The following is a 121,935-nucleotide window of genomic DNA, read 5'->3' on the forward strand; positions in this document are numbered from 1 at the left end:
ATGTGCAGTTTACACAGGAACAATACGCACAGAAATTTCAGCTACAGTACATGAAGTAACATAGAGGTATGCTAACATTTTCTATGTTGTGCTTGTTGCAAATGCAGACCAATTCACCTTACACTTGTCACGCTCTCTGCGTTCATAATATCTGTAGAGCGCCCTAAAATGATTAGTATAGAGTACAAAGCAGAGAACATACGAAGCAGAGAATAAGACAATACTGAAACTAGTGACACTTCTGTGACGTAACACTTATGAATTTCATGCGTGTCGTAACCCGAATTTAATTTCTTGTCACGAGAGCGCACTGATGAAGGCTATAGTTTCAAGGTAATATCAAACAAATAGTAATAATATAAGTTTATTTCACTCGTTATTCGTGCAATGTGTCTGAATGCTTACGTATTACACTGTAACATTAGCTTTAGACTGTCTAAAGTGGCATGCTTCCTGGTCTTTTGAATGCTATCAAACAGGCATATTCAATTTCATGAAGGGGATGGGCCGGATAAGCGATCTTTAAAGCCATGCCCTATGATGTTGTTGTTTTATGGGTTTAACGCCATTTTTCAGCACATGATCGACTATACATGGTGGTCATTAACTTATATTTGGTGATATAAGAACCATGGAAAATCCGCTAAGAACCACCATCTACGTTTACCTACGATGTCGTAGCCTCAACTTGATTTGTTGTGGTTGAGGCTACGAACTGATCCCATATCATGTAATGGAGCAAAAAATATCACAAAAGTCAGAAAAAGAAACAGTGTAGAAATCAACTACATAATTGTAATCATGTTGTGAAAGAAGTTTGGCTTATTTTGAATTTATTAAGCCCTTACACGATAAAATAAATTGGCATGGTTACTCTAACATTATACTGTCCGCCATGACAGATAACGCGAGACTCGCGCCGTGACCCCTTTTCTACGTAAGGCTTGCAGACCATATTTTGGATATTCTACGCTATATTATTATTAATCAAGTGCGAATAATCGCTTCTTGGTGAATTTCAAAGTTGCCGATAAACCGTATTTACTTTTAATGCGCAGAATTTCTGACCCAAACGGCGCCCAATTTTTACTACGATTTGTTTACATTTCCAAATAAGGCGTCAATGTCCTTATATGGCACACAAACAAACGAGGCTGAGAACGAAAGTAATCATTATTTGAAATAATATGGCGGACGATCTAAACGAAAATATCGGCTAAAAAAGGTAAACGATATTTTACAACTATTTCTACAATGATTTTCGATACTTACGGTAAGAAATAAGAGGACTACTCAAAATATTGGATTATATGCAAGGAATATGTTTAAAATGTTATTATTAGGCTAAAAGAGCGCCGGTGTGAATCACACCCGGCTTGCTCCATTAGCACGTATATGCTCATGTTAGTACCCTGTCCACGAGGTACGAGTAAGGGTACTAATATTAGTACTACATCTACGTTAAGCTACTGGCTAGTCAGAGTTTCCTTAGCTACGATATCGTAGCTCAACTTGATTTGTTGCCCGTCCACGAGGTAGGAGTAGTACTAATATTAGTACTAGAGTTTCCTCTGACCCTTGCCACCCCATTTTTGATACTTGGAGATTTATGTTGGGGAGTAGGGCCAGAGTCCACTGCCTATGGAAACGTTGGAATTCGCCGACGTGACTATACGACATATGATGTCATTAACATGTAGATTGCAAGAGTTGTGTAGTCATGTGACTCGGAATGTGAATAGCAAGATCCAGTAGGGATAACCACAGGTGCACGACGCGAGCATGATGTTGAGAACGAGAAAAAAAATCTGAAGGAAAAAGATTACACAGTGACAAAAATACCATAGATTACCCCCATGACCCGTTATGACATAGGACCCTCTCTATCATACTATATAACGGGTCATGGGGGTGATCTAAGGTATTTTTGTCACTCTGATTTTTTCCTTCAGATTATTGTATTTTTTCTTAACATCAAACTCGCATCGAGCACCTGTGGGGATAACAAACCAAATTTAAAATTTCATCTCAGGTTAATAAACATGGTATTTTTGAGAAGGTGAAAGCGTCAGAAATGACCAATTAGCAAATAAAGTATACTCCTTTTCATGGTTTTTGCTCATAGCAAGTGCAAACTACTTGTTTTACAGCCTGAAAAAAACGAATTGTCCAAAAAGTGAGCATTTTTTGTACAGTGAATATATTGGGAAAAAATCCAGTGATGGAATGTTTTTTGGGGTAAATGAAGAGAACTAGAAGTAACTAGAGAATATAACCAGACTGTTATTGAGGCATAATTTATAAATATATGTGGTACTTAAAAAAGAAATTTTGGTGAAATGCGCCTAGGCCAGTCCAGAATTTGACAGCTTTAATTACTCAGAATTTACAATTATGAGTGTATGTCCAATCAAAAAGCCATATTATGTGTAAAGCTTGCTTTTATTCATGTTTTATTTATGTGAAAGTGAAAAACAAAAGGGATTGGTAACACTTGCCTTCGTACGTTTGAAAAGAAATCTATAAGGACAATGTAACAAGAAAATCGAGATATTTATTCCTTTTAAATGCCTACATGTATTAGAATTTGTTTAGACTAATTCATCTAAAAATATTGTTTCTATGACTGAAAGTTTACATAGAATATTTATTTTTCTCTAATTTTCCAGTGAAAAGTTAAATTCAGTACTCTATACACTTTTTTATTTTATTTTTTTAAAATTTATTTATTTATTTATTTTTCATTTGCTTTATTGCATAGTTGAATTGTGCTGGCATTTTTGTCATAACAATATTAACTTATATTTTAAACAGTGTAAAATTACAATAAAATCAGACAAATGAAGATGTTTATAAGCTGTGAGTAACCTTAAAAACTTCAAAAGTTTCTTTTAAATTATTACAGGGTGGTGGGTCTTATACTTCAAACAGAAAACAATCACATCTCATCTGTGAAGATAGAGTTATAAATTTGTATTAGTCGTTTTTACTACTACATTAATTTCATATCCAAAGGTATCAAGCAGGTTTTATACTATTTTGTAGCAGTAATAACAAAAACAAACTGCTGGTTACAGATACCTTTTGCAACGATATTTATATTCATTGAGTACATAGTTGCTACTGAAGGAGTCTGACGTTTTGTCAGTAAAGTACCTTACAATAAATCACCATAATGACCAATGGTCAGTACCGGATTTACCATTGTGCTTAGGTGTGCTTAAGCACAAGGCCCCGTTGGCCAAGGGGCCCCATCTTCCTGGCCAAAAAATTTTTACGATGAATTTTTCAAATGTCTTTCAAAGTAAGGGGCGTCATAACTTAACTAGCACAGGGCCTCATTTGTCCTAAATCCGGCGCTGACTATAAATATATGTATATTTACGATACTGATAAGGTGATTTTGTGTTGTCACAGATTTCAGTGTACTTTATTGATAAAACGTTATACTCTCTGGTTGCTACCTCTACCAGGTGCACAAAGGAGAGAACTGACACATTTCTGGTTAAAAATAATCCGGAGGGATGTTATAATACAACCCTATTCCCACGAAGCGAAGATATAAGTACCTTAATATTCTTGGCACATTCCATATTTAGACACATAAATAAGCCTGTCCCGCGTGAAACCCTTCATGATCCACATGTTTTGTGGATTTTGTCATGAAAATATTCTCTTAGTCATATTAACTGTTTACCAATAATGTATAGTTTAAAAGAAAAGCCAAATGGTTTCCTTTGCGCAGGTTATCACGTAAAATGTTCCCGCTATTTATTAAATTATCCAATCAAAATTAAAAGAATGGGAGCCCTGTAAAGAGGGGTACCCTCTCTGTACAAAAATAGTATGATAGTGGCACTCGTCCGACTGACGCGCCCTCTAGTTACGTTGTTATGGCAATGAGATGTCAGAGATCTGTAAAGCAAGAGCCGTAGACCACTCACTCACCTCCTCCTCTCCCGTAATTTATGTAAGCGGATAACACCACTTATCCGCGGGCTGTAGGTTGCACATGCCTATTATAATGTGTAGAAGGCAAAATGAACAGTTTAGTTAAGCAGTAAATGGGTAGTAGTAAGGCTATTCATTTTGTAGACAGTATTTTAGCAGTCGTCACCAGTTGCTTACCATAAGCAGTACCTCCAGGAGTAATTCCATATATGTTAAGCACATATTTAGTAGAAACAAGTAACTGTTGATGGGAAATTTGGTAATTTTCAGATTTTCAAGTAATAAACTTGCTGCCTCTCTGTTGTTTGCAGTTTTCACTAACAGTAATGGAAGTACTAAATGCAGGTTGTAATACTAACCAAAATCATAACCATAATCCTAATAAATTTTAAAAGTGGCTTGGGACTTTGTTGAAAAAGCCTCTGCCCTCATATAGCTTGAAACAAAACGCGTTTTTATAAAAGACAAAAATAACTTAATGTAAAAGAATAAAAGCATCTTGCTTCAAAAGAAAATCCCTAGGAATTTAAATGGTTGGTTCCTTACAGTGGCGTCACTAGGGTTGGTGTCACCCAGTGCGGTAACTCATGGCGTCATCCCCATGGACCCTCTTCCTGCACAAAAATTCAAATTTTGTATAGACAGTCATGTGCGATAACTCATGGCGTCATCCCCATGGACCCTCTTCCTGCACAAAAATTCAAATTTTGTATAGACAGTCATGTGTGATAACTCATGGCGTCATCCCCATGGACCCCCTTCCTGCACAAAAATTCAAATTTTGTATAGACAGTCATGTGCGATAACTCACGGCGTCATCCCCATGGACCCTCTTCCTGCACAAAAATTCAAATTTTGTATAGACAGTCATGTGCGATAACTCATGGCGTCATCCCCATGGACCCTCTTCCTGCACAAAAATTCAAATTTTGTATAGACAGTCATGTGCGATAACTCATGGCGTCATCCCCATGGACCCTCTTCCTGCACAAAAATTCAAATTTTGTATAGACAGTCATGTGCGATAACTCATGGCGTCATCCCCATGGACCCCCTTCCTGCACAAAAATTCAAATTTTGTATAGACAGTCATGTGCGATAACTCATGGTGTCACCCATATGGACCTCCTTCCTGCACAAAAAATCAAAATTTATATACAAAGTCATTTTGGTGTCGCCCCCTCTGATGGTGTCACTTGGTGCAGCACACAAACAAATTATTGACGCCACTAGTTCCTTACACGAACCTGTTGTCAGCCTTGTTTTGATGCAGAATACCTAATGATTGAAGCCGTATATGTACTTTGTGAGTACATGACAAATTACATTGATAAATGAACAGAACAGTTGCTGTAAAGCTGGAGATAAAATAAACCCACTATGAATAAGACAGGGGTTCAACTTTGAAAGAAAAGATAGCGAATCCATGGGGAGTGGGGGGTATTCTTCTCTATGTAGACATTTCCATTAGTTATAACAGACGTGTTGATGTAGAGACTGTTGGGGTAGAGAGTATCTGGATCGAAGTAACCCTTGCCCAATCAAAGCCAATACTCGTATGTTCAGTTTACAGGCCACCTAGTAGTTCCACAGCTGATTGGATTGATAGATTTGATGTGCAGATTCATAAAGCATTACTAAAGGAGGATTTAGAAGCTATCATATTAGGTGATGTTAACATTGACTACATGAAAACTCCACCATTAACATGGATAAGTAACTTTGAAACTTACAACTTTAGTCAATTAATTAACACCCCAACTAGAGTAACTGATAAAAGTGCTACTGTCATTGATCATGTCTATACTAATAAACCTGAAAACATAAGTGAAATTAATGTGCCATTGTATGTACTGAGTGATCACTACCCAGTCTGTGTAACTAGAAATGTTCTAAAATCATGTAAAAATGGTCAACACATTGAAATACAATACACGGACTTTAAACAGTTTGATGAAGAAATGTTCTTAAATGATTTAGTTTTGCAAACCCTTCCAATCAGTCTGCAATATAGCTGATGTCAACACTGCCTGAGACAAATGTTATCGGATGTTCAATGCAACTTTAGACAAGCATGCCCCAATTAAAACAAAAAGGGTTAAACATCAAATTACACCCAAGTGGATTACCCCTGAGATCAATGAGGCTAGGCACCTAAGAGATAACTTTCACAAGGAAAAAGACATGAAAAGCTATAGAAAGTGGAGGAATAATGTTGTTATAGGGTTTAACGCCATTTTTCAGCACAATATAGGCTATACATGGCGGCCAGTATTAATGGTGGAGGAAGAACCCGGGAAAACCCCGGAAAGAACCACCGACCCACGAGAAGTTACCGGCAAACTTTCTCACATATCCACATTGGTCGAGCCCGAGACTCGAACCCACGCAGACCGAGGTGAGATGGCAGTGATCCGTGACGGAGAGCGCTTTAGACCACTCGGCCACTCGGGGCCCCTGTGGAGGAATAAAACTAAGCACCTGATAGTTAAGGCAAAAGAGTACTACTATAAACAGGCTATTGATGAAAGTAAGAGTACCAAGACATTATGGAAGCATCTAAAAAATTCTGAACCCAGCCAGGAACAGTTGCCTTCCCCCTAGACTTAAGCAAAATGATGATATGGCAACATCTGTACAAGACATTGTGGAAATGTTCAATAATTTCTTCATAAGCATCTCCAGTAGCATTATTCAGAACCAGACTAACTTCCCAATTGAACTTGATGCTCTTCTGTTATTTATAAGAGCTAAAATTCTTGATGATAATTATTTCTCAATAGCTACTGTTAGTGAAGCTGATCTTTTTGATATGCTAATTAAGGTGAATATTAATAAATCCTCAGGACTGGATGGGATTGGTCCACGAATTCTTAAAATTGCTGCAACAGTAATAACAAAGTCACTAACGCATATCATGAAATTAAGTATAATGAGTGGTAATTTTCCAGAAACACTGAAATGTGCAAAGGTTACACCTATCTTTAAGAAAGGAGAAAAGAAGGATACAGGGAATTATAGACCAATATCAATTCTACCTGTATTGTCAAAATTATTTGAAAAGCATGTAGCCATTCAGGTCTATACATTTTTTGAAACATACTCTCTATTTCATAAAGCACAATCAGGATTTAGAAAGTACCACTCATGCCAAATAGAACTGACCAAATTAATTGGTCTTTGGCTGAAGGAAATGGATAATGGACATATGACTGGGATTGTTTTCCTTGACTTCAAAAAAGCCTTTGATCTTGTTGATCATGAAATTCTGCTGCAAAAGTTGAACTGTTACAGGTTCGACAATCTTTCTTTAAACTGGTTTAGATCATACCTAAACCAAAGGTCTCAACAAGTAAGCATTGGCAATATTAGCTCTCAAACTCGCACTATTCATTCAGGAATCCCTCAAGGCTCAGTTTTGGGCCCTTTCCTCTTCCTTATCTATATTAATGATCTACCATTAAATAATGAATCCACAAATACAGATTTGTTTGCAGATGATGCAACCTTGTATACATCTAGTTCTGATGCTGAAGTTATCCAAATGAAATTAAATTCAGACCTTATTAGAGTCCAAAACTGGGCGCAACAAAATAGGATGATAATTAATGAAAGTAAAAAATGTATGATTTTGGGGACATCACAAAAGCTACACAAGTCAGAGAACCCAGAACTATCTCTTGCAACAAATAATCATCCATAAGAAAATGTCAAACATGAAAGGCTTGTAGGTGTGTCTGTAGATAATAATTTATTATGGAATGACCATATTGATAAGCTTTGTAAAACACTGTCATCCAAAATTGCCCTTCTCAGCAGAATCAAGAAATATTTACCTATGGAAACTCCAAATCTATACTACAAGTCATATATTCTTCCAACAATGGATTATTGTTCAAATGTATGGGGAAACTGTGCTAAATCTGAGCTTGACAGGATTTATAAACTTCAGAAACGAGCAGCACGTGTAATTTTAGATGCATCTGTTGATTATCCCTCAAAAGCATTATTTACAGAACTCAAATGGTGCACAATATATGGCAGGATAGATTTTCACAAGGCAGTTCTTTTATATAAATGTCTACATGGAACTGCACCAGAGTACCTTTAGGACTTATTCAGGCCTTTATCAACACAATACCAGTTGAAATCAATATCACATGGAAACCTTCTACCACCAAAACCAAGAACAGAACAATTTAAAAAGAGCCTCCAATATGCTGGTGCAGTTATATGGAACAAGCTTCCACTACATGTAGAATCTGCTGCAAATATTAGAGTATTTAAAAAGAGATATCATGAGCTTCTAATAGATAATGGAATTTAGTATTTTAATACTAAACATGTTAAAATAAATAGTAATTATTGCTATATAATATGCATTGTTATACTCTCCTTAGAGGGTCTCAAGGGAGAATAGTCCTTGACTAATGAGTCATCCTCTATAAATAAATCATTGTTTTTATTATTATTATAAAAATTTTTGGCAATGTACATCATATTGTTGTTTTCTGTAAAGAATACTTCGTGTGTAAGTGAATTTGAATGCCTATTATGATATTGTACAACTGTCCCTAGGTATTTATTGATAAGAGTGCCTCACCCACACTACCTGTTTATTTTGATCTTCAGCGACTAGTTGCACTGGTCTTATAGCCCTGTTTTAATCTGAGAGTAAATACTAGAGTTAAAGTGTCATTCTTCATCCCTCTCCGATGCACATCTGATGCATATAACAAATGAAACAGGGATACTGTTTACAGTAAAAACAGGATTGCCATTGGGTTCAGTGTACATGAATCCAGCATTGCCATATATATCACAGGGTATACCTAATAAATGAAAAATCAGCGATGCATAAACTTTATTTATCAGTCAAAAATGTTAGATTACACAGTGTTTTTTTTTTTACAGGAAAGAAGTTGTACAAATTGTTCATATCAGTGAAAATCCTTATTGATAATCATGCTGAACAGTTTTTAGAGGTACAATATCACACCTGTCATTCAGTTAAGCAAATAAAGCTTAATCCATCCCTGAGCAAGCTGTGATGTATGATAATAAGCATATTTTACTTTTGAAAACTTCAGTGGGCATTTTCATTCTCTGTATTTATTCCAGTCCTTTGCAAGCACCTGCTTAATATCTAGGACCCGTGACCATGTGTATATTTAAAAATATATTCAATGCAGCCCAGGTACACTCTTTAACACTTTATATATGACCAGTAGTTATAAAATCTCTAGCCCACAAAACACACGCACACACTTCAGAACTGCCAAATTATAAGCTTAATGTATGGTGAATTTAATTGCTTGATTGAATAGTTTTTTCATAGGATTTAATTGCACATTAGCACATTCTGGGCTACATAGTGCAACATAAGTTTAAATATAAAAAACACATAAAAGAAGCAACAAAAAAGATATGTTTAACTCTTTAAAACACAAAGTAATATTTTTAATATGAATTGCTCTTTTTTAAAAGTCGAAGAATTTATCAGTGGGAATATAATACACTTGTAGACACATCCGATGACATATGATGGGTATTTGCTTTTGGTACACTTTCTCAAGTTATATGCTTGAAACATACTTCAATGTACTTTGCTCGTGCGAGCTCTTATATCTGTATCACGAATGCTCACCAGGTTTTATCTGAACTGTAGAGAAAAATATGCAAGCAATTATAGACAAAGAATTTTTCCTATTACCAGAAGCAACAAACATTCAGTGCAACCTTAGGTGGAAAGCAAAAATAATTCTTAAATTATATATATATATATATATATATATATATATATATATATATATATATATATATATATATAAATTTGTGTGAGATGATAGAAAAATGAAGGGAAGTTTGAATTCCATACGTATACAATTATGCACAAACAAAAAAACAACAGCATAAAAAGCAAAAGAAAATAAACTGAAAGATACACATTAAGGTCAACAGGTCCTAAGCAATATTCACCGAATACAAACAGTGAGAGCTGAACATTACTTATAAATCGTTGCCATAATCAAAGCTCCCAGCTGAAGCACAATGAAGGGGTGGGTGGGCGATCATGCATTTCAGTTCGGTCGCAAATTTGCTTTATCTGTTATTACGTTTTAGGCTCATTAAAATAGTAACAAGAAAAGAGTGTAGACAACAAGCTTTGTACAGTTTAACAAAGAATTTATTTCCCTAGAAAAGCAAGGTGAAAATGAGAAAAAGAACTTACCGTGCTACGAATCAAATCCAAAAGTAATCCAAGACTAATCCAAGAATTAAAAAATAGAAGTCCTAGTAATAAGAAGTCCTAATGAAACTGAGTTTGAATCCCGATGAAATCCAAAGTGGAAGGCGATGACGTATGTTGTGGTCAGGGATGTACTGATGTTTCAATAGTTCTTTGTTGAATCACAGAAAATAATATTCCAGTGTATAATTCCAATTTTTATAAATGAAACGGGTTTTCTGCGAGTGTGTGTGTGTGTGTGTGTGTGAGAGAGAGAGAGAGAGAGAGAGAGAGAGAGAGATTTGGACTTTTAACGTAGCTTTAACAATTGTTCAGTCATATCGCTACGATGTCTGCAGTGTGACAGTTTATAGTGGTCTAGCACTGTGGCATACTGCCGCAGACATGTAGCATGATGTACCACCCAGTCACATTATTCTGACACCAGGCCGACCAGTCCTAACACTAACCTCTTAATGCTGAGCACCAAGTGAGGCAGCTGTTAGTACCATTTTTGTAAGTCTTTGGTATGACTCGGCCGGGGATCGAACCCATGACCTCCCGCATCCGAGGCGTACGTTCTAACCACTAGGCCACCGGAGCAGTGAGTTTTCTGCAATACGATTGGCTGTAAATGGTCACGTGATATTTATCTGGAATTTGTTACACATCGATAAATTCTGGTTCTAATTTTGGTTTTTGTACTGTTTGCAATATAAATAAACATTGCAGACACATCATTGTGAAACGACTGTTTCATCTTTTCCATTTTTCATTCAGCAGATAAGTATAAATTATAGTCTTTTTATATTTATATTTGATTGAAATGCATAGTTTACAATTTTGGCCTTAGTCTGCTACATAGTCGCGCAAAATGGCCGATTACGAGATTGATACATTCCCTCACACAGCACCCCATGACCTCAGTTACCTTAGCCATACACAACAACAACAATAATAGCGTGGGGACTGGGCCAGTACATTTTGAGGCCGTTTAGGGATATAAACCAAGATTCGAGAAATTATCTGAGGAGGATTTAAAAGCTTTTGAAATAAATCAATACTCAGAGGCTACTAAACGAAACACAAAATGGGGCAATGGCGTTTTCATTGCTAATTAAATTAAAATTTGCGTATTTAAAAAAACGTGTGTGAGTGTTGGTGGTATGGTGAATATTACCACTTACACAAAAATAAAATATATTTATGAGACAATTATTCAAAGAATGAATAAAGTTTTTAAATGGTAAAACTGCCATCCCCACCAATGTGATTTAACACCATTGAAAAATGTATATAATAATCCATAAAGGTAATTGTTTTGCTAATCTAAATTATTTTGGATATGTAGTCATTAATTCCTTCCAGCACTCCAGCGCTCAACTATGCAACCAAACAAAACATGGCCAGTTTTGCTAGCAACTCAACATTTAACAACTGCACATTTAATTTCACATTAGATAAATGAAAGGGTCTTATTAAGTATTAACGCTGATGAAAAAGATATAAAATGTTATTCCAGTATAGGACATATTAAAATTCAAAAAGAAAATGTAATTTTCTATGAAAAGAAATGTGCTGACACCACGGGAGGCCATTGCCTAAGATGTAAATTATGAAGTTGCATAATAAGCGCGACTGACAGTAGTTACATCTCATTTGACATTAGATCACTGAACGGGTCTTGATAAGTATTAACGCTGTTGAGAATGATATAAAATGTTATTTCTGAAAGTCCTTCGGACTTTATTTACTTTGTGAGTGATTAGCTAAAATTTATACATTGATAAATACCCAACCGTGATCATTTAATCCTATATTGAATTCTGTGTAAATGTGTAAATTTCTATAACTGTCCTTGTCCAAGGATTAATTTAGAGCCCATGTATTTCCAGGGAAAAATAATCTCTTGGAATCCAAATAATTTGAAGAAAACAAAATAATTACCCCCCCCCCCAAAAAAAAATGGTCACAACATGAAACATTTAGAATTCTCAAGTGTTATGGCAAGAATGACGATTCTTTCTCAATACATCAATACTAAATCTAGATACGGTGCAAAACAGATGCCCGGATGTGGGTCAGTCCACTGAAAAACCAGAGTTTGAAACAATTGCTACATGTTTTTTTCAGGTACTCCAAGTATGGTCTTGATCTCACTTTATGAATTTTACTGTGAGAAAGAACAAAAAAAAAGTTGTTTAATTCAACTCTCACTGATTTCTGAATCAAGCTCAGGAACTAGGTCAGCATTAGATACAAAGATTCTATTATTAGTGTTCACCAAAAACAATCAGGACCGAATTGTCTGGAAAATGTTAAATCCAGTAAATAAAGTTACATTATAATAGCATGTAATGGAATAATTATTTTTTTAAAAAACTAACAAACATTTAAATGAAATAAAAATTAAATCAAATATACATAACACTTCCACCCATAAAGAAAAAGAAGGATTTATATAATAAAGCTTTCTTTTTACTGTAGATTAATTATGTATGAGGAGAAAAAAATATAAGAACAACTCTTATGAATTATACAAAGTATACATGAAATAATATATTTCTATACACGGGAACGTGCATCTGCTATTAAATCATCTTTTCTATTGATGTGCCTGGTGTCAATATTACATTCCTGTAACAACAAACTCTACCGTAGTAGTCTTTGATTTTTATTTTTCATCTTGCCGATGAAAGTAAGGGGGGTTGTGATCACTAAAAATCAAAGAAGGAGCTGAACTAATGTTAGCTTCAAAATGTAATGCCAATATCAAAGCCAAACATTCCTTCTCAATTGTTGAATAATTTCTTTGGTGCTTATTTAATTTCTTAGAAAAATAGCACACTGGATAATTAACACCATTTTCATCTTCTCGAATTAATACTGCTCCAATCCAAACATCACTTGCATCAACATACAGTTTAAATGGTGTGCTGAAATAAAGCCTCCTGACATTGTTCAGTCCAAAGGAACTTCTTTTCTTACTCAATAAATTTGTCAGGGGTTGAGCAATTATAGAAAAATTGGAACAAAATTTCCGATAGTATCCAGCCATACCTAAAAACCGCATCAGTTGCTTTTTACTAACAGGTACAGGGAATTCACAGATAGCCTTGACCTTAGCATCTATAGGTTTAACTTGTCCATGTCCCGCGATATGTCCTAGAAATGATATACAAGCACAGCAGAAGTCACTTTTAGATAAATTAATTGTTTAACTTGCGTCAGTGAGTCTGTCAAAGAATTTCCGAATTGTTGCTAAATGTTCTTTCCAGGTGTCGTAGATGATGACATCATCGATGTAAGCATCACAATTATCTAGACCACAGGTAATCATATTCATTAGACGTTGAAAAGTACTTGGCGAACCCCTCATCCCAAATGGCATCACTTTATATTAATAAAGTCCATCTGGAGTCACGAATGCCACAATTTCCTTTCCGTCAATGTAATTTGCCAAAATCCTTTCAGAAGGTCAAATTTGGTGACATACTTGGCATTTCCGATCTTATCAATGAAGTCATCGATTCTTGGTAATGGAAATGAATCTGTCTTAGTCGCACTGTTCACCTTCCTATAATCAGTGCACATACGAAAAGTTTTATCTGGTTTCGGAACAAGTATACTTTGTGAACTCCAGTCACTTTTGCTGGGCTCTATAAAATCATTCTCCAGCAAATACTGAATTTCTTTTTTCAAGTATTCCTGTGTGAGAGGGTTCATCATGTATGGGTGTTGTTTCACAGGTTTGGAATTTACAATTTCACCGCCATGGACAATTTAGTTTTTTCTTGTAGGAACATCTGGAAATAAGTGCTTATATTAAATAATAACTGTTTCTGTTCGTTCCTTTCTTGCTCTTGCAAATGTGAAAGTTTCTGGTCCAGATCATTAATAATTTCTGAATTCCAATGATTTGTCACTCCAGAGTCCGATCGTATTCCTTCACTTAAATCTTCACTGAGTGGGACAGGTACAACTAAATTAACTGCATGTTTAACCTGGCTATGTCTCTCAATATACTCCTTTAACATGTTTATTTACAAATTTGTTTTTGTTTTCGCATCCCAGGAGTATTTATGGTGTAATTTAAATCATTTACTTTCTTTTCAACTGTGTAGGGACCAAAATACTTAGCCAGAAGAGGATTTTTTTAAACGTTGTGCCAGATTGAGATTTAGAAGGGATTGTATTTGGGTGAAATACTTTTCTGCCAGAGGACTGCTGAGTGGAAGACTTGCCTACAAAACGAATTTATGAGCTAAAGAATACTCGTCAGCGGTACGAGCAGCATTTTCCAAGGTTTCGACCTTATGAAAATCAAGATAAATCCTAATGTCACTACGGACATAATTCTTGAACTCTTCAACTAATATGAGTTGTCTGAGACTTTCATAATCTTTATTAACCTTTCTAGAAGAGCACCACCTATCGAATTGTCGTTCTTTTTCCAATGCAAATTCGACATTGGTCTGTTTAGTTGATTTTCTAGAATTACTAAAACCTTGTCGATAAGCCTCAGGGACTAAGTCATAACCTATCAAGATATAGTCCTTAACCACATCACAGTCAGCACTATGCTCTGGTTACAGTGAATTGTAAATATTATTAGCTTTTCCAGACATTGTATTAATATAGTTCAGTACTCTCCTGACCCCTTCAACCTTTCAGCAAATGTTTGAAAACTAAGGAAATATTGATCTACATCTTTTTCTAGAAAAGGAGGTAATAACTTGATATTTCTTAAAACATCAAAAGTCGGGGAGTTTTTTCCCTTTGCCAGCTCTAATTCTTTTAACCGAATTTGAAATTCGCTTTGTTCCTTTTCTCTTTGCATTTGCATTTGCATTAACCCATCTTTTTTATCTTTCTCAAATTGCATTTGTCTTACTTCCATCTCTTTCTGAAGCTGCATTTGTCTTTCCTCCCTTTTACTTTCCATTTGTATCATTTCTATCTAAAACTGAACCTGTCTTATCTCTAATTTCAACATTTATTTAGCTGTACTTCCATTTTCAAAATTTATAACCACTCCTCTGGGTAGAATTAAAAAAATCCTCGACTTTTGATGATAATGTAAAAAAAAGCCATTTGATTTCACTAAAGATTTCGAAAATGAATAATAATACTTGGGATTTAAATAAACTTAAAAAAAAACAACTAGTGGAATTCAAATTTCAAAAAGCAAAGTTGTATGAAATATTTTAGCAAAAATCCACATGTTCCAATGACGAGCGCAGAATTTTCTATTTTACGCTTTATTCTTTTAAAACGGTAACAAGAAAAGAGTCAAGACAACAAGGTTTGTAAAAATTAACAAATAACATATTTCCCTTTCAAAACAAGGCAAAAAATGACAAAAAACTTAACACTTCTATGAATCAAATCCAAAAATAATCCAAGAATGAAAAATATAGAAGTCCTAGCAATAAAACGTCCTAATGAAACTGTCTGTAAATCGTACTGATGTGTCAATAGTTCTTTATTGTGTTACGGAAAATAATATTCCAGGGTTTGAATTCTCTGTGTAAATTTCAATAACTGTCCTTGCCCAAGAATTCTGAATGAGCACTTAAATATTTCCTAGGAAAAGAATTATTAATTCCACAAGATAGAATTTCAACTCAAACTGGTCACACCAAAACACCTTTAAGTGTCAATGGTTTATAGCCCAACTGGCTAAATGCTCTATAGAAAAGAGTTGTCACTAATTTAAGACGCAAAACAGATGCCCGGATGTGGCTCATTCCATTGGAAAAACCAGAGTTTAAAGCAATTGCTACATGTTATGTGTCACGTACTCTAAGTATTGCATCGACTTCACTTATGAGTTTTACAGAGAAAGAATTAAAAAAATAAATTAATAAAGGTCTTTACTTCAACTCTCACGGAGTTTTTTAATCAATCTCAGAAACTAGGTCACCATTTGATACAAAGTTTCTATTATTAGTGTTTATGAAAAACATTCAGTGAAACTGAACTGAATTTTCTGGAAAATGTCAAATTCAGTAAATAAAGTTACATTACAATATCATGTAATGGAATAAATAAAAATTAAAACTAACAAACAAACAATTAATATAAATTAAATATAAATTAAATCAAATATACATAACACTGTTTCCTACATTAAGGTTATTGACAGATAATGCACCTCTTATGTATTGTCCTCTCTTTGCCTTCTTTGTCCTCCCGACATGATGCAAATATTAATTTTTTTTATAGCTCAAATTCTCAACTGCTGTAGATTATATTACAGCCACTTTTGAAGTCCTCACTTACCGGATGAATGGCTCAATCCGTTCCCAATTGGAACATGTCTCATTCGATAGATAAATGTGCTAATCGAAATATTCTCTTATTTTGAATGTTCTTTTGCAGTTTCTGTATTTCTGGTTCACTTTTTTTTCTAAAAAAATTGAGTGGAAATGAATATGTGGAATTTAATTAGCATACGATAAAAGTATTCAAACCATGTCGCATTCAAGAATTGATTTGGTGGATGAAGGCCTTGGTTTAAGCTGTAAATGTTTTCTTATTTTATGAAACTCTTAAAATATACGAGGGACGATAGGTTCATGAAATGGAAGCATACGAAGGTGTGCTCTTGCTTAACAGTGAAGGTAAGTATTTTTAGAAAATTTCTATATATAGCCAGAATATCTTTTAAGCAAAAATAAACCGCCGCAACTAAGTACGAAATGTGTCACAACTAGCATGATCCGTTTTTGTTGAAAAATTTGCGTGAATGAATCGACCTTAAAATCGTCGGAACGCAGTGTTAAAAATCGGTTTTATTTATCTTTTAAGTTGTTTAATTGGCTGTAATCCATTAGTGTACCAAAATTGACATACTGGAACGGAGTTGATAATTGGACCGGACGGTAAAAGTGGTTTAATTAACTTTTAAGTTGCTTAATTGACTGTCGTACACACTTTATTGTCATCTATTTCATCATGTTGATTGCAAATATTATACTGTGTACGAAAGGATAGCATTCGAGCATACTATCTCTGTAGCGTGTACCAATTTTAAATACCTTTAATTTATTTCAAATATTTATTAAGACACTGTCAGCTGAAGAATGTATTAACCTAATTTATGCACATGTATATCTGCAGGATGCATTTAACAAATCCATATTGTTTTTGTTTTATTTTATTTGATCTGTTCTCCCATCAGGTTGGTTTATATCCAGGAGATATTATCTCCAACTGTACTGTCCCGTAAAGTGGTCATTTGATTAATTAATACAATACAGAGTGTTTGGAAATGTGACGAACTATATGGTTTGGGTGGGATGCTCCCGAAGTTTTATTTAAACTATTATAGAAGTCCCATCCAGGTTCTATTTTGTTGGAAGTTAGATGTAAAGCTCCGAATGATAGATGTAAAGCTCCGAATGATAGATTTAAAGCTCCGAGCCCCCAGTCAGACTTCTTCTCCTCCTTCTCCACTTTCTCCCCCCCATAACTACAAGTATGTCGACTTCGATTGTCTCGGCTACAGTCTGAATACCGTCTCCAACTCTTGAAGACTTGGGACCCAATGGAACCGGAAGTTCTCTGTCCCCTAAAACGCTTCCTGTGAAAATACAAGGACGGTACACTCATTTCCTTAGCCCTCTCATCTCACACCACACACAGCCTATCATCAGATAACGGCTATTATATTTCTTCGGTCACGAATTCTTTCACATCGGGATACCCATACGTTCTTGTATGATACCACAAATGTCATAATACAACACGGTATCAATTAATTCTTAGACATACATCAATTAAGTCTGTCCCATCAGTACATATTCCTAATCCCGTTATACTAAAACAAAACTATCACAATAACCAGACATATTTCTTTATCTTACAACTTATACAAAGTACGCAAATATTAAAATATCCAGGCTCTGATATTTGCATGCGTCCATAGTAACTAATCTTACGTACTTCAACCATATATTCCCAAATTCACAATTCAAGCATGTGTAAATTCTAATATAACGCATTAACAAGTGCACTGGTTTGCTGTTTACTACTAAGTAACCTAATAACGAATTACAAAATTAAGTCTGACCACAAACTAACAATCTACATAATTCGGCCTCGCATTTAATAATTCTTTACGTAAGGCCCAAGCCCAATTCTCAGATACGCATGCAAATGAGACTACAAAGGACTCATACTAAACGATCCAAGTAATTAAGTGTACCTTCTACAAATAATTATAATTATGATGCCATAATATTCTGCGCAAAGTTAGCAAGTAACTCACTGACCTTTACGAAGCTTTGTCTTTCCTTAGAATCTACCTCTAAGTCCTGCCGCCAGATTACAAGTGGCTTCTTTCTCAGAGTAAACCCTATTGATCTGCAATCATTTCAGGCGAATACTAAATTACTCTTATTATTTTGGAAGGTATCGTTCTGGTCTGAATTTTAATCACGCCCTCTATATCAATTTGATTGGATATCGCTGTGCAACGATCCAATCAAACTTAGCGGACAATGTCCCTCTCGATGTCTGTCAACGTGGGTACGGATAAGATCACGTCCCGTTCACCACATTGACTTTCCTTTTGATCATTGAACTAACCTTTAACATATAGGTGTGACATTGGCAAGCCTTTGTTAAATGACGAGACCGGTCGCCTTTGCCGACTCAAGTTACCGGTCTCTTGCTGTTCACGAAAACCTTGCGTAAGAATTCGACACTAACCCTGCTGCAATGTTTAAAGATGAAACACAAGGCCTCGGTAATATTTCCAAGTCAGGTAGATTATAGGTTATACATGACTTTATAGGTGGGTTCTTAGCAAACGTGACACCAAATGCAGTCCTTAGTCATGTAGATGCAGGCTAGATTTTGTTGTTTTACAATGCTGATGCAGTTTCATCATCACTGTGACTAATCCTTGTACTCCAGAGTACAAGTCTCGAATCTGAAACACTCTGTCCAATTCCTATCAGCGACAAGTCGAATTAAAGTCGGCCCAGTTACTCAGATACTTCAAACGCTCAGGGAGAGATCCCCTTCAATACCCAACTAAAAATAAGAAAACCCAAACAACAAAACAAACAAAAACTTCAATTGGTCATTTAGATCTAAAAGAATATGTGCTGGAACGAAGGAAGAAAAACGAACAATGATAAATATAAGAAACATGAGGAACAGAAAAGCAAAAGTACAAAGAAACAGAAAGCTAACAGAAATGAAAAATTCCTTGTGGTATTTGTGGGTAGCAAAAGAAATGACATCCATATTTAAGAAACTAATCCAAAGACTCCTTTAAAAGTTCAGAAAAACAAGAAATTAAACGTCCACAAGGTTATTTCTCCTATAAAGAAAGCAATTTCGATACAAATTCAATTCAGAAAGGTCACTTGCTGTCCATTGAAAATCCTAATTACCATAGAGCAGAAAAGTCTACATGAAAGAAACTCAATGAACTGTATGTAATAAGCTCCCAAAGGTTCCATGCAAGTGTTTGCAACTGTCAAAACGAAATTTCAGAGGATAAGGAGGCAGTTACAACTTGCAGAAACTACTGATGCATGTATTAAGCGAGAAATGTTCAAATCACACCACATAACTATGACAAAGAGCTAGATTTCAGAAGAGTACCAGTGTCACCTACACAGAAAAGGCAATCCAAATCCGTGTAATGAGAAAAGATGGAAGTACCTTGCAGGAAAAGATAGGGAAAACATTTTCTCTAGTAAAGATCAATCAGAGTGGGAAGATACGTGGACATTTGGGGTGCTATTAGATTTGGACGCTTTGTAACAAGGAGTTGCTGCTAAAACTGTTCAGTTTGGTATCTCCATGGCAACTGTTGAAGATAGATGGAAGTAGTGAATGTGGAATCTTAAGGAAAACATTATTGAATGCAAGTTAGTAAATGAATGCCTTCATCCCCAAACTTTACCCGTATCAAAACAATATGATCGAATCATATTTTTCAAAGTCTGATGAAATCTTTATGAAGCCCATTGGCTCTCCTTTTGCAAGTTACTTAATTATTCATGAAAGAATTCTGAGCAAGCTGGTTCTTAACCGTTGGTATATTTGTTCAAGCTTTAATGTTGTGCTGCTGGATTGATTTGTATATGGACTCCTTTCTCTGTAAGTTTATATTAATTCTTGAAATAGATCACTACAAATATACTATATTTTATTTCCCTCACTTGTCCAAAATGTAAACCATATCCACCGTCTATTTCGTGTACTCCTTGGAACATGTCTAGATATAACTTTTCGGGATATACCCACATGCATGAAGACATTTTGACAGAACTCATTAGAAATTACAGTTATGAACGAGATTGATGTATGCATGCATAGATCGCAAACAGGCATTAGAAAAACCTTTATGCACAAACGTTGCAAGATCATTCAAACACAATAGCCTACGAAGTTTAGGTTTCCAATCATCAAAATTACACATAAGTAGTAAATTTTATGCAGGACAAGTAAATGCTGGAATAACTATAAGTAATAGCACCAGTTTTGTTTATTAGACATCATTTGTCAATTTCAGTACGGTTCACAGAGGAGGAAATGGCTGACGTTCTGATAAGAATACAAAAGACCCCCCCCCCCACAAAAGTATACCCTAAAGATTAAATAAAGCTGAGAGGTAAATCAAGTTGTAATTCACCTTCATGTGTTATTTTGTAAACGAAACTGAGCATTGGACCGCATTTATAAACTTTTTTTTATCAAGGTTGACCATGGTAGTACATGATATTTCATTGCATTACTGAGAAGGTCCCTTTAGGATTGGCTAGTCTGTTTCTAGGGTTCTGTGGTCCACACATTACTCAGGTTAGTATCAGTGTTTTCGACTTTCGCTTTCTAAATAATATGAACAACTTGTCGTAATGTATGTACGTTTAAATTTGCTTAAGAATAAGCTATTTCTTCTTTTAATTTCAGAATTCATCATACACAACAATTGTGATAAGCTATCCAAATTAATTGAATAAATACATTCGAAAACAAAATAAATGCCAATAAGCTTTTGAACAATCCCTGTTTAAAAAGAATAATAAATCCTTTAGACTCATTATTTACTTGAGCTTATACTTGGGCAGTATTGTGTTGACCCGTATATCAGTGTTCATTTTTGTACCCATTACTTGAATTTTACATTTATTTCTCATTTGTTTCTGTCTGCCTAGCCATCACAACATCGTGTTTTATTTCCGCACCAAAAAGGTTACATTAGCAGTTCTCCTAGCAATCTGCTCCATTTTATACAACAGTTCATTAACAGTTATTTTAGCAGTTTTCGGCATTGATGTTTAATGACCATGCCCTTCGTGTGCGTTTAATGTTCGTTGCAGTAAAATTTAAATTCTATTGACAAATAACTGCCTAAAAGTGCTTAGATGCTGGTAATGCTTTAATAACTGATAATAGCTGCGTGTAAACAAATTGTCAGATCTTAATTTTGCAGGAACTGCTCAGAAACTGAAAAATAACTTCTAAACTGATAAAATTGCTACGGTTAAGAAATTGTAAGTAAATGACTTCCATTTTGACTTGGGACATAATGTTCGAGAATACACTTGTTTATATTTTATCTAGACGGGAACATTGAAGTTTAAAACCCTTTCCTTGTCAGCTGTTTATTTGCACGGACAATTACATTGGTCAACCGGCGCATTGACGACGGTTCTTTATAATTAAATTATAATAAATCAGTATTTGATAAAGCAGTTGTCGTTTTGGGGTTTAACGCCGTTTCTCAGCGCAACATAGGCGGCTAGTATAAATGGTGAATCACGTACCCGTAAAAACCCGGTAAGAACCACCAACCCACGGGAAACTACTGGCAGCTTTCTCAGATACCCATATTGGCCGAGTCAGAGGCAAAGATAAAGCAACACTCAGTACATTAACAAGGTCCCGCTATTAGTAGGTTCTGTGTTTTAAAGAATAGTTATATTTGTTTTGGAGTCTAAATATTCATCAGTATTTTTTGTATTTATTTCAAAGCTGCAAAATAGCTCCAGTGTGATTTCCTGTTCACTATTCCTATTACTATTAACCGGGCCCGTGCATGATTTCCTTTAGTTTTCATTAATTTACTCTGAGTGTACGTTTATGGCAATAAATAAAACCTGTGTAAATCGTCTCTACCATTGTTTCATTAAGAGCGTCCGATCAGGGGAGAAAGATATTAATTAACAATGAAGATACCATTATGCATTAAAGACATGAATATGAATACGAACTTTAATAAACATTACTGAAAAATAAAAGACGTCAGTGCAAATACATCAGTGACAAATAAAGGATATAAACCAAAAGTTAAATTATATTACTGAAAATTTCCAAATTCATATTGCAAAATGATTTAAATAAAAAGACTTAACAGTAAAGTTGCAAAGATATTAAGAAATAAAACACGCCATTACAAAGAAAACAATGCCTCATTGTACAGTATAACACTCGGTACTGAAAAGGACACTATTGGTAAATAACAGACTCCTCTGCAAAATAAAAATACTAGGTGGTATCTCAATAGGTTTTTATGTATATGGGTCAGATTATTATTTCTTTTTCTTTCAATAATTTGTAAAAAAAAACCAATTGTATTTCGCTCAGCTAGATGTTTGCTCGCAGATAATATTACGTAATTTGGTGCGATTTTAAAGATAGTAGACAAATAGGTAGCGATTAGTAACTGATTAAATTTCAAAAAGTACGAATAGGCTCTTCGTGTTAATTAAAGAGAAGTCGAATCCACTCAGTCTGCAGTATGTTATTTAAAAAATCGAAGACTACGGAAACAGAAGCTCTGTAGTCCTTAATGGAAGGCTACGAAATGGTTCTTTGCTATAAGCTTGGATTATGAGTACTGAAAAGGTTATCAGAATCAGTTATTGTTTTCTCGAATGCTTTAATAATATCCTAACTATAACCCAATAAACTGAATGAAAAGTGGTATGTACTGAGGACACTTAAATTATTTTTATATTATTAAGTGCAGGACCTCTATACTTCCAGCGAAATGATCAAGATCTCTTATTTTGTCAATATTCTTTAAATTTTCGTTTCACATATATGACAAAGCCTATTTGATTTCAATCTTTTTTTATTATAAAAAATTGTAAAAGGTATTCCGGAATTATATTGTGCAGTTTCATCATAAACTAACCCTTTTAATTCGTATAATACTTGTAAAACGTTTTGATGCAATTATTTTCTCTGTAATCGGATCAATGTTTTGAATATCGATTAAGCGACCCACGCTGAGGTCGCATTGCATACTTTCCATTATAGCCCCCAAAAAATAAAAAAAAGGTACAAGACATGGTACTATTAAGCATGAACTTTGTATTTATAATTTAACATAGGACTCAAATTTGCAATTTTTTGTACATTTGATTTGAATTAGGCATCAAAATGGATTGGTCGGTCTGGCGACTTTCTTTGACAGTTAGTCTAGCACAGAAAATTCGTACCTTGAGCTTCAAATGTAAGACCAGTTTGGTTTAAGTGTTTGCGTTAGCTTGATACAGACGTAAATATCTCAAAATTGAATCATGCCAATTTGCTATAATGACAGTAAACTTCAATCATGCATAGGGCACGCATGCTTTGCATGAGCGATCTTGTTAAATGAATGATTCTGTATCGCCCTTGACTGTCAAAAATCAGCACTATCATATAGTATTTGGTGGTAGTGGTGCTTCAACTTAAAATGTTACCACTTGCAAAAGAATTAACTTGAATACCTTAATGAAAACATAACAAAATGTTTTTCTTTAAAATCATTAATTGTCATTTATATCTTAAAAGTAAAATTGTTCTCTTTTTCTCTGCAATTTTTCTTAATCTGATATTAAGTCTTCAAAAAGCGTCCCTTAACACCTCCATATGCATATAGCAAAAAAATATCATTTTTAGTTCTTCTTTGCAGTTATCGGAGATTAAAATGGTCTCAATACTGCAGTAAATCTAGGGTATGCGCCATTTGTATTTATTGTCTCCACTTTATAGATTTATTATTTTTTAGTGATTAGTTCTCTGATAATGTGAAGACGGTGCTGCGGATGGCATGGTTTAGTTTCGTAGCTGAGGAGCCCCATAATTGGTCATCGACGAAGTAGTTTCTATTTAAATCTAAAGGTGTAATTGATCATGCATCTCCATGTGAAAAATACTTGTAATAGGGACTGATATTTTGTATTGTCTAATAATTGAGAAAGGTTATTTCGTTATCTGGAGACACCTTTTGTTATTGCCATGAAGGTACATATGGTCAAGTGATGGAGGTGAATTCATGTTCAAAATCGTGGTTCGACTGACCCAGGGATTGAGTAGGAAAATGGTTCCATGTCGTGGTGTTTGAGTTGTATTTATATTTATATGGTGTAAAGTTCTTGCCCTATGTTATGGAAGTCTAACAAGGAGAAACCACGCAATTATGAGGCTGCATTGCAATTGTGAAATTGAGATGCAAACGTGAAGTTTGGATATTCTGTGTTCATTAATTGATTAAAGGAAAATTATTGATAGTCTTGGCTCGCTGTTAGAAATTCCAGTTGACAACAATTATTATCTAGAAGTCCTTTGATATTGTGGAAACCAAAAGAGTTCGAGCAGAGCCAACGCGAATGCTTGTTTCGCTCGGTAAAGAGACCCACTTGCACATAACACTATTGAGTATATGTATCCCTTTAGGAAAGGGAAATCGCTCATTCTCACAGTTGTGATTTAATAGCCTGATTCGCTGCTTTGTATGATCACTACATTAAATATAGGACCCTAATTCATTGATCTGATTAAATTATTCATTTTAATTGTACAGAACTGTACAGTATTGCAGTCGTCATTTTTTACTCTAATTTCTAGACTTTTCTTAACAAGATATTGGATTGTCTGTCTTTTTTGCGTAGCTGATCATCATCAACAAATTTAAATGATCCAGCCGATGTCTGTAGGATATCACTGCTGGCATTTGAATAATTGTCCTTCAGTGTAGTCGCACCGGATTCAGTGTAAATATATCTTCGAAGTTCTAGTTCTCTTTGTTGTCTTCACTTGTCCTCTTACTTTCATCTTTATATTGCCTTTTATTAACATTAATGTCAATTTCACTACAAGTGCTTTTGAAAAATAATGTAACATAATTTTGATCACTCATATTTTACAAGTCAAGGTACTTTTCTGCGTGATTTTAAAAAGTGTCAACGTTTATGGTAGTGACTTAATATGAATCATAAGTACTGAAATAATAGTTTGTATTATTATTATTATTATTATTATTGTTGCATATTGATTTGACAGTATTGTTCAACTCAAGCTCTGAGTAAGATTAGATTACCTTTGTAATTTAAATACGTATCGTCACCAATTTAAAGACCATTAAACAACCTGCTGATTGATGAATAATCTCAGGTGCTTACAAACAGTTCAAAATAAAATCGGTTTCCTTGAAGTCTTCATCACATCAGAGAAGGATTACCTGTTTAGTCACATTAACGCATGCCTATTTACCTAAGTGTAGCATTGGCTTTTCCGTAGATCACCATGGTTGAACAAAACATTCACGGGTACAATGAGGCACGTCAAAGGATACCATTATACGGTGAAAAGGTGCGCCTTGTGAAAATTTTGCACGTATTTGACACGGACACTAGGGTACCTGAGAGCCCTGTTTATGGAAACATAATGTTCTCGTGTTCATAAAACTGTCACAAAAAAGCACTATAAATTGTCAGATGCTAAATTCTGCTTAATAGCGAGAGTCTTTATCTCTGCTTTATTCTACTGGTAGAAAAGTAGAGAACATGAGGTCAGTAACATATATAATAAAATCACAGAAAATTGAACTCTGCTCCAAGTAATGATTTTGTTCTCTATTTTCAGGTCATGAGTAAATTCAGGCAGATTTGATCCATACCTTGTATGTAACCTTCAGTGACAAAACGAAATGCCATATTCAAAATATTGTTTTTAGAAGGAAAGTGTAACAATGGCTGCACCACCAATTTCGTCTGAAGCAACTAACTATGCACGATTATGTGTCACGTTTAGAACCACATGTGCCGCTTGTCTAGGAGATGTACTCCAAAACAATGTCCCTTCAGGATATAGCAACATCTACCAAGCAGTCGCAGCCAAAAGAAGTCAGTTAGTTCAACAACTTACTAAAGATCAGTTTTCCATGATCTTTCCGCAACAATCGCAACAACCTCAGTTCCTTGTTGCAGATTGCGACACGTCTTTATTATACAGCCTTATTCGAAATGTAAGCTCTGTTCATGCACCATTATCCGGATGGGGAAAGCCGGTAAATCCAGGAGACAATTCCCTTGGTGCTAATGTGGAGAGATTGCGTTGTTACAGAAACAAAATAATTCATTACGAAGTACGGACAATGTCAAGCAATGAGTTCAATACGATATGGGCTGATGTAAGACAATGCATAGTTAATATTGAAGCTGTTTTAGGAAGTATACACCATCAGCAGTCATTTGATAACTTGAAAACTGCTGATATGGATCCAGATTGCATCAACAGAGAAATATCAGAAGTAGGAAGACTATTGCGACATATTCAAGGTAAGTATTAACATATTGTTATGCCGCACTTCACTAAATTTAGAATCTACATTTGGGTAATGATTTTATAAAATTTATGTTTGATAACTTACAAACATGATAATATACGCACACTATAACACAAATTTTCTTTCTATTTGTTCTGGATCTATGTATTTCTATCATGGATCTGTTGAAATATTTACATGCACATTGCTTTATAAAATTAATCCCTTTATATTTTTCCATAATAGAAAGACAGAGTCTGCAGGAAGATTGTCTGCATGAAATGCGAGAAGATCAAAAAGCTCATGGTCTTATTTTGAACAGTTTAAAAGAAAGGAAGGAGAATAATGTGCAAATAGGAGATGGTGACCTTCAGGATATAAGAAAGGCTCAAAAGGACCATGATGAAGTTTTATGTGAAATAAAAACCTCACAGATTCGACAAGAAGACAGTTTGAATGATATTAGAAGTGTTCAAAAAGATCAGAGCGCAATTTTGAGTGACATAAAGGGAACAGGCGAATTAGTTTTGGTTAGAATTGAGAAAAAAGTTGACAAACTCCTGTCTGCTCAAGGTAATGCATGTCCACATAAAGGGTCCTTACACAGTATTTTTGAGCAAATACTCTTTCATGCAACAATTATAACATTTTTCAAAACAGAAATATGTTTTTAAAATATTTTCTTTGACAATTTTAAGGATGAAGGAAAAGTCATATTAAACTAGAGCTGAGATGAGATAGTGTTAGATAATTTTCATTAGACAGATTGTCCAAATGAAATTTGTTTATTAGTACTTTTAGACAAGACGCGAAAGATCCATTTCTTTGTGACGATCATTTATCAACTTTCTTCAGGCTGTTAACGATTTTTGCAAAGAATAGAGTAAAATTATAAATGTTTAAGTAATAGCTAATATTTCGCACGTGAACTGTTGTGTGCTGAAGCACATCTAAATGCCAAGTTTTAAGTTCTTTAAAGTAAGAACATGCTCATTCTTTTGAAATAGGCAGCAAACATCAGACATTCATTGTTCTGAATAATTGATTAAAAACTAACAATGATTTGTTTTTATACTATTATATTATTCATTATTATTCTTTTTGATAACTTCCATGTAATAGACAGGCGGGATCATCCTTTTATTTGGTTTGCTAGTTCCGAAATGGGAAATATAACATGGGATAGGAATTATAAATATAGATACTATAAATAAAATAAATTTTGTGTAACTACATGCTTAATTGCCTTTTGAAGTATAAATAATTCTTCCCTGATCCAATTATTATTACCTTATTTTCCTGGCAAAGAAAACACGTTGAAACGCAAAATGATCGATGTCCCAGAAGAAGTGAGAGAAGAGGAAGAAGGAGGAAAACAGAATAGTCAGAGCTCAGCCTTGTGTGATATTCAGATGACAAATGAAGGTAAAAGACAGTGTTTGGAGAAATTGGCAAAAATCAAAACACTGGCTGGCCAAGACCAAATTCAAGGACCGGATGCACAAATGGACACATTGAAAGATTCTTCAGTCACTGGCAATAACTTACAACCTTGTATAACTGGTAAGTCACCAGAATGTTTTTTAAAATTTTAATTAGTATGTCCTAACTTAAAATCGAAGATAATTCAGAGATACATGAAATGACACAAAAATGCAGGTAATATATATATATTTCCCTGCAGATAAGACAAATTAAAATGATATATTGACAACATATTGACACAGCAATTATGAATGATTATGGTCGTGGTTTGTATTGGTTGTATCGGTGTCTTGTAATAAAATCTGCAATTATCTGCAACAGTTTTCTTCTGGAGATGATCAGACCTCTCTTATTCTGTGTATTAGTACCGCTATCTATTTACTCTCTCTTATTGTTGTTCACGAATGTATAATATTCCTATTTTCGCGTGTCTTATTCACCCTCTTTCGCATTTAAATTTGTTGTCGTTTCTTCATTCTGAGATGACTTAACACAAAGAAAATCAGAGCAGAACATCATTTTTGCCAATTATGTAACACATTTGGAAAACGAAACTGTCCCATTGGTTTTAACATTCACTTTTTGCCCCTCTCTGTGTTGGTAGCTTCGGCATACTTTATCAAAAGATGGAAGTCTATTCTTTGTTTCACTTCTATGAAGCTCTGGAAATCATGAAAGCTAAATCTCTCCCTCAAACCAGGGATTTGGAAACAGGTGGTAGTAAATTTTCCTACTCTGAAGACATTGTGATCAAGCCTATTTCATGAATATATGGAAAAACTGAGCACATGTCAAACAAGCCTCAGAAGGCAAATATCAGATAAGTAACACAGCATATGTTCGAGAGATCATATTATACGGACAAATCCAAAAGTGTGATTTCGTCGCAGAAGGAAAGAAGGAGAACAAGAATAGAATGTTCGTCAGGAAAAACCTTCTGGTAAACCAGAATGTTAACACAGTTGTTAACCTGTAATCGGTTCAGTTGTCTGACTCTAACATAAGCATTCTCTCTAAGGACCTCAACTTTTATCCTCGGCTGAAAGTGTACATTTGCTGGAATTCAAAAAGAAGACTTCGCGAGCTTTTGCATTCAGAATGAGACTTGAAGAAATGTTTAATGACAATGCTAGATATTTCAACGTCATTAATGATGAGTCTCGCAGATTTACCCCCAAAGCGATTATGTTCCAGATCCTAGTAAAGTTTCAGCTCTGGAGGCACTCTTGTCCGCAAAAGCAAAATTACTTAAATTCTCAAGAACGGAGCTATACCAAAAAGAATAATATAACCCTACAGGAAAGATAGTCGCTAAAAATAAATACACTGCGAAAGAGGGAATATATTGTCAACAAGCCAACATACAAGGGGTCCCATGTTGTCATGAATTCTTCTGATTATATCTCAGTCTAAAAGACAACTTTCATATAAGAGATGTTATTTTATTTTTTTTTAAATTGAACACTGTAAAACTGTGAAACATTAAAACACACTGCATAACTTAGGGCACATTAATGAGAAAATCCTAGCTACGTCCTACCAGTTGGCCTAAACTAGGGAGATTTTTTTTTATATTACCTACAATACGTAAAGAAGGAAACACAGGGAAGCCAGTCATTTCCTGAAACATTCATCTCACTAAAGGAATGCTTGAATTCTTTGATTATCACCTTTGGTCCTTCATGGAAAAAATGGCCTTTAAATATCCGATATCCCACAAATATCCTCACCAAATCACCCAAAATTAAACTTCAAAATAACAAGCTCCTCGTCGTCACGGATGTATGTTCCTTATATATCAACATCCCACACAAGGAAAGTATCACAGCCTACAAGCATGTGATAGTCGACTTGATCCTTCAAGGTCAAACTTTAAAAACATGTTTTAAAGCTAAACAATATTGCATCTAACATCCAGTACTTCCTACATCCAGCACTTCCTACAAATTAATTGGATTGCAGTGTGCACTAATATGACACCTTCTTATGCAAATCGTATCACGACAAGATTCGAGCAAACACCATCCTAACGAGACATCCCAGAGACCTCTAAACTGGCGCAGATTCACTGACGACATAGAATTGGAATGGATCGAAACAGACTACAATTCGAAAACATATTCCAAATTTGCCATTAACTTCCGTCTTACAATTAAATCTTCGTCAGAATCATCAAACAGGTCCGATACCTTTTTATATATACAACCAACACTCCTGATGGGAAGATGTATTTTGAATCCACTGACTCTCTCCCATATCTACCCATGACCAGCTGCCACCCCAGCACATAATACAAAATACTCATTACGTTATGTGCTTGCATACAAATTGCAACAATGAAGATGGAAATTAACAAAACAAGACTTCTCGATAGGGGAGCCCTCCTTAACTATAAAACAAAACAAAGCAATGAGCGTTTCCCCTTGGCGATAACTTTCTACCCCGAACCTTCAACATAACGTTCATAATAATTGGCACCTAACTGAACCCTCTGAACTTCTGGAATGGCTGTGTCATGAAGTTCCAATGGTTACATTATGTGGCCTAAAAATCTCAAGTACCATCTGCCAAGATAACTTCAAACAAAGCCCAAAGATTCAGGCACATACCACTGCAAAGACATGTGGTGCCTAATATGCAGCCATTTGCCCGAGATTGAATCGTTCATAATTTCAGCAATATGTGTTAGCTAGACAATGAATCAGAAGTTAGGATATCGTGCCAAAAATGCAATCTAACTTCTGACATGCAGGATATGTGCCACTTATGTTGGCAAAACCGTTGATTTCAGAAAGCGAATGGATAAACACAAAATTCACAATCGCAACAAAGTCAACAAGAAACGCTCAACCACTACAAATTAACTAGACACTCAGTTGAGTCCCTCGAGATGCTACCGAATGAATCAAACCAGTGGTGGACAGACATAGAACGCACACATAAGGAACTATACTGGATACTACAATTGAAAACTCACCAGGAGTTCGGCCTAAATGAAAACCTCACATCATCCCGTTGCAGTCTTATCAAAATTACAGTCATTCATCAGTTTTCCACCCATACACAATAAATACGATGATATGTACTTAAGTAATTACATGTATTATTATTATTATTATTATTATTGCTGCTGCTGCTGTTTTCCATTATCCCACTACACTATTCTCTTCACATCTTTCTTTTAGAACCTTCATGCATAACTCGATATATAATTTCTTTAGCAAATCGTGTACATGGTATTGATATTTAGTTACGCGGTGTTTCTGTCCAATATCCAAAATTTGAAATAGGTCAAAACATAATGGTTCTTTTTGTGATAGACATAATAACCCACTCGTTTGTTGTTGTACATAACTTTATTTTTATATCTCTTGCGGTGAATTCATTGATTTGTTTGCTTAGTAGTCCTTCCATTTGAAAAGAATTAGAGATATGGACCAATTTTTCCCGTAAAATGCATTTAAAATTCTTTATGTCAGTGCACTAAGTATTTGATTCTATCATGTGGCCCTCCAAGAAGACACCCCACCCCACCCCCTATATAGACAGTCAGCACAAATTCAAAATAATTTCAAACCATTTCGAGCTAAACAAGCTTCAGGGGAATAAACAGCTTTCAAACAACAAATAATCACTAATGCCATGTATTCTATATTGATATCAAGTTGTGGTTGAAATTAATAGGAACTATAGTATATTAAGTGCTAGCAAAGAAATGAGGAAATAAACACGCATGCCAGTCTTCAGTAAATCAACAATCGAGTTCAAACAAATCTAACCAGGTATTCTATATAATGCGTTTTGTTGCGTTAAAATTGCATTTCGCAATACTCTTAATGCAAGTGTAATCATTATTTAAAGGTGAACTTGTTCGCTATCGAACTAACCTCATACATTGGAGAGATGAAGTGTTTTTAAATACAGTGTATCCGTATGCAGAACCACGAAAGTGCAAATCAAGAAGATGGATGTATAATCCCTAAACTATTCAGGTTTCAAGCTCCAGTTATTGATAAATAAGTGAATACTACCATTTTAATTATGTTCTCTTTATTCAAGAAACAGATTTTTCTTGTGATGACACTGAAGTGGTACCAGTTGAAGCCGAAAACCATGTTACAAGTTCTGTATCCAAACCCATCGTGTTAGACCTTAATGCATCCAGCAGTTATTGTGATGAACCAGGTAGCGAATCAGCAGGTAATACATTTGGTCATATAAATCAAACATCAGTACACGATGTGACTAATCTTGACAAAAGTGTGTCGACGACCTCGCATACAAGCATGATAGTATCTAATGAATGAAATTCGTTTTTCTTGTTTCGATTTCTTCCTCATACAATTTGTTGTGAACGTGTTCAAAGAAGTTGTCATTTATTATCATCGCAAACCTCATGAATCAATTCGCTATGCTCTGTCCTCACCCGTGGCTGTCTCCTAGAAGATTTCCTCATTTACCATGCACTCTTGTACTAAAAGGAATTGTTTAAACAGACTTATGCATATTCATGATAAACGAGGGAGGAAATATTACTTCTACCAGCCACGGATGATAAGAGAACATAGCTGATTTTCACTTGTGGCTTACAATGATGTCAGTCATTTAAACTAAAAACATAAATTGTCATCAAGGACAGGAGTTTGATTTGTTTTCCTTCGGTAATGACCTCCCCTAACCAAATACAGATAGCAGATTTCATTTACATTTGCTATCCTTCTCTCTCTCTCTCGATGGACTATAATTCTGAAATAATTTTTTCACAATCACAAGTTCTGTCAGAAATATATATTTTCCATCATTGCCATTTTACTCTGTATGGCATGACCAAACAACGACTTGATATCAGTCTTCGTCTTTCATTATTATCTAAGAAAGAGTAAAGACTGTTTATTTTAAATCATTCATCATGTAAAGAAATTAGTTACGATTCGCTTCATATTCAATATTTCCACATTATGAACTGAAAATATAAAAGCAAAGCAATCAACTTCATTGACATGTCGATATTCACCTCGTTATGGATAAAAATATCAACTTCATCTCCATCTTTTTCTATCAAACAAACTTTACCTCATTCACTTTACAAATATTAGATGAAGAATATTTCATGACATAAGGACTACACCTGGTGTAATGATATATTTAAACTGAAAATGGTAAGACATCATACATTTCGAAAAGAACTCAGAGATTCCATAGTTGTGGATATTTGCTACATTCTCTTACATCTTACAGTTTGTCCTCTTTCTGTACAGTGACGGCGGAAGTAGATACACAATGTACATAGTCTCTATATTGTTTTCGAAGACGTGGAGACAAAAATATGAATGAATATGTAAATAAACACATAGCTTTTCATTTGCCCTGATGGACTCATCATCATTGCATGTGCTTAGGCCAAGGTCTATCTTATTATTGATTAGTTACACCTCAAACATTGAACACCATTTTGAGACAGTTATGATTAGTAATATACATTTAGTTAAATGGTTTCAACGTTTCAGTTTGTTTATTTAGATGAGTACGAAGTTAAGTAAAGCATAGTAAATCAGTATCTGTATAATGTACTTGAACGCAAATAAACTCGGATGTCAATTTCACGCATGGAGAGTCCGAATCTTGATCAGATGTTATCACTGTCAGGCAGCAGCATAAATTATGATGGTAATAAGCTTTAGACTGATTCAGAAGAAAGCCAAAAGTTGCACTTGAATCCCATCGAAAACAATATTTGGAGAACAATTTACATCATGACGTCAGGCTGGAAAAGAACAAGCTTAAGGGTGAAATTTGTTTCATGGGTAACAAGATAACGAAACAGGCCACAATCTTAGACTAAATGTATCAAGCATCCAATATATATGATTGTAAAATTGTTTCAAATATTTAGATAAAAGAAACAAGAAGTTAAATTTGTTTTCTGTTGATTTAGAAACAGCTGCATGAAGTTCATGATACATAGAATCTGTGATTCTCAAGGTAGTTGATGATAGTTTAACTAATGCTAGAATTGATATGATAAGAAATACCTAAGAGTGGTAAAAACTACAATTTTACGCTTGAAGGAATCTAATGGCGAGGTGTTTAACTTAATTATTTGTAAAAGGTATTTACAAGGTTTTGATCTCGGTAAGAAACTCTAAAAGTAATCTTATGAGATGAGGATCTGAATTTAATAAGAATGGAACTTGGAGTTCATAAGGCAAAACTGATGTGTTTTGGCTTACCTTTGTGGATAGGTTGTGTCTATCTATAAGTCCCCTTTGTCCATACACATGTCCGTCTGTCAAATAGATGACAGCAAACCTATATGATCCTTGATGCAGTCCCCAGTGCAGGGAGCAGCGGGCATCAAAGGTGATGTATAAGTAAAATGGACTCTTCCTTTTAACATTATCTCCATCACTGCCGGCTGATGAATGGTGACCTAAATTCGTATAGCGTTTCAGGAGGATAAGTATATAACAAGTGTTTCTGACTCAGAATGCATCTTCAATGGGATGAGAGGTTGCATTTTCATAGGTAATATGGATGCTATATTTGTAACCTTAACATTATTTTCATAGACTAAAACAGAGTGATTATATTTGATATATTGCTCCATGAAGATGAGAAGCTGAAGAAGTTTCCTAACCATGAATACAACAAGGGTATAGGGTTGGTGGAAGGAGGAACACAAGTGCTGCTAATTGCGATGGACTTTTACCCGACTACGTTTTAAGGAATTATTTGACATAAATATATATTGACTACATACATCTCAGTTACATATATGATAGATAAAAAATCAGTTTGAAGGAATGTTTTCTATGAACTAAGGTGCACTTTTGCTCATAATTGAAATTATGATTATATGAAGCCATCCAGACATATAAAGTAAATTTGTTAATGTAATTTAAATTGAGAAGGTGAATAGTTCTCATTCAGTGATTATGTTCTCAAAGACTTTATTTTCTACTGAGATATTTTGCATATTGAATAGGTTTGGGCAATTACAGTGAGCGCTATCAAGGTTGTATTAAACACTCTCACTGCTTGAGACATAATGCACATGCACAAACCATTCTTTCATCAGAAAATTTTGTAAATTGTCTTAGGATGTGTATATGAAAACATCCAATTATTTTCTTTAAAACTATGTTCTAATTTAGGTAAGAAACTTTTCTTACCTCTGCATATTATACATAAACAACCACATTATTTTAATTGAAACTATGTTCCAATTTAGGTGAGAATAGGCCAGTATTTTCCCTGAGAGAATACCAGAAGGAGTTAGCGAAACCAGCCGTTGAAGGGAAAAATGTTATCATAGTCTCCCCCACTGGATCAGGGAAAACCATCGTTGCCATTGAAGTTATACAGGTTTGTACTTGTTACTGGATTCATTATTTGACTGCACATATACAAATAAGGTTATAGGCTAAATTAAATAACTGAATATATACATATAAATGTTCTGAAATAACCCTTATGTAGTTGCATTAAATTTATGATCTAACGCGAACATTCCATTTAGCTTTAACTATGCTTCATTTGAATGTGTGAGTATGGATGTATGTGACAGGTATTATTTTTCTATTTGATGAGACCAAGGTTTATATCAGTAGTTGAATTGTATCCAGAGGTATGCTGCAGAGATTGGACATCATCGTTCTTTTCAATATTTAAGGAGAGTAAATCATGTAGATAGATGAAGAAATTTGAATCACACACGTAAATACTGAATACAGGTTTTCAGATCTCTCTGATAATTCCATGTGCAGCAGATTCAATATAAGTATATCAACATATAATTTCAGTTTGAAATGTAGCTATTGGCCATCCAGTCCAGCCATTCGGTCGGCTATACCTTTTATATAGTGACCATAGATCCGTCACTTTGTAGAGCCGAACCACATACCGGCCAGTAGTGCCACAATATTTGGAACAATATGCAAGGACCAAACTGACCATTACCTCCGTTTCGTCGCACATTTTGCATGGACGGTTTCCAGACCTGCCGATCACCTTGATGATAACTATGCATACTAGCAATATGGCAACTGAGCCAACCGTCCCACCTTCCACCATACCTGCCGACCGTCCTTATTGGTAACACCTGCTGATATATTGCAAAAAGGCTGGCTATTTTTATGGCTTATTCTTCTGAAGCAATATCATAGTAAATTTAGGGACGCCAAGGTCATTTACAAGTCAGCACACCATTCTATAGAATAACTAACGCTCTGACTTTCTCTGTCAACTTAGATTTGATGCGATGAGATGCATATCTTTTCGCGTCATCACTTAAATAATACCATTTGTTAGCATTGAGTGCGACACTCTTTGGGTAGCCGTTTTTGTTTGGCGATTGGATAAAGGAAGTGAGGAGGAAGGCAGCACAAGAACTGCCCCTCCAATGATCAATGCCTTCTTCTCTGACGTTTAGACCACATCAATCCCAGCCTCATCATATATGTATATATAATTGTTGGCAAGGAGTCAAAATGCCGAATACTATCCATCAACAGCACAGTTATGACTTCAATCAAATGAAGGGAGTCACCAGATTTCTCAGTAAATGAGACATGTTTAATGACGGGGATTAGGAACAAGGTTTCTCTGTTCCCAAGCCAACTAACAGCCGCTGTCGACTTTTTACACCGCCTTTCCACCGATAACTTACTGGTTGGCACCAGACTCCTTAATTCCCATTGGCACTGAATCATCCTTTTTTTTGGCAAACTGAATGGCCAATCCATATTGTTCCATAGAGGTGATTTGGGGATTTCATGTATCCCACTTCTTCTCCTTTCATCTTTACGTTCATGGTGTCACATTTGGAGAAAGCCAAAATTATGCAGACGGGGATCAGGTTGTTAATTTTCAAGCCCGCAGTGGGGATTGTTTTTTAACCGAACTCTCCGGTGTTTTATGCCAGACTATTTCTAGTATCAATTCTCAGGAAGAGCAAGACCCCTGCCATTTCAGCAAATACATTGCAGCACCAAAGTTCAAGAGGGAAAATGCTCGTTCAGTTATACTTTCCATCAAAATAGATGAATTTGCGATCAGTCTAAACTTGACCAATACATCATTCCACATACAGTGCAACCCTGCTATAGTGCGTCCCATGATAATGCGAATTAGGATATAATGCGGTTGTGGTGTGGATCCCGAAGTTTCATATATTCATTCGCACATGACTTTTTTTTTTTCGAAGTACGTGATAGTGCATACACAACTCTATTATCATTTTGGGCAAAAGATCGTGTATGAATTCGAATATAATACGATCGTGGCGTGGTTCCTGAAATCTGAAATACATGTATATGTATTTTTCTCATACCCGGAAAAATATTTTTTTTAAGTACTATAAATAGTGTGTAAAATGTTTGTCATTTGGGGTAAGAGTTCGCGTATGAATTCGAATATAATATGATCGTGGCATGGCTTTTGAAATTTAACAATTTCACCAGGTTCTTGGAGTGTTACGCCAAAATAAACATTATCGGAAATGTTACTTATTACTGATCCATGAGTAAAGCAAGTAAGTTGTTTTTGTGATTGTCTTCAATTAATTCTGTATACAATCGTTGCTCAAACAATAGCTGACGTGTGTTTCTTCTTCAACTGCATACACAACCAAGTAGCAGACAATGCGGTGGTTGATAAAAGATTCTCACAATTTAATAAATATCAAAAAACGAAAGCCGCCAACATGTTTTCTAGGCTTGTTGGTGTTATTAGACACAATCAGTTGACCAGTAAATAATGTCCACTTTATTAGCTGGAAATCAAAAGGGTATGAAATTGTACATGCGTTCTGCTTAAAAATATTTATAAAGTATTTTTCACATGTGTCTTTCGATATTCACAAAATCTGAAGTAAACGTTATATGCACGCTGAAAGCATGTGTTGTTTGTTAATTATTCTTGCTGTCGTTCAAATGAATAGGCGTGCAAGTGTTAATTATTGAGAATTTACAACAGATAAAGGTACACGGAAACGCATATGAGAAACTTTTATGTGTATGAAATTTGTACAGACACCATTCATAGACCCTGGAACATAACGAACCATACATGTGCTTCGTCTTTCTTAACCTAATTTTGCTGTTAATTTTTACCATTGAATTCATACACATAATGATTTGTGACAAAATTGGTGAATAGTTTAAATATGTATGCAATTTTTTGCAATGCAATTACATGTATTATGGGTTAACTACATGTCACGACAGTACGATATCAGACGGTAAGTAAATAGTGTTAATACTCTGTTCATGCTATAGGACGTTGAATTCAGACACAATGATCTGTAACAAAATTATTGAATATTTTAAATCTGTGTGCAATTTTTCAATGGAATTTCATGCATTAGTGATGAATTGCATGCCACGATGGCACCATAGTTAATGGTGTTGATACCCTATTCATGATATATTATTAAACACGAATAAATGTATGTGTGCCAATGCGTTGTTCTCGAAAAAAAGTAAAATACTGTAAAACCCAGCATTAACGCAAACCCGCTATTAACGCGATCCAATTTTTGACCCCAATTATCGCGTTATATCGGGGTTCCATTGTATTTATTCATTTGACTGCGCACAAGATCCTTTGGCTTGCTTACCAAGGAAAAGTATATCAGTGTGCTCCCATTTTGTCTCAGCATAAGTCCTTGTGCTTTCGCAAATATTATCAACTCCATCGTATCTTGTGCTGGTCCACTTTGTCCACCGTGACTGTGGCTTTTCTTAGAAGCATCCTCTAAAAACACATGGTTAGTTCAATTCTGATGAAAATGATGGATTGATGTCCTGTCCCTGTTAGGTTATTTAGGCTTTTTAGCTAACAAGGAAAAGTCGGTTCTCGACATCCCACCATTTTTCAAATATGGGCAGTTAGTTTATCATTAATATCAATACTGCCCCTCTCATCACACATGCGTGTATTGACTTATGAAATACGCATATTAGTTTTCCAACAATGATTAAAGCGAAAGAGTTCTTGAAAATTTTCGGTTTGCTCAATGTGACAGCAGATCTGATTCTGCTAGACTTCCTTTTCATGATCATCTTGCAGGCCCAGTGGCACACCGTTTCCGGTCGCATCGATTACAAAGTTAGCATTACAGCCTCAACTCCAAAGCTGGCTGGTTTCTTCTTTCTCTGGCTGTTCAAGGAGAAAAATAAATTAGCCCCGAATCATATCAAAGACCCACAATTTCTGACACTTTGAGGCATTACGGCAAAGGGGATAGTGGTTATACTGATCAGCCATAGCTTTTGGCTAAATATTAAATGAATAGACCAAAATCCCTCACCATGTTCCTATAATGGAATTTCGTACGGGTCACAAAATGGCTCATTTCAAATATTTTCAAACCTTCAGAAGCCAGACATTCACTGACAGCCTTTACTTTGGCATGCAGCGTGTTACATGCCATTTCAATGGACCCGAACTGTTTCTAGTTCAGTTTGAACAGAGAGTCGTCATACACTCCTTCTGTTCGGCAGATACACTGAAAAAAGCGACCATGCAAGACCCTGTCCTTGCCCACAACCATTACTTGAAGTGTACAAAGAAAAGTCATGATGCAAGAAAGCGAATCTTTCTCCCGGGGAAAGCCTGTAAAAGGATATCACCTCTCAAGTCCTATCAATGTGGTGGCTGAAGTGGGTTATATGCTTAGTTCACTCTGAAATATGATCATAGTACCTTCTGAAGAGTTAAGTGCCAGAAATTAAAGCAATATATGCAAACACTGCTATTTCAATGTATAGTTTCTTTCTTTGAAATGATACAAACTGTTTGTTGGTATGCCAAAACTCTTTTCACGAGCTTTGATCTTCAGGATTTATCTTCGAATAGACAAGAATTGAATCTGGTAGGTCCAGAGGCTGTTGCCTCTAGATTACCAACGAGCCCATTTTTTACGTCAGGAGAATCACTTCATTTTTTCCTGATTTGACAGTAAGAACTATTAGTAAGACGATTTTAACTATATATAGTTGTGATGGATAACGTGGCCGTCGGTTTTGCTGCTGTCAGTTTTGGAGATTGGGCAATTATTCATATACGGAATGAAATCATTCTGTCCTCAATGGGTTTTCCTGTGGTCGAGGTAGGATGCTCGGCATTCCCATCTCCTGCTACATATTCTCCATGTGTTAAAGAGACTGGTGAAATGTATTCAAAGGAGAGGATAATTTTTCAGTAAATTGTATTTCTTTCAGAATACTCACCGAATCACGAAAAATCTCTCTGCCTCTCTGCAAGTGCGTTCATCGTATGAGAGGCATCTCTTAGCTTCAAACGGGAGGCAACTAGCATTGGTCAAGGGGAGGTAATGAGTACGAATTTCTTGCCTATGATATATAGACAGAAAAGACGAGTTTATCGTACAGGCTTCCAAATTATACCTCTTTTTGAATTAACGTTTTTTAAAGTGGAACTTAGTGATGCTACTAGCATGCAACTTCATATGTAATTATGAGTCTGTCATTATTCAGCGATATGATATTTAACAGTTTGCTACATTTCCGACATGGCTAATGATTAATTCATGCAGTACCATATTATGTGGCTGCTCCAGAACACTTCATTGATTGTTTTTCCACTAACTTCTTTGAAAAAGTAACCATTACTTGTGTATGACAAGGAAAAATTCGTCAAAAGTAACCAAACATAATCACTTATCACTCGCTTTGGCCATATCTTACGCAATTGACCTTATATGGTACTTTTTCACTGTACAGGTACCTCAGTAGTTTCTGTCAGTAAGGAATGTAGGGAAATTGTCCAGTAATCTTGTTTATAATTTTCGAATTAAAAACCAAGAATGCATGTCATTTTTAGTTGCTTTCTGGTGGGGAAGGTTAATGTGTAGATGACATTAGTTTATACGACTGCAAAGGATCCTAAGATTTTCAGAAGAGCAGTTGGTTAGTTTGAAGTCTACTAAATATTTCTCATTTTTTTGGTGTCGGCATGTGTTATGTTTACTGGCCCTCTCTGAACAATATCTTGCCCAGGTGTTTGCATCCTTTTCAAAGTTTCCCTGCCTATTGTATCAGTAGTATAGCTAGTAAATTGTAGACTTCGGTGTGCAACACTTCGCAGTTTTATCAACAAGCTATATTATGTCAGGACAGTCTTTTACAGATACTGTGTAAGTTTAATCAACTCCATTTAGTTACAAATTTTAAAGTAGAAATTATAGAACAGTTAGCTTGCACATAGCAAATTAATTTGATACAAGGTACTGACCATTTAATTTTCAAGGGCTTGGGTGTGTGTGTGTGTGCGATTTTTCGCCGAGATATTTTCTTTTCTTTTATGGTAATTATTGTAATTATTGTAATTATCACATAATATAATATATGATATGGTGTTATTTTGCTATAAAGCAGATCAAGGTATTTATCCAGCTACTGACAGACGGAATTTGCCTTCAAAATAGTGTCAAGCTCCTTTTTCAGAACAATAAATTGTACAATTATAAAGAACATATATAGTAAATATTCCTTATCAGTCGTTAAAAAACGACTTCTATTTAAATGTAGGCGTCAGACAAAGTAATTTCTGTCAAAACTTGATTAAAATCTCTGAATGATTTTCCTAAATGTTTGTTATCCACCGATGGTCCTATTACACCCTGCCATAAATAAATTTATTACCTACTTTATACTGTATTTGATAACAATGCCAATGGCCTGCATTAAACATTAGAACAATAATAAAACTAATGATATGTGCACATTGATGATATTCAACTTTACTGGTTATTTTTTAAAAGAAAACATTACTGTGTTATATATGTTTAATTTGTTTAATTTGTTTTTTTTTATTACATGCTGTTGTAATGTAATATTACAATGTTGGACTTGACCTTGCCCAAAATTGAGTTCATTTCTGCTTGACCCAAATGTACCTCTTTTTTTAATTTTATTAATTAAAAACAGTTAATACATAGCTTAATTATTTTCATTATGTATGGGTTTAAAATCAGTATTATTATTGAAATAGAAGTAAATATGTTTAGTTGGATCAAGATTTTGGAATTTGTGAATTATACATACTCCGGGTTATTGTTTTGTAAACATCAGGACTAATCTAGAAGGATATTTTCCATTAGGTAATGTTTTGTTTTAGAAAATGCTAATTGTGACCTGAGGTCAAGTAGAGAACTGTATAACCTTATAACTGTGAGGACTTGGTCATTCGTGCTTTAAGGTTTAGCAGAATCAAGTTTTATGTTGTGTTCAGTATTATGTTTTTGTTTTGGGCTGGACTCTTTTTCTTCAAATTTTTGAATTCAAGTGATTATTTTCTCTGGAAAAACAAAAGTGCTCTGATAAGATTCTTTGATAAAGACATTGACTGGAATTTATACTGAATTCAAACCTGGAATTATAAGCGGAATATAACGCACTGATTCAACAAAAGAATTGACAGATCAACACTCTATAAGAGACATGTCATCGCCTTCAGTTTTTGGATTTCCTCAGGACTTCTACTGAGTTTTATTCAGGACTTTTAATTACTGATCTAACTCTTGAATTATTTTGAGATTTAATTCACAATACCATAAGTTTCTTTTTTCTCATTTTCACTTTGTCATCTAGGGAAAGAAATTATATTTGTGAAATTTTACAAAGCTTGTTGTCTTTCACTCTTTTCTGCCACTTGTTTTAACTCGTATAGTGCGAAGCCACATATTTATTGCTGACATCACCTGTCTTTGATTGCGGGAACCATATATTTATGGTCAAACGTCACCTAGCTCTGTGTGCGGATACCATTTCTTTTTAATGGCACAGGACAGTGACATCTACGGATATCCAATGTAGGTCAATCATTAATCATGTGCTAATAATAGATGAGAGATAACACATGCAATCGTCCAATAGATCATGGTTCTGCATCATTGTGACAGAACATCAGTAAAACAAATATTACAACAGACTTATTTTCCCAGTAAAGTCTGTTGTCAGCAGTGGATGTTGATGTAAACAATATGGTGGCTGTTACGTAGTTGCAGTCTTGTAGCTGTCTCATTGATATACAAGTGCTATGACATGGCTATCCCATTCAGTACAGGTAAACCACCAATTTTCCGGCACCCTTGGTTCCAAAGCATTGCCGGATTAGCATTTTTGCTGGACCAACCGAGGGCACATAATAATTATTCAATACAGGTGTAAATGAAACAGGTTTATTAATTACTGTACTTGCAAAGAATGTTGCTGTACTACCACTCCCAAATTGGCAAATTTTAGAATTTTGCTGGAACTGTAGAGTTAATCACAAAGGTCTGGAAGTTGTGGGCTGTCAGGATTGCTGCCTGTTACATAGTTGGTGCTTTACCATGGATTTCTGATGCTGCTGGTGGAACATCCGTGGGTACTTGAAGTTGAAGTCACAGGATTTTCAGATGTACTACTCTGATACTCATACTTCTTGGCTGTCTTTTTAAACATTTGATCCAAGCGAAGTTGTTTGATGTGTTTGATCTTTCCATAAATCTCCGAAACGCTTAATTGTACGTATTTCGAAGCAAATTTTGTATCCGGAATGCAGAAAATCACCCATGCATGTGTCATCCGTACGCACTTTTTGTTGTAAACAGGAAACTTTCGCGAAACAATAAATGTGTTCTAATCACTATGAAAACTTCAACAGCGCTTTTATTTAAGTTTGTTGCTGATTTCCTCTGATCAAAGGTCATTGATTTGGCTTGCATGTGTTACTGAAGGCACCGTTAAAGGTTCTCTTTGAAGGATTGTTGCGGCAAAGTCAAATAATTGTAGAACATTGATACAGAATTTTTAAAAATTTGCTTAGTATATATCGGTGCTTCAAAGGTAATCAATTTTCTTTGAAGCTGCAGCAAAACTGTTTTTCTGGTACAGTTTTAAAAACAAAATTGCCGTCGTCTGGTCAACTGTAGTCATTTCTCATTCCCGCCATCAGAGGTGGTCGATTGTAGTTAGTCAGTTGCATGGCTATTTTCGTTATATTACAGCATACACTATCAAGGCCAGACATCAGCGTAAGCGGAATATGATATAACAACGCACTGTTATGATGGTTTGTCAATATGAGAAACATGGATTTGTTTATGTAACAATAGATTCCAGTGCATTTTTATATTCACGTTGGAGGCTTCCTGTCGTGGTGCCTTTGAATTTCTCCACTCCAAACCCAAGACTGTATATACAATTTTTATCAGCCAAAACGGTTGTAGCCAAAAATATCACCAGATGGTATGTTCTGGCGCTAACAAGGAAAAAATTTGCGACATTGGCGAAGCCCAGCGTGATCCCTGTTTTTGTGTTGATTTCTGATTGAAGCTGTATAAATATTGCATGCGACCTCGAACTCAAGACATGTCGAGACATGGACAAAATGCCGTTTGCAAGTTTGGATAAGTATTTAGAGGTTAAACAGAAACAGAAAACTGATGAATATTTTAATCAGATTCAGAACTGTGCTAAAGTTGCTAGAACTGATAGTTCAGATGGGACACTAGCTAAGTGTAATAAAGTGTGTGATGCCTGGCTTAGTATTTGGAATAAAAACTTTCCTTCGATTGACAAAATTCATTCTGATGTACAAACGAGACCTATATGCCATTGGTGTAGTGAATGTGGACATTAAACTCAATGGCAACTACTGGTTCTTCTAATCTGCAAAGTTCCCAGTAAACTATTTTGGCGGTGTTGGGACTTTAAAATGTCCTGTTGTAATTTTGTCCGGACTAAAAGAGGTGCCGGACCATCCGTTGCCGGAAAATTGGTGGTTTACCTTGACAACTTCAAATTCCACTAAATCGAGCTTAAACTAGTAGCCAAGTTTATCAACGAGTCTGCCATGTACGGAGCCTTTTCTTATATTTGGTGATACACTGTACCGAGTGAGAACTGTACGAGCTGGAAAGGGACCAACTGTTTATTGGATATGTGTCAGGTTTTGACTCTGAGTTATTCCTTTCCTTGCCTATCCAATTTTTTAAATTATTATTATTATTTCTTTTAAAAAGAAAAAGCACAATACTCTTCTTGTATTATAAAGTTCATGTTGCTCTCTCTCTCTCTCTCTCTCTCTCTCTCAACAATCAAGTTGAAAAGGAAGTAGACAGCAATGTGAAATATATGTGACTTGGGAGTCTAATAATCAAGACCTTTGTACAAGTGCTGAACTATTGACATGGTGGAAATCTTTGTTTTTCTTTTCTTTTTTGTTTTGTTTTGTTGTCAATTTCATTTTTGTTTCCTTTTTACAGAGCTAGTTTCAAAGGTAGGAAAATGAACAAATAAATGTTGTTCTTTTGTATTTTTCTCAAACGTTTGACAACTAGAATTTTAATATGTTAAGATTGTTGCTGAGAAATCAATTGTATTTCAAATATTTTGGCAGTTTGCAATTAATAATTATCATTGGAAACGTCACAACTATTGCTCTATAATTTATAATCAATGGGGAATAATTATGTTAATTTTCAGTAATAATGACCTTCAGGCCTCGCAAATATACAGATCCACTCAAAAGAATACTTGATGACCAATGTCACTATCATACATGTGTACTGGATATACCAGCTCCCATCCAGTGTTGCAAACTCGCATCTCAAGAGTTCATACTGTTGTTTATTTTTTCCTCACTTGGCGGTAAAGATCAAAAAGCTCACACTGCTTGGTAACACATTGGCATTTCTCAGCTGATATTTCATTACCATATGTAACTGAAAAATAGTACATTATTTCGTCAAAAGAAGACCCAAACCAATGACTGTGATAATATTGCTCTACCTGATGATATTACATCTATTTGGTAGGTTGATGACAGTTGTGGTCAAACTAGCTGAACATTAGAAGATTATTGAAAGTAAGATTTTAAAACAACTTGAGTTGTAAAGAAAGATATTCGAAAATTAAAAGTGCTGTCTTAAATTAAAGATGGCATTAATTATAAAAGGTATTAAATAAATCAAAGACATAATTTATCCCATACTGTTGAATCAGATATGCATTCAGTTTGCATGTTAATAGATAGTAAAGGAAAGTTAAGACATACATTAGATTTAGTAATGAAGCTGGCAAAAACAGAATTTTATGTATTACGATTATAGAAATAACTCTGAAAGTCGTTAAAGCCATGAATGAAATCCTAATGTTTTCAGCAGTATTAGTTTTTATTTTGAAAGGCAAATTAACGTTCATTTAATTTTGCATGGTGTGATGAAAAATTAAAATAGAGCCCACTGCAGTCGATAACAAACCTGCAGATGGATTTTGTGTCAGTTATTACATTTGTCACATGTATCAAGATACTTGTATTTGTCAAATTTATTATTGCAAGCAACAGTAATTGCTTCTAGATATGTTTACATAAAAATCAGTAAGACATCTGCCTTCCAACAATTTTCAAATGAGAATACTAGTTTTCCGTTAGTTTCACTTCATTACATAAACAGTATTCTCTTCACCCTAAAACATGAGCAATATAATTGTTCTAGATCATAACAATTATTATTTTACCTTCATAATTAAAACAGCTCGATAACATTGATTTCTTTGAAAAATGAATGCTGTATTTAGTTGGATAAAAGATTCTGCCAACAATATTATCTTAAAAAGTCTTTTAAACCTTTCAAACACCAACATTACTTTTTGGCTGCTATGGCAACCAAAGTAAATCTATAATTATATATCATTTTCAGTATGATTAGTATTGCTTCCTTATCAATGAACTATAAGTGAATAAAATTATATTTTAAATGGAGAAAATTTGTGAATAATAACACTGCATAAATATTGCATCATCCAAATAATTATTGCAACATACTGAAATGTAGAAACATGTTTGAAAGTAATGTTTTAATTATCTAGCATAGACCTAAAAGTAATGAACTGAGGATATGTGATATGTAGAAACAAATTAACTGTCCATGTACACATTCAGAATAACTATATTTGATGGAAATGTTTACATTATGTTCGAATTTTTGTCACAAAATACTTTTCATCCCTTTTTTCTGTTTGGTTGCTATGGTAACAATGAACATACATCAATTTCACTGACATTTTTAGTGTTCGCAATCTGCATGCATATATGCATCACTTTGTACAATTTCACAGCAATCTGATTTTTAATACTAGTTTTGTAGTTGTTGTATGGTATTGGCCCAAAAAGTCTGTATTGTACTGAAACAATTCAGCATACACAGAGAGGGCAGTTAGAAACAAATCATCACTGGCTTCAAGGTCATCCCAAAACAACACAGCACTACCAGGGTTAAGAGCGTAGACTCGTAACAACTGTCTGCAATACATTTTTATTTAGTATTTTCTTTTGAAAATAATGGCTTGTCCTGTTCAGGATATATATATATATATATATATATATATATATATATATATATATATATATATATATATATAGAGAGAGAGAGAGAGAGAGAGAGAGAGAGAGAGAGAGAGAATTACAAATGCACACCAAAACAGAACAGAAAGTGCAATAAATGGATTCTACAGAAGAATACTTATGCCAGAATTTTTATAAATATGAATAAATAATATTATGATACTGTTTAGAAAATTTTCAATTAGTACTCTACGGAGATTCCGCAGGTAAATGGCACCCATCACCTTGCCTGTAAGCAACAAACTCTTGATTTCTGTCTTAGGAATCCAGGATGACTGTGTACTTAGATGAGAATTAATTGTTAGGCCAGCATGTAAGGGTGTCTGTTACATACAAATGCCTATATCACTGACTGTAACATCCTTTTTTGGTGTTGTGTGTATGGTTGGGTATAGTATATGGTATATATTTGTAAACATATCACTCTTTTCCATTGCATGTTTGTGTGCAAGTACCTGGATTTGTTTGTTTCTTTGTTGACATATTTTTATTGTCTCAGAAAAAGGCACTGTTTTACGTCAAACAGTAGTAGAACTTTGCTTCCATTTCCCTTCGCCGTTATCCAACATTTGTGTTATTATACATGCACATGTGCTTAGACACAACCAATGTGTGTTTACTGTTAATTTCTATACTGCCATCCATGTTTAATGTGATTATCCTTAACTCACTCTGGCCTAATAGTGGGGAGTATTAAACTTAAGCTGCTGAAGACCAGTGAAACAAAGAAACATGGTACTGCTGGGTATAGTGTAAGATCGTAGTCTCTAATAAAATATTCTTCTCAGCATCAAAAGAATTATTATTAAGTCCACTGGTTGTGAAATCTGTAACTCTTTATGTAAAGTGATTTGATACTGTCAAGTAGTACAAGTGCAATTCTGAATTTTCATTTAAAAATCTTTGCACAAGCAATTCCTCACCACCCCTTTTTGAAATGATACAAAAAATAAAATGTTGTAAATGAGTACATGTGGGGCGGAGAGTGGATGTATGGATACAATTATATCAGATAATTTACGTTTAGTGCAATTTTTGGTACACATAGCTGAGATATATAACTATTTTCAACTCACTCGGTCAGAAAATCGGGTCAACTAAGAATCAGACCTAAGATGATCCCCACGGAAAGATACGTCTTAGAACCGCTCATTTCATTGATCAGCTCTTGGGTCTACCAAAGTGCAGGGAATCAGTATATAGCACTGGAAAAGATCGGATATAAATAAATCTCTAAAATAAAAACTCCTTCATTCATCTAATTCCACAAACCAAAGCACAGCTGCATCATGTTATGCACTATTACACGACCCTGTGTCATCTGCAAGTTCAGTAAACCAACTTGCAAATGCATTTATTAAAGGTAAATATCCTCTTATTACTAATCATAAATGCAAACCCATACATCAAAGAATATAAGATTTAGGATACTTCCTTGTTATTTGTTTTGCAAATGCAAAGAAAATGGAATGGAGAAAGGCATCAGTTTATTTTATTTGATAATGTTTGACATAAATAATTACAAATTGCACTTATAATTCAGGTTGGTTTTGATTTTATGCAAGACATGTAAATGAAGATTATGAACCAGATAAAATCACCACAAATGAAGCAACTCAGTTTTGTGAAAATTAGCCATTCCATTTAGCTACATGTATACACTGCATCCACAGCAAGATTCAGGCTTGCATTCAGGTAGACACTTGTCAATATGTAATGCTCATAACCAATTTATCAGTTGAGAAGAATGTGTGTATCTAATGTACATTATCATTAACTGCGTACAAAAACATAAATAAACGTCTGATGCTTTCAGAATTTTGATGTCTGTTCTGCAAAAGGCCTAATAAATGCTCTGAAGAAACTTGATTATGTCTTTTTCCAAATTAGAAATCGCTTTATCTGCCTTCTGGCATTGTTCTTCAGAGTTCAGTGAATATTATTATATATATGTGCTATATATATATGTGTCCATTAATAGGCATAGAGAAAATTGATGAATGCAATGTTACATGTTACATTGTGAGTTTTCTCACATTACTAACATTGAATTGGTGAATGAAATTATTTTTGGTGCTGACCTATTTCTCACAACATTGGTGTTCACGTGCATAATATCAATCTGAAAATCAGACCTTGCATTACATAACATTATTAGCAGAGAATAGTATGTTACACTGATATGTATATCTGTATTTTTTGCAACCTTTGGTACATGACTGTATCTGTATTGTTGGTCAACTTTGGGCCATGACAATAAATTGTAGTGATTCTCTATAAACAAGATATATAGCTATTTTTGTTCAGGGTGTAGATTCTACTTTATAGATAATGAGCTTTAAGTAGGTGCTTACAAGTTAAATTCATATATTGAAGCTGTCAAGAAGTTTAGAGTAATTTGTCATTGGCTAGTGAGGTTAGGCGGGCTATTAGTAGTGAGTAGGAGAAAACCGCTTTAGGCCCATATGTGTGTCTATAAGGAGAGAGAACTGAACAATTAATTCATTCCATTTTTGGATTCTTATTTCATGTGCTCTTGTGCTAAAATCAGTCTGCAGATGCTTAATGTTGTGTTTAGGGATGATTTGACAGGAGACATTTGTTTGGATTAGTCTTTCGAACTATACATAACTCACTGGACTCAAATGTTATCCTGGGACTATCGTGAATTCATTTAAAGAAGTTCTGAACAATGTCATTGTGATATATCAGAAGTGTTGGAAGACTAGTACATTCAATGATATTTAATTCATTTGCAACATTTGATTCTTTTGGAATTGTGTAGACCTTTTGTAAAGATTATTTTGGATTTAATTCAAAAAATACTAAGTTCCTCTTGAACTTTCATTTTGCAATTTTAATAACTAAATTGTCATTTATTTTTGCAAAACTTGCTGGTTTTGCTTCTATCTGTTACTTAGTTTATGACCATAGACTAGTAACATACCATCTGTCTATTTATCTGTCAGTCTGTTATTTGTAACCACGTATCTTTAACCACTAGGTGTAAATTCACCAAATTTGGTACATAGTTTGCCCATCTCCAAGAGGCGTATGTTTATAGGGCCTTTTGGATGTTTTCAAAAATCTAGTACACAAAAATTGTTATTGCAATGTTATTCATTGTATATTTCGACCAAACTTTACACATATATTCTTGGAAAGAGGACACATTCTGATAAAGATATGGCGCAAGAAAACTGATACAAAATTTAAGAAACCCGCTTTGTCAGATACATGTGACTTCTTAGTTTACATATAACTTACTTGCTTCCTGTTATGGTAAAAAAGAAATGTTTGCTTGTGTACATAAGGAACAAACCAGACATCATCAATACTTCTTGTGATTTCGATTAATTAGTTTATTCGCTTGTGAAGTACCAGTTATCATTCATTTGATGACTTCAGCGATCTTAGAGGTCTAATGAATAATACTGATATTTATAATAATAATTTTGAAAACAATAAGAGGACTTCTCTATCCATGATGGTATGTACCAAGGAAAATGATGATTTTTGCAAGATTATGAAAACCCATATTCATGAAATTAATACATTTGTCATTTTAGATCTCTCTCTCATTTAATTTTATTCAATTATTTCAATTCTTTTATTCTGTTTCTAGCAACACATGAAGCTGAAGCGACATCGTGAGATTCCTAAGGTCATATTCCTGGTTAACCAGGTGCAACTGGCTAATCAACAGGGCGAGACTTTGAAAAGGCTATTGCCTGCGTACCAGACTCAGGTCATCAGTGGAGATGTTCAGAGGAGCCTGAACATTTTACTAAAAGACTTTATCGACAAGTATTCTCATTATTGAATTGGAAAAAAGCATATATTTATCGTAGTGATGTAATGGACTTTTAGCTAAAATATCCAGTATGATTTTAAACTTAGACAACCGAGAGCTTCTTATTTGAATTAATTTATTGCATATATATGAAACAAAGTCACAGCACATAGTGCAAAACTTGCCATGGAGCTCATGGGATCAGTGGGTTTCTTTGACATATGTATGTGCATGCATATTAAGTAAGAAAATTTTATATATTTTTTTAAGTTGTACTTCAAAGTCTTGCACATAGATAGTCATATGATGAAATCAAGATAGTAACTTTTCTTAAAGGTGGGTAGGTGGGATTAATCAAACACTTATGCTACATTGTTTGCAAATTTCGTTACATATTTTTCAACTTTTAAACTGATTTAAAAATTCATCCTTGCAACATTTAAGAATACTAGTGGTATAGTATATAAATTAAATGATTCATAGAAAAAAAAACAGTGTCCTATAAATCAGATTTGCCTACCTGCTATTCTAATAGATTTAGCAGTTTATTAATTTGGACAATAGCACTGTCATCAAGATTTTATTAACCATTACTGAACCTTGAGAAATAAAAGTCTCTTTTCCATTTCAGACGAAATATTTTCGTTGTGACAGCCCAAGTACTGCTGGATGCATTGGTGAACAAGGACATAGAAAGCATAACCCAGTTCTCTCTTATGATTTTTGATGAGTGTCATCATTGCCAAGCCAAGCACCCCTTCAATCAGATCATGAGCTTCTATATGGCTATCAAGCTCTCAGATTCCGATTACAGGACATCACTGCCACAGGTGAGACGGTAATAATGACGATAATGAAGATGATGAATAGAGAGATTACTCAATACCCTACTTGTTGACTTTGGAGTGTCTAGAACTGGTTGAGTAGAGGCAGCACCTGGCTAGCCCAGCTGTGGTCATCACAGTTCCGATGGACAACACACAACATATAATGAATTCCCAGTACGACATTTCATGATTGCCTTGCTTACTTTGACTCTTGCGCTGGTACTTTGCCACTTGCTGGACTACGACCGATGTGTATGTCTCGTTGAATGCAGCGCATATTTTAGTTCTTTTGGTTGTGTATTTGTCAAGTTTGTGTAGAATAAGCTTGAAGGTTTTGGAGATGACATTGTTGTGTAGCGTATTGGTCTGCGGTCATGGCTATGTTTATTTGGCCAAGATTCATGCTGATTTTTAGCTTTCATTGATAATCGTCAGCTGATAATATTCAGTGTTACAGAAATAAGACCACAACTTAAAAAGTTGTAATCTCAAGGGTAATTGCAGTGGGGGCAGCAATGATTATTAATAATATTCCAATCATCACCACACCTTATGGCACTGTGTTGTCATTTTGACTGTGCCATTACAAAGCACTGCCAGCATATGTTGGGTTTGGCTGTGTCGTCATGGTGCAGATTTTTAGCCTCTAATATACTGGAAGCAGAGGATGGTCTTGGACATGGGGTCATTGGTGAGTGTCGTGGTTGTTGCCAGCATGGTCAGTCAGTGGAGATCGCACAGTAAGCAAGCAGATGGGCGTGGGTGGTACGAAGTCCAGAAGACGGTCTGGTCTCTGGTCCGGAGTAAGACTATAGAGCAATCAGAACTAGCTTTATCGATGGAGCCTGAGTCCAGGTAGAAACTGTCAGCACATGTAGGATGTAGATATATCATGACTGTAATCTGCACTCCAGAGTGCACGATGTTCTACCCAGATGGAGAATGGCAATCGATGGGGTTACCATGACAGGCCTTCTCAATATCTGGCACAGGTTTCAAGGCGTGATATCAATATAGTAGGCAATGGAACTGATCTCTATTATTGCGGAATGGGGCTGGATTATCGACAACATATTGTTGCTAATTTTTGTGTTTTCAACCTTACGGGCTGTTACCTCCCGCTGGATTTCCTGGTTAACATTTATTTCGTAAGCACCCAGTGGTACGTTTGTGGTCTTCATGTGGTGCCACTGTTGGAGGAAACCTCCAAAGGTATTGCTAGCTGGGAGCAGATCGTGGGGCCAGCTGTAGTAGACTCGGAGAGCAGCCAGTAATATCTCGAGTTCCCACCTCTTGTGGGCCTCGTTTGGCATCGAAAAGATGGCATCAAACACCGACTTTGTTTGAACTTGGTTACACAATTTATATGGTGGGTGGTATGCTCTTGAATGGCCCACAGGTGGGCCTCTACGTCCTTGACTATCTTATAAAGTACTTTTGCACTTGACTGGTTTCCATGGGTGCCCATTAGTAACATTGATCATCGTTCCGACAATACGGGTCATAAACCTCATGATAAAGCGCTTTAATTGGAGCATCATCCATGATATCATCCTTTAGCAGGCATTGGCAGATGGCCCTAGCTTTGTTGACTAGCTCAAAAGAGGTGTTCCTGGCCGGGAAAGTCCCTATCAACATTTTGTATCATTTGATTCCATATTCTGTAACAGATGATCGTGCTAACACTGTTAAATAAATGTATTCTGGTTGACTGTTGAGCAGCAAGTGGTTTTGCCATTGTTCTGGCTTGTGCTAATGTTGCATTTACGCAGGCATTTGTCTTTTTTGTCCTCACTCATTCTTGAGCTGCTAGCTTACAGACCCATGTCTATATGGAAGTTTAATCTTTGACCTTCTGCCAGTGTACGCCAGTAGATGTTAACTATTACATATTCTGAGTAAACTCAGAGCCACTTGGCTTCTTTTTTCCAGATTCCCCTTGAAGCACCCACCTTGACCAATATTCTTCTAGGTACTTCGGACATGTTCATCGGTCTGTCTCCGACAACAACATCATTTTACTAATATTTAGGTGAAAGCGATGTGGCAACTACATCTCTTTTCTGAATAAACAAGCACCCTTGCTCGTAATCTTCTGGGCCTGCGTGAGCATTGTTGACCTGCACTCAGGCAGGGGCAGCACTGACAGGGCAGCTCTGAGGCCTTCAGGCAGCCTTTACAACACCAGTGTTGTGTCTGCTACGGTGTTGGATAAACAGCGATATGTCTTTGACATCCTCATGTGTCAGATCAGCAGTATTTGAAGCACAGATGGGTGACCTTGACTGGTTTAGTAGAGGTGAAAAGCTCTTTTCAAACATGTATTTGACACTATTGTGTGTGAGCTGATATGGCGTTTAACATATAGTGCAGCTCGTTAAAAGGCAGGACATGTACTCAACTAGTATTCATATCTGGTGTTACCTATTGGAATCTTTGACAAATGTCAGTCTTTTAATGCATTTACGATGTTTTCAAAAGCATTTGCAACACATAGAATTGACCCAACCCACACATTGTGAAGATGTTGATCAGATTAATGGTGGTAAAGCTGAGGTGTTCTTGTGTCATCCATGGCTAAAGAGATATGTAGGTTTGTTTTGCCACAGAAACGTCACATTTGTACCAATAAGAGCATCTTGGCCGAGGTGTAGGTCATCAGGACTTTTCCCAGCGGCCCTTTGTAAGCATCTTGTCTTGCTCAAAAATGTTGATTGACTGCAGGATGTCATATTACGTAGATCCTATTCCAGTGTATGCTGTCTGTAAGGAGGTACAGCAAAAGCTGTGTCTTTCTGCAACCATGGTGGCAAACAAGCAGCACCAGGATACTATCTGGAAGCAGGCCCCAGTTATACTGTGGAGTTTTTGGCTACTTTGTGCCTGAAATATCAAGGATGTCCACGATATTAAATGGCCTCTTCGTCCTATAAAATGGTCGCATATTGTTTGCACTATTTTCAAAAGATTGAGGCTGTTGGCAACTGTCAGGTACAGCACGCCAGTAGAAAACACGTGCTCATGGAAACGTGTGGTATGTGGGGTCAAAAGTTCCACCAGAGTCATGCCAATCACTACTTGAACACTTTATAAGTGCAAGCAAACTTTTTGATGACAGTTGTTGAACCAGATCTGTTGATGCCCCAGTCTACCGCCTAAATGCCGCGAGTTACTGACGAAACATGGCATACTGGCACAGCGGTGATATTCTTGACCAGCAAACAGCTGACGTGGGTCTGATCAATGACCTAAACAACGTCCAGCATTTGTCTTTTCTCTGTCATATCATGGACACATTGGATTGTTCACCTTCGGTTGATGCTGGCTCACCATCGAAATGATGCCACTAATGCTATTCTCAATAAACGCGTGCATGTCAGTGTCAGTCAGTAGCTCTAACTTGGTACCTGTGATTGTAAGTATGACATCTCAGCTCATTTCTTGTGCACTGTAGTAATGGGCTGTGTTATTTAGCTCTTAGAATGCCTCACACATTTTCACAAACAGAAGTGCATCGATCCTGGGGTAAGGTCATGGTAGCTTCCCATTTTCTGGAAGCCACATGTTCATGGTCTTTTTCAGATATATCATGTTGATCAGGCCATAGAACATCTTTATCAGTGGACATTGTGTTTCTTGAACACACTGTCATCTGCTCATATTCAAATGGGTAGATGCCATTGCATAGCAGAAAGTCAGTGTTATTGTTCCAATAGCCAGTGTGCCTTGCTCGCCTGTTGAGCAACCTGAATGACTCCTTCAATAGCGCTAGTGTAGCTACCAGTTATCAGGCTGACTTTCATGAACTGGAGACTTTTCGTTAAAGTGCAGCTGTCCCAACAAAAATGTCATATATATTTGTATGTTTGGAATAGCCTTGAATTGATCTGACTGGGCTGTTATGATTGCCTCCATGATATGGTGGCCATCTTAGTCTCGCAGAGTATGGTTAACAATTAATATGTTTACCTTGCTTGGGTAGATATGGAGTTTGAAGCTGCATGCTTTTGTTGGAAGATCCATGGTATTTTTACCTGTGATATGACAGTGGTCTGACTCCTTATATATCGTCCTGTCAGCAAGTTCCTCCCTGCAAATATGGCATTCTGTGTCTTCCTTGAATTCCTTACATCCATTAAAATCTCAACTGGATTTCGAAGGGCCTATTGAATCTTTTTCATCTCATACTCAAGGCTGTAGATGAAATTGGCAACTGCATTCTTACCACAGTATAACACTGGCTCCTTGGAGGCATAGTTACTGTGAACAACCACATATCGAAAGGTACACAAGACCTGATCAGCTATTTTTATATTGTTCACATTTTTGTGTTCCATTTAGGGTCTCGAAATTTACATCAATAATGCAAGAGAGGTGCATGTGGCAGTTGTGGTTCTGAAAAGATAGAATGTTATTGCCTGCCTCCAGTGAGGACACCATGATGCTTTTCAATTATACCTAAGAAGTATTTCGTGTGGGTCTCCAGGGGGTCATCCTGGTTAAAGACATGTAGGCACTTTCCTTGTCGCCATGCTTCTATACAAATTCTTTATCCATATATAGCTAGTCTTTTCTCCTTATGAGAAGAGTAAGAGATCTATTGAATGTTGCCTCGTGTTTTGCCACATGCTGATGCACAGTGGGTATAGACTATGTTTCTTGTCAAAGACACTCACCATAGTTTCATAGCAGTGCTAAAACTGTCCAGTATCCCTAGTCTTCACAGGAACTTCTGTGACTATGTAGTTGAGCTTGTCCAAATGCCAGTTGTACTATCGTGGCTGATCAACGTGGTAATCTTCAGTTGGGTAAAGAGTTGGAAGGACAGTTCACTCAAATCACTTCTTGTCCTTGTTCTTCACATTAATAACTGATCATTGAGGTGTGCACTGTGGTAGATCCATATGCAAAATGGGTGGCACTACGACACTCTAATTTTAAACACTTAGCACCAAGCAAAATACCCATTAAGATCCCGCCTTCATATATTCTTCAGTGTGGCTTAGTATGGTGTCACTAACATCATCATTTAGTCATTTTCGCTTCTGTTTTTTCAGTTTTGCCATTAGCAAAGAGCCAAATGTTAATACATTAAGCTTTTCAGTTAACGTGAAATGATTTCTACCTTTGAAATATCAGCATTAGAAATCCCCATATTGTCTGTCTGAAGCCAGTGTCCTATATCTACGGTGGCATGATATTCTTGTCAAGTGGCCATAACAGTACCATTCTTTATATACGTTGGTAATTTCCAGCAACTTTTCTTTGTGCTTCTGGCCTCTTTTCCCACTTGGTATCTCATCTATCAAATCATTGAGGTTGTCTGCATAAACAAGCTATTCCAAATGCATATTATTTAAAGCTAGCTGTGGGTCTTAACTATCAGTTCAATCCAACAAACTGACTGCATATTAGCTAGAATTGGTAGTTGGCCTAGTACTGTTTGTTCAACCCGAGGAATCGACTGTCTAAGAGTAGGAACTGGCCTACTTGTCAATACCGTTTCAAAAACAACATGATATTGTCTTTGGGCTATTTACCATATACTATAGAACTCATTCAAAAATAGGATAGTTGACATAATGTGTTAACATCAAGCCAATTCTGTAAATGAATTTTAATTTGCTTGTAGTTCATATAAAATGTTATTAAAATGCCTCATTTCTCTGTTTTCTACATTCTTTATGTTTCTCGCAGCACGATAACCATCATAGATTGGACATGTTTGAATCATTCCATGGTACCATGCTGCACTTCCACTTTGGGTATACCCCTAAACACTGTGCTTCACATGCAGCACAAGATTAATCAAAACAGTTGTTTTCTTTTTCGCTACATAATGTAGGCCAATCACATTTGTTTTTGCCTTGAAGCGCCCTGTCTGAAATATACTTAAAATCACTTAGCAATAAAACAAAATATGTACAAGTCAGCAATTTTTATTTTGAAGCATATTTGAACAGCAGTGCAGTGAGGACTACTACGGATAGATAGAAACTTGTATGTAACTCTAAGATTGAAAGGCTTTCAGTTTAGCCAAGATCAAATGATGAGCCATTCTTTAATAGAAATGAATATGCACACATGATCAATCCAACGCAATACAAAAGTCGAAGGCAGAGACTTAGGTTTAGGTCTCTGAAATGACACAGATGTGAAACAATCAAGCTCGGCATCTTGTTTATTCAGAGTTAATATTTTATGATGCAATAGTTGACAGCACGATCACAGAACATTCGCATGTGCCTCATATGAAAAGAAAAAATTGTCAAGTGGCTGTATGAATAAAGTTTAATGACCAGCTAGTGCTTCCCATGGAGCAAATCAACTAATGTAAATACATACACTCATTTTGTTCTCCTTGTGGTGCATGAAGCCAGGCCAGCCAGGTGACTAAACGTGGGCTGCAGGACGTGCTGTAGATGGGTCAAAGAGCCGGGGCAAGTCAGGTGGAATCATGTGCTGGGCCTGGGACAAATTACTGGTGACATTACAAGCTGGGGTTGCGGCAAAACCATTGATAGCAGGATACATTGGAACTGACGCAAAGCAGCCAGTTCCCCTCTGCTAATTGGCATAGTCAGTTACATACGCAATCATGGCAGAAGGCAAGATAACTTAGAAGCGCAACTGTCATTCCAGTTGTTAAAGATGATACTTATTTCTTTAACAAGAATACTATACAGCAGAAATCAAGATACCATCTGACAGTAAGAACTACACACATAAATAATCTGCTAGGTGAATTGAATCGTTGCGGCAAAGGAATCTGAAAAGAAATTGCCTAATACATACACTTACTTTTAATACCAATGATATCCAATTGAATTTAGGAAGGGACACGTAAACACTCAAATTCTGAAACGTAGAAGTCGGAACAAATGAAGAGTTGGAGGAGGATCAAGACAACAAATACATATTAGTTAATCTGGTAGATAGCATGTAAAATGACAAGAATGAAAAACAGCAAACATGAATTGTTAACTAAATACTAGGAGCAAAAATTAAACGTGACAACACAGTTATAGGCACCAATATCCTGGTAGTCTCCATCCTCTGCTTTACAGCCAGAATCGTGCATTGGACACAGATTTGAAAGACATTCTTAGAACAGAGATTTCAAAACACACTGTATTTTCAGCATATGACCCACCAATGACTTAATCCTGAATCTTTGGCATATCGGCTCAGGTAGGTAATGTGCTCAGGGTATTATAAAATGTCATAATTTGTGATGAAACATTCAGTGCATGAGTTAGGCGATGTCAGCAAACATCACTTACGAGCACTACAATTCAGTCAAAGACATCATTGAAGTGATCGGCTGGCTTACACATTCAACCTTGTCAATGCTCTATCTCAATATCTAGCATCACAGAGAATACTAGTAAATCTAGTGGGCCCAATATAAGTGGCTAGATGACCACCAGACACCATTAGGATTGAACAACCTTTTCAAAGATACGGGTTTATAATTTTTGCTGGATTCTCTGGAAATCTTACTTGGTATGAAAAAACCATTTGTTTTTTATCACAGTTTTTGGGATGTCAGAGATCACATGACCTTCATTTGTGTTGCTTTACATTACGGTAGGGTTTATTTCTATCAGCTAATGCCTCTACTCATATTTCCTTTGGGGAATAACCATGGTAGAGGCTGGACGCCCATGCTATACCCATTCCTATTACCAGTTCTTCTAATGCTAATTTGACCAATTAATGTATTTGACGAAGACATTTTATGGTGAATTATATTTCTCTAAGAATGCTTGCCCGATCAGATTACTATGAATCCTTTCCACATCTTCTCACCAGTGTAAGCTTCTTTGCTGTTTGGCTCAGTCTTAAAGAAAATTACATCCACCACCTAGCTGCGGCAGTTGGCAATATAATGGTCTCTTTAAATGGTTTATCCAATCGATATTATTTTCATTGCATGATAACTAGATGGGAAAGACAACATATTTTTTCATCTGTGGGGGAGGGATGGTTTTGAGAGAAAGCATAATTGACAAAAAGAGAAACTGAAATTACTATAAAAGATTCCATTACAATTTTCATTTTTTTTGTTTCTTACTTTATTTCATTCGAATTATAATTTTATAATAATGTATAAAATAACTGTCATCAAATTTTGTTCATTTTGAAATGCAGACATAACCAACTAATTGCAACAGCCAGTGATGTCGACAGATACGTAACTTACACAAACATACAAATATTAATTAATAAATTGGTTGATGGGTTGGTCGATACGATTTATAGGTTTTTAGAAGTTTGGATAATGACTAGTATGTCTCTCTTCAATTTACACCTGAAAATCGTTAAACATTTTTGTTATTCTAGATTTTGGGCTTGACAGCTTCTGTTGGAGTAGGAAAGGCAAGGGAGATCGAAAAAGCCAAGGAACACATAAAGAAACTAATGGCCAATATGGATGCACAGGAAATCAGTACTGTCCGAAACAATCTTGATGAGCTCAAAGATTATGTAAATGTTGCAAGTGAAGGTAAGCAGCATTCACAGCAGTAGTGAAGTGGGGCACCCTACGTACAATGGGAATTCCACTCAAAACACCCCTGGGTCAATCTACGTACAATGGAAATTTAACATGGCGAAAAATCGTGGGTCAATCTACGTACAAGGGGAATTTAACATGGGAATAAATCGTGGGTCACTCTACGTACAAGGGGAATTTAACATGGGATTTTTTTTTTTTAAATTTTAAAAAAAAATTTTTTAAAAAAAGGGGTAGGCAATGGAAAGGCTATCTCTTTTCGAGAAATATGGCTGGCCCTGAAAAGGGCCTTTGGGTTTTATGTTAATGTATTCATTAACATAAATGGCACCGCATTGGTCTTCTTCTTGTCCTTAGGCTGCGTCTTACTGTTGGTCCGTACATCAGCACTCTTTTCAGGCATCCTTGTCTTTCGACGTAGATCCTACGTATCCACAGGCTGGTGTTTGTCCTGTGGACAACGGTCCACTTCGATCGGACATACATGAGCAAGTCTGTCCGAAACATCATGGAAGACACAAGGGTGGATGACTCAACTGTAGTCCACATCTTGAAGCGACGAGAACAGGTGAATCAATGCATTGAACGGCGCTTATTTATAGGCGGAGGAAGGATTGAAACGGATTGAGTTCATTTACCAATCCGAACACGCGTTACAGAATTCAGTCAGCTCGCATCCAATCCGAAGAGAGCAGTCTGTGACGTCACGTAGTCAATATAGATTCGCTAGCGCTTGTGTGCAGTCAATCTATGCGACAGTGATTCAACATGACGGAAACTCAGAAAACGATCCAGTGGGGTGCACCAGCAGGGGAGACTGCCCAAGGGAACCCGGACTTACTTTCAGAAGAGGTGAATTGGGATTTTGTGGATTTTCTCTCCTCGCAAGAATTTGTTCCGGAACCTTCGTTACTTTCTTCATTACCGCAAGTGGAGAATTTTAGACAGAGACAGAAAGAAGAATTGGAGAAATTTATACAACGACAAAAGGAAGCGGAACAGACTTTTCTCCTACAGCAACAGCAACAAGAAGAAGAGGTAAGAAAAAAACAACAGCAACAACAGCAAGAAGAAGTAGCAGCAAAGAAACAAGAGGGTGAAAATCAAACGGTCACGGTACTGTTGGACATTTTAGCGGAGTTAAGAAGTCTGAAACAAATGTATCAGACTTCTTTATCACGACCGAAGAGAATACGACCTTCCCGAGCCAAACATGTCAACCCTGTGACTAAGCCTACCGTACCACCCTTAGTGATTTCAACCCAATCATCATCATCAACATTACGCAGTCCAGAAGTAGGCCTTGGCCGTGGCAAAGGCTTAAGGCAGTTAAAATTGATTGCTTAAACTCACCCCTACACCATGAAGAAAAAAGGCCCTTTTCAGGGCCACCCACATTTCTCGAAAAGAAATACAATTTCAATTTGCCAATAACTCAAAAAAAATAACTCACCCATGTTACCCTTTTAATACGTGTCTGTGTATGAGTGCGTGAGTGTAGCTTCTTATTTTAAAATCACAACTCAAAGACACTTACCTTATATCATTCATTTATTCTTTTCTCCATTTTTTACAATCCAATTCACAATTTATAACACAACACTTTAATGAAAAGTTCATTAATTTCTTCTTTTCTCCTTGTTTAGTCTCTCTGTTTTTTGAATTTCTTCACCGTCACACTCTTTTCCTCTTCTTCCTCCTCGCTTTCTTCCCTTCTTCTTTTTTTCTCCTGTTTCTTTTTCTTCACCTGTCTTCTTTCTTCCTCAGAAGAATCCCTCTCTTCCTCTGAAGAATCCCTCTCTTCTTCTGACTCCTCTTGTTTCTTTTTGGGGCAATCTGGAGACCAATGTCCTTTTTCTTTACAATAATAACAGGTATCTTGACTTTTGTCTTTTTTATCCCCTGTTTTTTTTCTTTTTTGACGGTCTGGACACTCTGAAGACCAATGCCCTTTCTTCTGACAGATATAGCAAGTATCTTGACTTTTATCTCTAAAGGAAGGAGAGTAGTCCGTAGGCTGGTCTGAAGAGAATTTTCTAATGACCCCTCGCAAAGCTCTGACGAAACGTTCCATCTGGTCAGTCTCTTCCATCGTTGTGCTCGGCTCGAGAGTGAAATGAATAGTGAAAGGACAAGACACACACCCTTTTATATACGCTGGTCTGCTATGACTATAAAGTAGTTTATGGTGTTTGAACTTGAGTCATTTGACTTTTTGCTTTCAAGATGAAACGATCCCATTCATTCGAGAAGAAAGAAGAAGAAAGTAAGAGGCAGAAACGTGATCTATCGCCTCGTACCAGGGCTGAGATCTTGGCACAAATTCATGCCAGTGATTTTGAAGAGGACATGAGTGAACCAGAATCCGAACCCTCTAAACCAAGTTCATCACCCTTAGTCAACCCTGAAAAGTACTATTCCATTCGAGAGACGGAAAAGCGCTCCTCTAGAAAATTTAGAACCACGGCTTACAAATACACGGTGAAGTTTAAAGATTTCAAGGCTGAAGTGCCGTTAGAGAAAGCAGAAGGGTTCATCACTGAGGTGTGGGATTCTTTGCTCACTGCACTCAAGCGACAATGTCAACCCAAAGAAGACGATCGCTTGAGACTTTCCATACAACACGACGGTTTGAAATCCCCTGTTTGGATCGAGTTTAGCACCCCTGCAGAATTAACTGCTTCCAAAGTCATGGACAAGATTCAACACGTACAACAATCTAATGATCAGTTTGACATCACCGATGGTAAAGCCACACTGGACATGACCCACGTCTCTCCTCCTCAAGGGACTGGACGCAAAAAGGTCTTGTTGGTGGACGACCTTCGCAACACCAAAACGAGTCTCGTCCGAATTAACAACCCTCATGACCAGATGTGTTTAGCCCGTGCCATCGTGGTGGGACGAACCTATGCCAACAAGAACGACACGGTAGAATGGAAAAGAACCTGGAACACTATTCAACGTTCCGACCGAGCCAAACAACGAAACGAAGCAGAACTCCTGTTACAACAAGCCGGACTGCCCAAAGACACACCCTGTGGCATTCCCGAGATGCAAAAATTGCAAGATGTCCTAGCTCCACGATACACCTTGAAAGTGCACCCTCAAGAAATGCGCGGGCCTCTATTGTTTCGAGGCCAAGATTTTAAGGACGGAAAATACATTCACCTTTATCATCACGATGACCATTTCGATACCATTACCAGTATCACTGGATTCCTGGGATATGTTTATTATTGTGAGAAATGTGACTATGGTTATAATAATCGAGAGCAACACAAACATTGTGGATGGAAATGCTCAGGATGTTTGGCCTCTCCACCCTGTCTGAGCGAAGAACCAGTGCCTTGTTCCACTTGTCTGCGCACGTTTGTTAGCCCTACCTGTTACCAACAACATCTGAAGACGCAAGGTTCACAGAAGAAATGCGCTTGTCAACTGCTGAGATTGTGCCCTACGTGTGGACAAGGCATACTTACCAATAATGCCAAGGCACACGTATGTCGAGGAAAGAAAAAATGTCACATTTGTCACCACATCGTGGACTTGGAACACCAATGCTACGTGCAAAAATACCAACCCTCACCAGAGAAAGAGGACGGTCACAAGAAGAAAGGCAATTTCATCTTTTTCGATTTCGAATGCATGCAAGAGACCGGCATTCACATTCCTAATTTTTGCGTGGCTCATCGAGCGTGCGAGAAGTGCATTCAAGAACCTATCTTCAGTCATTGCCCTCACTGCAGCAAGATTCCTGGAGGACGTGAAAAAATCTTTCGGGGACCGAACACGTTAGTCGATTTTGCACAATGGGTCTTAGACCCCATCGACAAGACGTGGAGCCAAGAGGACATCGAACGTTACGGAGATTGTCATCGTCATGCCACGGTGATGGCTCACAATTTCTCCGGATACGATGGACAGTTTCTTTTGAGGTACTATACGGAACAAGGCACCGAGCGTCCTAAAGTGACTTTGAACGGAGCCAAAATCATTTTCATGCAAGTGGGACAAGTACAGTTTAAAGATTCGATGAGCTATTTGGCCATGCCTTTGAGTCGAATGCCTAAAACGTTTGGAATGACAGAAATGGCTAAAGGGTACTTTCCACACTTTTTCAATACGGAAGCCAATCAACACGCCGTTCTACCCCATTTACCTGAGGCTCACTATTACGATCCCGACAACATGCGTACCGAACAACGAGAAGCTTTCTACGCTTGGTACCAGGCTCACGCTTCGGACCCTTTCGACTTTCAGGAAGAAATGCTAAAGTATTGTCGTTCCGACGTGGACATTTTACGGCGTTGCTGTGGAAAATTTCGAGAACTGTTCATGGAACACGGAGGGGTCGATCCTTTGAAAGAAGCTTGCACCATTGCCAAAGCGTGTTCCTTAGTGTATCGACAACGATTCATGCCTGAAAACACCGTGGCTGTCATCAGTCCTCAAACGACCCACTTTGTCAAACGTCAATACTCGGTCAAAGCCCTACGTTGGTTACATTACTTGTGCGACAAGGAAGACAAGTGGATTCAGCATGCCCGCAACGGAGGGGGCGAAAAGACCATCGGAACATATTCGGTCGATGGCTGGGACTTAGAAAACCCCAAGATCGTGTACGAGTTTAACGGTTGCTTATTTCACGGATGTCCCGTCTGTTACCCTGACCGTGGTACTAAAAATCAGTTTTTGCAACGAACCATGGATGACTTGTACCAGGACACTTGTCAGCGACGCCTAAAGTTAGAACAGGAAGGATACCAAGTGGTGGAAATGTGGGAACACGAGTACGATCACCGTATGAAAACCGATCCCGAGTTTAAACGTCTCGTGGAAAGTTACCAGTTCATGGACCCGCTGAACCCGAGGGATAGTTTGTACGGAGGAAGGACCAATGCCACCTGTTTGCTGTACCAAGCCGACGAAGAGAAAGGAGAAGAAATCAAATACTTGGACGTGTGTTCGCTGTATCCCTACGTGTGCAAATATTGTCGCTTTCCTGTAGGGCACCCGCAATTGCTGACGGAACACATCGACCTGAAAAACATTCGACAATACGAAGGCTTGATCAAGTGTAAAGTTTTACCTCCCACGAACCTATACCATCCCGTCTTACCTCACCATTGTCAAGGCAAACTGATGTTTCCCTTGTGCCGTACTTGTGCCGAAACGTGCAACCAAGATCAACCTTGCCATCACAGCCAGGAAGAACGGGCCTTGACGGGAACCTGGGTCAGCGTAGAATTGTTCAAAGCTCTGGACATGGGATACCAACTGTTAGAAGTGTACGAAATTTGCCACTTTCCCAAGACACAACAGTATTGCAAGGGTGATCCCAGTCAGAAAGGCATTTTCGCAGACTACGTGGATGCCTTTTTGAAACTGAAGCAAGAAGCCAGCGGCTATCCTTCCTGGTGTCACACTCCCGAAGACCAAATACAATTCAAAGAGAAATACTACGAACAAGAAGGCATCACTTTAGACCACATCGAGAAAAACGAAGGCAGGCGATCGTTTGCCAAAGTGATGTTAAATTGCTTGTGGGGTAAAATGGCACAACGACCGTGTTTACCCAAGACGGAATATTTGACAGAACCTTCCCGCTACTTCCAGATGATTCACGACAAAACCAAATACATGAAACACGTGGACGTCGTTCGAGAGAATTTGATCTTGGTCAATTACGAAGAAGATCTGGACTTTGTACAAGACGACCCTTTTGGAAATGTCATCATTGCGGCTTACGTGACAGCCCATGCTCGCTTAAAATTGTACGAAGCTTTAGAACTGTTAGAAGAACGCGTCCTGTACTTTGACACGGACAGTTGCATTTACATCCATCACCCGATTCAACATCACCCTAACATCGAAGGAGACCGTTTAGGAGCCTGGACAGACGAGCATCCCGACGACAAGATTCTAAGTTTCGTCAGTGGCGGTCCCAAAAATTACGGCTACGAATACCGGGACAAACAAGGAGAAGTGCACACGACGTGCAAAGTGAAAGGACTGACTCTGAATTATCGTACCAGTCGAGTGGTCAATTTTGGGGTATTGAAAGAAGCCTTGCAATCGGGAGAGGATGGAAACTTTAAAGTGACCACTCACCAACCGAACAAGATTGTACGTTTACCCACTCACCACATCGTCAGTCGGCCCTTGGAAAAAGTCTATCAAATCGTGTACCAGAAGCGAGTTCGACTTCCCAATCATTTCACCTTACCGTATGGACACGTTGGTATAAAACATTGGTTGTAAGAGGATAGTTACCCCACCAGAAAGATGACTTCGCCACAGCAAGAATCGAGTGAGAAACCCGATGAGAACTCCAAGTTCAAACCCTACCATTTTCCAGTCTTCTTACCTGACTATTGTGATTGTGCCCGTCGATTGGACACGTTTCAGAAATGGCCTACGGATAGGGAAGGATTACCTTCTTCGCATGTTTTAGCTAGAACAGGATTTGTCTACTTGGGACCTGAGTCAGGATTGGGATACGAGGTACAGTGTTTCGCTTGCGGACTGAAGTTACGAATGGATCTATGTATCTATAAAGATTCAGCTATTCTGGAGCATACTCGATGGTCTCCGCACTGCCCTTACCTTTCTATGGCCTTTCCACCCATTACACTACGGTACAATGTTGACGGTACCTTAGAGACGGTACCTTCCAGAACAGGACATAAAAAACGTAAAAAAGGAAAGATGTACAAGTTGGAGACTGCATTGAGACTAGTATAAAAAGGGGGCTATGGTCAAGATCGATAGTTCATTGTGACTACCAAGACCGAGCGAACAAGATGAATACTTTGAAAAAGACATCGTTTCAGTTTGGGGATTGTAAAAAAGTTGTATCTTCCTCTAGTGTGACTAATACTGGATGGATAAGACCCATGCATTGCGACGGAAAATGTCCGGAAGGAAACTGCGATTGTCCATGTGGTTACCATTGTAATTGCGTAACGGAGTTTGCAGACGAGTGCGATTGTGAGCCTTGCGATGGGACCGATGCTGTACGTTGTGACCTGAGCGATGCCGTAAAGCATCATGGGAACTTTAGTGCTCCTACCCCTGTCATGGAAAGTGATGCTGTGCGTGTCAGACCTGTGGGATGCGAAAGTGATGCTGCTCGTCCTCTTGGACATTTTACTGGGTTTCGTTTTAAAGGGGAATGTCCACCTTCACGTCTACCCCCTTACGGATGTCATCCAGCCCTGAGCAAACTCCTGTTCCTGTCACCCAACCCTCATCGAAACGAACCTGTGAAAGACGAATATTCGTTCCCTGTGCGTTTGTCGGAATACTGCGACTTTGAAAATCGTCTTCAATCGTTCAAAGGAAAATGGCCAAAGTATCTGGGAGGACCGACCCCCGAAGAATTAGCCAGAGCCGGATTTTTCTACTTGGGCGAAGGAGATAAAGTCAAGTGCTTCAGTTGCGGTGTGTCACTTCACCACTGGGAACCGCAAGATTCGGCCTACGTAGAACATGCTCGATGGTCACCGAATTGTCATTACTTACCTTTAGTGGGACCGAGACATTGAAGTAACTTCTTACCATAATCATCTGTTCATGGATACTTTACAAGAGAACATTTGTGCTTTGCCTGTGGAGTTGAGAGAACGCATTTACCGAGAGCTGGTCAAAATACAAGTGAAACGTAAAGAACAATTGCATCCGATACGTCACCGGTGTTTGAACCACTGGTACCTTCAGGCTATACAAGGACTGATTCAATTGAAAGTGTTCCATTGGACAGACATTGATCAACGATCTCCTGGTTATAAAAAGGATTGGTTTGGTATGGACGATTCTATCTACTACATTGTAAACGTATTGCATCGAATTCCAGAGGAAGAGTTAACGAATTACCAACATCTTGAACACAATGTCAACTTGGTGAAAGAGGAAACTTCTGAACGAATTGTAATGTGTAGATTAGTGACTCAACGATTTAAATTTGACACTGAAGTGAAACCATGTTTGTGCAAAGAGTACATTTCTTGTGTCAGACCAAAGAGGATTTAGTATGACCTATTCATGGATACTTTGCTAGAGAACATTCGAGCTTTGCCTGAGGAGTTGAGAGAAAGGATTTACCGAGAGCTGGTGAAAATACAAGTGAAACGTAAAGAACAATTGCATCCGTTACGTCACCAGATCTTTAACCACTGGTACCTGAATGGTATAAGAGAACTGATTCGTCAGAAATTCTTTCAATGGTCAGACATTGTTCAACACTTTGAGGTCGCTAATGATCGACATGTTCATAATTATGGTTACTTCGAGATTCACCTAGTGCAACGCATTGAGGAAGACAAGTTAAAGGATTACAAACATATTTTACGTGGAATCTACTTAGAGGAAGAGGAAACACCTAAACGAACTCTGACGTTTCGGTTACAGTATGCAAGATTTAGATTCCCTACTGGAGAACGAAGATCTCTGGCTAGAAAGTACGTCTATTGCATCCGAAAAAAAGAGAATATAAAAACAGGCTGCCATGCCACGGTTTATGTCACATGTCATCCAACAGATTCCGTGGAAGGAACTCAATGACCATATTCAAACCGTGGATCATTACCATCAATTATTACAAGAACTGTATCCATTCAATTTGGGACGACAAGTGGTGTGTGTCTTAGTGACTTGTTTTTTGGGATTTCGTTTACCAGCCGATTCTTTGTGGACTCTTTACGATCAGTACTTACCACCTCCATGGCCTTAAATGGTCACGAAAAACTCCTTTTGTTCAAAGCCTTGCGTTTTCATCTGGATACTTCTCGACCTCAACAGGAAAAAAAGATTCGTCAACTTTTAGCAACCCAAGACGTGTATGACGATGTGTGTGTAGCTTGTGACTTACACCCTCATTGGACAGATGTTCGTGATTGGAAAAAGGGGGGTTTTGAGGCTTGGACCCAAGAAGTGGCCCAGTATGCACAAGAGTTGTTCAAGGAAAAAAGTTACTTTTCAACCCGTGTTAGTGACGGTGCCAGAAGAACCCGTCACCGAGAACAACCACTCGCTTCAGGACAGGACTGTCATGGACATGCCTGAAAGGTCATTCCGGGAGGACACTTGTGTGACAATACCTCATGTAGAGACTGTAAGAACATTACACACTGTCCCTAGGACATCTTGGTTACCCAAAACATGTTGTACAGACACTTGTTTATATTCCACTTTGATCGCTTTGCTGTGTTTTATATTCCTGTACATCACTATTTGGGTTGTATGTATTTTTGTCTTTCGTGTTCATATTTGAAACATTCAATAAACGTGTTCTGAAAAAGTATATAAACTCTTGTCTTGTTTGTTTTTAGTGTCACAAGTGACATTTCTCACACCATGGCTACCTCTGCTGTCTCTGCTCCCTCTTCCTCTACTGTCAAAGTCATCGACGAACACTTAGATCGTGCCAGTTGGGAGGCTTTGTATCTTCGCCATCCCTTTAACATGCTCATTGCTGGACCTAGCGGTTCAGGCAAAACCGAATTCGTCAAACGTTTGATCGAACATAAACATCATTTGATCGATCGGCCCCCTCAACGGATCGTGTGGTGTTACAAAGAGTGGCAATCGGCGTACAACCTCTTGCGAGAAAGTCAAGGCGATTCCATCGTGTTTGTGGAAGGCATTCCTAAAGAAGACGATGGCATCGTCTCTGACTCCCGTCTAACCCATTTGGTCATTTTCGACGACATGTTAGGAGAAGACGAAGAAGAAATTAAATTGTGGTTTACGCGCAAAGGGCATCACCGTAATGCCAGTGTCATTTACATCACCCAAAATTTGTTTCAACAAAGTAAAGCCCATCGCACCATCAGTCTCAATGCGCATTACGTGGTCTTGTTTAAAAGCCCTCGAGATAAATCGCAAGTGCAAGTCTTAGCCAAACAGTTAGGAACGCCTTGGCTGACTCAGGCGTACGACGATGCCACTCAAACGCCACACGCCTATTTACTCGTCGATTTGAAACCTACGACTCCCGAGGATTTGCGATTTCGTACCCACTTGTTTCACCACTGGTGCCAAGACGGAGGGCCTGTCCTGTACACGTCTCCGTCCTCGACTTCATTTCACTCCCCATGAAAAAATCTATAAAAACCTCAGACCCTTTTTCGTCTGTCTCACACAGTGTGAACATGACGTCCCTTCAGTCACATCTTCCCGTCAAATTGATTCGTGCCTTGTATGGCATCAGTCGAGAAAAAGATCCACAAACACGAGCTCGTGTCTTAGAAGCTAGTCTCAAAGAAGTCTTACGATGGTTCACGGTGACGGCACGTCAATTACTCCAAGGAATCATTCAGATTCCTCATCAAACCCAACGCTTTTTCGATCGAAACAAAGTCGCTTTGGTCCAACTGGCCGATCCCCGCATCGACACTCAAACCAAAAAACAAATCATTTTGAAACCTGGAGGGAGCGGTACTCTAGGAGGGGTCATCATTCGCTCACTCTTAAGATGGGATCCTAATGCCCCCAAAGTTATCCCCAAGACAAAAGTCCAACGAAGCCCCAAGAAGAAAAAGAAAAAGACCAGGTCCCCAAGAAGAATAACTTCTCCAGTGGCAGGACCCTCCTCTTACCAGACACCACCACCATCACCCCGGAAAAAGAAAAGAAGCCCCCAGAAAAAGAAACAGAGAAAAAGTCCCCAGAAAAAGAAAAGTCCACAGAAGAAGAAGAAAACTAGTCGCAAGAGAGGCACTTCGGCCAGGACGCAACCTTACACTCGCAAGCCACGACCTGCCACAGCGTCTCCGGCAGCCTCACGTTTGTCCACTTCTCCGTTGATGTCACCAGGAACTGAAGAGTACTTGGAGACGTTGATCACACCAAGAACTTCTCCGTTGATGACCCCCAAAAGAACTTCCCCAGTGGCAGGACCTTCCAATTTAGCGGCAGTGGCTGCTGCTCACAAAGTACCTTCTCCCAAAATCAAAGTCCATGAAAGATCGGGCATGTTACAAAGTTTACTGGATTTGTCCAAGCAAGAACTGGCTCGATTTAGTCCGTTACGTACCCCTGCACGACGTGTCATGCCTGTCCTCAAACTGATAAAACGTAAAGACAATCAGTGGCGACGAGTTCCAGTATAAAAAGACCTGTGACCAAGTCGGGGGTATCAGTGAACTTGTAAAAGATGTCACCTCCAAGAAGCCACAAAAGAAAGAGACAAAGGCAGACGCGTCATCCGACAAAGCGCTTAGCCAAGCATCAACGTTACCCTAAAAAAAGACACAGTCGTTCCAAGAAAAAGAGGCGTCAACAAAGGGGAGGATTCCTTGGCGATTTTCGGAAAAACATTGTCACCTTTATGACAAAGCGATAGTCCCAGAAAAAAAAGATAAAAGGGTGTGCGTTAAGTCATCGACGTTAGTGTCTGTTCGGTGAATGTCCCGGAACCCACAAGCAAAAATGTCACCCTCCAGAAAACCCCAAGGAAAAAAAAGGAAAGGACTGCCACCACGTTTAGCCAAACATGGGGACCTGTTATCTGTCCTGTCCAAAGCTTCTCCACCCCTACGAAAAAAACTCATTCAAACGGCCTCCAAAGAGGTCATCGATACCGTGTGCGAATGTTGTTTGAACGTTTTGAAAGGCACGATCCCTTTGTCCAAACACCAGAAACAATGCTTAGGCAAACATCGTCACGTTCTTCGGAAAATGGTTCAAAAGAAAATTCCCATTCGTCAAAAAAAGAAGATGTTGGTCCAACGTGGAGGCATTTTACCTCTCTTGTTAGGCCCCATACTAAAAGGAGTCTTGGGAACCATGTTGGGAGGACTGATGGGAGCAAGATAAAAAGGCCTTCGGAAGTCCCAAGATCTCAGAATTCATCCCTGACAACCCCATGGAAGGACGAAAACTAGCTTTAGTGCCTTACAAACGATGGATGGAATACCATCGGTGGCAAGAACAACGCACCCCGCATTTACCTCCCAATCCCAATTTGAGCGAGATGTCCCAGTTACAACACGAATTGCAATCCTTGATGGATCGCCAAGATTTGTCCGAAACAGAAAAATCGCAAAAGTACGGTCAACTCTTGCAACGACTGCAACTCTTTCACCAGAAAGCTTTAGACGAAACAGCTCTACCCACTTTGAAAGATTTTAAGACCTTGATGAAAAGTCCAGCACCATCACCAGTACCAGTACCAGTACCACCAGTACCCGTGACCAAGACAGAAATAGGAGAAGAAGAGGAAGGGTTTCAAACTCCACCAGAAAAAGTACGCAAGTTAACAACACCACCTACCTCCAGAATTGGATGGATTAAAAAGATGATGGCCACCCCTTCTTCCTCACAAGAGAAAAAGAAAGTGAAGACAGAAGTGAAGACAGAAGTGAAACAAGAACCGATATCCCCCGCTCAGACATCCTTCTCCTCTTCGACACCTATTGCCGGTCGCACACGCAAAGCCTTGCAATCCAAGAAAATACCCCAAGAGAAAATACCCCAAGAGAAAAAGAGTAGCCTCTTCCAAGAGTGGGTGCCTTATTAACACATCAACCAACACAAAAAATGGAAAAAGTCTTAGCCAGCATTTACTACGATCCCTCCCATCCTGCAGGTTACGCAGGAGTTCAAAAATTGTATCGTGCTGCCAAAACTCGACTGAAAAGTCTCCGTTTACCTCAAGTGCAACGATGGTTACAAGAACAAGCTACCTACACTTTACACAAACCCATTCGACGCAAGTTTGCCAGAAGTCGCACCCGAGTGGAAGGCATCGATCATCAATGGCAAGCCGATTTAGCCGATGTCTCTCATTTGGCCAGCTACAATCGCGGCTACAAATATTTGTTTTGTGTCATCGACGTCTTTTCCAAATTTGCCTGGGTCGTGCCCTTGACTTCCAAATCGAGCAGCGAGTTAGTGCGAGCCCTGCAACGGGTGTTGAAACAAAGCGGTCGTCGCCCTCTTCGATGGCAAACGGACAAAGGCACCGAATTTCTGAACCAAGCTTTCCAAAAAGAATTGAAGAAACGTGACATTCATTTTTTTACCACCGAGAATCCCGAAACCAAAGCCAGCATCGTGGAACGTTTTCAACGTACTTTGAAAGAACGCATGTGGAAATATTTTACGCATCACCACACTCTGAAGTACATCGACATCTTACCGCACCTGGTGCAAGCGTACAACCAATCTTACCATCGAAGCATCGGACGTGCCCCGCAAGAAGTGACTCCCGACAACGAAGTGCTGGTGTTTGAGCGTCTGTTTGGTACGTCCCCGACGAGGGCTGTCCCCAAGAAAAGTGGAGAGTTGACCGTAGGAGATTGGGTGCGCATTGGCAAAACCAAACGCACTTTCGACAAAGGTTACTTACCTAACTGGACGACCGAATTGTTTCGCGTCACTGGACGAGTGCATGGCCGTCATCCTGCCGTCTATAAATTGGAAGACATGAACGGAGAAGTACTCAAAGGAACGTTTTATTTGCCCGAGTTACAACGTGTCACCAAAAAAGAAGACGACGTGTACGACATCGAAAGCATTCTCGAACGCAGAACCCGTAAAGTGGGCAAACGACGTGTCAAAGAAGTCAAAGTACGTTGGAAAGGATATCCACCCAGTTTCGATTCTTGGATCGACGCTTCGCAAGTCATCGACTGTAAAAAGAAGAAGTGACCATCATGCCCTTTCACACAGCAGACGCAGCTACGTCGACCAGTCCTTCTTCCCCTAGTTCTTCTGTGCAAGATTTACAAAAACAACCCTTGTGGGTGTGGTGTGGAGAACGTGTGCCTAAAACGCAAATCGTCTTTTTCTGCCAAATCTTCGTGGTGTATTGTGTCATCGGGGCAGCCATCGCCAATTTGAGTTTGCAACAAGGAGACAAACAATTGTGGACCATTTTATTGAGCAGTTGCATCGGTTACCTGCTTCCCAATCCCTCCCTGAAATTCTCCTCGAACGGGAACGTTGTGTCCAGTGCCAGTGCCAGTCACCACTCCAACCACAACCACAACCAGAACCCCATTTTGGACGGAGACACGCCTCTGACATCCACTAACCCCTCGGACAGCCACAGAACTCTGGAATTATGAGTCACCAAAACCAATTTTACTTAACCTTACCCAGTGACAGTTCCATGGAGGTGTTTCCCCACAACACGTTGTGCTGTTACACGGCCAAATTACCTCAGGCCATCCCCTTAGATCACGAAGCCCATTGGGAAGTGGCTTTAGTGGAAATCATTCACCCGACCCAAGTCCTCAATGTCCTTCCCAATCAAAATTTTTTTCATGTGGAAGTTCATGACGAGTCATTGCAACAGGAGTTGAATAAGAAAGTCATATATGACAATAAAACCTATAATGAGAAAACTCAAAAGTGGACCTACCACTTTTTCATTCCTCCAGGTTATTATTTCAGTGGTCAACATTTGGTCAACATCATAGCTGCCAAGTTTAATGGCGTGTTTGGGAAAGCTTTGGAGCATGTCAACAAAAGTGTCACCATGGAGTACCACAAAGTAGCTCGTCGCTTCTCGATGAAATTTGAGCGGAGTAAAATCATGTCCATTTTATTTTGTCCTGAATTGTTTGACATGTTGGGCGGAGACATGAATCTGAGAATGAGCATACTCAAGAACAACGAATTACCCATTGTTTACGACAACGAGTCTTTTAGCAAGTTATTTCGTACCCCAGTAGAACTGAACCAAGGACTGAATTTGATGTTCGTGTACTCCGATGTGGTGGAGTATAACGTGGTGGGACACACCACCGTACCGTTACTGCGTGTCATTCCTTTCAAAGTGGATTCTGCCGCGAACGCTGACGAGGAAGGTGGAAACACTTACCACGTCCACCGCGAATTTGTCCATCCTCACTATTTGCCCGTCAGCAAGTCGTATTTGGACACGGTCAACATTACTATAAAAGGAGATCTGGGACAAAATATTCCATTTACCAAAGGAAAAGTCACGGTGAAACTCCATTTTCGAAAACGGTTCTCTCACGATTCGTAAGTAAGTCATGTATCCAGTGTACCAAGGGGTTGCACGACAGCGAGGACACGGTTTAGGAGACATGTTAAAATCGGCCTTTCGTTCGGTGGCCCCGGTGTTGAAACCGATGGTGACACGCGGATTGCACGCCTTGAAAGATGCGGCACTGACGCAAGGCAAAGAATTTCTCCAAAATGTCATCATCGACAAACAAAACCCTAAAGAAGCCTTCATGAGGGCAGGCAAAAATGTCCTGCTGCAAACGGGTAAAGACATTTTGGGCCGACGAGACACACCTATAAATGCCCTGCACGTTACCGAGTCAGGCATTCAGCAAGGACAAGGCAGAAAGAGACGACGAAGAAAACACCCTTTCACCAGACTTCAAGCTAGAAAAGCCAAGAAAAGAAGAACCGTTCGAGACTTAGACGTTTTCGATTATTGAGACACAGAAAAAATGATGCACCGAGAGTCATGTGCTTGTTCCAAGACGGAACTGGATATGTTTGCCATGCCCCCCACCATGATGACGATGCAAGAATCCCAGTGGGTGGAATTTCATCCCGTCTCCTCTTTGAAGGATTCCGCTCCCATCGAGTTCGAAATCAAAGGACAACCCGAAGATTACATCGATCTGAATAGCAGTTACCTGTATTTGAAAGTCAAAGTGATCAAAACTGACAACACCAATCCTGGAGCCAATGATAGGGTAGCGCCCGTCAACAATTTCATGCATTCCTTGTTCAGCGAAGTGGACTTGTACTTGAATAACAAACTGGTCAGCAGCAGCATGGATACTTACCCATATCGTGCCTACTTGGAAAATCTCTTGACGTACGGAAAAGAAGCCAAGAATACTCATCTGGATGCTTGCGTGGTATGGAAACCTGACACGGCAGGTGCAGGCACGTTTAGCGACACAGCCCTGACAGAAGATGACAATCCTCACAATGTGGGGTTTAACACACGTAGAACTAAAATTTTGCAAGGACGTAGTTTAGAACTGATGGATCGTTTGCATTTGGACATGTGGTTACAAGAAAAGTATTTACTGAACGGAGTTGATATTCGCCTGAGACTGAATCCTAGCACTGCCGCTTTCCATTTGATGGCCCATGCCAACGAATACAAAACTGTTATCCAAGAAGCCAGACTTTACGTACGCCATGTGGAAGTGTTACCTAAAGTGGGAAACGACATCAGTCAGACGTTGAGCAGAACGACCGCCAAGTATCCCATACGACGTGTGGAAGTGAAAACGTTCACCATTCCTGTTGGACAGCGATCCATGATCGAAGATCATCTGTTCCAAGGACAGTTACCCAAGCGTTTGATCGTTGGTATCGTCAGGAATTCAGCTTTCAATGGACTTCACAACGAAAATCCTTTTGAGTTTCGACACTCTAGCGTGTCCAAAATCGAAGTCAGTCGTGACGGCAAGACCTTGTGTACACGACCCTTTGAGCCTAACTTTGCCCAGAACAATTACTTGAGATCGTACTTGTCCCTGTACGAAGCCACCGGACAGTTAGGAACCAATACCAGTCACGGTATTACGTACGAAGATTATGCAGGAGGCTACGCTTTGTGGGCTTTCGATTTCACTCCAGACCAAGGCAGCGACGAGGGACATTTCCACCCTATAAAATCTGGCCAGATTCGTGTGGAAATTCAGTTTGCAAATCGAGACCCTGCTGATCCAACGTTGAACGTGATCCTGTATGCAGAATTTGACAATACGATAGAAATCAACAGTTTGAGAGAAGTCATTCTAGATTACTAGAAGCCATGGAAGACTGTTATCCCTCTTTACCTAGTGAAGAAACTTTGGACATGAAATGTGAGGAGACCGTGGAAGGAGAATCCCAAGACAAAGACGAAGAAATTGTCATGATGAAGTCGAGATGGCCAGAACAAGAAGCCCATTTAGTCTCCTGTTTTGCCAAACACTTGGTCGACAAAATGACGGAATTGATCAAGAAAAATTGTTATGGATGTCAAAACGATCATCCCAGTCAAATTCAACACGATAAATGCCTGATGTTGAGTCAAGAAGAAAAATTGGACGAGTATCTGGACGAAGCTTGGAGTCTCATCTCAAACAAAGACGTGTTGCACCAGTGGTATAAAGACTTGCGTGAACATTCTTGTCCACCATTAACCACTCAAGAGATCCATCGTATCGAAGCTCTCCTGAATCAGAGTGAGGAAACAGAACGAATAACCGTTTATTCGTCAGACATTTTCAAGCAAAAAGTCAGGATCGAATTGACGACTTATTATTACCTGTGAAGAAGAAAAAAACACAAATCAATGGATACCTGGGAACTTTATTACCTTTTGAACCATAGTTCGTATACGGCTTCTTGGAATCCTGTCGTCTGTGCTAAAGATGAACTCCCTCATCGCAAACCTAAAGACCATCAAGCTTACGTGATCAACACGGACGAAAGTCATCTCCCAGGAACCCACTGGGTAGCCGTCTACTTTCCTCAAGAAGGATGTGTGGAATATTTCGATTCGTACGGATTGCCCCCTTTGGAAGACGATATCATCGACTTTATGAGAAGAAATGCTCAAACCACCCGATTCAATAACGTGAAATTACAAGGCACAGATTCCTTGGTGTGTGGACAGTACTGTGTGTATTTTCTGCATCATCGCAGCCTGGGCTATTCCTTAGAACATTTAGTGACTCATTTTGATCCTCGTTCTTCTGCTAGAAACGATGTGAAAGTAGATCGATGGTTTTGTGACCATTATGCTTATCTTTTGTCTCAAGCTAGGAAACGTAGTGTCCATCAATGGCCTAATGATTTCCAACAGTGGAAATCACAGTTTCATTCACAACGTTGTCAGCCTTGTTTAAAGTAGATAGTATTTGAAGAAAAAAATGTTTGTGATTTGAAAAAAATTGTTAGATGTTATAGTGTTGGATTAATGTTAAAAAATGTTAGAGTTGTTGTTTAGTGTTAAGTGATTTTTGAATAAAAATGTTGTGTTTTGAAAAAAAATGCCTTTGTGGTTTGTTTAGCTATAAGAATATTGGATTGATGCTCTTTCATTTCTTACTATCCCTCTCATGAACGTTGCAGCTCGAAAACCGTGTGGGGGATGTTTTCCTTCACGTCCGCGCTTTAACTTTAAGAACCGGGTTGTTCCCAGTCTAGCCATCCATTGTCGACTCATCCTCCTAAGAAGATGTGCTCCAAACTAGCTAAGCTCAACGAAGCCTACGTGAATTTGCATAGGGTCAGACACAGTCTGATACCGAAGCCAGAAGAAATAGAGAATGTGAGAATGTTAAAAATCACTGAAGACCTGATAGAAGAGCTCTTCAGAGAAGAAATGAACAAGGAGAAAGAAGAATGGACAGAGAAGTACAGACTTCAGAGACAGCAGCAACAGCAGCAACAACAGCAACAACAGCAACAGCAGCAACCTGAAGCTGACAGAGGCTTTGTCGATTGTCGTATCGACACCAAAGAGTTCTTCTTCTCTTTCCGAAGAAGCAGACCTATCGCCAGAAAGTCTATCCTCAGAGGACATCGCATTCTTAGAAACTAAAAAAGAATGCCATAGCAAAAAAAACAACAAAAAAACAGCCCTTTTCAGGGCTACCCCAATACTCTAGAAAAGAAGTAATGATCCATTTGCCAATGTGTGTAGGTAGAGTAGTGTGAAAATAAACACTAACTCTTTCTTAAAAATTTTGAGGGTATGTGTTGGTGTGTTTGTAAGTGATAAAGTAGGTTGGTGTGGATAGTAGATTAAAATGATGTTTGTTTTTTTGGGCTGATTGAGGTGTAGATTTGGAGTTAGATTGGATTGCTTTGAGTATGTGGATAGTCAATTGAAGTGATGGGTAGCATAAAAAAGTGAGCGAGTGTTTCTTTTAGGTCCGCGCGTTGTTGTTGTTTTTTGGTCATGATCTAGGTAAGATCAATTTTATGTTATTAGGGATGTTTTCCATCACGTCCGCGCTTTCACTATAAATTGAAACTCGCTGGGCAGTCTAGCTACCCTTGTTGATTGATCAACACCAAAAATGAACACGAGACTGGAGAAACTGTTGGAACTTCATGTGCATCTGGAATATGCCAGGCGCATATTAAATGAACTGGCCGCGGAAGCCATTGTCGAGGAGGGAAGGATAAGAGAGGAGGAAAGAAGAAACAAAGAAGAGGAGGAGAGAAGATATAAAGAAGAAGAGGAAAGAAGATACAAAGAGGAGGATAGAAGATACAAAGAAGAGGAGGAGGAAAAGGAGAGAAGAAAAAATTTCAGAATCCCAGAGAGCGAAAATTGGGATTCTGAAGCGACATATCCTGCCTCTGCTCTCTCCCCCCAAAAGGTAAAAAGTAACTGGGGGATAAGATGTGTATGTGGTGCCAGGCCTGGAAGGTGCCACCATTAACCAGGTGTCCATGAAGTTCCAAACAAAACAGCCCTTTTCAGGGCTACCCAATACTCTAGAAAAGAAATAACGATCGATTTGCCAATGTGTGTAGGTAGAGTAGTGTGAATATAAACACTAACTCTTTTTAAAAGATGTGAGGGTATGTGTTCGTGTGTTTGAGTGTTTGTAAGAGCTAAGGTATGTTTGTGTGAATAGTAGATTATGGGTTTCTTAGCGTATGTGGAGAGTATAGTTGGGGTTATATTATATGAAATGAAAAAGTAGGGGGATGTTTTCCTTCACGTACGCGCGATGTTGGGTCATCTTCTAGGTAAGATCCATTTTATGTTTTAGGGGGATGTTTTCCTTCACGTTCGCGCTTTTCGTATAAGAACCCACAGTATTAGTTGTTCAAACCATTCTGCAAAGAATACAAAGAAGATGGCGTCAAACCACCTTAACAAAATGGAAAAATTGCAAAACGTTATGGACAATTTAGGAATGTTTGAGCAAATGTTGGTTAACCTAAACGAGGATCACTACTCATATAGTCCCCATAGAGTGAAGATGGAGATAAACAATTTACGAAAAATGAAGGTAATCATTAGTGATCTGTTGAAAGAAATAAAGGAGGAAAAGGAGGATGAAGAGGAAAGGATAAGGATGAGAGAATGGAATGAAAAAATTGAAAAAGAAGAAGAAAATGAAAAGAGGAAGAAAGAAGAGGAGGAAGAGAAGAAGAAAGAAGAGGAGAAGAAAAAAAAGAAAGAGAAGAAGAGTGTAGGAGATAAAATAAGAACTTGGTGGAGGAAAAGAAGAAATTAGAAGAAAACCCAAAGGCCCTTTTCAGGGCCAGCCATATTTCTCGAAAAGAGATAGCCTTTCCATTGCCTACCCCTTTTTTTAAAAAAATTTTTTTTAAAATTTAAAAAAAAAAAATCCCATGTTAAATTCCCCTTGTACGTAGAGTGACCCACGATTTATTCCCATGTTAAATTCCCCTTGTACGTAGATTGACCCACGATTTTTCGCCATGTTAAATTTCCATTGTACGTAGATTGACCCAGGGGTGTTTTGAGTGGAATTCCCATTGTACGTAGGGTGCCCCACTTCACTACTCACAGCAGAGTTATTCATTGTAATTAGCTTTATTTGTTAATTGAATTAAATTTAATTGAAGCTTAAATTTAATTTAGCCTGTTTTGCTTTTAAAATGTTGGATTTTTAGAGTAGCCCAGAATGCTTTATTATTGCAGTACTCAGTGTTGTTATCGGTACTTATTAAATCCATTTTGTTACTGCTGCATGGTTACAAATTGTAAAGTTTATATTACTTTCCCTCCATATGTTCCTATGAAAAAATTTACTCTGAATGGAAGTTCACAAATGTAAATAGAACCCAGATTAAAATACCATGTGTAACTACTCTATATTGTCACGGTATTTGTGTAACTTGGTATGATACCATTATGGTAGCACGCATGTATTATAATAAACATAAATTTCAACTTACCTCTAAGAAGTATTATTAAGTATAATTATATGCAGTTCTTAATAACTAAATCTATAAAACACAGATTACTCAACTTGTAAAATCTTGGATTATCTATGTCCGTTTTCAAACTATAAACTACATATGGCTGCCTTTTGGTGAAAAAAGCACTTGGTGCATGTTTTGAAAAGAATAGTAAGGAATAAATGTTATTGTGGAATTTTTGTTTCATATTTTTTTTACACTAACATTTGAGGAGCAAGTTTGTAAAACAATAATCAGTCGTATTTGGAATTTGAAAATTTGAAAAAAATCATTCTGAAAAGATGGGTTGTGGAGCATTTTGCCAAGTAGACTGGCCTTTGCAGACCGCTCACATCTCACCACTATCCATGTGTTCAAGTTTACTCGACCAATAGGGGTATATAAGAAACATTCGCAGTAGCTTTCTGTGGAAAGATGATTCTTCCTGGGTTTTTTCTTCCACAAAAAATACTGGCCTCCATGTATAGTCTGTCATGTGATAATATGGCACAAACATTCTGAAAAGGTGATACTGATTTCATTAGCATATTTAGACTAGGCTTGACCATAAAGTAAATGAACTGCTTGGTACAGTTTTGCATTTTTGTGATTCATTGTACCTGGTAATACTTATTTAGGTTAGTGATGTCAAAAAGAATGACATTGGTGTAAAATTGACTGTTTAATAATCTGAAGTAACTTTTGGTAAAATAATACTTTCTATGGATTTGAATTCATTATGATAATGAAGCATGCAATCTTATACAAATTTGTACTGACTATAAGCCATCACATTTATTGAATATGTGCAGTCAGAAAAAAGATATCTAAAACATGCTTGGATGGGAATCTAGGTTTTCAAATATACAGTTACTATATTTTCTCACCTAAGAACATTTTTCTCCACATATGCTAAATTAAATCAAACATTTTCTAATAAAACATAATGTATTATTATAACATATACATTATATGGTACAAGCAAATATTATACATCATATTATATTTTGATGTCTGTAATTTTATTAGATTATAATATTTTGGGCATTTATTTATAATTAGCTAGGTGAAATAGTCCCTTTGTGAAGTAGATTAACTTTATTTTTTCATGATGTACCCGATGTACCCGATCTTAATATAGTTTTATTTACACCAGAAACAAGATATGTGGAGAAAAGAAAGAATGATGAATTTGGGGAAGCAGTTATTCAAGTCATGATCAAAATAGAAGAGCGCATGATGCAATGTGAATGTAAGCATATTTGTTTAGATTTATTATAAAGGCGAGATATAGATAAAAAAGCATCAGTTTGAACTGTTAACAATGATCCGTATAAATAATGTTCACAATACAGTTATGCTATCGGTTATGTAGTGGTTTCTTGCATATTCTTAGTTAAAAATATCAGAAGAAAGTTAAAATAAGCAAAAAGGTTGACATAATATTGGCTGTTATTATTAAGTTATCAAAGCTTGAGCACATTGACTGTACCAAAACCTATGATAAAGATATTAAGATAAGCACCTTAAGTTATAACCCCTAATAGATCATGTGATGCAAGGTATGACCCAGATATCACATAGTTTAATGTCCTTCAAATTCCAAATGTTACAGTTAATTGACTTTGTGCTTGATAATGAGATTTATCCTTAAACCAACAGAATAATGTATTATTATGTTACATGTTCTGTTTCACAGTACTGAAGAAGCTGGATAATGTAGACAAGTACAAAGCAGTTCTAAAAGCTCCAGCTGAGAAGGGTAGTGACCAGTACACACAGTGGGTCTTGAAACTGAGGAAAGAAACAAACATACAAATTCGAGACCCAGATATAAGATTCTTTATCAACCCTTGCAGAAATCACCTTGAGGTACTGGGATAAGTGTTCCATTTATCAATATGCTATTAACATTTCAGACATTTCAGTGTGCAACTTCAATTGTGTGAAAATATTACCCACGTTTTTAGTAGAGCCAAATCAACAGAATCCACTCCTCCCTCAACTTAATCTCTTTCTGAATGCCTTGAATTATAATACAAAATTAAAAATTCTGTTTACTCTATTGGAATATCCTTCAAAAGACCTGGATGTTGAATACCATAGCAGGAGGTTGTCATTTACATTACATAACATGATAATCTGCAACAAACACCAACATTCAGTGGTGAATGAAATTTTAGTATGTTGGACTAATTTGAACTTATCAGGGTTGGACCAGTTCCACAAATATGATCAAAACAATCTCTGCTGATGCGTCTTTTGTACATGTTGAATGAATCATTCTTAGACCATGAATGCTTCGTGAAACTATAAATAATTCCAGTCTTCACTAAGTACCTTAGACTACAGGTTCAGACCTGCTCTGGATGCAAGTATGTCTTGGTTTAAAAATTCCACTTACTTAATAATGGTGTTGGTACCCTATAACTGGTCTCACAGAGTTAAATTCCCTGCTAAAGTGTACAATATAATGTTAGGCTTCGTTCTCATGTCCATCTAATTTTGAATGCACGGCAAGATCCAACACAATCATGCTACTGTTTATTCATATACAATTAAACTCTTCAAGCTGCATTTCACTTTTTTTTTCTAAATGTGGAATGCACACGAATAATAAGATGTTTTTCCTCATGGACTTGACAATTGTTTTACTTTCATTATGCTTATAGATACAAAGAAAATATTCTATTTAAAAAAGAATGTAAGTGAACTGAGTGCAATTTACATGTGAATGAGATGACGATATCCATTATTCTAAATATTTTCAATATAATGGTACAAAGGTGACACGGATGAATAGCGATCCGATCAACAATCTCAGTAATCAATGATCAGCAATTACTTACAATGACATTTGAGAACATGTGAGCATGAAGAGACCACAGATTGTTTACCCATATAACAAGTGTAATATGCAAGATTTGAACAATAGATTAAATAACATCTTTTTTGATACAAATGGTACATGTAGACCAGGTTTGACAGTATACAGAAGTTAGAAATGATTTGCAAATAGTTTCCACAGCCATGAATAAATATATTACAACTGACAACTGACTAGACAAAATAACATCTTTTGGATCAACAGAGAATTAGAAAGAGAAATGAGAGAAAAGCAAAACATATATAACAGAACTAGAGGCCAACAAAATAATATTTTAAGCTAACCAAAGTCCCAAAAGAAAGTTTTCCAAGAATAAATAAAAGAGACCACAATAGAGACCATGAAAAATATGTTTTTGGTGAATTAGAATTTGACAGCAATAAGTATTAAGTAAATGACACTCCTTCCTTAACCTCATAAAGCTTCGGTAAAACAAATTCTGGTGATGTATCTTAGGAAAGGAACGAGTTGTGGAAATCAGTGGCATCTCCATGTTATGGGTATGCAGAAACAACATTAGAACATACATACTGAAACATTATAACATACATACTGAAACACTAGAACATAGATACTTATACAACATTAGGATATACATGCTGATACAACATTAGGACAGACATGCTGATACAACATTAGAACATACATACTGTAACAACATTAGAAGATACATACTGTAACAACATTAGAAGATACATACTGTGACAACATTAGAACATGCATGCTGATACAACATTAGGACATACATGCTGATACAACATTAGGAGATACATGCTGATACAACATTAACAGATACACGCTGATACAACATTAGGAGATACATGCTGATACAACATTAAGAGATACATGCTGATACAACATTAGGAGATACATGCTGATACAACAATTAAGAGATACATGCTGATACAACATTAGGAGATACATGCTGATACATCATTAAGAGATACATGGTGATACAACATTAGGAGATACATGCTGATACAACAATAGGACATACATGCTGATACAACATTAGGACATACATGCTGATACAACATTAGGAGATACATTCTGATATGGCTTTAGAACATACATGCTAATACAACATTAGGACATACATGCTGATACAACTTTAGAACATACATGCTAATACAACATTAGGACATACATGCTGATACAACTTTAGAACATACATGCTGATACAGCTTTAGGACATACATGCTGATACAACATTAGAACATACATGCTGATACAGCTTTAGGACATACATGCTGATACAACATTAGGAGATACATGCTGATACAACATTTGAACATACTGAAACAACATTTGAACATGCATGCTGATACAACATTAGAACATACATGCTGATACAACATTAGGAGATACATGCTGATACAACATTAGGACATACATGCTGATACAACATTAAGAGATACATGCTGATACAACATTAGAACATACATGCTGATACAACTTTAGGACATACATGCTGATACAACATTAGGACATACATGCTGATACAACATTTGAACATACATACTGAAACAACATTTGAACATACATACTGAAACAACATTTGAACATACATGCTGATACAACATTAGGAGATACATGCTGATACAACTTTAGGACATACATGCTGATACAACATTAGGACATACATGCTGATACAACATTAGAACATACATGCTGATACAACTTTAGAACATACATGCTGATACAACATTAGAACATACATGCTGATACAACATTAGAACATACATGCTGATACAACATTAGGAGATACATGCTGATACAACATTAGAACATACATGCTGATACAACATTAGAACATAAATGCTGATACAACATTAGGACATACATGCTGATACAACATTAGGAGATACATGCTGATACAACATTAACAGATACATGCTGATACAACATTAGGAGATACATGCTGATACAACATTAGGAGATACATGCTGATAACAATTAAGAGATACATGCTGATACAACATTAGGAGATACATGCTGATACATCATTAAGAGATACATGGTGATACAACATTAGGAGATACATGCTGATACAACAATAAGAGATACATGCTGATACAACATTAGGACATACATGCTGATACAACATTAGGAGATACATTCTGATATGACTTTAGAACATACATGCTAATACAACATTAGGACATACATGCTGATACAACTTTAGAACATACATGCTAATACAACATTAGGACATACATGCTGATACAACTTTAGAACATACATGCTGATACAGCTTTAGGACATACATGCTGATACAACATTAGAACATACATGCTGATACAGCTTTAGGACATACATGCTGATACAACATTAGGAGATACATGCTGATACAACATTTGAACATACATACTGAAACAACATTTGAACATACATGCTGATACAACATTAGAACATACATGCTGATACAACATTAGGAGATACATGCTGATACAACATTAGGACATACATGCTGATACAACATTAAGAGATACATGCTGATACAACATTAGAACATACATGCTGATACAACTTTAGGACATACATGCTGATACAACTTTAGGACATACATGCTGATACAACATTTGAACATACATACTGAAACAACATTTGAACATACATACTGAAACAACATTTGAACATATATGCTGATACAACATTAGGAGATACATGCTGATACAACTTTAGGACATACATGCTGATACAACATTAGGACATACATGCTGATACAACATTAGAACATACATGCTGATACAACATTAGAACATACATGCTGATACAACATTAGAACATACATGCTGATACAACATTAGAACATACATGCTGATACAACATTAGGAGATACATGCTGATACAACATTAGAACATACATGCTGATACAACATTAGAACATAAATGCTGATACAACATTAGGACATACATGCTGATACAACATTAGAACATACATGCTGATACAACATTAGGACATACATGCTGATACAACATTAGGACATACATGCTGATACAACATTAGGAGATACATTCTGATATGACTTTAAAACATACATGCTAATACAACATTAGGACATACATGCTGATACAACTTTAGAACATACATGCTAATACAACATTAGGACATACATGCTGATACAACTTTAGAACATACATGCTGATACAGCTTTAGGACATACATGCTGATACAACATTAGAACATACATGCTGATACAGCTTTAGGACATACATGCTGATACAACATTTGGAGATACATGCTGATACAACATTTGAACATACATACTGAAACAACATTTGAACGTACTTGCTGATACAACATTAGAACATACATGCTGATACAACATTAGGAGATACATGCTGATACAACTTTAGGACATACATGCTGATACAACATTAAGAGATACATGCTGATACAACATTAGAACATACATGCTGATACAACTTTAGGACATACATGCTGATACAACATTAGGACATACATGCTGATGCAACATTTGAACATACATACTGAAACAACATTTGAACATACATACTGAAACAACATTTGAACATACATGCTGATACAACATTAGGAGATACATGCTGATACAACTTTAGGACATACATGCTGATACAACATTAGGACATACATGCTGATACAACATTAGAACATACATGCTGATACAACTTTAGAACATACATGCTGATACAACTTTAGAACATACATGCTGATACAACTTTAGGACATACATGCTGATACAACATTAGGACATACCCTTGAAGTCGGACAGGATAACTGGTATGAAGGAGGTTGCCAATTATAGACCAATCTCTTTGCTTAGTTGTGTCACAAACGTTTTGAAAGATGCATATTTAAATAAGTGTATAAATATTCTCATAACTTATTTTTTAAAGTATCAATCAGGATTCCACTGTTTTCCAGCTTATTGAAAAGTATCATAATATATGCAAGTCACTCAAAAAATCTCAAAATTCTTGTATTATATTTTGTGATCAATTGAAATCTTTCCATTGGGTCTAGCACAGGGGCTTACTATTTAAATTGAACAAATACAATGTTTCAGGTAATCTGATAAAATGTGTCTTGAAAATTGTCTAAGTAATGGAAAACAAATGGTCTTTTTTACACCATACATATTTGTGAGAAATGATTATAAATGGTGGTGTGCCACATGGATCCGTAATTGGACCACTCTTGTTTCTAATATATGTAAAAGATACTGCCAATGATATGAATTCCCACCCATCCCTTTGTAGATGATTCTTCTCTGCATTATTCATCCTCTTATTGGGCTTAAATAAAACTTGTTATGAATAATGATCGATAGTCCTAGCAACGACTCTTAATGCTTAATCCAGAAAAACAGTGCAGGCTATGCTTTTCACAAACACCAATGTAAAACATAACTTGTTTTCAGGAATACTGAACATTCTTCAATGGAAAAAATATGTTAAATTCATTAATTTCTAACAAATAGAAAGTTTGAATTAAATTATAGTATTATAAATATTAAAAAAGGTTACAATACATGAATTATGTCACCATGTTTTAAGGTAATAGTTGATTACCCAGTACTACATCAGCCCTTTTACTTTACTTGGCTGTGAGAAAGCTTGTCAGTCATCTCCCGTGGGTTCTTACCGGAGTTTTTTGAGTTCTTCCCCCACCAGATATGCTGCTGCCATGTATTGCATGTCTTGTGCTGAGAAATGGCGTTAAATCCCAAACAACAAAAACAACAACTCTCTGTGACTTCTTGTTGTAATTGGCTATAAGTGTAATATACATCAGCATATTTACCATTATCACTGTCTTGAATCCTGATTGGTAGCTACATAGCAGATGGACTTGCAGCAAGAGAGGGATGCATGTGTCTCTCTTAAAGGTGCAAATGTCTTTAGTTATGCAGCATAATTCTATTTCTAATGGCAGTACAAGGTGTAGCAAGTATATGGTAATCAGAAAACAAAGCTTTGGTGATGCATTATAGTTCAAAATGCAGTGAATGTTACGTGTTATTATTTTGCAAAGGTACTGGATATTGTTGGGTTCATAGTCCATAAATGTCTTAAATTTCTTAAATCTCATTGTAAAAGTGCATTTGTCTCTCTCTCTCTCTCTTTCTCTCTCTTTTGCGGTGATTGGGCCAGCTCTGTTGCTTCTGTAATGAGATCTATGCAGATCATTACTTTGCTGAGGCAGTTAGTAAGCCTCTAAAACGTGTTTATGTAACACTGTCTCTTAAAAAAACATCCCATATGACCACTGTCTTAAGAATAGCATTATTACTGTTGCATTCCCTGATAATTCCAGATTTACAATGATATTCTAATCACCTACAATGATGCCCCAACCAAGGATGCCATAGAGCAGCTGAAAAGCAAGATGTCAGAATGGAGACAAAATGCCAGTATGAAAAATAAAAATGAGAAAGAACTCCAAGAGATGTTTGAAAGTGAGTATTGTTTGCATCCAGTATTTTGTATTCAAAAGATGCATATACTGCAGTTCATTGAAAACCCCATTGTTGAACCAGTTTACTTTGATCTTTGTGGTTCACATGTTCAGATTCCTTGAGTACCAATAAATCAATTAGAGTATATTACACATGGTGACCCATTATGTTTTATTGTAATTTCTTTGGAATGATGCAATAACTATTTGTGAGGTTGGTTAGAAACGTAAATGCATTATATTTTCGAGTCAGGTACGCACATGATTATCATTTTGCAAAGCAGCCATGGACAATTATATTATTTTCTCAAGATTCTGACATTTATGATACATGCATGTTTAGAAATAATTGTCAGTGTGATATATGGAAAACAAAGTTATATTTGTAGATTTTTTTTACGCTGCACACATTTAAGAGATGTACATAAGATATTTTTAACAGATAGTCCAGTGGCACTTCCTTTTCCATTTAGATGGAGTAATTCAAAACCAAGCCATACTGTATACTGAAACACAAAACTGCTGCTTCTACATTTTCTTAAAAAGCAAATTCTCTTTGACTAAGCTGAAGTCCTAGCAGCATTGATGTGAATATTAGCTTATCTCAGCCACAGATAGCTTTATTCTCATTTTTAATAATCAATGCCCTACACCTCCCCCACTTCCTTGCATAAATAATTGATCAGAAACAAAATCCCCCGAAGCTCACCTCGCAACATTGTTGTAGATACTATGCATCCTGGTTCAGCCACAAAATACCCTTTGTTTCCTTTTTAAAAGTTTAACAATCTATCCCTTATTCACATGCATGCCTTTTGAGGTCTTGTTCTTTGAATTTGAAACCAAATATTTTAGTGTTCCGAACAAAGAAAGCATGCCTATGTCCAGTCCTTCTGTAGATTCAACCCATAAATGTGCAATAAATCACTTTTAAATACCTGACACTAACCTTTGTGATTCACCCGTTTTGTTATGGTCTATAAATGGTGGTTCAAAATGACAAACATCTCACATCTGGCACACCTATCTTAGAAGAATGTTTGAGACATTTCTGTATCTGAATAAATCTGGATAATTAGACCTTCTCCTAGTGGTGATTTGTTGGAGCTATCCCTTATTATGAAGTACAAACAATGATAAGGCAGACGGTTTTTGTTAAAATTATTTTTCACGTTTCATGTTTTCATGTTTAATATTAATGGCTTTATGTTGCGATTATTCATATTGATACCTTATAATCACAAAAGTCTGTCAAGCAGAATGCTATTCGTGGTAGATAAATCATTGGAATGCAGATGAATTAGGTCAGTGCGATCTCTATGATATAGAAGCCCATAGATGCCTGGGGTAATTTTGTATTCATGGTCTTGGCTCACTATTTATTTTATAACCAATGAACCAGGCTGTTGGTTGGGAAATGCAGATCTTGAGATACACCCATTGGCTAGTGGATATAAGTTTCTTCCTTATTCATTTCATAAATTTCAGTCTATCTATTATTGTTGACAAAAATATTTACTTTTATTTTCATATCCTTTATTTAATTTCTTTCTGACAAAATATCATATAGAATCTTGGTGTGAGGCTATGTTATTACTTGCAAACCAGGGAGCCCACTTTTTTTAGTGGCAACAGGCTCCAACAAATGCTGCTGAAAAATTTGTTTCTCATGGATTAAAATATTCCGCTGACTCTAATGCGCGGTAGTAGGCATGGTTTATGTGCCGGTCTAATGCCAAAATTGTTTTTATTTTTTAGTATATAGCATCAGGTTTTATCAGAAATGAATTAGTGATCTGAATCCTTTAAATGAGGTGAGCTACCATATTATGAAGAATGAATGAGTCACTGTTCTTCAGTGAATGAGATAGATGATCCTAAATTTAGTACTAAGGATTATAAGACAAAGGTGAGTACATGTATAAGAGATCATTATATGCACCTAATCTTCAGTTAAATATAGGTTGAATGTTTCAAGTCATCTATGCATAATTGTAATCTGATGAGGCTACATTCAGAGTGATTTAGTTAGATATTATCCCTTGATGCAACAATCCACTCAGTTCAAAACAAGAAAGAAAAGTTAATTATTCTGGGGCAGTCAAGGTGCATAATATCAGGAGGTAACCATGTCAGGGAAAAGAATATTAGAGACTGGTATATGCAAAAGTTGATCAAAAGACAAATAAGTGAAATGAATATGCATTATCTGACAATTTATTTTAAGGTGATATTCTCATACCAGAAAAATTGAATTTATTATTATGAAAAATATACAATTTTTCATTGTTCTTAAATGCACAAAGGCAAATGGAACGTATTACGCTTATTGAATATTTTTATTGTCATTGATTATAAGGTCGATCTCTTCTTTTGTTCTACTTCTCTTTCCTTTTCTAAACATGGAATAATGTTTTTCTTCATGGAAGAAATGGTATGATTTATATGTCTAATTTCATTTATATTCGTTGAGAGAGCAACTGTTTTACACCATATTCTTACATCTAAACCTTATTGAAAGAAAACATTTTGTTCTGATACAGGCTTTACTTCAAAAGTATAACAAAATAATACTAGTTATTAAAAAGCTTAGACTTGATTAAAGTGTAGCTCATTTAAAATTCAACAATAATTTAAAGCAAATAACAGAAGGACATCATTTAAAATGTCTTCATCAGGGTCCTGAAAGTAGAACTTCATACAGAGAAAGCAATCTGTTATGGGAACAAATTAAAAGTGATAAGAAGAAAATAAATTATTCTGAATAAAAAATTTGGTTAAAAGTTGGTTAACCAAACACACAACATACATGTTACACAAGGGAGGAAGAGCAAGATTTCCATACAGAAAGATCTATGTTACTCATGAAGATGATCAGTAGCAATCAGATATTATTGACATGCAAACATATGAATCATTTAACAATTGATGTATGTAAATTTTGAAAGTTGTAGATGTGTTATCAAAATATGCTTGAGCTAAGCAAGTGAAAACAAAAGAATGAGATGATATAAACTGTGCTTTCAGTAAATATTTAATGAGAGAAAACCTCAAAAAATACAGTTGAAGAAAGGGAAAATAATATATAACAGAAAGGTCAAGGAATAAATCGAGAAAGAAAATATAGAATATTGTTACCACTTTCTAATATAAAAAATGTTCTTCTTATATAAATATTTGATAGAACCTTTTGACAATAATGAGTAAATATTTCCTTAGAAATTAAACCAGAAATCAGATACATGTATTGCTTCACCGTTATTGAGGGATACAATAATACTTAGCCTGATAAATACTTATGTTACCAATTGATGCCAGTGACCCTAAAATAGATCAAGAGTATGAATCGGTTTATTTGGTATCTGACCATTGACACCTATGGAGTGCCTAAATAAACAACAGATGTGAAAGTTTCAATCTATTTTGAAAACGGCGACCTTTATAATTGTTTTAAATAAATTTTTACAGTCAGACAATAAATTTCAATTGACCCTTCAGAATGTAAATGAAAAATTGAAACGGAGAGAATACTGAGGAATATTTCAAGAGCAGGAGTTGTCTATATTCGAAAAACAATGTGACCCATGTTCAAGGTGGCTAGCATTTTAAAGACAAAAACATTGAACAGTACAGCATATATAATTTTAATGGGAAAGATATGATGATTCATTGATTAGTTGGAGCTCAATGAAACTGTTATGTTGTTAAATAAATGGAGCACATGAGACTGGTTGTCTAAAGTTCAAAGAACCATCTGAAAATAAATTCATTTAAATTCTTGCAATGGACAGTTTTTGTGGGATGATACTGCAAGAAAAATGCAGGCAATAATGTAATATCCTATATCTCCACCAATAATGTAAGTTCCGAAATTTGTGAGTGGATTATCATAAACTTGGGAAAGAGCAGTATTCATAATTTTGAGCAGAATTGCTTCTCTGTCTTGTCACTTTATTTGTTTAGTCAGTCTGAACAGACTATCATAAATGAATTAATGATAATGATCTAAACATGTTAAATCGTGTATAGGGAACAGTAAGTTTACAGAAAAATAACAGATTCATGTGTAAACATTTGAGTAATATGAGTAGATGAGAATGTTATATATTGACCAATAACAGAATGGATTGAAAAAATATTGAAAATAAAGATTGATTTTTTTACTTTATAGAATCTGTATGGATTTACAAGACATGTGATCAATGCATTATTCATCAACATGGTGCATTATATTGTCATACATATAATGATACTCAATTTTAGATGCTGCAACTAATGTTGTTCAGGATACTTTCTTTTCATGACATCTCAGATGATGACATTAAATACTCAAATCTACCACTTGCGATAAATGGTTGAGGTAGAATCCCACGTCAACCAGCCTGCTGAAGGATCCCTCGGAATTCTCCATCCTCTGGAGATGCATTTGTCCAGACATTTGTGTCCCTCACACTGAGTTGTGAAACACCTACATAAGCATTTAAGTATGAATACAGAGAATTGAGTATTATGCTAGGCATGGTGAAATCAATGGTCAGAGAAAATTGATTTCTTCCATATTAAACATTAAGCAAATATTTTAAACTTTGACCTTTGACCTTCCTGAACCGCATATATTCCAGCCCTTTTCAAACTGTAAAATTTGTTGGTGACATCTCAGGAATGATTCTGGCAAGTTTCGTGTTCCTATCTTTCAGCATAACATTGGTTGTTATGTTGACAAATTGTAATGTGCTTTTTTAAAATAGCTCACATGGGGGTGGGGGCCTGGGCTTGTGTGAGACTCTGACACTAATAAATATTGTTCTCTGGAGGGAAATAAATGAGACTTATTCAGAAGGACTGTTTTGATGCTTGCGACTTAAACTTTTCAGCCATACAATCCAAAATAAATCATACAATAATAATACATATGTGCTCTTTAGGGGGGCACTCACCAGTTATTATGTACTTTTGAGAGAGTGACGTATGTAAGGTGAAGTTGTTTGTATTTGAAACATGCACAATGGAGAGAATGTTGACATACCTCTATGCTACTTTGATGTAATGTGGCTTACATTTCTTTAGATATTGTACTTAATGGAAATTGTACATGATCTAAGCACACTGCTAACTAAAATGACTGCTCTCTTATGCTAAAAAAACAGCCTGAATTCGTCTAAAGTACACTATCTTTAGCACCTATTAAAATAGGGAAAATGAATTTTGCCCATCTAGACAATACCAGCTTCTGAAAGTGCAATGGATGAATTGCTACATATATAAAATGTAAGAGAAAGGTTATTGGCTCTTTTTTTAACAATTTACCTCTGAGGTCCAGGAAGTGAAAATGACCAAGTGGAGCTAGCAGTTTTTGAAAGTTACACATCTGGAGTAATGGCAAACTGTATAATCTATAACCCATTGTATACCCATCAATCATACACCAAAATAAAGGAAATTAAAGGTTCTTTGAACAATAACTAAGATATACAAGGTCTTTTGTAAACAGCCAGTATAACCAGTGAGGAAACCTGGGGAAATTCTTTTTCTTTAAAATTGTGTCTGTGCAAAATATGAAACTGGAGCGCCACCTTAGAATTAGTGAAATTATTCAGGAAACCAGACTAACTATACAGCAGCACACCAGATGCTTTAAACTGCACCTATTTGTTCATGCAAAGGGCCTTCATGATCAAACTGTTGATTATATGATTTTTTTAAAAATGGCATCCCGAAAGTGATGCTTGTTTAAGATGAAAGGGAAAATAAGCCTCTAGAAAAGTGTTAATAATCAACACAGAAGAATAAAAAGGAATATTCAGAATCTTGTGAATAGAAGATGGAAAGGACACAATTATGTTTATTGGATATCACATGCCAATTTGAATGCGTCTTGTGTTAGGAAATATGATTGCCGTCATCATATGAAATGGAAAAAGAATTTCCAAGAATCTTGTCAAGTAGAGAGATAGCAACAAGCCATTGAGTTGCATAAGGTTTGCAACTAAAGTTTGTGCAACTGTACTAGTGGTAAATAAAGTCTGCATGTACTTTACAAACTTTAGTTGAACATAATGTCATCGTCGCTGCGTTTAACTTTTAACCCTTTACCTCATAGAGCATAGTTTCAAAGTGTAGCATGCTATAAATAGAACACCTGTTACCTATTCGACTCCATACACATAGGCCTGCCTATTAACTGTTAAGCAATGTAGTGTATGTTATGTTTAACAGCAATTGTAACCATTTTACATTTTTGGTACACATCTATTATGTTTGGAAAAATATAAGAGTAAAGTCCGATTGTTATAGCTGTGTAATTATTTTTCACAGAAGAATATTTTATGCGCTTTAAAATCTTGAGAGAACTCATTCACCGTCATGTCAGTGAAGCGGCGTGACCAACCGTAGCTGCCATTTCTCATACTCGAAATTTACAAGTTTTTCGTCTGCGTCTATATCACTAAGTCATCTGAATTTGATAATTTATAAAAACTAATTGCTGCGTACATCAATATCAGAGCCTTTACCTAAGTTATTGAATTTTTCATAGTTGTGATTCTAATCATGAAAACTTCATAAGTACTGAATGAAATCTGCAACCTTCATTTTGGAGAGTGGAGATTACGACCCAGTTACTTTAAATAGCAGATATCCATCAGAGCATAAACAGTGACCACGTGATCTGATGTAATTGTCATTCACAGAAATGAATGTAGTATCTTATAGGGGGTTTCCCCGAAGGTGGCACTACAAAAAAAGGGCTTAAAATGGCTGATGTTTACAGCAGGCGTCAAAAGGCGCTTCCATGCAAATGGAGTAGAGGCGTCAAAAGGCACTTCCATGCGAATGGAGTAGAGAAGTCCAAGGGCGCTTGCATGAGGTAAAGAGTATTATGTTTTCCAGCTTTACCATAGCAGTTATTGATATTTTGTTACACCTTACTGAAAACTGGTCAATCTTATGGAAAAAGATCAGCTACCTTACTAAGACAGACTCATCAGGGTTGGCAGGTCTGGCCAGGTTATGAAGAACATAGAACAAGAAACTTTTCATTAATGAGAATAAAAAGGATTGTAAATTCTTTGGCTTATCTCATACTTGCGAACAGGATATTGAAGAATAAATTTTAAAAGAGAAGGATAATGAAGAATACATTTTAAAAGACAAAGTAATTACTGAATCTGGAATCAGCATGATACCAAGTATATATAGTAAAGCAAGCCATGAGTATGATAATAATGTTCATAGGTCAAGGTCTTTCATTATGTACCTATATGCCCACAATTTATATGGTTGAGTCCATGCCTGTAAATGGGTAAACAAATGTCGTATTGAAGCATTAGAATGTCTAATACTCATAATGATAATTCAAGTTTAGGTGAAATTCTTCAATTCTGTTTAGAAGTACCAACACATCTGCATGACTATTTTAAAGATCATCATTAAGAGAAACTTACTTTATTATGAATTAAATAAAAAATAATCCTGAAAGTTATCTCAAAGTCCACAAGAATAGAGTGTTCCAAATGAATCCCAGTTCTTGAATATGCTGAGGTGCTTTCTGATGTATTACAAAATCATTGTCTGGAACTCTTTTGAATGAATTCAAGATAATACCAGAATCATGTTAGTCTAAACAATAACATTAGAACTTTGTAATTCCAAATAATTTAAATAAATGGTTCATCTCATTAAAAGTAAACAGAACATTAAACACATCTACAGACTGATTTTTAAAAGAAGAACAATGTGTTGCAATTCCTCCTACTTGTGTTGCAACACAACAACTTGGCTTATGTCATAACAGATCTATCTAAAAGTAGAATCTTCAGTCATGGACCAAAAGTCAAACATGAGAGAGAGAGAGAGAGAGAGAGAGAGAGAGAGAGAGAGAGAGAGAGATTTTAACAATGAGTTTTAAGAAAACATTCAATTATACTATACAGGCAATTACAATTATGATAATATATTTGGTTCTTCTTAAATGAATCAAATACACTAGGACTTTCTAAAGATGAATAGTGTACCAATACAATAATTGTATCATTTTAGAAGTAAGCTTTATTACAAAGATGAAACAAAATTCTAGAATATTAAAATGTTAGTAATTGAAAAGAATCAAAGTTAGAATTGTGAAAAGCATGTTTATTTAATTAAACCACAAATCACCAGGGGATGAATTTAATTAGATACCACCATCACAAGATTTAATATATCACGTCAAATGCAGCTGCCTTAAGTTGATTTAATAGATAAGATAAATACACTTCTACATGGCTATATTCAATCTTAGAGAGTTTCCCTTCCTGCTTTATAATAAAATGGAAATTCAAGCCTCCTTAACAGTTTATTTTCATTCAAATTTGTAACCTATTTATTCTTTCATTAAAACAAGTACTACATTATATTCCTCTTATATATTTTCCATATTTTTTTAAAAACATTTGGAGAAAGAAACGCAACACGTATAGATTTAACATTTTTACCAAGATCATTAACAGCAAAGTTATATTTTTGCACTGCACCTAGATATTCCGCAACGTCTATCACTGAGTGCTAATTTGGTTAGGTTCTTTGCCTTCTTTCTGCATCATCTAACAGTACTGGTTACCTGGTATACACTAATAGTAATTCTAGCCATTTATCTAATTTATCATTAGGATCTATTGCACATATACTATAATCTCTAAACCAACATTTTGTTGTCGGTCCCATGGAAATGTTGGACAGATAATATCAACTAAATTGAAACAGCTATTTCTATTCAGTTACAGTCGAATCTTGTACAAACATTTCATTTCCATAATTTGTAATGCAATATACAATCATGTTATGAAAGTCTTTTAAATATACAGATCTAAATATTAGATAAAAATTCTATGTTCGTGTTAAGATTGTGTTGTGGTGTTAGCGATCTATTTCAGTACATGATAAGCCATATGTCACGGCCAGGATATTTGGTTGATGATGAACCCAAGAATAACCACTGACCCCCAGGAAACTAACAAGCTTTCTCACATACCCATGTTGGTCAAACCGAGACTCAAATTATTGCTGACAGGGATGAGATATGTGAGTGGTCTGTAAAGGCTAGTGCTTAGACCACTAGGCCACCCAGGTCCCTTTTACAGTATCGAAAGCTGTGCCGGTTTCTCATACTGCAGTAAAGGAGATACCAGATTTTAGAACTAACAACTTGCTAGCTTTGCTCTGTTCACTTGCGCTCACTCGCTCTCTAATTCTCTTGAGAAAATAAAAATGTTCCTCTAACATTAACTGGTTTTGGCTTATTTTATGATGAATGTGTTATAATGTCTTATACCAGTATCTAGGTCATGCAAAGAAGATATTTAATGTAAAAGAATAGGTTGTTTATACTTCGTTTATGCTTCATTCACTGTATTTGATTTGAACAAAATTAGTAAGCAAATTAAATACATCCGTAACCATCTTGAGATTTTCCTATTTATTTAATTTCCCTCTAACTATTCAGTATCTCATACACAAGTTTTGGTAAAGGTTAAAACTTGTTAAATTGCAACTACTGTTATAGCACTAGGTATGAGAACAGCAACTCTTGGTATAACCATACCAAATTTTGTAAAAGATTAAACAGAAGCAATTGGATAACCAAGTGGAGATGGTGATAAAAGTAGTAATGTATATACATTTGGTGACCACGCTAAACAATAATAGTACCAGCTAGTCCTCTGGGTCAGCTACAAAGAATTGACATCATGACCTGGTATCACTGGGAGTAAAATAAGCCGGCTTTAAAAGTCAGCTAGACAGACAATTGTAGCTGGTTATATTATATTATATTATATTATATTATATTATATTATATTATATTATATTATATATGCATCCCCCTTATCCTATGAAAATATGGAAATTTATTCTTCGTTTTACTTATGTAAAACGTTTTGAAATTCTAAAAGATTAATCTCCATATCAAGTCCATATCAAGTCAGATAAATGGAGCTGGGTATTACAATTTCAAATAAAAATTCTTGGAAAAAACTAAGTTAAACACAATTTGTGACCATGGAAAAACTGAACACTTTTAAATTAGCCTAAAATGACAACTTTTGGACAAACCAAACAGCACTTTTCTATATATTATTTAATACTGAGAAGTCCCAAACGTGCTTCTTTATAGAAAATACGAAAATTGAAAATAATAACAGGTTTCGCAGGAAAAGACTTTCCACAAATCGGAGTGTCTATACTTTCATAAACCTATCATCTTTTAAGCTGTCTCAAATAAGTCTTGTCTCAAAGGGTCACAAATTTTGTCCCTGGCATGAAATGCTTACTGCACCAGAATTGTAAAATTCCTCGCATAATTTTCATGCAGAGTGAAATTCAGTGAAAAGTCTTAGTGATGATGCTGGAGAATCCAATGTCAACAAAATTAAGCCTCATAGATTCTGACCAAAATGTGAGTACGTTCCACCTCCAGTAAAATTTTAGTTCTAGAGGCATTTTTGTTGGTGATGGAAAATGACATTAATATGCAACCCGACAGGAAAGACAGTTGCCAACAAAACTGCTTGTGCGAGAGGGATGATCAAGCCAAAAGTAAAAGAGATCCTGCATTGTTATCCCGAATACATGTGACTACATTGCAGAGGCAAAGAAACAGCAATTTAGATGAGATATTTTATAAGACATGCAGTCATGACTCAACAACTGAATTACTATGAAGTTGTGTGACAGACATTTCAAGTTATGCATACCGCAGTTCACAGAAATGACAAAACTGATTTGTCTTCTATCAGTTAACCCAATCCATGGAGATTTTATTTACGCTCTAAAATACACAAAGAAGGGAACCCTGAGAGGCCAATCGTTTCTGGAAATAGTTTCCCACCACCGCAAAAGATGTCAGAATTTGATAATCATCACATTCGGTTTGTCTTGGACAAACTGCTTTCATACATCCAAAATGCAACGGTCTATCTCAACAAAACACTGAAAACTATCAATCCAGAAAACTCTTTCCACGCAATTATTTTCCTTATACACCAACAGGGACCCCGAGTGGCCATATGGTCTAAAGTGTTCACTGTTACGGATCACCATCTCACCTGTCTGCGTAGGTCAGAGTCTTGGGCTCAGCCAATATGAGTACTTGAGAAAGCTTGCCAGTAGCATTCCGTGACAAGATGGTTCTTCTCTAGGTTTTTCCGGGTTCATCCTCCACCAGTGATACTGGCTGCCAAGTATAGCCTCTGAAAATGGCGTTAAAGCCCAAAAGAACAACTTACACCAACATTCACACAAGGAAGATATCACATCCTGCAAGAAAGCACCAGGCAGTTGACTGGATCTTTCGTTGCCTGCTTACTATTTGGTCAAACTTTTAGTACCTTTTCCTAAATTTACCAATTTTGTATTCAACAACTAAACATTCTGACAAATTAAGGAAACTGTAATGGTTACTAAAATGGCACCTTCTTATGTCAACATTTTCATGGGAAGACTCGAGCAATCCCTCAAAATGAGGCACCATATATACCTTTGAGCTGTTGCAGAATCATTGATGACGTAGAATTAAGTGGATCAAATGGGCTACAATTACAAACTATTTTTTTGATGATTTTCATCTCATGATAAAACTTATGTCCAACATCATTTGAGTACTCAATCGATCCTTCTGGCAGAGGACGTAGTAACTGACCTTTATTCTTCACCTTTATATACTCCCAACCAACTGCAACCCATAGCACGTGATTAAAAAATTGTCCTCATGGTGTGTGCTTTCGGACTGAGCGTATATACTTTAATCTGGAAAAGACTCATAGAGTTCAAGGGGCACCTTAGAAGGAAATTGTATGAAAATAGCAACATTGAAGAGGCTGTTAACAAAATAGACTCCTCAGAGCCCTACTGAAATATAAAGCCAGAAATACAACATGTGCATTCCCTTCGTGGTTACATTCCACCCAATGCCCCACATTTACAACAAATCATTCAGAAACATTGACACCAAATTGAATTCTCTGAACATTGGAAGGGCATATCTGAAGAAGTTACTATCGTTGCATATGGTGGACCCAAAACTCTGAAGGTCCATCTGGTATGTGTCATGGTAACGGCAAACTAGATCACTGTCTAAGGCACATATTGCTGCAAAGGAAACTGTTGCCTTATTTGCCAGACACCAAGTCGTGTACAAGTTCGACAATCGAAGTTATCCTCGTTATGAATCAGAAGTTAGGATGTTGAACCAAAAATATAATCTTTATCTTCTAATATACAGGATCTGTGCCACTGAATATGTTCTCAAAACATTGATTTCAGAAGAAATAAATGTTGAACCAGAAGAACCACACTCGCAACACATTTGAGCCACATTTGCAACACAAATACAACTTGACTGGGCATTCACTCGAATCCCTCAAGATGCTACCGATTGAATATAACCTGGGCTGGACCGATACAAAACGCACATATAAAGAATGATACTGGATACTACAATTGGAAACCCATATGGAGTGTGGCATAAATGAAAAAGTTAACCTTCCTAGTGCAATCTTATCAAAACTATAGCCAGGCATCTGATCTACATGTATTAAAATTATTATTATTATTATTTCTAAAGTACCCATTTTGCTATTAATTTTTCTTCTTTCGTTTTTCTATTTTTCTATCCTTTGTTTATATATTTTGTCATCATTCAAACATGCAGGAGACAAGACTTTCTCTTGTCTTTGGTGTTTAGCATTTGTTTTCTGCATATTATTTGTTTGTTCCCCTGACAAACCGCTTGCTTATCTCTTAACATTGAAATTTTAAAATGAAATATCTAATGGTAATAATTCTCTCCTAGGCCCTGTTTAAACAGGAATTTCAAAATAAAATAGGTTTTAAAGAGACAGGCTACTCCTTATAAACCTAAATTAGAGGAACTGATCAGTCTGTAGTTGTGCCATATATAGAACAAATTTATATGTCTGTTGTCTCCTGATAATGGAAGAAATCCTCCTCTTGGTATCACCAAACCATGGAAATTACGGTTCCATATCTAATAATTCTGCCCATATATATATATATATATATATATATATATATATATATATATATATATATATATATATATATATATATATAAACTTTTGAATGATTTCAAACATGTTTGTGTCTTTTGCATGCAGAATAAGATTGAAAATATAAATACAGTAGAAACAGAACAAGAAGTATTAAATAAAATCAGTTGTTGCTCTTTTCCTAATCAGTTTTCAGAATTCTGCTTATGTAATGCAAACATGCAACTTTACTATTTGCTAAAATGACTAAAAAGAGTCACAAAATACATATTGATACAAGAAACTTAGTTATAGATTTTCACTTTGAATAGACTTTAGTATTCTCAAGTTGATTTAAATAAGTAAAGAAACAAAATATAATTAGGAAACATGTTACTTAGAATCAAGTTTTTCTCACATGCTGAATAATTAAAAGAAGGAATTGTCTAAATAAAAATTCATTTTAATGCCAGATTTATTTCTCTTTCCTCATCTGTATATACTATAATTAGATCATATACCGGTATGGCGTACATACATTAGAAAGGCTTACTTCAGGTATTTATGCGATTTTATGTAGTTTCAGAAACTTGATGTGTTCTACCCCTCACATTTTGCAACAACCCTCCCCATTACAATAAAAAATATAATGCAATGCTCTCTCTCTCTCTCTCTCTCTCACACACACACACACACAGAGAGATACATAAATCTACACCATTTCCAACTACCTTCTCTCCAGTTGACCTTCCGGACATGTTTGCAAATTTCTTCCGTGACAAAGTACAAACCATTAGAGATAAGCTTGACACTACAATTTCAATTGACTCATCATCACCATACAGTTGGGATATAGAATTTGTTCGGCAATCATTAGCAGCATTTGAACCTGTCTCTATGGATTTCATACATACAATCCTGATGAAGAGTGCACCAAAATCATGTGAACTTGATCTAATTCCAACATTACTGCTGCTTGAGTACTTAGATCCAGTATTGCCTTCACTAACTGATGTTATTAATACCTGTCTCTCATCTAGGGAATTCCCATCATTTTTCCAAACTGCCATTGTAAAGCCTTTGCTGAAGGAACCAACACTAGACCATAATGATTTAAAGAACTACCGCCAAGTTTCTAATCTCCAAAAAATAAAAAATCTTAGAAAAGGTTGTTCTATCCCATCTTGTATCTCATATAAATTCAAACAGTCTTTTTAGCAATGTCAATCTGCATATCGCCCTTGCCACAGTACTGAAACTACTCTTCTTAAAGTAGTTAATGACATTCTCTCTGCGTTGGATAGCGGAAAGATTACAGTCCTCACCCACCTTGATTTGTCTGCACCATTTGACACAATAGACCATGATATATTACTTCACCGTCTCCAGCATGTATTTGGCATTCATGATACAGCCTTACTGTGGTTCAAGTCCTACTTGGTCAACAGGACACAAATTGTATCTGCAAATGGAATACACTCCTGCCCAGTTGATCTATGTTGTGGTGTTCCACAGGGGTCTGTTCTTGGACCTGTTCTCTTCATTCTGTACACTCAGTCGCTCTCAAGTGTCATACATACCTATTTGACCTCACTCATGTGTACACACCAGCAAGATACTTACGCTCCTCATCTGACAATCATATACTCATTATTCCCACTATGAAAACAAAGTCATATGGACAGCGTTCTTTTGCATATCAGAGCCCAGCAATGTGGAATGAATTGCCCACTGAACTTAGACACAAAGACACAGTGATCACATTCAAGAGGGCTCTCAAAACTCACTTATTTTGACTGCATGAACAAACTGAAAGACCTAATAATGTTTCCTACCTTAAATATTCTCAGCGTTTTTTAATGTTTTCTAATTTCATGGTGTTTGTTTTTGTAATCATATCATTATATGTTTTTTATCTTATAGGTGTTGTCTAATGTTGTAAAGTGCTTAGAGCTTCTAAAGATTAGGCGCTATACAAAGTTCTCATTATATATATATATATATATATATATATATATATATATATATATATATATATATATATATATATATATATATATATATATATATATATATAATTTTTGTAACTTTTATTCATGGCTGTAACTTATATTAATTATTTATAGATGGATTTAGGGTATATGCATAGGTTCTATTTTTTATATTAAGAAAGTAAAAATTGCATAGGATCTATAAATAGACTGTGTATGTGTTTATAGTTCCTAATCATAAAATCATTAGTAAGTATGTTGATGAATTTCAAGAATTTTCCCATTCGACAAGTTGATCAGGTGGTATCTTAGAAGAATTAATTCCAGTTGGACAGGTTAATTCGTGTGAGCTCTTCTATTTTATATTGTATTTATACATTTTTTGAGAGGAAAAAATGTTTGGCTTATTCTTTGGATACATATATATATATATATATATATATATATATATATATATATATATATATATATATATATATATATAAAAACACACATATACCAATACATTAAAAATAACATGGCTTTAAAGTGTTAATGGTATAAAGCAAAATGATATACCAATACTATTGATATCTGCCCATGATGCAACAATACAAATACATAAACATTCTTTCATCTGCAGGCCTATAGATCAATGATGAATTTCTGCTCATTCATTAATCATAAATGAAAATAATGATAACAAGTATTAAAAGTCCCTGTTTTCTAAATGAAATGAATTCATTGGAATCCTTTCTCTTTTCCATTCCTCTCTCCCATCTCGTGTGTAATGGAAAAAATAAGCAAACAAATCTGAAGTGAGAGAGAAAAACATCGTGCTGGATGAAAACATTAAAACTGAACTTGTTGTTGTTGTTGTTGTTGTAGGGTTTAACGCTATTTTTCAGCACAAGATAGGCTATACATGGCGGCCAGTATTAATGGTGGAGGAAGAACCCGGAAAACCCCCGGAAAGAACCACCGACCCACGAGAAGCTACTGGCAAGCTTTCTCACATAACCACATTAGCCGAATCTGAGACTCGAACCGATGCAGACAGAGGTGAGATGGCAGGGATCCGTAACGGTGAGCGCTTTAGACCACTCGGCCACTTGGGGCCCCAAAACTGAACTTGTACCAAGTAACCTACAGTAATCTGGTCTGTTGTAAAGGTATGTTTTCACTTTCCTTGGGATCTCTCTACAGTGTTCATAATATCAATGATACATAGTTACAATAGCCAGTCGACACTGTATGTAAAATTTGTCAGTTATGAGGCACACATACTGTAGCATATTGAATGCTTTGTTGTTGTTGTTTCTTAAACCTATTATAATGTTCTAAAAATCGAATATTAATTATTAAATATAAAAATATCAAAATTCCTCCCCCCCCCCGATTATTGTAGTTAGATACAGGCAAAAATCCATGAAAATATGAGCGTTGGGGATTTTTGCTTGTGTCATACGATGATGTCTCAGGACCTATGAATGATGGTAAAGTTTAGTCAAACCATCCAAAGGAGAGAGGGAGAGAGAGAGAATTTTAAAGTCTTTATAAATGTTAATTAATGCATAATAATGACTAAGATGAACTGTAAATATATTAAAATATTTTAATTACCTCTTGTTGGCTCGTCATTTCATTTAGTTTCTTTTGCACCCTAATTTCCATATACCAGTACATGAATGCCTGACAATTCAGGTTTAGTGTACAAGAAGCAAGCCGTTTTTGTAGTGCACTACTTTCTTTATAAATACCAAATTTCATGTTAAAGTCATGAGTATGTCTTATATTGATTTAATAAATGTGAATAAAAATAGAAACTGAAAAAGAAAACAATCAATTTATCAATTTGCATATGTGATTGTGAACAACAAGAAAAGGTGTAGAACTACATTTTGTAGCAGACACACTAGCAGGGATGTGAGGAGTTCATTCACTTGGTCAATATACATTTGCCCAGAGCATATTGTAACTCCATTCAAAGGACAAATACATGTATGTGCATTTGTATGTGATATAAATAAAATATATGTATAGTATGTATGCTCTATCAGTAATATACCACTCGTATAAATTTTTTCATTAAAAGGAAACAAGGCTTGCCGAGTTTCCATTGAATGAAAAATGTATACATCTCGTGGTATATCATTGATACAGCATACATACTATCATACTATGCATATATTCTTTCTCTCTCTCTCTTTCTCTCTTTCTCTCTCTTTATATATAATGCTGAACTTCTTGTATACATTTACCCAACACATTTTAATGTTTTTCTTGAAAACAAAAACTGGCCCGTAAATAGGATAATCTGATAACAAATACATTGTAAAAATCGCTGAATTTAATGTGTCTGAAACTATTTATATTTGTTACATTTTGAATGACACATTTGATTTATGCTGTTTATAATGCTGGTTCAGCATTTTATTTCCCTGTTGTTCAAACTGGATGAACAGAATTGGTTGTGAAGACCTGAAAAGGTTGGAAATACATACTCATCCGTGAGTTTGCAAACGATTAAGTAAGATATATATTGAGTTTCATGGAACTATATATGTAAACATATGTATGTTTTCAAAGCTGTTTAAATGTATAGTATATGTGGAGTTGCATAAAAAACATAACACCTTTACAAATACTTTTCTCGAGTGGCCGAGTAGTCTAAAGCGCTCACTATTATGGATCACTGCTGTCTCACCTCTGTCTGCATGGGTGCAGGTCTTGGGCTCAGCCAGTGTGAGATTGCTTGACAGTAGATCAAGGTCAGTGGTTCTATCCCCAGGTTTTTCCTATACAGTTATGCTGGCAACAATTTATAAAAAATGACATTAAACCCATAACAAGAAGAATAAAAATAAGAAAACAACAAATCCTACTACTTATACTAATACATCATAGTCTTCTGAGGGAACAAAACATATCACATCGTTTCCACGCTCTTTAAAAATATTTGGGACAAAAGTTAACCATTCTATTTCAGAAATCACAGAGGCTGATTTTCTTGAGCGTATTCAAGAAATTCAGAATCCAAAATTGGAGATCTTGCGACACACGATAATTGAAAGCTTCCACGGGAAACCAGATTGGGAATCTCGAGGAATTATCTTCGTAAAAACACGAAAGCTTGCAAAATCAATTACAGCATGGATAAAAGACACTCCTGACCTGAAACACCTTAATCCAACTGAATTTGTGGGGACCAATACCAGTGGAAAGAATAACGGTAAGTTGATCAAAGATTCAGATTGAGAATCGTTTTTATTTCTGAATAAATTTAGAACTTTGCATAAAGATTTTCTTCTATGCACAAAAACAAAGGCAAAGGAAACAACATGCAAACTTTTTCAAGATGGATTGGATATGTTAGCCTGGTTTTTCTCTGACTTGGCCACTAACAAAGTGATTTATATACTAGACTTGCATTTGAAGACAATACAAGGATGCCTAAACAAATGCAGGTTCCTGTCAGTTTCGATATGAAAGGAAATATTTTTATTATATTCATTCTCTAGTGGTAGAAATGGAGTACGGTGAATATAAGGGGGTGAAATTTTTAAATGTCCCTCTTAGAATTGAAAATAACTTCATGCTTCTATTCATGCAGCATACAATTGATAATGAAGTATGAAATATTCTAACTCGCACCAAAACTTTGGATGATTTGACAAAACCGCTTCAAATAAAAGTGTACAATGTACAATATTCAATTCTTGGAAATGCAGTTAATAAACATAATTTAGGCATGTACTATTTGTGAAATATTCCAAACATATTCTCTCCACATAGCATTGGAACCTACCTAGAGTGGTCTTCAAGAAAAAGTGGTTTTGTAGTTATGTGTGTTTGTCACATAACGCCACTTTCCCTTGTCTATTTTGATTGTATGTGTGGGAGTTGTCCTTAACAACATGTGTTGATCTGTAGAAATAGGTGATAGTGATTTTATCTCTCCACATGTTTTACATCCCTTACATAATGCTTTTGTGTGTGTATATACGTGAGTGTTGTGAAGTAAGGGTGTTTCATTTTATATTTATTTAAAAAGACTTTATTGACATTTGTTTATATTTTCAAATTTAATGTGAAACGAGGTTACAGTGAAATATCCATTGAAAGAAGTGTTAGTTTTATTGACCTAATTGAGAAAAATATATAAAATCATAAGAACCTACAAATCTTAGGTCTCTTCATAGATCTATGGCTATTGAATCACAACAATTTAGAGTTTAATACAATGCATACTTATTAATTGGGGTAATGAAAACTTTAGAGTTTTGGTTTAAGAACTCTATATCAATATTTCATATTTGATTGTTATTTGCCATCATTCGAATTGTAACATTGTTCACAAACAATTCAAGGTGGTTAAACTATCAGGCTGAAAACTGTGCTTTTTCATTTTTATTTATGTATTGCTTTGCAGATAAATTAGAAATATTTTACTACTCAAAAACAAACAATAAAATGCATACTTCACCATTTCTTCTATTAACTGGATTAAATTTAGTAACATTTATTTTTGTATCACTTGATCCTTGTGCAGTATAATATATCTTGATATTGTGTATAGTAAATTCATACTGCTAACAGTCATACAACTAAGGGTCATAACTCTTCCATTTATTTTGTAGCCCTTAACATGATTTTCATTTACTTTTTTACCATGTTATGACAACAGACTCATAAGCATTTCCAATATTTCTTCCACCTTTTTTCTTTCTCTCCTTTAGAATGGTCTTTTTTTAGTTCCTCAAAATGTTGTCTTTCTGTTTTGTTGATTTTCTTACTCAAATTTTTACCACTGTTAAGTAAGTGAAAACTTGAAAAAAGTAGCATAGAGTCATTTGTAGACAAAGTCAACCAAAGCCTAAATAAATATTGCCAATTATTTGTTTCAGCAGCTATCCTGGGAGATAGCATCAGCATTGCCTGTAATCACGGTCAGCATTGTATACTGGCTTTTCAAAACAACTATTCAGTATCTTGTTTGCTGATCATACCATTTTCATTGCTTTAGTGTTTGTTAACTGGTGTTTGAAGTTTTAATGAGGAGCAGACACTGCAACATAAAATATACCAAAATTTCATAGCCAGTTTAAAACAATACATTAAACTTGCTCCAGCACCAATACTTAGACCATGCAATGTCTACATAATCTGTATGAACAAATCTCATTTGAAGTGCCTATAATGTAGGACTGGACGTCTTAAAGACTTAAGACAGTTGTCCATCCCTAATAATTCAGTGACGTTCCTTCTTACATTTGTCATGTAGTTTTAGCTTCAAAATGTTTAGCATACATGTAGTGAGATCCTGGAATCAGATTTTAAATATTCCTTTATAGAAAATAGTATACATTATTCAAAATACTCTTTTATCAGCAATGACAAAGGCAGAGCAAGTGGATGCATTAAAATGTTTTCGTGATGGTCAACACAAGCTGATAGTGGCCACCTCGGCTGGAGAAGAAGGTCTGGACATCAGTAAATGTAACCTTGTCATACGGTATGACCATGTCACCAATGAGATCTCCATGGTTCAATCCAGAGGTATATTGGCAATGAAAAGTTGTACTGTTAATCAGTAAATAATCAGTGGTTCAGTATCATACTTTATGTTACCTCAAGTGAAAACTGAGATTACTATGAATTTAAATATCAATTTTAAAAGAATATATATGGAAATGATAAACAGTATCTTACTTGAATAACTAATTACTAATTTCTTAATCTGCATGTATATTATGGCTACAATGTCAGACTGGTTTGATCATATTGGATTTGCTAGCAATTACTCATAAGTATGGGGTATATAAGAACCATAGAAATAGGCGAGTTTCACAATCGCTCACAAAATTTACATGACTTATCACATTACCTGGATAATTAAAAGAGGTATAGAATGTATACATTGTGTATGTGTCCTAAAGACAACAGTAGACTATTAGAGACAAACAGCAAATACAGCCCTGTTACTTGATATCTGTGGTTCTTGTTTGAAAGAAAGGCATTAAAATCGAATGAAAAATAAAAGTACTAAATTAGGATCTGTGGAGAAATGCATTCTAGTAACTAAATACTCTTCATCTCATTCCAAAGGTCAGCAACTCAGTGAGTGTCATATACATAGAAAAACAGAGATAAAAATAGGGTAAAGAGAATCGGAACAAATATTCTTTCCTGCAAAGAAGGAACCAGAATAATTTTCAGAATACTGTAAAGCCTTTTGAATGCGTCAATTCGGAAAAGGCAAAATGTGGTCCCAATTGAGAAGTGGTCTCAGTTCAGAGGATAAGTTAGTTTTTTTACATAGTAAATGGACCTATGTGACACTGGCTTGTAGTGGGCAATGGTCTTTATTTGGAGGTTGTCTAATTAGTAAACTTGCCTGCAATTCTGCTTCACCTAGAAGATTGGTGATCTTTTGTTTGTATAGTCTTTATGGAATGTATAGTTCCAGCTGGAGGAGCATAAGAAATAAGAGGGTGAGTAAAATATGTCATCTGGACACTTAAAAATGTTTTATTTTCCATCCAGGCAGAGCAAGGGCTGAAGACAGCAAGTGCATTAATGTGACTGAGAAAAGTAAAGGAATGGATGAGAAAGTGGAGTGTAACATGATACGAGAAATCATGATGCAGAAGGCTCTTGCGCAGTTGCAAGAGGAGATCACCATAAACCCAGTCAAGATCAGGGAGGAGCTTAAACATCACCAGGATAATGAAGAATTGAATCGCAAATTAGAGGCACACAGAAGGAGAGGCCGGCCCATCAGGACTGGTGAATTCGACTTAAGATGCATTGAATGTGAGGAGTATATCTGTATGTCCTCCGATGTCAAGACAGTCCTTGATGTACATCATGTTGTTGTATTGGATGATTTCGAAGAAAGAATCAGTATAACTGAAAGTAACGACCAAACTTGTTTTAAGGATATTACTTTTTCTGGAAAACTTCGCTGTAAGAAATGCAAGAAGGACCTCGGAAATGTTGGCATTTACCGAAATGCAGAGCTTCCAGTCATTAAGATATCCAGCTTTCTTATTGTGGATGTGAATGATCGAAAAGATACTTGCAAGAAATGGAGTAGGGCTCCTTTTGAAACACTTCCCTTAACAAATGAAGATCTGAAAGGTTTTCTGGATAAAAGGAAAGTAATTTCAGTTGAATGAATGAATGGAGACATAACCAGACACAAGGCATAACAGAGTCATTCTTTGCAGGTTCTGAGTTTTTGTGCAAAATGTATCGATATGGTTTTAGAGATTAGATCAGTGGAACAGTTCAGTCCATAGAGTGTTTGATTTGTAGCTGATGGGTTGGGATTTCAAACCTTAGTGCTGTTTCAGGTAACCTTGAGCAAGGTCCTTTGCATTAGCATATCTTCTTAGAACCATTGTTTGTGTAAAAAGTAGATGAAAACAGCAATGTTACTGGTTCAAAAGAAAAGTCATATCCTTCTAACAATGCTAATGCCCTTCTCATTTGTATCCTCTTCATACCACGAACAGTTAGTTTTTCTGCCTAGAAAAGGGCTTTCTTGTGCTATAGGTCTGAATGAGATGGGGATTTGCCATTTTTTTATAATGTCTGTTAACTTTGATCTGATTGTTGTGTGTTATTATAACCAAGAAGCAGATGAATGTATGCATACATGTATTTAAATCTTTTGGTGATCCTCAAGAACAATTTGATTTATACAGATATCCATGGTCTTATTAGAAATGTAACTCGTTGATATAATCAGGTTTAAGTTTCAGATCTAGCCAAGAATCCATGTAGATTTAATTTGCACCCACCAATCTGTCAGGACCTGCCTGTACAAGCGTGCATTCCATTTCAGGGAAATGTACAGCCTGTAGATAGATTAACTGTGCAGCAGTCTTAGGGCATATAATCACCTCTTGCCCATCTATCCATCACACTTGATTACTTTATTTCGGCATGGATCTGTTTTCAAAAACCGTGATGCTGCAGTTGTATTCCATACATGCATGTTGATTGATTAATTAGTTGGATTATAGTGGTGTGCGCACGTTGTGCATGTACCACTGTTAATGGTCCCACAGCGACCTGATAATTGATCCTGGGAAGGAAAAAGAGCCTCATCCCCCAGGCGTCTGTGTGTACAAGGTACACTGGTAATTATAGCCTTCAGCCACGGGTCCTTTTGGTTCCCATTGCAGTCTGATGGGATGGCTGTTTCATGAGTGGGAATGGACCCATGCACTCATGATACTAAAATTAATTTTCTGTTTACCAATCACTGTGGTGTCGACCAATGCAACTGTAACATCAGTCGCAATTGGTTGGTGACAATGACGTCACACTGGAACACCAATTTTAGGCAGGTGGAAATCGTTCCACATCTCCGCCCTTTGCACGAATGTTCGGACGTGGGAAGTGGAGGGGGTTTCCGGCATCAGACAACCCGCCCGTACTTAGCCAAATTATGTCCAGTTGTTTGTAAATGGACCCAAACAACCAATATTGTGTGAGCCACCTGTGCAATTGAGTCAAATTCAAATGATTCTGATAATGTTCCTAACTCCTAACAATTGAAATAGTATTAGTACATAGTGTACATAGTGAGATGCCCTAACAATTTTGCTTTTCTAATTGTCTAAGTGGCAATTAAAAGTTTAGTCACTGTAAGGTAATTGGGTTTAAATTTTGATGCAGGCAACCGAAACGATCAAGTCAGTTTTGTGTGGTTTTATCGAATTGGGAAACCAAGCCAAACTGGTCCCCTTAGATAAATGGCAATTTGTAGCCCTAAGAAAGGCTGTTATTTCACCACAGGTGGGAATACATGCATGTTCTTTTTCAATTCATTTCTAGCAATATATTGTAACCAGAATGACTCTGGCACTTTGGAAGTTGTCTGTAACCATCATAATTTGAGAAACAATCAAATCATTTTTGAGTAAGGTGGTATGAACACTGTCTTTTGGACATGTATATGATTGGGATATTATTTCTTCTACTTCAAATCTTGCCGAGTTCTGGGCATTGTAGATTGATTTTAAAATTAATATTTCAAATTTTCGATTACAGCTCATTATAGCTTGGTTATGTTTTAGCATATCTTGATGAAGTTTTGTTATGTCTATTTTTTTAGAGTAATGGATGTGTTTATTAAGATGCTCGTTTTCATTTTGGACCGAGTTATAACTCCTATTTATAAGTCACCTTTACAACATCGAGAAGAACTTGTATAATTTTGCTTCTCCACATATAAAAGCACCATAGATATGTACAGCTTCAATGCACCTCAATGGTTCTTTCTATAGGCAACAGTTTCGAGTGGGCTTCACAGCACCTGACCTATATTATATCTAGTAGGTCATTATGGTCCATATTTTATACATCACCGACGTAGATTAAAGTTTTTGTTGTTCATGCCTTAGACTCTGTCCAGAATAGAACCATGTAATTGACGATGATATGCATTTCTTTTTGTACCAAATCCTTACTACAAAAGACACTCTTTGTGGCCTGTATTTCCTCTTTTACTGCCTCTGGTTGTTTTTGCATCTTTACAATCTTTTACATTTATAAAACTTTACTAATTAGAGTTTTGAACTAACATGAATAAAGAATGCATTTTCCTGCCTCCAAATTCAGACTTGTTTATACACATTTTAGCAAGACAAAAGAATATGTAGGTATTTCCAGAATGCTGTATATATAGTCTTTAATTTGTCTGTCTGTCCGTCAATCCATTAGCACACATTCAGTCTATCTCTTTTGTCTCTTCACTGTAGCCATTATTCAAATACAACCTTTATTTGACAAAACTTGTAGCATGGTGAATTTTTGTGATAACTGAATTTTGTACACCTAAATGGGTGTCTTTGACCTACATCATCGTGCACTACTGGATTCAGATGTACATGTACATCTTTTCTACTTAAATGCTGGTGAATGGGTACATCTTGGGATTTACATATGTCTCACATCAGGAGTCTCTTAAAACTAGGAAACAAAGTGTATCCTAGTGTGCAAGATTTATTCAATTTTACATAAAAGCACTGCACTGCAAACATCTAAATATGGTTTAAAAAAGTTTTTTTTTATAACGTATTTCAGTCATGACATTTCAAAGGCTTATAAAAAATCTATCTTGTCAAGTTTGTACCAAAAATCATTTGCATGCCGATCACAAATGCCAAAAGTTATTTCTGTGGTATAAACTATTATTTACGGCAATGGCTGCAACATTTTCTGGGATAAAATTAGCGAATAAATGGAAATATTTCTGTCTAAAATTAATGAAAATTATTGGAAAATAAAAGAACAAAATAGTACCTTAATAGCATTGATTGAGATGGTTTGTTATGGCATCATTTCATGCCAAACATAATTGTAATATAGTCCCCAAAATCCTATTGCCATGGTTGCAAGATGTCATCTTCCAAATAGTGTTGTTTTATTTGGCAAAAGGTAGTTTTAATTGTAACCAATTCAGCCATGATAGCAGTCATGAATGTTTCACACATTGCACATATTATTCTTCAGGAGAAGCAATTCATTATTGGTTGTACACTAGACCGTCGCTACAGCTTATTATTATAACGTTGCAAATATACATCAAATGGAGTGGAAGGTGATATATATGTCAGGGGCAATGGGGCGGGAGGCTAGCACCTCTGGTGGATTATATGTCGTGTTCTTCTCAGGACATCTTATCCGCCTTTGTTCCCCACTTGGTGCTCAACTCACACCTGTGGTTACAAGAATCTGTTAGCCTGCAAGAGCAGCCACATCACATCATCAAAAATCGCTTCGACAGGCAGGCTAAACCAGGCGAGGGTAGCCTACAGGTCTTAACCCTAGGTGAGTTAGACTTGTCTGCTTAAGAATATAAAGACTGGACTTGGTGGACAGCGCTGAGGAACCACCAGATGATTCAACGGGCATAAAGGTGAACCCAGCAACGCGTTGTGCAGTGTGAAGAGCATGGAGAGACACTTAGGATTCTGTGGTCATCCAATGCATCCAGACCTGTCTATGCGTCTTCAACTGGATCCAGATAGACAAGAGAGTGAGGCTGATGAATTGCACAACTCACTCTCACTTTAATCAAAGTCAAGCGCAAGTCACAGTTTCAAACCCATACTGCAAAACTTAAGTCATGTGGCAAAACAGCAAGTGAGGATAACACTTAAGCTGCAGTCACAAGCCGGCTCAGGGCATAGGGTTGTTTTCGACCGAAACAGCAGTGGACCTTGGCAGCCCCTTGAGCATCTGAGCAGTCCATTTTAGGAATGCTCTGCTCACCTCCATAGCATGAGGAAGGGGCCTGAAAAAGTGTCCTAAATATAGTCTGCTTCATCTCACACTGACCAGTTTACCAAGGCTGGTGGAAATCCCATCCTTGCTGTCGAAGATCAACAAAAAGAAAAAGATAATGAAGCTCAGCTTCAGCACATGGAATGCACGAGCTCTTTCGGACAATGCAGATAGACCAGAAAGAAAGGCACAATACAATGTGGATATAGCAGCTTTGAAAGAGACTTGTCTAGCAGGTGAGGACCAGCTGTAAGAAGTTTGTGGCGGCATTACAAGTTCTTCGGGAGTGGCTGTGGCGGTGAAGAACGTTGCATGGCAGGTGTCAGATTCATGTTTAAGTCTCATGTATTGTGCAAGCTTACCAGCCTTCCCAAGGGCTTCAGTGATTGAATAATGACTTTACAACCCCCACTGGGAAGGGAGCCATGTTGATCAGCGCCTCTGCTCAAGCAGTTTCCAACCGAAGTGATGTGGAGATAAGTTCTCTGAAGAACTAGATTCCCTCATCTAAGATACCCTGAAACTGGAAAAGCTCGTCATTCTTCGCAACTTTAACTTTCGGGTGGGGGTGACCACCAGACCTGGAAAGGAGTTGTTTGAATGTATGATGGCAGATGCAACCGTAAAAGGATTCTGCTACTTAAGACATGTGCCGGACATGATATTGTCATCACCAACACTTTAGTCCACCTAACTCAGATGTCAATATCTTGGATAAGGTTCATTATGAGTAACCCATGTCAACATTTTGGATAAGACTCAATATCAGTAACTCCTGCATCAATATCTTGGTTAATATTCATTATGAGTAACTCCTGTGTCATTAATCTTGGATAAAATTGTTATAACTCAAGTGTAATTTGGATAAGATTCAATATGAATAACTAGTTTCAATATCTTCAGTAAACCCTGTATTAATATTTTGGATAAGATTCATTATGAGTAACTCCTGAATCAATAATCTTGGAAACAATTAATTTTGAGTAACCCCTCTGTCAGTATCTTGGACAAAGTTCATTATGAGTAATTCTTGTGTTAACAACTTGGATAAGATTCATTATGAGTAACCCTTATGTCAATAATTTGGATAAGGTTCATTATGAGTAACTCCTGTGTCAATGTCCTGGATAAGATTCCTTATGAGTAACCCCTGTGTCAATATTTTGGATAAGATTCCTTATGAGTAACCCCTGTGTCAATATTTTGGATAAGATTCCTTATGAGTAACCCCTGTGTCAATAATTTGGATAAGGTTCATTATGAGTAACTCCTGTTTCAATATTTTGGATAAGATTCCTTATGAGTATCCCCTGTGTCAATAATTTGGATAAGATTCATTATAAGTAAACCCCATTTCAATATCTTGGATAAGGTTGATGATGAGTGACCATAGGCATTTCAGAACCCATTTTTTAATCTTGAATGAGCTTGATTATAAACAATATCTAGACACAATTACTTAGGCAAAATAGTGTCTGGTTTGCAGATATTGTTACTGATAAAGAGGATCCATTTATGAATAGATTTCATCAAACCTGGTATATAGAATTACATCAATAATGTCTCGCAAGAGATTGATTTCAAGTGAAATCAATGCAGATAAATGATGTGATCTTGAGTTAGATTGGTGCACCTTATTACCATTCTAGATTCTAATAAAACTTTGCATTGATTCTTAAATGTCAGCAAGTGCTTGTAACAGTAAAACTACCTGAAACAATTATGCCAAATAATCATGCAAATGTGATATCTGGTTGGATTTGTCACTCTATAGGCTGTTCTCCTGAAAACTGACTGTAATATTAAACTATCAGACAGGAACATCATGAGATAAATCGATGCATATTTATGAAATAATTTTGCATCTGATTGGTCCAGTTGTTACCAGCCTTGAAATAATCTAGCATCTGATTGGTCAAGTTGTTACAGCCTTGAGACAGTATTGCTAAAAAGCACTCAAACATCCTTATTATGAACACTTGTATCCAAGATTTTGAATGAATTTTATTTAGAATAGGATCTTTGCATACTGCAACTGTTACTGTTCTAAGCTAGTTTTTAATGAAATTAATTTAGATCAGCTTGCATAAATAAGATTTAAAGATTCCTTGTTAGTTTCCTAACATTTATATGCTTGAGAACTATACAAGAATTGGAGTTGTATTGTGGATGAGTGGCATCAGGGCCACTTTAGCCTCTTGTTCATTTAAGGATTAAAGAACAAATTTCCTCATATTTATACACGTGCATGATTGTGTTTTCCAGCATGAGCAGTTAAATCCTACATCACATGTGACTTTTATCCAAACTCATGGATTACTTTGACCATATACTGCAAATATAGTGTACACAAAGTAGCAAAGACTTCCCGAATTCTATCATAACTTGAATATTATTCACAACAACCAAGATAAACATTAATGGCAACATGTTTATGTGCTTAAGCGAGCAGTCTTAAAAGTCAAAGAGTCCTGCAAACAGGCTGATTTTAACTGACTGACCTAGATACATGTATGTTTTCTTAACTGCAATGGAAAAAAGTCATTATTGTACATTAACTTTTTAACATTACTATTATCAATCACGCCATAACGCATCCCACAATAATGCGAATTCGGATATAACATGGCTGTGGCATGGCTCCCAAAATTTTGTATATTCATTTGCACATGAAAAAAATTTTTTTTTCTTCAAAGTATGTGAAACAGTGTATTATAAATTTATTATCATTTTGGGGAAGAGATCGTATATGAATTTTGAATATAGTATGATCGTGGCATGGTTCCTGAAATTTAAATACATGTACATGTATTTTTCGGGTACCGGGAAAAAATATTATTTTTTTTAAGTATGAGAAATAGTGTGTAAAACATTTATTATCATTTTGGGGAAGAGTTTGCATATTAATCTGAATATCATACGATCGTGGTGTAGCTTCTGAAATTTAACAATTTCACCAGGTTATTACTGATCCATGAGTAAAGCCAGTAAGTCGTCTTTGTGATTGTCTTCAATTAATTCTGTATACAGTCATTGCTCAAACAATAGCCAGCATGTGTTTCTTCTTTAACTGCATACACAACCAAGCAGCAGACAATGCAGTGGTTGATAAAAGAGTCTCACAATTTAATAAACATTAAAATATCGAAAGCTGCCAACAGGTTTGCTGGGCTTGGTGGTGTTATTAGACACAATCAATTGACCAGTAAATAATGTCTGCTTTATTAGCTGGAAATTGAAAGGGTATGAAATTGTACAAGCGTTCAGCTTAATTTTTTTAAATAAAAAAGTGACTCGTGACCATTGCATGCCTACTGCACTTAGTTCTTAGGTTTTACATGTGCATGGTGTTTGCTTATGAAATTGTTAGTTTAATTTCATATTTTTTATAAAATAGTTTACCATTATGGAAAAGCAAGTTCACAAATGCAAGTCATTCTCTGCACTTTGTGCAATGATTAGTATAGTAGTTTTTATGTTTCTTTCGATATTCCCAAAATCTTAAGTAATGGAAATATGCACGCTGAAAGCATGTGTTGATTGTTAATTATTCTTGCTGTAGTCGTTCAAACAAATAGGCATACAAGCATTAATTATTGGAAATTTACAATGGATAAATGTACATGTACATGGAAGCGCATATGAGAAAATTTTTGCAGTATCAAATATTTGTACAGACACCGTTCATAAATACTAGAATAAAATGAACCATACAAGTGCTTCATCTTTCTTAACCTAATAATGTTGTTCATTTTTCCCACTGAATTCAGACACATAATGATCTGTGACAAAATTACTGAACAGTTTAAATATGTATGCAAATTTTGCAATGGAATTACATGTATTATGGATTAACTGGAAGCCCCAACGGTACGATATCAGACGGCAAGTACATGGTGTTAATACTCTGTTCATGCTATATATTAGATGTTGAATTCAGATACAGTGGAACCCCGCTATAACGCGATGATCGGGGTCCATAAAATCGGATCGCGTTAAAAGCGGGGTCGCGTTAATGCGGGGTTTTACAATATTTAACTTTTTTTCCGAGAACATATACGTGTATACATGTACAATGATCAAAAGTCGGCTTATCATCAGATGAATATTAACTGGAATGCATTAATTAAGATATATTCAAAATAATCGATGGCTAATATATTTATAGGTTATTACTGTGCATTAAAAACATTTACTAATTTTTATTTGTTTGAACGATAATACAGATTGACCGATAATACCAGACTATCGCTATATCATGAAAAGTGTATCAACACCGTATGCTACCGTGCCGTCGTGGCATGCAGTTCATCCATAATGGATGTAATTTCATTGAAAATTGTACAGATTTAAAATATTCAATAATTTTGGTACAAAGCTGAATCTAGGACATTGTCATTAGCTAACTTAACCCTTTTACGCTGTAAACCAGTTTCCTCTTCAAGAATGTTGGGTAGACTACGGAGCTTTCCTTCATCTGTTTTCCACCCTCGCAAAGTGGACTCGCTGATTCCTAGATCTCTGGCAAGCTGAGTTTGTTGTTTGCCCTTCTTTAGTTGATCTAGGGCATACAGTTTCTCTTTAGCAGAAAACGACTTGCGTTTTTGAACTTGCTTTTCCATAACAGTAAAATATTTTTTTATATAAGCAAACAACGTACACAGATAAAGCTCGATAACTAAGTAATGAAGGCCTGCAGTGGTTACGAATCACTTTTTATATAAAACAAAATTAAGCTGAACGGATGTACAATTTCATACCCTTTTAATTTACAGATAATAAAGTGGATATTATTTACTTTCAACTGTTTGTTGTTTGATCACACCGCCAAGCACAGCATACATGTTGGCGGCTTTCGTCCTTTGATGTTTATTAAATTGTGCGACTCTTGTATCAACCACAGCTTTGTCTGCTGCTTGGCTGTGATTGCAGTTAAATAAGAAGCCCATGTCGGCTATTGTTTGAGCAATGACTGTATACAGAATTCATGGAAGACAATCACAAAGACGATTTACTGGCTTTACTCATGGATCCGTAATAAGTAACACTTCGATAATGTTTACTTCGGCTTAACAATTCAAAAACCTAATGAAACCAGTTTTCTCTTCTAGAGTAGAATACAGAGCTTCACCACAACCTGTTCAAATTGATAAATTTCAGAAGCCAAGCGTTGTACACACTATTTCTCGTACGTTATATATATCGTATTATTTTAGAATTCATACACGATCACTTCTCCAAAATCACTTAAAGAACCTGGATAAATTGTTAAGTTCCGATCGTTTATTATTAAAAGTCATACGCGAATTCTTCCACCAAATTATAATAAACGTTTTACACACTATTTCTCGTATGTTAAACAAATATTTTCACGGTCCGATAAAAATACACGTAAATGAATTTCAAATTTCAGGAACCATGCCACGATCATATTATTTTAAAAGTCACAACTAATCTCATGCCCAAAATGAAGTTAATTTCTTGTTTTGTTTTTTTTACTTTTCTCCAAATTTTTTTTCTCCATGTGTGAATGAATATACGAAATTTCGGGAGCCATGCTACGACCGCGTTATATCCGAATTCGCGTTATGGCGGGGCACGTTATAGCGGGGTTCCACTGTACAAAGATCT

The 121,935-nt window shown here is 36.4% G+C and overlaps 1 protein-coding gene across 3 annotated transcripts; it reads left to right on the forward strand.

Moving 5' to 3' along the window:
• Positions 1-247: 247 nt before the first annotated feature.
• On the forward strand, positions 248-114,624 carry LOC149794713 (ATP-dependent RNA helicase DHX58-like). 3 transcript variants are annotated; one of them, XM_089964331.1, is made up of 15 exons: positions 248-333; positions 26,066-26,760; positions 26,994-27,320; positions 28,056-28,310; positions 32,292-32,432; positions 35,464-35,597; positions 51,274-51,455; positions 52,073-52,271; positions 60,615-60,777; positions 82,838-82,933; positions 83,381-83,553; positions 89,871-90,012; positions 107,990-108,232; positions 110,392-110,559; positions 111,547-114,624. In XM_089964331.1, exons 2-15 carry the CDS (start codon positions 26,172-26,174, stop codon positions 112,179-112,181), a joined length of 3,447 nt encoding a protein of 1,148 aa, XP_089820457.1. In that variant the 5' UTR covers positions 248-333; positions 26,066-26,171; the 3' UTR covers positions 112,182-114,624. The 3 variants fall into 3 exon arrangements, with proteins under 3 accessions (XP_089820457.1, XP_089820459.1, XP_089820458.1); XM_089964333.1 differs by having other exon boundaries at positions 32,292-32,417; XM_089964332.1 differs by lacking the exon at positions 248-333 and adding an exon at positions 1,193-1,225.
• Positions 114,625-121,935: the final 7,311 nt, after the last annotated feature.

Source organism: Sinohyriopsis cumingii, chromosome 7 (assembly GCF_028554795.1).
Source record: "Sinohyriopsis cumingii isolate HCF-2022 chromosome 7, ASM2855479v2, whole genome shotgun sequence".
NCBI classification, from domain to species: domain Eukaryota; kingdom Metazoa; phylum Mollusca; class Bivalvia; order Unionida; family Unionidae; genus Sinohyriopsis; species Sinohyriopsis cumingii.

What these genes read in the sequence shown, in the direction of transcription:
- LOC149794713 (XM_089964331.1), top strand. Translation starts at nt 26,172, where the DNA reads ATGGCTGCACCACCAATTTCGTCTGAAGCAACTAACTATGCACGATTA. An exon ending in ACCAGGTAGCGAATCAGCAG is followed by an intron (nt 32,433 to 35,463) that starts GTAATACATTTG and finishes GTTCCAATTTAG; the next exon opens with GTGAGAATAGGCCAGTATTT. An exon ending in TTGCCATTGAAGTTATACAG is followed by an intron (nt 35,598 to 51,273) that starts GTTTGTACTTGT and finishes TTCTGTTTCTAG; the next exon opens with CAACACATGAAGCTGAAGCG.